The 144,179-nt window shown below is 48.2% G+C and overlaps 1 non-coding gene across 1 annotated transcript; it reads right to left on the bottom strand.

Moving 5' to 3' along the window:
* Positions 1 to 94,874: 94,874 nt before the first annotated feature.
* Positions 94,875 to 94,947, bottom strand: TRNAC-GCA (transfer RNA cysteine (anticodon GCA)). The gene has a single exon. It is a non-coding gene; the product is annotated as a tRNA-Cys (tRNA).
* Positions 94,948 to 144,179: the final 49,232 nt, after the last annotated feature.

Raw genomic sequence — 144,179 nt, 5'->3', positions numbered from 1 at the left:
TGCACTCTTACATTGGCATAAATCACCAAAAAAAGTATTTTGTGCAATATGCAATTCTTTCTTTCTGAATAATTTACAGTGTCATAGTTTTAATTTTGAAAGAAGACATAAATTCATTAAGTGTGAAGCGAAAAAAGGAGAAATATGCAGCACTCACCAATATAGCTGAAAAACTGTGCATCTTTATTTCACATGAATTCCATCAATAGATATGTGGACATGCAGGACGTTAGAGGAATGCTAGGGGAGGGAGGTGCCTGACAACGGCCGTTTCACGATTACTCGCTTCTACGGGTCCAGGGTACACCTGGATGGATGGAGCCAAATACAGGACCATTCTTGAAGAAAACCTGTTGGAGTCTGCAAAAGACCTGAGACTGGGATGGAGATTTGTCTTCCAACAAGACAGTGATCCCACACATAAGGCAAAATCTACAATGGAATGGTTCACAAATAAATGTGTCCAGGTGTTAGAATGGCCAAGTCAAAGTCCAGACCTGAATCCAATCGAGAATCTGTGGAAAACTGTTGTTCACAAACAATCTCCATCAAACCTCACTGAGCTCGAGCTGTTTGCCAAGGAAGAATGGGCAAGAATTTCAGTCTCTCGATGTACAAAACTGATAGAGACATACCCCAAGTGACTTGCAGCTGTAATCGCAGCAAAAGGTGGCGCAAAAAAGTATTAATTAAAGGGCCCTAATAATATTGCACGCCCCACTTTTCAGTTTTTGAATTTCCACAAAAATTTAATATAACCAATAAATTTCGTTCAACTTCACAATTGTGTCCAACTTGTTTTTGATTCTTCACCAAAAATTTACATTTGGTATCTTTATGTTTGAAGCATGATATGTGGGAAAAGGTTGAAAAGTTCCAGGGGGCCGAAAACTTCCTCAAGACACTGGGTTTAAACATCCATATTAGATTGCCACTAAACCGTCATATTTTCAAACTGAATAACCCCAACACTTATGTGTTCTTCTTTATGCTTTTTTACAAGTGTACCAATATATACCAACCCAATGTATACCGAAAGGGCACTGTTTAACATTCATGAATTCAATAGTGCCCGTTGGCCATATTTGATGTATGCCCCATAATTTTGATGTATTCACTGCATATAGGCCATAAACACATGTGAACATATTGTTATAAATTGCCGATGACCTTGGAAAAGCAAGATAGCAGTTTACACTTTATATGAATAATTTATAATTGCAAAGATTTAATGCGGAATAATAATAAGTATGTCAGTGCCATGATTTCCAAATTTCTTTCAGTCAAGCTCTGCCTCACTTCATCAACAAAAGGAATATGACTTCTTTTTCTTCAAGTTCAGCAATAAATATGTTGTACTATACAATAAAATACCTAGTGAATGCATATTTAGTAGTCAGTTCAACTCTCTTGTAATTACCTCCCAGGGGAGAACAACCCAGGCTTTCGTCTCTTTAATAGGTACTATTAATTTTTAATGGGCAAAAAAGATGCTCGCTGTATAGGAAGCACAGTTATGAGCATCTATTTCTGAAATATGTGTGCAAAGGTATTGGAGGTCAATAACATGCATGTGGCCTTGTCAGGACTGGTAACTAGGGACATCATCAATAATCAAATTCTTTATTCTTAGCAAAAGAAGTTAATTTCTGAACTACGTTATAAAACTATAATTATTATATTAGTAGTTTTGCTAGTACTGACATTTTTGGAAAAATATACTAATTTCTATGACAGTTTCACATAAGTGTATAAACCTATTAAAGAATGAAAACTTTCTTTTAAAAGCAAAAGAAATGTCAGACTCTTAGGGACAGTGGGTATGGAAAGTATTCTTTCTTTTTATGTTTGGTGTGGAATTATATCCAATTTGGCTTTAGGACAATTCTTTTTGTGTTTTTTCATTTAAGACAAATTAAATGAACATCCAAACAAGTTCAAGCTGCCCTGCAGTCCGAGGGTACAACAGTGTCAACCCGTACTATCCGTCGGCGTCTGAATGAAAAGGGACTGTATGGTAGGAGACCCAGGAAGACCCCACTTCTTACCCCGAGACATAAAAAAGCCAGGCTGGAGTTTGCCAAAACTTACCTGAAAAAGCCTAAAACGTTTTGGAAGAATGTTCTCTGGTCAGATGAGACAAAAGTAGAGCTTTTTGGGCAAAGGCATCAACATAGAGTTTACAGGAGAAAAAAAGAGGCATTCAAAGAAAAGAACACGGTCCCTACAGTCAAACATGGCGGAGGTTCCCTGATGTTTTGGGGTTGCTTTGCTGCCTCTGGCACTGGAGACTTCTAAGGTGGCCAGCAATGAGTCCAGACCTGAATCCCATAGAACACCTGTGGAGAGATCTAAAAATGGCAGTTTGGAGAAGGCACCCTTCAAATATCAGGGACCTGGAGCAATTTGCCAAAGAAGAATGGTCTAAAATTCCAGCAGAGCATTGTAACAAACTCATTGATGGTTACCAGAAGCGGTTGGTTGCAGTTATTTTGGCTAAAGGTTGCGCAACCAAGTATTAGGCTGAGGGTGCCAATACTTTTGTCTGGCTTTTGGAGTTTTGTGTGAAATGATCAAAGTTTTGCTTTTTGCTTCATTCTCTTTTGTGTTTTTTCATTTAAGACAAATTAAATGAAGATAATAATACCAAAGAATTTGTGTTTGCAATCATTTTTTAAGGAAGAAACTGAGTATTAGCTGACAGAATTGCAGGGGTGTCAATACTTTTGGCCACAACTATATATATATATATAATCAGTGCAAAGTGTGTGTAGTTTAGTGTAGATGCATTTAGCTAAAAATAAAAGAAAAAAATGGTGTGGGGTCCCCCTACCTTTTCTTAAGCTGCTGAGGGAAAGCTGACAGCTGGGGGCCAATGTTTATAGTCTGGGAAGGAGGTAATAAACATGGAGCTTCCCAGGCTATAAATATCAGCTCACAGCTATCTACTTATCCTTTACCGGTTATTAACATGGGGACCCCCCAAAAATGACGTGGGGTTCCCCTATAATTAATATCCAGTACAAACTCCTTTGTTTTAAATAAATACTCCCTCCTTTTTCCCATTTATTTATGTAAAATAAAAAAAACACTATATTCCTGACCTGTCTGACGATAATCCATTTGTCCCACAAAGAATTCCAGCTCTGCAACATTCGACTGATTTGTTGTGCAGTGAATTTTCTCACACAGCGAGCGGTGACGGGGGTCAGGTGACCAGGGTTCATCAGTTATGAACTCCGGTGATCTTTCTCACGTCAGCTCTACACACTGCAGGAGCGTTCTTATGCTCCTGTCTCAGCGTGTTCCTGCTGGCTTGCTGAGAGATCGCATCATGCCACAGCACAACAAACCAACCATTTTTGGGGGGGTCTCCCATTTTAATAACCAGTAAAGGCTGCGTAGACAGCTGTGAGCTGTTCTTATTTGCCTGGAAAGCTCCATGTTTATTACCCCCTTCCCAGGCTATAAATATCAGCTTCTAGCTGTTGGTTTTCCCTCAACTGGTTAAGAAAAGTAGGGAGACTCCACACCATTTTTTACTTTAATTTATTGAATTATTAGCTAACTACATGAATATTAAACTGCACAAGCACTGCACTAATTATATATGTCCCTGACATCTATCTATATATCTATCTAACTTGAGTGATGAAATGTTGGGTTTTCTAGGAGATGGATGCGTAAAAATTGGACAGCACAAGCATGGTCCGTCTGCTGTGCGATTTTTTTTTTTCTTGCACCCATTGACTTGCATTGACGACTCTCGTCCGATATACGCAACCATACCCAGAATGCTGTGATTTTTTTTCTCAGTTCGATTTGAGTTGACAAAAAAAAACTCAGATGAGCACTCAATCATTGACTAACATTAGTCAGAGTGCAATCTGATTTTTTGTCCATTTTTAAAGCAGATAATGGGCCATACAAAAGTATTGGCACCCTCAGCCTAATACTCGGTTGCACAACCTTTAGCCAAAATAACTGCGACCAACCGCTTCCTGTAGCCATCAATGAGTTTCTTACAATGCTCTGCTGGAATTTTAGACCATTCTTCTTTGGCAAACTGCTCCAGGTCCCTGATATTGGAAGGGTGCCTTCTCCAAACTGCCATTTTTAGATCTCTCCACAGGTGTTCTATGGGATTCAGGTCTGGACTCATTGCTGGCCACCTTAGAAGTCTCCAGTGCTTTCTCTCAAACCATTTTCTAGTGCTTTTTGAAGTGTGTTTTGGGTCATTGTCCTGCTGGAAGACCCATGACCTCTGAGGGAGACCCAGCTTTCTCACACTGGGCCCTACATTATTCTGCAAAATTTGTTGGTAGTCTTCAGACTTCATAAAGCCATGCACACGGTCAAGCAGTCCAGTGCCAGAGGCAGCAAAGCAACCCCAAAACATCAGGGAACCTCCACCATGTTTGACTGTAGGGACCGTGTTTTTTTCTTTGAATGCCTCTTTTTTTCTCCTGTAAACTCTATGTTGATGCATTTGCCCAAAAAGCTCTATTTTTGTCTCATCTGACCAGAGAACATTCTTCCAAAAACGTTTTAGGCTTTTTCAGGTAAGTTTCGGCAAACTCCATCCTGGCTTTTTTATGTCTCGGGGTAGGAAGTGGGGTCTTCCTGGGTCTCCTACCATACAGTCCTTTTCCATTCAGATGCCGACGGATAGTACGGGTTGACACTGTTGTACCCTCGGACTGCAGGGCAGCTTGAACTTGTTTGGATGAACTTGTTAGGTTGAGTCAACTTTAATCCATGTCAACTGGCTGCAAGTGTGATTTAGTTATTGCCAACACCTGTTAGGTGCCACAGGTAAGTTACAGGTGCTGTTAATTACACAAATTAGAGAAGCATCAAATGATTTTTCGAAAAGTGCCAATACTTTTGTCCACCCTCTTTTTTATGTTTGGTGTGGAATTATATCCAATTTGGCTTTAGGACAATTTTTTTGTGTTTTTTCTTTTAAGACAAATTAAATGAAGATAATAATACCAAAGAATTTGTTTTTGCAATAATTTTCAGAAAGAAACTGAGTATTATCTGACAAAATTGCAGGGGTGTCAATACTTTTGGCCACAACTGTATATATATATCTCAATGACATCTATCAATTTGGTGTTTTCCCCTCAAGCTTTAAACATGCCTCAATCACACCTATCCTCAAAAAGCCCTCTCTTGACCCATCTTCTGTATCTAGCTATCTCCCTATATCACTTCTCCCCTATGCCTCAAAACTACTGGAACAACACGTCCATCTTGAACTGTCCTCCCACCTCTCTTCTTGCTCCCTCCTTGACCGATTACAATCTGGCTTCCGGCCACACCACTCCACTGAAACTGCCCTAACTAAGGTCACCAATGACCTACTAGCTGCCAAGGCCAAGCGACACTACTCTGTCCTCCTCCTCCTGGACCTGTCCTCTGCCTTTGACACAGTGGACCATTCCCTATTACTACAGACCCTCTCATCTCTTGGTATCACAGACTTGGTCCTATCTTGGATTGCGTCATACTTATCAGACCGGACATTCAGCATCTCCCTCTCGCACACCACCTTCTCACCGCTCCCCCTATCCGTCAGCATCCCGCAAGGTTCAGTCCTAGGGCCCCTGCTCTTCTCCATTTACACTTTCGGCCTCGGACAGCTCAAAGAATCTCTATGCTGATGACACACAGACCTACATCTCTGGACCAGAGATCACCTCCCTACTAAACAGAATCCCTCAATGTCTGTCTGCTATTTCATCCTTCTTCTCCGCTAGATTTCTAAAACTTAATATGGACAAAACAAAATAAATCATCTTTCCCCCATCTCACGTGACCCCCCCCAACGGACCTATCCATTAAAGTAAACGGCTGCCCACTCTCTCCAGTCCCACAATCTCGCTGCCTCCGGGTTATCCTTGACACTGATCTCTCTTTCAAACCACATATCCAAGCTCTTTCCACTTCCTGCCGACTTCAACTCATCATCTCCCGCCTTGACTACTGCAACCTTCTGCTCTGTGGCCTCCCCTCTAACACTCTCGCACCCCTCCAATCTATTCTAAACTCTGCTGCCCGACTAAACCACCTTTTCCCCCGCTATTCCCCGGCCTCTCCCCTCTGTCAATCCCTGCACTGGCTCCCCATTACCCAAAGACTCCAGGTCAAAACCCTAACCATGACATACAAAGCCATCCACAACCTGACCCTCCATTCATCTGTGACCTCGTCTCCCGGTACTTACCAACACGAAACCTCCGATCCTCACAAGATCTCCTTCTGTACTCCCCTCTTATCTCCTCTTCCCACAATTGCATACAAGACTTCTCTTGCGCATCCCCCCTACTCTGAAACTCTCTACCACAACATATCAGACTCTCGCCTGCCATGGAAACCTTCCAAAAGAACCTAAAGATCTACCTCTTCTGACAAGCCTACAACCTGCAGTAACCACCGATCCACCAAACCGCTGCATGACCAGCTCTACCCTCACCTACTGTATCCTCACCCATTCCTTGTAGAATGTGAGCCCTCGTGGGCAGGGTCCTCTCTCGACCTGTACCAGTCGTGACTTGTTTTGTTTAAGATTACTGTACTTGTATGTACTATGTATACCCCTCCTCACATGTAAAGCACCATGGAATAAATGGCTCTATAATAAATAATAATAATAATAATCTGTCTATGTATCTATATCTGTATCTATCTGTTTTATTGGTCAGCAAACTAGCTTGAAATTACAGAGAATTCCTGTATGTAAAAGCTGTTGTTTAAAACACATTGCATACTGACTTCATATGCATATAATACAGAAACCATAACTATGCTAGGTGAGAGAAATCACATTGTTCTTGCATGGCACTTGGATGACACTCGTCCGATTTTTCAGGACCAATATCGCACCTATAAATGCAGATGAGTGTGAGCCCTTATCCTGGTTACCTCATATTTTCCTTATATCTGTTTTAATTAAACCTTGCTGAGTTATATAAAGTTATTACATACATGTTATATTAATACATTGTATATGTGTGCAATATCTTTATTTCCTTATTTCTGATGTGTGCTGGCATCTACAAAATTAAATTGTTGAGTTAACAAAATAAGGCCCCATAAGGAATATTTAAAATAATGCAGCATGAAATGTATAAATTGTGTATATACTTTTTATTTAGAACATTTTGCCAGGTACTAGAAAACTGTTTTGTCACATCTTATATTGACTTAATTCATCTAAAGAAAGGCTGATAGTGGCTTGAGGTTATCATTTAATTTGTTCAGCTCAGATGGATCTGTCATGATTCCCACATGTTGAAACGGGATTCAACTAAATGTGATTTGGTGGTATATTACAAAGTTACTTTGAATACTGGCTGGATTATTTTATTTAATAAGAGCACGAAGTAGGTCAGAGGAAATCATATTTCATAAACCGCTCGAGAGGTCGTCTTCCCGGCAACGCAGATTGTTGCAATCTGCTGTCTAGGTGCTGGTATGATATGAACACAAGCTAGCAGTGCTAAGGGGTTGCTCCACTTAGCTGTCAACTGTCAGATTATTTTTTTTTCCAGAAAAAAAAAACATTTAATTAAACCCTGAGCGTTCTTATCACTTCCCTTCAGGTACATCAAGCCTTATTCAATACAGACAGTGACAACTGTCACCAGAAAGAAGATTAATATGAAAGTACAGAATCCTGCCAGGAAAGTTAAGCTGGGATTGGTTACATTTTTGCATTTATGAAAGATATAATTTGGGCCACATCATTCCTACATTTGTATATGTACAGTACAATCTGCTATGAAAATAGCAGTGTTCATAGCCAGCATTCTATTTGATTATGGGAAGGTTAGAATTGGCTTCAGCATTATTATTTTTTAAATTTATTATAAAGCCAAACTGAAGGCTCTCTATAATTACAGCGCTAAACTAGAGTCTGCATTTTGAATTGGAAAAGTTTTACAGAGGTATACCGTACTTTTTACATCTTAAAAAATTTACTTTTAATTAGACTTTGGCCCCAGTCCATGCTACCCCACCACTCCTCTTCCCGTCCTGTTGTAGATATGCCGCATATTTAGCACATATTCTTTTCTGCCCGGATTTTGCCCCAATGGATGTATTGCCATACCTCACCTAACATACACCATTTTGGTGTAGATACGATCTTTTGATCGCCCATTATTGCATTTTATTGCAATGCAGCGGCGACCAAAAAAACGTAATTCTGGAGTTTTTACTTTTTTTCTCATTACGCCGCTAAGCGATCAGGTTAGTTGTTTTTTAGATTGATAGATCGGGCGATTCTGAATATGGTGATACCAAATATATGTATGTTTGATCAGCTGTCATGTGCATGGAAAGGTGCGGTCTCCGGCGCTGAGCCTGCACCAAAGAGGGGGAGTCTACACCCAATATCGGAAAGGGGTTAAAGTGAATATATTGGGCTGGGGGGATGGGTGAGAACACAGCATGTTAAAATAAATTGGAATGGAGAATGGGTGAGAGCACAGTATGTTATAATGAATTGGGATGGGTGAGAGAACACTATGTTATAATTTATCTGGGTGGGGGGGTTGACAAATCAGGAGACTGACTGATAATGAATTAGCGAAAAGAGCACAGGGGCTAATTAATTTCTATTTTTATTGGATGGGAAAAGTGACAAATTTTAGTTATTTTGGGGCACAGTGGTGGTGTATTAATTTTTATTTTGTATGGTGGGTTGTTTTCAGCGGTGCACTATAGAGGATTCTTTTTTCATGAAACAAATGTATTATATAGGAGGGACATATATATGTGACTTTTTTATTTTCGATGGTGCGTTGAACTGTGCGGCAAATTCTGCAATGACCACATCACAGGTTTAGGACGTCAACAAGAAGGTTAGACAAGATGGAGAAGAAACAAAAAAATTGGCTGCAATCAGACCAGTCATTAGAAGTAAGTTACTGGCTGTTGGCTGCAAATATGTATTCTGTATCTGCACCATTCAAAGGTTTACATGGATGATCAGTGGCACTAAACAACCACTGATCTGTAAACCATGATCATTGTTCTCGGCAGTGTGAATTCTGTTTACAGAGGATGATGATCTTTTGTGATGCAAAAAAAAATCATTTCACCTGATGAACAAGTGTTTTGCTCATTCATTGAATGATCAGCAGCCAGCTCACACTAAAAGGACATATCATAGAACACTTCAAATTTAATGAATATCTTTCAGTGTAAATGCAGATTTTTTTGCAGAGAGATGATTGAAGTAATACTTTTGTTTTCCAAATAAACTCCCTTATTATGTAAAGCGCCGTCCCTTACAGGGTCTTCTCTTGTTATGTTCAGTGCTGTATGTAAAGCTTTATTCACATAGCGTTAACACAGCCCGTTCAACGCATAGAGTTGACGGGCTGCGTTAACGCTATAGCATAATGCGATATGCGTTATGCTACACCGCTAGCGCTGATGATTCATCAGCGCTAGCAGTGACAGAGTCTCAGACGCAGCAGCCCGTGTCTGAGGCTCCGTCAGTGTTTGACGGCACATCGCGAACGCGTGCCGCTTTACTGCATACGTCGCGATGTGCCACATAATGGGGGCCTATGGCAGCATTAACAGACTGTGTTACACCGCGTCATACCGCGGTGTAACGCAATCCGTTAAATGGACTGCCTCAACGCAGTGTGACCCTAGCCTAAAAGAAAATATTTTCCATTCTTCCATAACTTCCCTTCTTGCTATGCACCCCGCTTCTTGTATGCATAGCCCCATCTCTTATTACATAGTATCCTCTGTTGTTATGTTTAGCGCTATCCATAAGGGGAAAAAATTGACATCTACAGATGTGCAACAGAGCACCCGTGTATTCATCATGTGACCTATCACATGACATTCCAAAAATATCATGTGACACATCACGTGATACATTGTGTGCTGGGCGGCCCATGCACCCTAAACTGCCTGAGGTCATGGCTTCCTTGATCCACCCCTACAGACGTGACAGTCACAGAACACTAATGGCATCTGTGAGCTGTCTGTGATTTTCATGAACCCATTGACTTGTATGAGTAAATTTCATCCATGTCACAGATCAAAAATGGACATTTCTCAGAATTTTTGTCAGGCACATGGTCTGCAGAATGAACAAAATCCAGCAATTCAAAAATTGCTTTTTGGGAAGGGAGGGTTGATAAAACTTTATTCTTTGATTCAATATGATTACATTGATGCTAATTTTATTTACATTTGACTTTTTGATTGCATTTTATTCCACTTTTGGTTCAATAATGTGATGGATGAAGAAGCATAGTTTTTTGCCATTTTTTTCGCTGCTCAATTAAGCATTTAACTAGTGTGACAGTTTAATCCATCTAGTTGTTCTGGATGCTACCGATACCAAGTATATGTGCTTTTTTGTTTTTTTTTACATAAATATATGTATTTATGGGTACAAAAATTTTCTTATTAATTTTGTGATTTTTAAAAAAATATTTCAGGACTTTGATTTGAATTCGACTCACAGTGGATCCATCTGCTCATCTGTAATATCTACCTAGCACTTTTTGTTCAGTCCTTTTTGGGGAGGGGGAAAAATTGGGGTTGAAAATAGCAACAAAAGTTAATTATAGTACAGTAAAGACAATGTATTGCTGATGAAAAGGAGCTCATTATATTTTTTCACCCACTGAGACAGCTGTTAGCTGAGTCAGTCAATAATAATGATGATGATTAAATGATAGATTTTGTCATGGACAGGACCTTAGAACCAGATCACTGTGACAAGGAGGTGATGTCATCAAAAAAGAAGTGTGTTATCCTCAGCAATAAAGAGCAGAGCTGACATCCAGACAGGCTTTCCGTCTAGGGCAGATATGCTTATGCTGTGGTCAGCTTGAAAGTAGGCTATGCTGCAACAGTAGTTGGTGGTGGAGGCTCAAAAGCACCTGAAACCTTTGTTCTTGGCAAGTCTTATAATGCAGTCAACTTTTGTGTTGGAATTCCTTACCATCTTGATAACCAATTAACCTTTTGCAATGTGCTAGCTTTTCAGTAGTAAAATAAGCCATGGATATCCTCACTCAAATAGAGTAGGGCACTATGGCTTTCAATCAGCACATGAAGTGACATTACCTACTCATGTGAGAAAATAAGCTGACAAGCAAAATGATCAAGGCTCAAGCTATCCTTTTATTCCTTCTCCTCGCATTCTTTTTTCATGTAACCAGGTCTTGTCCACACATAGAACCTGCTTTTTGAACTCTGACTTCACCATTGCACTGTCATATATCCATACCTGATTATTTGGCCAGGAAACAATCATCTGCTCCTAGTCAACTGATGGTGTGCCAACTGAACTCCCACCTCGTCACGTTGCTGGTGGTGCTTGTTGCTGCTATAACACTTTCTTTATTCCTTTGCCTTTTCAAAAATTAATGTGTGCGCTCAGACTCACTGGAAGATTCCCAGTTGCCATTATTTCTAGAGGAAAATTTGCCCACTCTGTTCTTTTATGTGTAGGAGAATGTGTTCCACACTCTACAGTAGACTGGGCACAGCATTTCATCCACTACCTGCTCTAAGAATTTTTAGATTTTTAGTTCTTGTAAGCTTAAGTGCTGCTAAGCGGTTTTACAGCTTGTGACATGGGTGACAAAAGCCATACATTAGGCAAGTTGCTCCTCTGCATCAAGCAGCAAAACACACTGGATGGCTCCCCATCAACTGCAACTGAGCATTGTCGTAAGTGACAACATTGTGGCTGCACTTCATTTGAGTAAAAGGTAAGGTTTCTCCTTGTGGAGAGTGACGTGCCAGCTCTGGCTTGTCAAGGTAAGGAGGCTTATTCGCCATGCAATGCTCAACTGGGAAAATAATATGCAAATTGCCTCTTCAGAGAAAAAAGGACTTGAATTCTATAGCGACACCTGTTGGTAGTTGCTAGTAGTTGGTTGATTGTGACTTGTAGGATCGCTACTACCAACAGGTGGCGCTGTAGAGTTCAAGTCCTCTTTTTCTCTGAAGAGGCAAATTGCATATTATTTTCCCAGAGGAGCATTGCACGGCGAATAAGCCTCCTTACCTTGACAAGCCAGAGCTGGCACGTCACTCTCCACAAGGAGAAACCTTACCCCTTAGACCTCAGTCCAGAGCCTCTCACTAGCCAAATCAGTTCTCATACTTTGCACTGACAAGAGTCAATAGCTCGAAACACCGTGTCTGCAAATTGAGATTCTGATTTGGCTTTTATCCGAAGTCATATTACAAGACTCGTTAAAGGGTTGACTGTGACTTGTAGGATTGCTACTACCAACAGGTGGCGCTACAGGTGGCAATTTGCACATTTGAGTAAATGAGTAAAGTAACTCATGCGCTCTCTATGGCATATGTGCTAAATTTAATCATGCAGACATACCCCCTTAAACATAGTGGTGGCCATGGTTTGGGGAATATCTGGGCATTTTAAGCATTTTTAAATGGTGAAGGATGCCCTCCAGGCTTTGCTTAAACAGCCCTGCCTACCTGAGCGCAGTTGAGATTTGCAACAGTGATACACAATGGAATTCAATGCAGCATATGTTGGAGAGTCTGCATGAGCAATATAAAGCAGTGATTGACTATATCATGCAACATGTAAAATGGAGCTTGGGCTATTTCCAAATCCACTATGGACCTCTCATGAGGTATGTTGCCACATACAGAGACCAATTGAAGAGAATATTAGATTTGTCAATAGGAACAATTATGGTATTAACATCCTCTCATATTAATATTTAAAAAAAACACTGGATGCACCAAAGCACAGCAACTTGTACATGTTTGTCACCACCCAGGTGCTGGCTATGTAAACCAACTGTCGCAGGAGGGTAAAAAAATGTTCATGCTGGCGAGAATGGCAAACTGCTTGCTCAATTTCTTTTGGGATGAAAGGCTTATTGCCAACATATAGCCAATGGGCAAACATACTTTTAAACCTTTGCTATAAAATTAAAATAGTAGATGTTTTTCCAGCTTTCAAAAGGGAGTCAGAATTGATGACGTGTACCAGGTGAAGCTTTTGCTGAGGAGACACCTGCTCACTGCACATTTAACCAAAAAGCTTTCTTCACTCCCCTCAGAGCCAATGATCTCCTGTGCCAGTGCTAGGGTTACAAGTAGTTCATGCAGGAAGCCGATGCATTTCAGCAGAAAGAGACTCACCACATGAACAGACAGGTTCAGTCAGACCTAGACTATGTCCTTTCTCCAGTAAATATCTTGAGTTCCAGCCCAATGGACTTCTGAGTCAGCAGGTTTGACAAGGGGCAAGAACTGGCCCAGTTTGGCATGGGTGCACTGACTGATATGTCGAGCCTCCATAGAGGGTATTCAGCAGGTGGTTTTGTCGCACCTAAGGCTGGGTTCACACATAGCGTTTTTTTTTGCATTTTCACGGCGATTTTAAACGCACGATTTTGCAGCGAAAACGCAAAAAAAAACAGCATCCCATGCAATCCTATGGGATTCCGCAATGCTGTGCTAATGCTGCGGATTTTCCGGAGGCGGAATCGCATCGCGGTAAAATACGCAGCATGCTCATTAATTTTGCGGAATCACGGCGATTCCGCCCACATAGGAATGCATTGTTCTGCTTACTTTCCGCATGTGGCTGTGCCCACCATGCGAAAAGTAAACAGAACATTTGCGGATGGTACCCACGGTCCGGAGGAGAGGAGACTGTCCTCCGGGCTGTGGGTACCATATCCCTGTAAAAAATAGAATTAAAATAAAAAATTTTGTTATTCTCACCTTCCGTCAGCCGGTGATCTTCTTCCTGCCTCTCTCCACGCTCCCAGCATCTTCCGGTCCCAGTAATCCCTTGCAAGAATGACCGCGATGACGTCGCGGTTACGCAGGAGCGCGACGTCTCGCGGTCATTCGTGATGACATCGCGGGAGCGCGATGACATCGCTGGAGCGCGACGTCTCGTGGTCATTCGTGCAAAGGATTACTGGGACCGGAAGATACCGGGAGCGTGGAGAGAGGCGGAAGGCTGCACGGGACGCCAGAAGGTGAGAATAACAATATTTTTTATTTTTTTTTATTATTTTTTACTTTGTATCTTTTATTACTGATGCTGCATAGGCAGCATCAGTAGCAAAAAGTTGGTCACACTTGTCAAACACTATGTTTGACGAGTGTGACCAACTTGTCAGTCAGTTCTCCAAGCAATGCTACAGATCGCTTGGAAAACGCTAGCATTCTGCAAGCTAATTACGCTTGCAAATTGCTAGTTTTTCAGCGGGAAAATCGCAGGAATTTAAAATGCGATTTTCTCATGGAATGGAATTCCGGAATTCTCACGGTAACTTCCGCGGGAATTCCGCTACGTGTGAACTTAGCCTAAGAGTGTGACAAAACCTGCAACTATGAAAAACTATGCATTTATCTTAACTAATCAGGCATGAATCAGTGCTAATTTTAATTCCCCTTTGGCTAACGTTAATAATTCTTTCTAGTGTGGTGTGATGCTAATGATATTATATGGCATTGCATCTGCCTGTCTATTGTGTTTTACACTATTCTGTGACCTCCAGTGCCAATGCCCCCACATAGCTGGATATTTCCTGTCTATCATATTATAGCTTTGCATACTGTTGAGGCTGCCAATGCTTGACAACTCTTTGCCTTACCCCATCATGTTCTATACTGTGTAATTGCTGCCAAAGTCACTGCCATTTCTGTGAGACAGCCACACACTTTTGTCCTGTCCATCATGTTTCATCTATGCTGACCCCAAAAAAGGATATTTTTGAATGGCTTTATAAGAAGCCAATATTTTTTCATTTTTCAAATAGCACGCAAGTTTCTGATGTACAAATGGATCAATTATTGGACAGTTTGTTAAAAATTTCTTGCTTCTTTATTTTTGGAAACAACAATCTTATTGCTGCTCACAAAAGGGGATAATTTTTGGATGGCTTTGTAAAAAGTTATTACCTCTTTATTTTCCAAACAACAAGCTTGTTGTTACTCCATAGAAAGGAATAATTTCTGGACAAATGCTTGCCAAAAACATGACTTCTTCCATGTGCACTGATGGTGCATAAACACATGGAGAACAGATTTCTGTCACCAAACAGAAATAATTTTTAGGTCATTTTTACATTTTACCCTTTCGAGCCAGAGCCTGTTTTCATATTCATGACCAAGCCAATTTTTTTAATTCTGACCACTGTCACTTTATGAGGTAATAATTCTGAAATGCTTTAATGTATCACACTAATTCTGAGACTTTTTTTTAGGAAATATTGTACTTCATGATAGTGGTAATATTTGTTCGATATAACTTGCGTTTATTTCTGAAAACTTCAGAAATTTGGGAGAAATTTTGAAAATTTTGCAATTTTCAGACTTTTAATTTTTATGCCCTTAAGCCAGAAAGTTATGTCACACAAAATAGTTAATAAATAACATTTCCTTGTTAGGAAGTTATAAGGGTTAAAAGTTCATCAGCAATTTCTCATTTTTACAACAAAATTTTTTACGGACGACATCATATTTGAAGTGACTTTGAAGGGCTTATATGACAGAAAATACCCAAAAGTGACACCATTTTAAAATATGTACCCCTCAATGTGCTCAAAACAACACCCTTCAGGTGCCTTACAGGAATTAATAGAATGTGGAAGGAAAAAAATGAAGGCTTTACTTTTTCCCACAAAAATGTTACTTTAGCCCCAAATTTTTAATTTTCACAAGGGAAGCAGAAGAAAATGCACCATAAAATTTATTTTGCAAATTCTCCCAAGTAAGCTGTTACCCCATATGTGGTGGAAACTACTGTTTCAGCTCACTACAGGGCTTGAAAGGGATGACTTTTAGAATGCAAAATTGGCTGGAATCAATAGTGGATGCCATGTCGCATTGGGAGAGCCCCTGAGGTGTCTAAATAGTGGAAACTCCCAACAAGTGATCCCATTTTGAAAACTAGACCCCTCAAGGAATTTATCTAGATCTCTTGGTAGCATCTCGAACCCTCAAGCGCTTCACAGAATTGTGAATGTTGAGCCATGAAAATTTAAAAACACATTTTTGCCACAGAAATGTTATTTTAGCCCCAATTTGTTATTTTTACAAGGGTTGCAAGAAAAATTGGACCCTAAAATTTTTGCAATTTCTCCTAAGTACGCTGATACCCCATATGTGGTGGAAAACTACTGTCTGGGAGCACGGATGCAAAATTGGCTGGAATCAATAGCAGACGTCATGGGGTGTTTGAAGAGCCTCTGATGTAACTAAACATGGGAAATCCCCAACAGGTGACCCCCATTTTGTAAACTAGACCCATCAAGGAATTTATCTAGATGTCTGGGGAGCACTTTGAAACCTCAGGGGCTACACAGAATTTCATAATGTTGAGTCGTGAAAATTAAAAAACACATTTTTACCACAAAAAATGCTATTTTAGCCCCAAACTTTTTATTTTCACAAGGGTAGCAAAAAAAATGGCCTCCAAAATTTGTTGTGCTGATACCCAATATTTGGTGGAAAACTACTGTCTGGGAGTACAACAGGGCTCGGAAGGGAATGAGCACCATTTGACGTTTGGAATTCAAAATTGGCAGGAATCGATAGCGGACGCCACACCGCATTTGGAGAGCCCCTGAAGTGCCTATACAGTGGAAATCCCCAACATGTGACCCTATTTTGGAAACTAGACCCCTTGAGGAATCCATCATGCCTCACAGAATTTAAAAATATTGGGCCGTGAAAATTAGGGGGTTGGACCAGACGGCCCAGGAGGTCCCTTCCAACTCTACGATTCTATGATTCTATACGAGAAGTGGTGAGTTCTCCTTCAATGGAAGTCTTCAAACAGAGGCTGGACAGACATCTGACTGGGATGATATAGCGAATCCTGCTTTGAGCAGGGGGTTGGACCAGATGGCCCAGGAGGTCCCTTCCAACTCTACGATTCTATGATTCTAAATATTACATTTTTTTCATGAAAAGTTGATTTAGCCTCAGATTTCTTATTTTCACAAAGGTAAAAGGAGAAAATGGACTCCACAGTAGATGTGCAATTTCTCCTGAGTACGCCAATTCCTCACATGTGGTTGGAAACTACATTTCAGCCACAGTGCAAAGCTCAGAAGGGAAGGAGCGCCATACTGGAGAGCAGATTTTGCAGGAATAGTTTGTGGGTGACATGACAGAGCCCCTGAGGTGCTAAAACAGCAGAAGCCCCCCAAAGTGACCTCAATTTACAACCTACTCCACTGAATTAATTCATATAGTTGTGCAGTGAGCATTCTGACACAACAGCTGTTCCATAGAAATGTATACCACTGGATGATGAAGAACATATATTTACATTTTTACCACTAAAATGTTGTTGGGAAATCGGTAGATAGGTAAATGGTTACCTACACCCATAGATGAATTCATAAAGGGGTGGCATTTCCAAAATGGTGTAACTTCAGGGGGATTCTTCTGTTCTGGCACTTTGAAGACCCGCTAAGTGCCAGAACAGTAGAATTCCCATGAAGTGATCTATTTTGGAAATAACACCCCTCTAGGAATTCAACTATGGGTGTAGTGCCCATTTTCACTACATGGATGATTTCCAGGAGGACATCATGGAAGTTTTAGAGTAAAAATTGCAAAATTACCATTGTAGTGCCCGATATAATGAGCCCAGCTTGTGTATCTCTAGAAACATCCCTCCTCTTACCCACAGAATTTGTTAAGTAAGATCTATATGAATGTGTCATTCACTAAATAAACCAAATGCTGGAATTACAAACTGGGATAAATCAATATATTTTAAAAAGGAGTGCCATTTGACTCTTTGAATGGAAAATATGCTGGAATCTGCGGGCGTCATGTTACATTTGCAGAGCCCCTGATGCTTTTAAACTGTCAAAAACCCCCACAAGTGACCCCATTTTGGAAACTAGACCCCCCCAAGGAACTTATCTAGATGTGTGGTGAGCACCTTGAACCCCCAAGTGCTTCACAGAAGATTATAACGCATAGCCTTGAAAATAAAAAATCATTTTTTTCCTCAAAAAAATGAATTTTTAGCCCACAGTTTTTTTTCACAAGGGTAACAGGATAAATTGAACCCCAAAAGTTGTTGTCCAGTTTGTCCTGAGTACGCTGGTACCCCATATGTGGGGAGGGACCACTGTTTGGGCACATGTTGGTGCTTGGAAGGGAAGTAGTGATGTTTTGAAATGCCGACTTGATGGAATGGTCTGCGGGTGTCATGTTACGTTTGCAGAGCCCCTGATGTGGCTAAACTGTGGAAATCCCCCCACAAGTGACCCCATTTTGGAACCTAGATCCCACAAGGAACTTATCTAGATGTCTGATGAGCACTTTGAACCCCCAAGTGCTTCACAGAAGTTTATAATGCAGAGACGTGAAAATAAAAAAATCATTTTTTTCTGCAAAAATAATTTTTAACCACAAATTTTTTATTTTCCCAAGGGTAACGGGAGAAATTAGACCCTAAAAGTTGTTGTGCAATTTTTCCTGAGTAGGCTGATACCCCATATGTTGGGGTAAACCACTGTTTGGGCACACATCGGGGCTTGGAAAGGAGGGAGCACTGTTTGACTTTTTGAACGCAAAATTGGCTGGAATCAATGGTGGCACCATGTCGCGTTTGGAGACCCCCTGATGTGCCTAAACAGTGGAAACCCCTCAATTCTAACTATAACCCTAACCCCAACACACCCCTAACCACAACCCTAACCCCAACACATCCCTAATCCCAACCCTAACCATAATTCTAACCCCAACGCACCCCTAACCCTAATCACAACCCTAACCATAACCCTAACCACCAGCCTAACCCTAATCCTAACCCTAACCCCAACACACCCCTAACCCTAATCTTAACCCTAATTCCAACCCTAACCCTAATTCCAACCCTAACCCTAATTCTAACCCTAACCCTAAATCCAACCCTAACCCTAATTGCAACCCTAACCCTAATTCCACCTTAACCCTAACCCTAATTCCAACCCTAACCCTAATTCTAACCGTAACCCTAACCCTAATGGAAAAATAAAAATAAAAATATTTTCTTTATTTTATTAGTTGTGCCTACCTATGGGGGTGATAAAGGGAGGGTATTTACTTTTATTTTATTTTGATCACTGTGAGAGTTTCACAGAGATCAAAATGAATGGAATCTGCAGCCATTTTCCAAGATGCGTCCATGATCACGCAGGGGGCTTTAAAGTCATGACACAACATATGCATCATGGGTTGGATTGGCACAGACTTTCATGACACATACGCTGTGTCACAGGTCGGGAAGGGGTTTGTCATGGCTAATTAGTATATATGTATTGTATGTCATTAGGAAAAATAGTTTCATTGTTCATGTGTGTGAAAATGAGTCATATACAAGCAAATGAAAAGCCTAATTTAAAGGGAATCCATCTTCCCCAAAATACATTTTAAATGGGTTATACAGTGTTGTATAACAACAACCATACTAGCATTATACTGTTACTGGTACAGTGCCTGAAATAATAAGGTTTCATTGATATGTAAATGAGGAAAGTTTGGTGCACCCTTGGCATAGTGAAGAGTTCAGTGCACCATTATCACTTTTAATTTGCATATCAGGGCTCTTTATTCACTTCTGATTGACAGTGCTCACTTCTCAGAGCAGGCACTGTCTGAATGCTCATGGTGCATATGTGGCTATCAATGCACTCAGTGCCCGTGGGTGCTCCCCTCCCTGCCTACTTTCTTTTGATGCTGCTCGCTATGCTACTACTCACAGAAGTGCAGCGAGTGGGCTCAGAAGTAAGGAGGCAAGGAGGAGAATACACGCAGATACACATGCCAGCAACATTCAGACTGTGCTCGCTATGGCAAGGAAGCACTGTCAATTATAAGTGAAGGCAGACCTGAATGCACAAATGAGGAGGCATAACAGTGTACCAGCAAATGTAGGATAGAGAAGGAACGGCTCTCTGGTGCTCCTCATTTGACTGTGTCCTGATCACGTACCTTCTTAATAGACCAAGTGATGGTGAAATTTCACAATCGGTAGTTGGTGCTCAGCATGAAATAAACAACGTTGAAATCCAGCAAGAAAAAATAAAAAATGCGGCACTCACCAGATTGCAGTGTAACCAAAGTCCTTTATTTTAACCATATTCGGCATGGACAGCAGTTTTTAGGGCAGGTGAACAGAGGCATGAGGGGAACAAAGATGGTCGACGGCTGTTTCGATTCGGAGACTCTTCCACGGGTCCAGTGTACCAGATCTTGGCCATGCTAAGGGTGTACTGAAGTTTCTTCATTTGCATATGAATTAAAAGTTATTCTCTCAAGCATTTTACCAGTAACAGATACAGTGCTAGTATTGTTATTGTATAGACTAAGCCCCTTACAACACTAGCTAATTTAAAATGAATTTTGGAGGGTGTCTGGCTCCCTTTAATCCCTTCACGACATTCGACAAACGTGTACAACGCATTTCAGAAGCGGATATATGGAGCGGGCTCACGCAGTGAGCCTGCCCATACCCAGGAGATATTAAAACCAGGACCTGCCCCTAATAATCTTTCATCACAATAATAGGGGGATACTTTGAAGATTTAGATGTAGAGTTGAGCGACTTTTGGTTTTTTAGGGTCGCGTTTCGTTTCGTGAAACCCGACTTTTCCAAAAGTCGGGTCGAGCAAGATCGTCCGATTATAGGGAAAAGTCGGGGTCGTCCCGAAACACGAAACCCAATGTAAGTCAATGGGGAATAAAAGTCGGCAGTGAGAGGAGGACAGGAAACACACCTACAGTGCCCATATGAATGCCAAAAGCATCAATTCTTCTTACTTAAGCTTGTCAACCTTAATTAACTTCATAATACAAGTTACGCACTGAAAAATGGGGGTTATTTGGCTAAAGTTGTGGGGGGGGGCTGGCTCCAGGTTTTCATGTGCCCTGGGCGAAAGAGCGCCCCTTTAACACATACCAAAACTCATCATGCTCCGATACGGCAGAGAAATAGCGGTATAGTACAATGAAAAATACTTCACTTTTTACATCTCATGACGAGGCCCATCTATTTCTCCATACAGAATCATTGGTCCCATATAATGTTTGAAACAGTATATGATGAGCTCCACATAATGCTACAGTATATGTTGGTCCCCATGGATGAAGCTCCACTGTCTTATGGGCCCAAATAATGCTCCAAACATAATGGGCCCCATTTCTAATGCTCTAGTGTATAATGGGCCCTGTAAATGCTGCTCCAGTGTCTGATGTCCACCTTTGGAATGTTCCAGTGTATGGTGGGCCCCATCTATCATTCTCCAGAGTAACGTGCTCCCCAAAAATTGCTGTCCCAACATTGAAAACAATCAAATAAGTCTCCTCGCTAGGGAATCCCTGTACTAGTCTGGACTCCTCGTCGTCCCCATCTTCCATCTCACTGCACAGTATTTCAACCTTGCAAGTGCTGTGATCCTGAGCAAGCATGGGGGGCCCACTCGTTGGCGATGGCACTGGCACAGGGCCCCTGATAGTACGGTGGTGTGTCTGATGGCGGGTGGGCCGAACCTGCACTTTCATCTGCAGCTTCCTCTTTGTCACCGTGTAAGATGGAACTGTATATGGGAAGGGTAACCTGAGTTTCATCAGGGTCAGATTCAGGCCGTGTAGCGTGCGAGGGGAATGTAGTGGTCTGGGTCAATGTACCAGCAGATTCATCGAGCAGTGGCTGGGCATCAGTGCACTTGTGTCGCCCCCAGGAGTACGGTCGCCACAGTGGCATTACCTTCCTCCTAGGGAGTGTGATGTCATGCTTGGGAGCAACGAAGGATCTCTCTAGCAGGTTAACTGATTGGGCGGCGTTATTCCCACGAGTCATGACCCTCCAAACAGCGTTCATGAAGGCAAATTGTTTGTTTTACGTGGGCAGTATGGTTGCAAAGCTGAACCTTAAAGGAATGTCCAGAAGGGCACCACCAGGAGTGGAGCCTACGGTTAAATTCGACTCCACCTGGGAAACCTCAACCATGCCAGCTACAGAACAGATGCACACATTGCAAGCTTAATTCCGTTAACGAACGAGACTCCGTCATGCCCCGCGGTCCGAGTCCGGCTTACTAGAGGGACACGTGAGGCTCTGGAACATGAGATTGGCCAATAACTGGTGTGTCATGCCCTTACATGTCCGTGGCTGCATGTGAGCTACACTGAAAAGGCCAGCGTTTGTCGCTTACAGGTGCAGATAACCCGCTGAACAACGTTAGTGATGGGGATCACTGATTACAATTATTACCCGCGAACAATGATTTCCCAGTAAGTGCAGGTCAACTGCAGTTCCGGAATTAGGCCTAACCGTCATTCCTGAAAAAATGAAAAACTTACGTGTGCAAACCACAGGTGCTGTAGCTTGCTTAACAGCTCGCCAGCCGTTCTCACGCCCAGTATGGATTACACGTGATTGCACAAAGGTTAGAAAGGGTACCGTATCCCCGGATAACATGTATGGATAGCGTACACATTCAAAATATATGTCTCAGGAGGCAGGCTCAGACGGTGTTAGGCCCAGTATGGATTGCACGTGATTGCACAAAGGTTAGAAAGGGTACCGTATCCCCAGATAACATGTATGGATAGCGTACACATTCAAAATATATGTCTCAGGAGGCAGGCTCAGACGGTGTTAGGCCCAGTATGGATTGCACGTGATTGCACAAAGGTTAGAAAGGGTACCGTATCCCCGGATAACATGTATGGATAGCGTACACATTCAAAATATATGTCTCAGGAGGCAGGCTCAGACGGTGTTAGGCCCAGTATGGATTGCACGTGATTGCACAAAGGTTAGAAAGGGTACCGTATCCCCGGATAACATGTATGGATAGCGTACACATTCAAAATATATGTCTCAGGAGGCAGGCTCAGACGGTGTCAGGCACAGTATGGATTTGACGGCCCAGATTACACAGCGGAGGAGCAGGGAGAGGTAAAGATTGCAAATGCTGGGGCCCTGCCCAAGCAAGGGGGGCCCACTAGTGGGCGTCGGGACTGGCACTGGGCCCCTCATAGTACAGCGGTGTGTCTGACGGTGGGTGTGCACCACCACCGTCAGAGACACTTGATTGCACTATGAGGGACCCTGTGCCAGTGCCCGCACCCAAGAGTCGGCCTACCCACCTGTCCAGGGCAACGGCACTCGCACGGTGTCGTGCGCTAGGTGGTGACCCCGGCCATGGGGGGGGAGGCAGCACAGTTAGGGAGTTTTAGAAAGTGGCATATGTTGATGTTGGACATTCAGCTGATGCAAAAGGCGAAATAGGTCAAGTCCCAGGAAGAGGTGGACCAAAGCAAGCCATTTTTCTGTCACCCTATGTGTCATCAGGGGAAGGTGGGACAAAATCCTTGGAAACCCATGCATGGTTCATTTTAATGAAGGTTAGATCATCCACATTTTGGGTTGACAGACGGGTCCTTTTTTCTGTCAGGATTGATCCAGCTGCACTGAAGACTCTTTCCGATAGCACACTTGCAGCTGGGCAAGCGAGCTCCTGTAAGGCATATTGGGCCAATTCAGGCCAGGTGTCCAGTTTAGCGGCCCAATAGTCAAAGGGGAATGACCTGTGTGGGAGAACATCGATATGGGAGGAAAAGTAGTTTGCAACCATGGTTGACAACTGCTGTCTCCTGTCACTTTCCATCGATGCAGTATTACCAGTTGTGTGAGCGGTATTTGAAAAATCAGTCCACAACATTGTCATGAAACCCCTGTCTCCAACGCCACTTCTGCTGTGTGCACCACGAACACCTCTGCCAAGCTGCCCCCGGCCCGTACGGCTCGTGTGAGAACCATCACCGCTGCTGTGTGCGGGGAATGCCTCAAGCAACCGATTTACCAGAGTTGCTTGTTTATTAGCCAATATTAGGTCAAGGTTCTCCTGTGGCATGATGTTTTGTAATTTGCCTTTATAGCGTGGATCCAGGATGCTGGCCAACCAGTAGTCGTCATCGTTCATCATTTTGACAATGCGGGGGTCCCTTTTTAGGATCCGCAAGGCATAATCTGACATGTGGGCCAATGTTCCCGGTGTCAATGATGCACTGCGAGTGCTGGTTGGAGGAGCACTTTCTGGCAAATCCACATCCCTCCAGTCACGCACAAACCCTGTACCAGACCTTGCCATGCCAACATTTTCACTTGCCCCACGAGATGCATCCTCCTCCCCTAAGTAATCATCCCCATCATCATCCTCCTCCTCCTCCTCTTCTTCCTCCACCTCGTCCAGGAGAGGTCCCTGAGCAGACAATGGCTGAATGTCATCAAGGATTCCCTCCTCCTCTTCCTCCTCATCAACATTGGCTGCAGACGCCTGCTCCTTAAGGTGCGTCAAAGTTTGCATGAGCAGACGCATAAGTGGGATGCTCATGCTTAGGATGGCGTCGTCTGCGCTTACCAGCCGTGTGCATTCCTCAAAACACTGAAGGACTTTACAGAGGTCTTTCAGCTTCGACCACTGCACGCCTGTCAACTCCATGTCTGCTCTCAAAGTGCCTGGCCGTGTATCCTCCCACAAATGCATTATGGCCTGCCTCTGCTCGCACAGCCGCTCCACCATGTGCAGGGTGGAGTTCCACCTTGTTGCAATGTTGATAATGAGGCGGTGGTTGGGAAGGTGGAGCAATCGCTGCAGCTTCTGCATACGAACGGAGTGTACAGGCGACCGGCGGATGTGCGCGCACAGTCTTCGCACCTTCTGGAGCAGGGCTGTTAACTCCGGATAATTTTTGAGGAAGCACTGCACCATCAGGTTCAAGGTGTGAGCCAAGCAAGGTATGTGGCTGAGTTTTGAAAGGGCTATGGCTGCCACAAAATTACGGCCGTTATCACTAACTACCTTGCCTGCCTCAAGATGTACACTCCCCAGTCATGACTCAGTTTGTCGCTTCAAGTACTCGGCCAGCACCTCGGCGGTATGTCTGTCGCCCAAACACATCATCTGCAACACAGCCTGCTGACGCTTTCCACTAGCTGCTCGATAGGGGGACACATCGTGTGCAACAGTGGCAGCTGCAGATGGAGTGCTCGTACGACTGCGCTCTGTGGACGAGCTTTCGCTTCTGGAGGAGAAGGAGGAGGAGAGTGGAACGCCTACAGCCAACTGTTTCCTATACCGTGGGCTAGGCAGCACTGTCCCACCACCGCTGTCCCCTGTGGACCCTGCATCCACCACATTAACCCAGTGCGCAGTGATGGACACGTAACGGCCCTGGCCATGCCGACTGGACCATGCATCAGTAGTGAGGTGCACCTTTCCGCTCACTGACTGCTTGAGTGCATGGACAATGCGGTCTTTCACATGATGGTGGAGGGCTGGGATGGCTTTGCGAGAGAAGAAGTGGTGACTGGGTAGGTCATAGCGTGGTACTGCATAGGCCATGAGTTCGCGGAAAGCTGTGCTTTCCACCAACCGAAAGGGCATCATCTCAAACGAGATTAGTTTGGCAATGTGGGCGTTCAAACCCAGTGTACGCGGATGAGAGACTGAGTACTTTCTTGACCTACTCATAGTGTCTGGGAGGGTGAGCTGGACTTGAGAGCTGCATATGGTGGAAGTAGCGGTGGACAGGGCGGACTGAGAGAGGGTTGATGATGGTGATGGAGTTGGTGTTCTTTCTGATGGCCTAGAATCAGTCTTTCGTTGATATAACAGTGGGATTCCCTGACTGCTGTGGCCTTGCAACGACACCTCAACATTTGCTGCTGTGCTAACCGGTGGACTTACAGTGGGGGAAACAATGTAGCGTTGCTGACTACCTTCGTTGTGATCAGTTGCACATGTGGCACTTGAGGTTTGGTGTTGTGTCCACGCTTGCAAGTGCATGCTGGTTAAATGTCTAAGCATGCAACTGGTATTCAAAATTTTCAGATTTTTCCCTCGGCTAAAGGTCTTTGCGCACTTCTTACAGATAACCTTGGCCTGATCATGAGGATTTTGTTCAAAAAAGTGCCACACTGCACTCTTCCTACTTTGGCAGACATTTTGCGGCCTAGCACGCTGTGATCTTTTGACCCTCTGGACAAGCTGTCCAGCAACTCTTTTGATGTTTGGAATCTGTCTTTGGAGTGCTCCGGGCCTGCCAGATAACAGCTGTTGCGATGTCGATGTCTGCTGTGGATGCTCCTCATCTGAGCTATTGGAAGCAGCACCCTCTTCCCCCAATGGATGCCAATCTGGGTCAACAACTGGGTCATCCATCACCTCCTCTTCTATGTCATGTGCACCTTCCTCTGTGTCACCGTGTATGGTGGTATAGTGTGCGGGAAGGGGCACCTGAGTCTCATCAGGGTCAGAATCTGGCTCTGTACACTGCGAGGACAATGTAGTGCTCTGAGTGAATGTACCAGCAGAATCATCCATCAGCGGCTGTGCATCAGTGCACTCCATGTCAGATTCATCTTGGCCTGGGTAATTCACCATTTCACTTGATAATCCAGGCATGGTATGTGAAAACAGCTCCATGGAGTAATCAGTAGTATGGCCTGCGTCATCCTTCAATCTTGGTTGGGGTGAAGGACACAAGGAAAGGTGTGGTTCATGAACATGAGCCTCCAATGACGACTCAGTGCTTTTACTTTTTACAACTGAAGAAGAGGAGGCGATAGAGCTGGAGGCTGAGTCAGCAATGTAAGACAAAACTTTTTGCTGATGCTCTGGCTTTAAAAGCGGTTTGCCAACTCCTAGAAAACTAAGCGTTCGAGGCCTTATGTAGCCAGACGATGACGCAGGCTCAACACCTCCTGCATTCGGTCCTATTTTGCTCTTGCCACTACCATCAGATCCACCACCAACACCATCATTACCAGCTGCCAACCCCCGCCCAATTCCACGGCCTCTTCCACCAGCCTTCCTCATTTTTGGTAGAAATGTAGACAAAATCCAAAAAACTATATAGTATGTAAATCAAGGTACAAGGTGTCTATAGGACAGGGGAGATTTTGAATTTCTGCACACACTTTTGGACACTGGACACTTTTGGATTGTGTGAGGCCCAATGAATATCTGAGCACTATGTGACAGGCTCGATGGCACAGCTGTGACCTAAGTGACTAGAGGATAAGGGAGATTTTGAATCTCTGCACACACTTTTGGACACTGGACACTTTTGGATTGTGTGAGGCCCAATGAATATCTGAGCACTATGAGACAGGCTCGATGGCACAGCTGTGACCTAAGTGACTAGAGGATAAGTGAGATTTTGAATCTCTGCACACACTTTTGGACACTGGACACTTTTGGATTGTGTGAGGCCCAATGAATATCTGAGCGCTATGTGACAGGCTCGATGGCACAGCTGTGACCTAAGTGACTAGAGGATAAGTGAGATTTTGAATCTCTGCACACACTTTTGGACACTGGACACTTTTGGATTGTGTGAGGCCCACTGATATCTGAGCGCTATGTGACAGGCTCGATGGCACAGCTGTGACCTAAGTGACTAGAGGATAAGTGAGATTGTGAATCTCTGCACACACTTTTGGACACTGGACACTTTTGGATTGTGTGAGGCCCACTGATATCTGAGCGCTATGTGACAGGCTCGATGGCACAGCTGTGACCTAAGTGACTAGAGGATAAGTGAGATTTTGAATCTCTGCACACACTTTTGGACACTGGACACTTTTGGATTGTGTGAGGCCCACTGATATCTGAGCGCTATGTGACAGGCTCGATGGCACAGCTGTGACCTAAGTGACTAGAGGATAAGTGAGATTTTGAATCTCTGCACACACTTTTGGACACTGGACACTTTTGGATTGTGTGAGGCCCAATGAATATCTGATCGCTATGTGACAGGCTCGATGGCACAGCTGTGACCTAAGTGACTAGAGGATAAGGGAGATTTTGAATCTCTGAACACACTTTTGGACACTGGACACTTTTGGATTGTGTGAGGCCCAATGAATATCTGAGCACTATGAGACAGGCTCGATGGCACAGCTGTGACCTAAGTGACTAGAGGATAAGTGAGATTTTGAATCTCTGCACACACTTTTGGACACTGGACACTTTTGGATTGTGTGAGGCCCAATGAATATCTGAGCGCTATGTGACAGGCTCGATGGCACAGCTGTGACCTAAGTTACTAGAGGATAAGTGAGATTTTGAATCTCTGCACACACTTTTGGACACTGGACACTTTTGGATTGTGTGAGGCCCACTGATATCTGAGCGCTATGTGACAGGCTCGATGGCACAGCTGTGACCTAAGTGACTAGAGGATAAGTGAGATTTTGAACCTCTGCACACACTTTTGGACACTGTACACTTTTGGATTGTGTGAGGCCCACTGATATCTGAGCGCTATGTGACAGGCTCGATGGCACAGCTGTGACCTAAGTGACTAGAGGATTAGTGAGATTTTGAATCTCTGCACACACTTTTGGACACTGGACACTTTTGGATTGTGTGAGGCCCACTGATATCTGAGCGCTATGTGACAGGCTCGATGGCACAGCTGTGACCTAAGTGACTAGAGGATAAGTGAGATTTTGAATCTCTGCACACACTTTTGGACACTGGACACTTTTGGATTGTGTGAGGCCCACTGATATCTGAGCGCTATGTGACAGGCTCGATGGCACAGCTGTGACCTAAGTGACTAGAGGATAAGTGAGATTTTGAATCTCTGCACACACTTTTGGACACTGGACACTTTTGGATTGTGTGAGGCCCAATGAATATCTGAGCGCTATGTGACAGGCTCGATGGCACAGCTGTGACCTAAGTGACTAGAGGATAAGTGAGATTTTGAATCTCTGCACACACTTTTGGACACTGGACACTTTTGGATTGTGTGAGGCCCACTGATATCTGAGCGCTATGTGACAGGCTCGATGGCACAGCTGTGACCTAAGTGACTAGAGGATAAGTGAGATTTTGAATCTCTGCACACACTTTTGGACACTGGACACTTTTGGATTGTGTGAGGCCCACTGATATCTGAGCGCTATGTGACAGGCTCGATGGCACAGCTGTGACCTAAGTGACTAGAGGAAAAGGGAGATTTTGAATCTCTGCACACACTTTTGGACACTGGACACTTTTGGATTGTGTGAGGCCCAATGAATATCTGAGCGCTATGTGACAGGCTCGATGGCACAGCTGTGACCTAAGTGACTAGAGGATAAGGGAGATTTTGAATCTCTGCACACACTTTTGGACACTGGACACTTTTGGATTGTGTGAGGCCCAATGAATATCTGAGCACTATGAGACAGGCTCGATGGCACAGCTGTGACCTAAGTGACTAGAGGATAAGTGAGATTTTGAATCTCTGCACACACTTTTGGACACTGGACACTTTTGGATTTTGTGAGGCCCAATGAATATCTGAGCGCTATGTGACAGGCTCGATGGCACAGCTGTGACCTAAGTGACTAGAGGATAAGGGAGATTTTGAATCTCTGCACACACTTTTGGACACTGGACACTTTTGGATTGTGTGAGGCCCAATGAATATCTGAGCGCTATGTGACAGGCTCGATGGCACAGCTGTGACCAAAGTGACTAGAGGATAAGGGAGATTGGATTGCTTTTAAAAAAGCAGTTTGCGGAGCAGTGGGTAAACAGCAATGCCAGCCTGTCAGGATGCCTTAAAAGGCAGCCCAACAACCAACACTACTGATACACCACAATATAGCCTCCCCTTGCACTACACACACAGTGACTGGTGTGTTGTGCAGGCCAAATTGCTATCAGCAGCAGAAGCAGTTTTTTTTTCTTCTCAGCAGGACAAAAAAAAAAAATTGGGCTTGCTTTTAAAAAAGCAGTTTGAGGCCCAATGAATATCTGAGCGCTATGTGACAGGCTCGATGGCGCAGCTGTGACCAAAGTGACTAGAGGATAAGGGAGATTGGATTGCTTTTAAAAAAGCAGTTTGCGGAGCAGTGGGTAAACAGCAATGCCAGCCTGTCAGGAAGCCTTAGAAGGCAGCCCAACAACCAACACCAGTGATGCACCACTATATAGCCTCCCCTTGCACTGCACACACAGTGACTGGTGTGTTGTGCAGGCCAAATCGCTAGGAGCAGAAGCAGTTTTTCTGTCTTCTTCCCTGCCTAACGCTCTCCCTACAGAATCAGCAGCAACCTCTCCCTATACTAAGATCGGCAGAAGTAAGATGGCGGTCGGCGTGCACGCCCTTTTATACCCCCTGTGACGCCCACCAAAGCAAGCCAATCACTTGCATGCCCTTCTGAAAGATGGTGGTGACCCGTGCCTATGTCATCACGTTGCCCACAGTGTCCGTGGATCCTGATTGGCTGAAAAAGAGCGCAAAACAAACTTTTGAAACGCGACTTTGGCGCGTAAGTCGCCGACCTCGTGGCCGACCTCATCCTAGGGTCGGGTTTCGTTTCATGAAACCCGACTTTGCCAAAAGTCGGCGACTTTTGAATTTTTTCGACCCGTTTCGCTCAACTCTATTTAGATGTATTCTTATTAATTTTAAACATTTTTTTGCTCCCTTTTTTCCTTATGTGTTCCTTCATGGTTTTGCTGCTATCATTCTGAATACACAATATGCACATTTCAATAAGAACAAGGAAAACCGTTGCAGGAACAGGCGTATTGAAAGTTTTGACTGGCACAGTACACTTTCATCTTATTTTACAAATGAGAAAGAAATTAATTAGGATGTTACAAAACTATTATCATGCTTTTATGTTTGCATGCTGCAATGATATTATGGGCACAGGTCATAGACTTTCAAAAGTCTTTGGGATAGGTCTCATTGTTATGTTTGAAGTTTCTTGTTATAGAAAAAAAATGTATTTCATTGTTTGAAATGAAGAGTGACTATTTTTAAACAAACATTTTATATACTGTACTTCCTTCACACATCCAGTATGCGAACACAGCTTCTATTTGACACACAGTTGCTATCAAAATTATTCAACCCAATGAATATGTTTACAGGCAGCATTTTTGAAGAATATTGTTACGAAGTTACCGCGACAGAGAGGAGCCAGAAGACCACAGTGTCTGATTGCTCCTACTCCTGAGCTGGAAAGAAGCACTTCGCCTTCTTTTTAAACAGTGTACATTTATTTTGGCTGTGCAGGGGTTAATAGACCATGTTGAGAGCTTTGGGAACTAGGGCTCTCAGCTGAGCATGGTTAGCCACTCTGATCCCTTATATAATCTGGGTCCTGACTGACACACCATCAGAGCTAGCTTTTTCTGCATGGCTGGGAGGATAGAAGTTGGTGGTTATATAAGGAAGCATTTAATGGATTTATCTGTAACTGTTGCTTGGTTTAGTAAGTGTGATAATTCCATTCCTTCTCCTCCACTTCCAGGGGCATTCCTCTGTTATATGTGAAAGAATATTTGTGTGCCTGGTATTTTCCGTTTCCTCTGTTCATTTTACCTTGTTCGCCTGGCTGTTGTACTACTGTGCACAACTAGTCCCCTTTTCCCTGGGTAGGAGAAGGGTACAGACAGAGGGCCGATTCAGCAGATAAGGCAAGGCACGTGGCCCTGGCATCTTTACCTTCAAAAGTAACAAGTAAGAAGTCCTTGGTCCCCCAACAACAGAGTCGTGGCACATATTTTATGCAGTGCATTTTGTGTGTAAAATTGCAGCAATTTATAGCAACAGTAACATTTTTCATTATTTCTGAATTCTCATCAAAAAGCTGCTTTTTTCATGTGCATTTGGAGTTCTGCTTCATTTTTTCCAAAACGCAGCATGTAGATTCTTTTAGTGTTTTTGCAACTTTTATCACCCATTTAAATGAATGAAAGAAAACAACTAAAGATGATGAGAAAAGGAACTAAAAATGCATCAAAAAAGCATGAAAAACTCCAGTAATAACGGCTGCAAAAACATCATGTGTGAACATATTGTAAAGATGATTTTTTTTTTATTCAAATTCATTCAATACAGCTAAATGATTAACATGAATTACTAGTGCTACAAAGCACTCAAGCAATTCATTCCGTCTAAGAGGGAAAGTTTCAGAATAAAGCTGTATAAAATGTGCGATAGTTCAACCAGATACACATCAGCTTTTTGCATTTATGAGGGGAAGGATAGCCAACTAAGCCACCTGGATGCCCTACTTATTTGGGGACATCTGGAAAAATCATTTGGGAGCTGATGGGAGAAGATGTTGTGTATGTTACAAGAGAGGAATGAGGCATGATACCCTCTACTATTGCCGACAATGCCCATCATTACCATTCTTATGTCTCACTGACTGTTTTAAAACCTTCCACAGAACAAACCGTACAACAACTTTTGGGGTCCAATTTCTCCTGTTACCCTTGTGAAAATAAAAAATTGCGGACTAAAAAATAATTTTTTGAGGAAAAAAAACTCTTTTATTTTCATGGCTCTTCGTTATAAACTTCTGTGAAGCTCCTGGGGGTTCAAAGTGCTCACTATGCATCTAGTTAAGTTCCTTAGGGCGTCTAGTTTCCAAAATGGGGTCATTTGTGGGGGAGCTCCAAAGTTTAGGCACACAGGGGCTCTCCAAACATGACATGGTGTCTGCTAACGATTGGAGCTAATTTTCATTTCAAAAAGTCAAATGGAGCTCCTTCCCTTCGGAGCCCTGCCGTGCCCCCAAACAGTGGTTCCCCCCCCACATATGGGGTACCAGCGTACTCAGGACAAACTGGACAACAACACTTGTGGTCCAATTTCTCCTGTTAGCCATGTGAAAATAAAAACTAGCAAGCTAAAAAATCATTTTTGAGGAAAAAAATGATTTTTTATTTTCACTGCTCTTGCGTTATAAACTTTTGTGAAGCACTTTGGGGTTCAAAGTGCTCATTACACATCTAGATAAGTTCCTTAAGGGGTCTAGTTTCCAAAATGGAGTCACTTGTAGGGGGTTTTCACTGTTTAGGCACACAGGGGCTCTCCAAACGCGACATGCTGTCCGATAACGATTGGAGCTAATTTTCCATTCAAAAAGTCAAATGGTGCTCTTTCCCTTCTGGGCCCTGCCGTGCGCCCAAACAGTGGTCTATGACCACATATGAGGTATCGGTGTACTCAGGAGAATTTGTCCAACAAATTTTAGGATCCATTTTATCCTGTTGCCCATGTGAAAATGAAAAAATTGAGGCTAAAAGAAAATTTTTGTGAAAAAAAGTACTTTTTTATGGATCAATTTGTGAAGCACCTGGGCGTTCAAAGTGATCACTATGCATCTAGATAAGTTCCTTTGGGGGTCTAGTTTCCAAAATGGGGTCACTTGTGGGGGAGCTCCAATGTTTAGGCACACAGGGGCACTCCAAACGCGACATGGCAACTGCTAAATATTCCAGCATATTTTCCATTCAAAAAGTCAAATGGCACTCCTTCCCTTCTGAGCCCTGCCGTGCACCCAAACAGTGGTTTATGACCAAATATGAGGTATCGGTGAACTCAGGAGAAATTGCCCAACAAATTTTAGGATCCATTTTATCCTGTTACCCATGTGAAAATGAAAAAATTGATGCTAAAAGAAAATTTTTGTTGGAAACATTAAAATGTTAATAATCTTCTGGAATGTAGTTTTGAGTAGCTTGAGGGGTGCAGTTTTTATAATGGTGTCACTTTTGGGTATTTTCTGCCATATAGACCCCTCAAGTTGACTTCAAATGTGAGGTGGAAACAAAATAGGAGAGAGGAGGGGGCGCTCCTGGTGTGATACCCGGTGGTCAAATAGAGTAGGTTAGGAATTGAGTACACTAACCTGCCATGGTTATGCTGCCAGCATAACCACATTTGCAGAGCCTGCAGTGCTTATCGTGCACCATTCGTCATCCTGGCTTCCAGGTTTCAAGGTTAGCTGGTCACAAGGGGCGTCACATGATGCTGATGTCACCACAGATCCTCCATCTTTCAGGTCTTGCAGGATGGTTGGAAGCCTGCTGGGTCCGTGTGCACCAAGCCACTCACCCAAGAGGGGTGTAAAATACAAGGAAAGAGAAGTACGGCTGATTAGGGCGCTCAGACCAAGACAGACACTTGTTTTGGATGGAAAAGAAATGTCATGATCCCAGTGCAGGTTTTTGAGCTGCACGTCAGGGGTTAATGTCTGGAGCTCAGTGCAGGTTTTGACCTGCACACCTGGGGTTAATGATTGTGGCCTCTTTTTGGTTCTGGGAGAGCTTCTTAAACCCCTGGGAAGCTCCAATCCCTGTCAATTATACTTTTGCCTTTGGCCGAGTGTGGTGACCTCTGTGTGCCTGTGCCTGTTCGTTGTTATAGCTTGTTTATATGGTTCTGACCCGGTTCTCTTCCCCGTTGTGAGTTTGCCTGTTGATTCTGTACTTCGCTACCCTCCCTGTGTATGACTCATTGCCTGTGATCTGGCTACTCTCTGCTCGTCTCTCTTGTACCTTGCAGCTATCTCTGTGTATGACTCATTGGCTACGTCCTGACTATCCTCCCTGTCTATGCCCCTTGGTAACTTTATCTCGCAGTTACCCTGCTAAGAGTTCACTTGCAGCTCCTAGCTCTCTGGAGTTTATGCCATGCCCCCAGCAGTCACGTGCTTCAGGTCCTGCTGTTCTGAAGTACACACCTACTCGGCTGCAGCCCGCTCCACAGGTATCTTTGAGCACAGTTCACTTTACTCAGGACACGTGCACTGGCTCAGTGAGCAAGTGCAGTGCGGTGTTCCTGACAAGAAACTTCTTTACTTGGTCATTATGTCCTCACAATGCTTTTCGGCGATGAATGGGCCTTTATCACGTGAGCTTTTCCATCCAAAACAAGTGTCTGTCTTGGTCTGAGCGCCCTAATCAGCCATGCTTCTCTTTCCTTTCAAATGTGAGGTGGTCCCTAAAAAAAATGGTTTTGTAAATTTTGTTGTAAAAATAAGAGATCGCTGGTCAACTTTTAACCCTTATAACTTGCTAACAAAAAAAATTTGTTTCCAAAATTGTGCTGATGTAAAGTAGACATGTGGGAAGTGTTATTTAGTAACTATTTTGTGTCACATAATTTTCTGGTTTAACAGAATAAAATTTCAAAATTTGAAAATTGAGAAATTTTCAACATTTTTGCCAAATTTCTGTTTTTTTCACAAATAAACACAAAAATTATCGACCTAAATTTACCACTAACATGAAACCCAATATGTCACGAAAAAACAATCTCAGAATCATTAGGATGCGTTGAAGTGTTCCAGAGTTATTACCTCATAAAGGGACACTGGTCAGAATTGCAAAAAATGGCCAGGTCATTAAGGTCAAAATAGGCTTGGTCATGAAGGGGTTAAAACTGCTGACAAGTGATTGAAATACTGATACGCTAAACCCTAATTTTTTTGGAATTGTGTAGAAGGGTTATTCCCAAGATTGAAAGTCCTATCATCTACAGCAGGGGTCCCCAACCACCGGTCTGCGGCCCAGAACCGGGCCGTTGGGGTTCTTGCGCCAGTCCCCAGCGGTGGCGCTGACCAGCACTATACACACAGACATTATCCTCTATATATAAATCACAAAGTCCACCCTAAGAAAATGAAGATAACCGGGCTCCAGACCAATTGGTATTGTTAAAAAAATATATTTTTATTTATCAAAACGTTAAAAATATATATGACAAGAGAGATGTACATATCAATAAAAAGGGATGCCGTTAACCCATAAGGTTTCTCACAACTATCCACCACCAAAAGGATTTTTACATTAACAACAAAATTGTGAGTAAATGCCGCTTCAAAAATTGTGTCTTATAAAAAACACCTACATGACAGTAATACAACAATAGTTAGTATGGTGCGGTATAAGAATTACCATAAACAGGATTATAAAATAATCACTCCCAAATGTTTCATTACTATAACATGCTAGAATCGCCCTATATTTGATAACCTAAACTGTAACAAGGCACATATACTTCACTATCTAAAGACATATGTGATCGCTGTCTGAATGGCAGTGACATCTTGTATTTGCGGTATAAAATACCGCTTACAAAAAAGGCCCAAAAAGTCGGCCTTATGTGCATAATGACAGACTCAGGGTATCATGATAGGAACCAGCCACGTAGCAGTAATCACGGAGCGATGATCAAATAAACATGTGAGAAGAAGCAGCCCTACCATGTGATAGATGCAGAGTCCCCCGGGCGTCCCTCTGCCCCGACGCGCGTTTCACTTTTGCTTCAACGGGAGGCACAATGAGAAGAGGGGAATTACCCGTTTATGTAATCCTCTCACAAGCTGCAATCAATTCCAATGCTAATCTGTAATGACGCATGCCCAGTAGCTACCACCAAGGTTAATAGTAAATTTAGCACAAAACAATAACAGGCTGAATCGCTGAACCATAATGATACATACTTGTTTTCAACATTATAGCGCTATAACAAAAGAGCAAAAAACTATATCACTCAGGCAACGGCAATACATAAGTGAATTTTAAATCCCTTCTTTTTCTTTTCCACATTATAGCGCTACTGTCAAAAATGGTATCACGCGGGTAATGAATAACTCATACCTGCATATGAAAAAAATGAAAGTTGAAAACTCATATTTGGCCAGCACACTATAACCCATAAAAGTAATGGGCTGCTTAACAGGGCATGCTCCAAAATTAAATTACATTACATTATCCTCTGTAGCGGCTCAGAGAACACTGCAGGTGCCTATCACCAGGGTGGAGCATGCGTACGCACACAGCATTCATCATCTGAACGCTACGACGCATGTGAGGCTGCTGCCGGGAACGCGCTGACCCGTTATCATAATGGCGTTATGTGTCAGCTCTGTCTGTGGGCAGAGAGCGTTCACTCTGTTCTCCCGCCCGTGGCCCTAGTAACACTGCAGCCGCAGCCCAACTGGAGCAGCAGTGGAGGAAGAGAGGTATTTTTGTGGGGTACATTGTGGAGCCATCATATATATATGGGGGTTATATGTGTGGGGCCATCATATTATATAATGAGGATTACATGTGTGGGGCCATCATGCTATATATGGGGGTTAAATGTGTGGGGCCACCATATTATAAATGGGGGATTACATGTGTGGGGCCATCATATATATGGGGGTTATATTTTATATATACTAAACTACAACCCCGTCCATAGCTCTGCCCCTTATGACCCAAGCCCCACCCCTGCCACACCTCTATCCCCGCCCTACCGGACCATGGAAGAATGGTCTTGCTTGAAGCTGGTCCCTGGTGCAAAAAGGTTGGGGACCACTGGTCTACAGGATATGTAATAACTTTCTGGTCAGAGGGAATCTGACTGCTGGGGCCTCCACGGATTCCAAGACCTGGGCTTTTGTATGCCTCATTGGATTACAGAGGTGCCTATTCTGCCTTCATACACGTTGACACGGTGTGCAATCCAGCATACAGCACAAACCACCCTCTATCTTCCAAAATAAGCAGACCGTTCTCTGTAGTCTAACTTTCTAACTTGTTTATTGGTGAAGAGTATAGAACATGCAATAAAACTATAAAGAAAACAAATGACATGGGTAAGTATAGGGCAGATGATCACACAGCTAACACAATTACAGGAAGTATACAGTGTGATGCAAACTTTACATGGAATACACAGGTGTCTAATTACATCTACTGAGCGCTGGCTGCTATACAGGTGATAACATCTCTGTACAACACTGCATTGCAAGAAAAGATATTAATCTTACCAGATATGCTTTACCAGGATAGCGACTCAAGTAGGGGAGTTACAGGAGGACAAATAAACAACGTGTGTCCTATGAAATACACAGAAGAAAATGGCATCTTCCTCATCCCAGAATTCATTGCTTCAAACCCACATGCAACACTCTGTCTGCTATTAAAGGCACAGGCTATAAATGCTATTAAAGACACAGCTATAAATTCAGCCACCACTAGATGGTGCTATAACTAAACCATAACATAATGCAAACATATTTACCCTATATTCAGAGGGCAGAACAGTGCCGCTATATCAGAAAAACATTGCTCCATTAATTAAATGAATCACCTAAAAAGGAAACAGTGTATAAGTGTAGACATTTACTGTACATCATAAATATTTGTCTATTTTTGAATTGTCTGGTGCCAAAATAATAGCATAACAGCATAACTGTATGAAGAGTATACAGTAAAGGAAATAATTTGATCCCTTGCTGATTTTGTAAGTTTGCCCACAGACAAAAACATGAACAGTCTGTAATTTTAAGGGTAGGTTAATTTGAACATTGAGAGATACAATATCAAAAATAAAATCCAGAAAATCACATTGTACATATTATATAAATTTATTTGAATTTTGTAGTGAGAAATAAGTATTTGATCCCCTACCAACCATTAAGCCATTAAACGTTCTGGCTCCTACTGACCAGTTAGATGCTCCTAATCAACTCTCTACCTGCATTAAAGACCACTGTCTTACATAGTCACCTTTACAAAAGACTCCTGTCCATACACTCAACTAATCAGTCAGACTCTAACCTCTGCAACATGGGTAAGACCAAAGAGCTTTATAAGGATGTCAGGGATTAGATCATAGACCTGCACAAAGCTGGATTGCGTCACAAACCAATAAGTAAGATGCTGGGTGAGAAGGTGACAACTGTTGGTGCAATAGTAAGAAAATGGAAGAAGCACAAAATGACTGTCAATCAACATCGATCTGGGGCAAAATATAAAATCTCACCTCATGGGGTATCCTTGATCATGAGGAAGGTGAGAGATCAGCCTAAAACTACATGTGGAGAACTTGTTAATAATCACAAGGCAGCAGGGACCACAGTCACCAAGAAAACCATTGGTAACACATTACGCCGTAAAGGTGTAAAATCCTGCAGTGCCCATGCTCAAGAAGGCACATGTGCAGGCCCATCTGAAGTTTGCCAATGAACACCTGGATGATTCAGTTAGTGATTGGGAGAAGGTGCTGTGGTCAGATGAGACAAAAATTGAGCTCTTCGGCATTAACTCAACTTGCCATGTTTGGAGAAAGAGAAAAGATCAATATGAACCCAAAGAACACCGTTCCCACTGTCAAGCATGGAGGTGGAAGCATTATGTTTTTGGGGTGTTTCTCTGCTAAGGGCACAGGACTATTTCACTTTATCAGTGGTAGAATGGATGGAGCCAAGTACCGTAAAATCCTGAGTGACATCCTCCTTCCCTCTGCCAGGACATACAAATGAGTCGTGGCTGGGTCTTCCAGCAAGACAATGACCCAAAACATACAGCCAAGGCAACAAAGGAGTGGCTCAAAAAGAAGCACATTAAGGTCATGGAGTGGCCTAGCCAGTCTCCAGACATTATTCCCACAGAAAACTTATGGGGGGAGTTGAAGCTCCGAGTTGCCAAGCGACAGCCTCAAAATCTTAATGATTTAGAGATGATCTGCAAAGAGGAGTGGACCAAAATTCCTCATGACATGTGCACAAAACTCATCGTCAACTAAAAAAAAACCATTTGAATGCTGTACTTGCCAACAAGGATTTTGCCACCAAGTATTAAGTCTTGTTTTCCAAAGGGATCAAATACTTATTTCTCACTTCAAATTGCAAAAATAATATATAATTTATACAATGTGATTTTCTGGATTTTATTTTTGATATTCTATCTCTCAATGTTAAAATTAACCTACCCTTAAAATCATATACTGTTCATGTCTTTGTCAGTGGGCAAACGTACAAAATCAGCAAGGGATCAAATGCATATGTAATAACAGATGTATTAACAGAAGCATACAATCTAGATCACGTTAATTAATTATTGCCCTCTACTCCTCTTTGGTCAGGCCTCATCTGGAATACTGTGTCCAGTTTTGGGCGCCACATTTTAAAAAGACATCAACAAACTGGAGCAAGTTCAGAGAAGAGTGACCAGAATGGTGACCGATCGGCAAACCATGTCCTATGAGGAACGGTTACAGGATTTGGGAAGGTTTAACTTGCAAAAAAAGAAAACTGAGAGGAGACTTAATAGCTGTCTACAAATATCTCAAGGGCTGTCACATTGTAGAAGGATCATCTTTATTCTCATTTGCACAAGGAAAGATTGGAAGCAATGAGATGAAACTGAATGGGAGGAGACACAGAAAAGATATTAAAAAAAACTTTTTGACAGTAAGGGTGATCAATGAGTGGAACAGGCTGCCATGAGAGGTGGTGAGTTCTCTTTCAATGAAAGTCTTCAGAGGCAAGACAGACATCTGTCTGGGATGATTTAGTGAATCCTGCTTTGAGCAGGGGGTTGGTCCAGATGACCCAGGAGGTCCCTTCAAACTCTACCATTCTATGAATCTATGATTCTAAATATTTCCTTCACTGTATGTATCATTTCCTGATTATAGGCAAAGTGTCTTCTCATGAAATGTAAGCGTGAAATCAACCCTTCACTGAACCATGTTTATTTCTGACTGCCAAATGAAAAATGTATGTTTCATGTTCTCCACTCTGTTCCTGTCTGATATGTTACTTTGTGTAAGATCTGTCAGTATTTTTGGCTGTGCTGGCTCTGTGCTGCAATCGTCTGTGTTCACTTTCCTTAGGTAGTCTTCTACTTAAGCATGCTAGCTCCTCCACCCAGTGTCAATCATAAACTTGCTGCTGCCTGTGTAAGACTGATCCCTCTGTGCTCTGTGCTTGACCCAGCTTGACTTGATTCCCTTCCCGGACTTAGACCCTTTGCTTGTGAGCTGACTTCTCTTGTGCATGCTCCCTGTAAACTGTCTTGTCTTTCTGGTTTTCCGGACCTTGGCTCATGAATTAGATTTCGTCTCTGTCTTCTCCTTGTTGTTGTCACGTCGCCGTCAGACTCGGGGCCTGCTGTTCCGCCCTCAGCCACTAGGAGGCGACGGACTGTCACGCCGCCCTCGGGCTCAGGGCCTGCTGTCCAGGCCTCAGCCACCAGGAGGCGCCAGACTGACATGTCGTCGTCGAACTCGGGGCCTGCTGTTCCGCCCTCAGCCACTAGGAGGCACCGTGGCTCACGCCCGAGTGATGGTGGCAACAGTGAAAGGGCTTCTGCGCAGGCATCTAGTGGACGCAGTTTCCGCTCCTCTGTCTGTCATGAAGGGATTGGTGCATCGTCATCAGGTCTGGTCCTGGGGGCGGTCCTGATGACATCATCAGCCCGGGAGCCTGTGAGGGATGACCTGATCCCTCAAATACCTTGGGACTGGGCTTGCAAGCCGCTGGATATATTCTTGGTTCCCCTGTGTGTTACTGTGTGAATTGCTATAGTTGACTGACTCTGACCTTGGCCTGGACTTCTGACTCTGCTTCTGCCTAACGATTCTGTACCTCTGCTGCCCTCCTGGTTTATGACTCTGACCTTGGCCTGGACTTCTGACTCTGCTTCTGCCTAACGATTCTGTACCTCAGCTGCCCTCCTGGTTTATGACTCTGACCCTGGCCTGAATCTGACTCTGCTACTGTCTACTGTTTTTGTACCTTGCTGCCCGACTGGTTTAGACCCGGATACCACTACGTTTTTGTCCTGTATTGGAACACCTTTCTGACGACCGTCCTGCTCTGGCCACTGCTCCTATTCAGACAGCGCCTCCTGGGCTCTGCTATAAATCCAGATCCCTGTATAGGGGTAAAGGGTATCAGTGTTTCTCGGGGTGTTGACTGGCTGCAGCCCAGACCGCAGACGGATGTCACATTATATCCGGCCATAAAAAAAAAACTGCTTTTTGTGTATATGTCCATCTTACATAAAAGCAGTCTCCTGAATTTTTTTTTCTTTCTTCTTCTGACTGAGCTGATTTCCTGGCCTAACACCTGCTCCAGAGCACAGCCTGAAGGAACACTCCCATCTTCCTACACCAGCATGCTGCAGCCTGGAAGCTTCAAGGGAAATGCTGAGCGTCAGTAATCCACATTTCTGGGACGTCGGCCTCTGGGCAGCTCTGGTCGTGCTGGCCCAGAGGCTCAGGTATTGCCCGCAAATGCGGCTAAACTTTTGTTACCCGTCTCTCTCTCGTTTTCTAATAAAACTCTGTGTGTTAAGGCTTATGTGGATTGTGGTTCCGCAGGCAACTTCATGGATTTTTGCTTGCAAAAAATCTTGGTGTACCTCTGCTAAAACTTAATGCCCCTATTCAGACCACTGCGATTAATGGTACATCCATTATCCAGGGTGGAGTGGAATTTGTTGCTACAGACATTGTTATGTCAGTGGGGGCATTACACAACGAACAGATGTCATTTTTTGTTATACATAATTTATCTAATCCAGTTGTGTTAGGCATGCCATGGTTGCACCAGCATAATCCGGTTATTGACAGGCACATAGGTGATATCGTGCGCTGGAGTCCATGGTGTCAGAATCACTGTATGTCACTGTCAGTGAACCAAATTAAAATTAAAAACCCCACCATTCCATATGCGTTCAGAGATTATGAAGATGTCTTCTCCATAGTGGAGTCTGAGAAACTACCTCCTCATAGAGAGTACGACTGTCCTATAGACTTGGTCCCAGGTGCCCGTCTCCCTAAGTGGAGAATATTCAACCTCTCTGGTCCAGAGCGTGTAGCCATGAGTGACTACATAGCAGACAGTCTACGTAAAGGCTTTATTAGACCTTCCACCTCACCTGTAGGAGCTGGGTTTTTCTTTGTAGAAAAAAAAGATGGTGGACTCAGACCATGCATTGATTATCGTGAGCTGAACGCAATTACTGTAAAAAATCAGTACCCGCTCCCACTCATTCCTGATCTGTTTAATCAGCTAATGGGAGCCCGCTGGTTTACTAAACTTGACCTCCGGGGGGCATATAATCTGGTCCGCATAAGAAGCGGTGACGAATGGAAAATGGCCTTTAATACACCTCTTGGTCACTTTGAGTACCTTGTAATGCCGTTCGGACTCAGTAACGCACCTGCCGTATTTCAAACACTTTGTCAATGATATTTTCAGAGACATTTGTGGGGTGTATGTCGTCGTGTATCTTGATGACATTTTGATTTATTCTGCTGACCCTGTGACACATGCTCAACACGTCCGTTCGGTACTGCAGAGACTGCAAAAAAACTCTTTGTTTGCGAAGCTAGAAAAATGTGTTTTTTTTGCTGAAGAGGTACAGTTCTTAGGATACATGGTCTCAGGCAAGGGGTTTCGCATGGACCCTGCCAAGATTCAACCTATTAAGGCTTCTGTGCAACCCAAATCGCTGAAAGCGCTGCAGCGATTTTTGGGATTTGCAAATTATTACCGCAAGTTTATCAGGGGTTTCTCTGAGATTGCCAAGCCACTCACGGACCTTACCCGAAAAGGGGCGGACGTGACTAATTGGAATCCTGAGGCTATTCGGGCATTTTCCACACTAAAAGAGTGCTTCGTGGCCAACCCGGTTCTGATTCAACCGGACTTAGACTGCCCGTTTATTGTAGAAGTTGATGCCTCCGAAGTCGGAGTGGGAGCAGTGCTATCACAAGGCACTGCATCCCTCACTCAGCTTCGCCCATGTGCGTTTTTCTCCCGCAAATTTTCTGCCACGGAGAGAAACTATGACATCGGTAATCGGGAATTATTGGCGATCAAATGGGCCTTCGAGGAATGGCGCCACTTCCTCGAAGGTGCCAAACACAAGGTCACTGTTATTACAGACCAAAAAAACCTAACCTACCTAGAGTCAGCTAAAAGACTGAATCCCAGGCAGGTTTTTCTCCAGGTTTGATTTTTTAATCACCTTTCGCCCCGGTACTAAAAATGTGAGGGCAGATGCCCTCTCTCGCAGTTTTTGCCCCACACAGACCGAGGACTGTGAACCAGTCCCGATATTGGCTAATGGAATCATCGTGTCGGCAGTGTCTTTGGACCTTCTGGAGGAGATCCATAGGTCTTCAGAGCAAGTTCCTGACACTACACCCCCCAAAAAATTGTTCGTTCCGGCTAACCTTCGTCTGCAGGTTATAAAAGAATCACACGACTCTGTCCTGGCAGGCCATCCGGATCTCAATAATACCACCAGGCTGGTAACTAGGAACTTTTGGTGGCCGACGGTGGTCAAAGACTGTAAGGACTATGTTTCAGCGTATGAAGTCTTTGCCCGCGCCAAGTCCCTCCATAGTCTCCCTGCCGGCTGGCTTCAGTCCTTGCCCACCCCTGAGAGTCCATGGACCCATATCTCCATGGATTTCATTACAGACCTGCCGCCATCAGATGGGAAAACTTGTATCTGGGTGGTGGTAGACAGGTTCAGCAAGCAGTGCCATTTTATTCCCCTGTCTGGGTTGCCTAACTCTGAAACTTTAAGTAAGTTGTTCGTTCTGCACATTGTACGTCTGCACGGCGGTCCGGCAAATATTGTGTCCGACAGGGGTACCCAGTTTGTCTCGAAGTTCTGGAGGGCATTCTGTAGACGCATTGGTGTGGAGTTGTCCTTCTCGGCATACCATCCCGAAACTAATGGTCAAACTGAGCGTACTAACCAAGCTCTGGAACAATACCTCCGCTGTTATGTGTCACGACATCAGACTGATTGGGTGGAACATCTGCCATTGGCTGAGTTCGCCCTCAATAATCGATATCAAGACTCCATTAAAACTACCCCTTTTTTTTGTAACCTTGGACTACATCCGCGCTTTGGGTCATTTTCAGCCAGGATGTCGGAGCTCCCTGGGGTTGAGCAAAATATACATCGGCTAAAAACGATTTGGTCTGAGGTTAATTCAAATTTGAAAGGGGCTCAGGTTAGACAGGCTTCGGCTGCAAATAGACGACGATCTAAGGGGCCGCACCTGGGAATCGGCGACAAGGTTTGGCTCTCTACAAAAAACATCAAGCTTAAGGTACCGTCCGCCAAACTAGGTCCCAGGTTCATCGGCCCATACAAAATTATCGAGGTGGTTAACCCAGTAGCCTTCCGCTTAAAACTTCCACAGTCATTCAAATTGCCTAACGTATTCCACAGGTCTCTCCTCAAACCTTTTCTGTCGGGGGAGCTCTGGAGTATGAAGTCCAGGGTATCCTTGACTCCCGCCTTGTGAGGGGCTCAGTACAGTGTCTGGTACACTGGAAGGGCTATGGCCCAGAGGAAAGGTCCTGGGTTCCTGCGGGGAACGTCCATGCCAAGGCATTAATTAGGAGATTTCATCTCCTTTACCCTGACAAACCGGGTTTTCAGGGTCCGGAGGCCCCTCCTGGAGAGGGGGTACTGTCACGTCGCCGTCAGACTCGGGGCCTGCTGTTCCGCCCTCAGCCACTAGGAGGCGACGGACTGTCATGCCGCCCTCGGGCTCAGGGCCTGCTGTCCAGGCCTCGGCCACCAGGAGGTGCCGGACTGATATGTCGTCGTCGAACTCGGGGCCTGCTGTTCCGCCCTCAGCCACTAGGAGGCGCCGTGGCTCGCGCCCGAGGGATGGCGGCAACAGTGAAAGGGCTTCTGCGCAGGCATCTAGTGGATGCAGACTCCGCTCCTCTGTCAGTCATGAAGGGGTTGGTGCATCGTCATCAGGTCTGGTCCTGGGGGCGGTCCTGATGACATCATCAGCCCGGGAGCCTGTGAGGGATGACCTGATCCCTCAAATACCTTGGGACTGGGCTTGCTAGCCACCAGATATATTCTTCGTTCCCCTGTGTGTTACTGTGTGAATTGCTATAGTTGACTGACTCTGACCTTGGCCTGGACTTCTGACTCTGCTTCTGCCTAACGATTCTGTACCTCTGCTGCCCTCCTGGTTTATGACTCTGACCTTGGCCTGGACTTCTGACTCTGCTTCTGCCTAATGATTCTGTACCTCAGCTGCCCTCCTGGTTTATGACTCTGACCTTGGCCTGAATCTGACTCTGCTACTGTCTACTGTTTTTGTACCTTGATGCCCGACTGGTTTAGACCCGGATACCACTACGTTTTTGTCCTATTTTGGAACACCTTTCTGGCGACCGTTCTGCTCTGGCCACTGCTCCTATTCAGACAGCGCCTCCTGGGCTCTGCTATAAATCCAGATCCCTGTATAGGGGTAAAGGGTATCAGTGTTTCTCGGGGTGTTGGCTGGCTGCAGCCCAGACCGCAGACGGACGTCGCAGTTGTACTGCGTCATTTCCTGGACCTGACCTCGGATTGTCTGACCTTCCGTTACTTATTCTGCTTATTCTGTTAGTAGTATATATTTTTACTACCTGTTATTGTAGTCTTTCTCTCCACTTCTGAGACTAATATTTACTAGAGTGACTCGCGTCACAGTATATTAGTAAATTACCACTGAAAAAGACTGATTTATAAACAGACTAAAAAATGTAAAGGGGTTGTCCCCTTTCAGCTATTTTCACTCCACAGCCTGAACTATGTGCAAAATAACAAACTAAGCTTTAATTATGCTCTCTAAATGCAGCACTATCTCTCTGCTGTGGCCCAATGTTGGAAGATGACATGGACAACGATATATATCATACGAATCACTGAACTTTATATTGAATTTATGAGAGCTGAATAATTCCAGGACTCTATTCATGAGATAAACCAGATGCAAGACTATGTACATGAGAAGGCCTACGTTCGTGTGTGATGTCTTTTGTTTTAGACATAAGATAAAAGTGCATCTGCATACGAAATGAATACTGGCCTTCCAACATAATAGAAAATACAGGTGTAAATTGTGGAGGTCGTGAATGAATAGCCTCTATCCTGTTTGTGACCTATGGTTATCTACATACGTACACAGCTCCTGTGGGTTTCCATTACGAACCAGTGTTCCTGAGATAGACATCCTGTCTCCAGCCTATGGATATGTATATTGATACACAATGTCTGTGGTGCTTGGATGATTAACTATTATTCATCAGATGGACATCTAGTCTTGGCCTAAACTGAATACCCTCAGGCCTTTTGACACCAGGACTTTATGCTAAATACAAGGACGCCATCTACAGGAAAATGTTGAATACTGCAGCCAATGACAGTGTTCCTATTACAGGAAGATGATTGGATATTTGCCACAGAAGATACCAGAAGAAGGGTGGAGTCATGGGTTGTATGTGGGTGTGAATGTGAAATTAGGGGATAAATGAAGGCAGAATCAAGGCAATCTCTCTCACTCTCTCTCTTTCATTATTGCCATGAAGAACCATTGCTAAGTATACTTGTATTACATAGATATTTGTATTAGTATTTATCTAATTCTAGGACATTGAAGAAAGGTTTTATTGTTATATTATTGTTTGAATTGTCTTATTACTATTTTATTTTACTTGTCATTAAATATATTTGTCATTCTCCCAAACTTGAGTTATTGATTATATAGGAAATATTCAGGAAGGAAAATCACCTCCAACACCCAATCTCTGTTGAATGCCTGCAGTGGTGATGTAAGGGGGTACCACGCCTCTACCCCCTTACAGTTGTGTATTTAGTTATGCTGCTATGTATATTATGTTTGTTAGGTGTTGCTGAGTAATGTATATGTATATACTCTTCTGTGTAGATATGAATAATAGGGAAAGCATAGTACTCTTGTATGGCCACTAGATGGGGCATTACTGTATAATGTACTTAATATAATATAGGAGTTCAGTACACTTAACGGTTAAGTGCAGGAGGGGTTCACTGTGGGTAAGTTAGGGACATTTCCTGAAGTGCAGTCAGTAAGGCGAGGGTGCCCAGACAGTTCAGGTTGGCTTAGAGCCCGGCCTATACAAGGACAATGCAGTGACCCCATAATGTTGAAGTATTGGAGCCCAGCCATCCAGGGCCAGTGAGTCAGAACAGCAGCAAAGACAGCAGTGACAGCAGTACAGGGAATTGTAACTACAGGAGAAGTCACTGCAGTTTAGATGGGCAGGTCGCTCATCATGTGTCAGATCATTGCATGGACTGACACACCCTCAGAACTGGGGCAAAACAGCTGAGGGAACCCCCAAGCGCATAGATTCTGAACAGAGAGGATGCTGAGGAGCCATATGATACAGTCCAATCTGGAAGAGTAGAGAAGTACAGGGAAAGAGGAAGAGATGCACTATGCTAAATCTGATGTACATGCTGTGATGAGTATGGATGTGCTGTGTATGAAGACCAGTAAAGTTGTGCATTTAAAAGTTGAAGTGGACAGTCTCAACTTGTGTAAAACTGGACAAAGGGAGCCTCCAGCAAAGTAGAGGAGACCCCAACGGTGCAGACAGTGAAGCCACAGGTATGCTGAGAAATGGACACTGTTTGCATGCGACGGGAGGCCAGGGCGCACCAGATCCGTTAATCTCTGCCACAACTACGGCACTGGCCCTCCCTCACACTTGGTGTAATCGGCAGAATGCAGATACCTTGCAATGCGGAGAAACCGTGAAGATAGGAGATGCTGTTAACCTAAAGGAGACTGACATATTGGATGTGAGTGACACCGTTTTTGTGACCAAGATGACGACCATGAAGATGGCCGAGGTTGGCGCCAAAAAGGAGAACAACGACTTGGACTTCATCCTTCGTGGGCATTCTGATGCAGAGTTGATGCCAAAACATGCTGGGTTACAACCTCCGGTCCACCCCTGGTGGGTGCGGATGAAGAGGGAAAGGCCTCGCCCTTTCCTACCCAATACAACAAAATGGGTGAAGTGGTCAGAGGTGGCCCCACCTTGGAATGGGTGGGGTCAAGAAGGAAATGCTGAGTGCAGCTGCGTGGCTTCATTGTGTGATCCGGGACCAGCAGCAATGGAGCATTCATGCACCTGACACTGCATGGGCATAGGTTGCGTAGAGAGGAGGTGACAGCAAGAAGATGAGAAAACCCGAGCCGGATGGCTAAGAGGAGTCACCGATGAATTCTGGACTCACCAGTTTCCAGTGTTGGCGGAGCGGTACCGGCAGCTGCCGGAGGGATCCACGGAGAAGATTGAGCGGGAACACCATCCACAGGAACAGCAACGTCAACAGGAGTCAGGACATCTGCAGCAGTGGGGGCCAGAACTACTTCAGTGGAAGCCGGAACCATCTCGTCCAGAATTGGAGGCTGGAGAGCCATAAGTAGCGACCGCCCGAGAGGAACCCAAGAAGAAGTTGAAAGCAGAGTCAGACCTTTACCAGCAAGCACCGGAGTGTGCCGCCACAGCCGTGGAAGGATACAGAGGTCCCGTGATGGGAGCAGTCAGCGTTCTGGAGCGGGACAGGGTGAGTGAACCTCGGCCCCTGACCCTAGAGGGATGGTCCATGCCTCGGCCCCTCACTCCAGAAGCTTACGTCCAGCCCCTCACCCCAGAAGATCGGTCCACCCCATGTTCCCAGACCCTGGAGTCTAGGTCCACTTCCAGTAATGTGTCAGGCCTCGGTGCATCCAGGTTCCATCATGAAGCGGAGGGTCCCTTTCCTTCTCCCAGGCAGGCTGCCTGGATTGAGGGAATTATAAAAAAGAACAAACAGCAGGAGAAAGAAGTGTGGTCTGAGCTTTGCCGACCCGGAGAGGGCACTATGGACAGGAGCCACACCCGTGGCCAGCTCATCTTAACTGAAATTGACTGCGGCTTTTGCTTCATTTGGGAGGTTGGCACAAATTATTATTATTATGCATTTATATAGCGCCATTTATTCCATGGCGCTTTACATGTGAAAAGGGGAAATATAGACAAGTATAATAAACATGTGTAAGACAAGGAATACACAAGTACATAAGGAGAGGGGACCCTGACTGCGAGGGCTCACAGTCTACAGGGATGGGTGAGGATACAGTAGGAGAGGGTAGAGCAGGTCTTGCTGTGGTTCAGTAGACCGAGGATCATTGCAGGCTGTAGGCTTGTTGGAACAGGTGGGTCTTCAGGTTCTTCTTGAGGGTTTCCGTTGATGGTGAGAGTCTGATGTGTTGCGGCAGGGAGTTCCAGAGTATGGGGGAAGCACGGGAGAAGTCTTGTTGTTGCGGTTGATAAAAGAAGAGATAAGGGGGAGTAGAGAAGGAGATCTTGAGATGATCGAAGGTTGCGTGCGGGTAGGTACCTAGAGACCATGTCACAGATGTATGGAGGAGACAGGTTGTGGATGGCAAAGTGGCACAAATGATAAAGTCTATGTCAATGCCACCTCCGTAAAGTGTGGGAGACCATTACATGAAGTGGATTGGGTTTCTTTTTACAAGGAGGACTGCCTCCCGATCCGGGAATATGCTGTAAAACCAGGAGAGAAGTACAGGGAAAGAGGAAGAGATGCATTATGCTAAATCTGATATAGATGGTGTGATGAATATGGATGTGCTGTGTATGAAGACCAGTAAAGTTGTGCGTTTAAAAGTTGAAATGGACTGTGTCTCAATTTGTGCAAAACCGGACAGAGGGAGGTTCCAGCAATGTAGAGAAGACCCCGACAGTGCAAAAAGTGAAGCCACAGGTATGCTGAGTAATGGACACTGTGGGCATGTGACGGGAGGCTAAAGCGCGCCAGATATGTTAATCTCTTCCACGACTATGGCGCTGACCCTCCTTCACAGTGACATGGCGTCAACAGTGCTTCAGCAGCTTGTGATGTATACAGAGACACTGAGCTGACTATTTGACTGCAGCGTTTTTGACATGCCTTCACTGCTACAGCTGTTCAAAGAGACTGGGACAGCAACGGAGAGGTAGTGCTGGACCTCAAGACATTAAGTAAAGCTCAATTTGTTATTTTACATGTACTGTAACTGAGCCTGTGGGTTAGAAATAGCTGCAAGGGGACAGCACCTTTAAGGTCAGACTTTTTAAATGATATTTTATCACACTCATTGCAGTGAAACAACATAGCCAATTCCTAACTTCTTAGAATGTCACATCATTTTCATTATTATGATTTTCTTTGTGCATTTTATATTTGTCAAGAGATCATTTGACATCAGCATAATCATTGTAACAAATCATAGCTAGATGCTAAACAATTTCTTTTTCTCCTCATCTTTTTCAACCTCTTTCACAGCGATTCTGCTTTATGGAGAGAGTAAAGTGTAAAGTTTTAGACAGAATATTTTAGTAAAAACTGACGACTGACTTAAAAGTTATTATGAATATTTCTCACAATAAATTATTCCACCACAAATTTAAAATGCATGAGCGACAAAACCCAAAGTCAATATACCGTAGATGGCCCCAAATCATGCTGTATTATTTATCTATCTATCAGGGATGTGTTGATTCTTCCCTGCGGCTTACATATTGACTCATGCAGTAGGACATAGTTGCTCATTAAGTAAGTGTCGTCTTTATAACAGGAAACCATATGTCTTGGGCATTTGCAGTGGATAAGAGCTTACAGAAGGATAGCAGAAAGTCAATATAGTGCATTCACCTTTCCATTACAAAAGACTTTTTGCAATGCAATAAATCAAGGATTTCTGTTTGTGTATTTTTACATCTACAGTATACAGCTTCAACCTCTGCTTTAACCCTAAATGGTGAAGTACAAAAGTTAAATTTTAACTTGGTTAAAATGATATTCTTTAGCTACCTCTTAATATACAATGACATATTTCATTGGGTTATACAGAAAAATTCCTAAATCAGGTGTACTATTAGTACATAACTTGGTAGTCAGTAGCTTTCACACCGGCAATGTGTTCTGGTCCAAAATGAAACAGCCTTCTCAGGACACAAAGGTATGACAGGAAAATAAATACGGTACGTTATGTATCAGCAGTAGAGTTGAGCGATACCGTCCGATACTTCAAAGTATCGGATCGGAATGGATCGGCCGATCTTAAAAAAAAGTATCGGTATCGCCGATTCCGATACCGGAAGTCCCATTCAAGTCTATGGGACTTCCGGTATCGGAATAAGAAAAATCCTGTTTTTCCCTTGTACAGTCTCTCTGGGGTCTGTACGGGCCTTTCGGGGGGCTGTGCCGGCCTGCCAGGGGGTCTGTGCAGGCTCCGATGGTCTGTGCCGGCCTGCCGGGGGGCTGTGCCGGCCTGCCAGGGGGGCTGTGCAGGCTCCGGTGGGCTATGCCGGCCTGCCGGGGGGCTGTGCCGGCCTGCCGGGGGGCTGTGCAGGCTCCGGGGGGCTGTGCCGGCCTGCCGGGGGGCTGTGCAGGCTTCGGGGGTCTGTGCAGGCATCGTCCGATGGGACTACAAGTCCCATCGGGCGATGCCTGCTACCATGACAGTGATTGACACATTAGCCAATGATGGGACAGTAGTAGTCCCATCATCCGGCTAATGTGTTGAATGTAAAAAAAAAATAAAATAAAAAAATTACATGCTACATACATACAACATGCATACTACATACATGCTACATTCATACTACATACTACATACATGCTACATTCATACTACATATATACTACATGCAACATACATACTACATACATACTACATGCAACATACATACTACATATATACTACATGCATGCAACATGCATACTACATATATACTACATGCTACATACATACTACATATATGCTACATACATACTACATATATACTACATGCATGCTACATACATACTACATACATACTACATATATGCTACATACATACTACATACATACTACATGCATGCTACATACATACTACATACATACTACATATATACTACATACATACTACATACATACTACATGCATGCTACATACATACTACATGCTACATACATACTACATATATACTACATGCATGCTACATACATACTACATGCTACATATATACTACATATATACTACATGCATGCTACATACATACTACATGCTACATATATACTACATGCATGCTACATACATACTACATGCTACATACATACTACATATATACTACATGCATGCTACATACTGCATGCTACATGCATGCTACATACATACTACATACATACTACATGCTACATACATACCACATATATACTACATACATACTACATACAATACATTCATACAATACATACATAGACATACAGTACATATAACATAGAGTAACATACTTACCAATACTTGTAAAATTGTTCCCCGAAGCCATTGTCTTTTACGGAATAAATATTAACATAACAAACCACAAAAATACTCACCCACGATCCGAAGCAGTCCACGAGTGTGTCCCATGACGATCTTGGGTAGAGAACTGCAGCATCAGCTGTTGCTGCCGTTCTCTACGGGCTGCAGGAATCCAATGACGGTAGGTAGGTATCCTTCCGCACTGTGGTATGTATGTAGCATGTAGTATGTATGTAGTATGTATGTAGTGTATATGTAGTATGTATGTAGCATGTAGTATGTATGTAGCATGCATGTAGTATATATGTAGTATGTATGTAGCATGTAGTATGTATGTAGCATGCATGTAGTATGTATGTAGTATGTATGTAGTATGTATGTAGCATGTAGTATGTATGTAGCATGCATGTAGTATATATGTAGTATGTATGTAGCATGTAGTATGTATGTAGCATGCATGTAGTATGTATGTAGTATGTATGTAGTATGTATGTAGTATGTATGTAGTATATATGTAGTATGTATGTAGCATGTAGTATGTATGTAGCATGCATGTAGTATATATGTAGTATGTATGTAGCATGTAGTATGTATGTAGCATGCATGTAGTATGTATGTAGTATGTATGTAGCATGTAGTATGTATGTAGCATGCATGTAGTATATATGTAGTATGTATGTAGTATGTATGTAGTATGTATGTAGTATATACACTCACTGGCCACTTTATTAGGTACACCATGCTAGTAAGGGGTTGGACCCCCTTTTGCCTTCAGAACTGCCTCAATTCTTCGTGGCAGAGATTCAACAAGGTGCTGGAAGCATTCCTCAGAGATTTTGGACCATATTGACATGATGGCACCACACAGTTGGCGCAGATTTGTCGGCTGCACATCCCTGATGTGAATCTCCCGTTCCACCACATCCCAAAGATGCTCTATTGGATTGAGATCTGGTGACTGAGGAGGCCATTTGAGTACAGTAAACTCATTGTCATGTTCAAGAAACCAATCTGAGATGATTCAAGCTTTATGACATGGCGCATTATCCTGCTGAAAGTAGCCATCAGATGTTGGGTACATTGTGGTCATAAAGGGATGGACATGGTCAGCAACAATACTCAGGTAGGCTGTGGCGTTGCAACGATGCTCAATTGGTACCAAGGGGCCCAAAGAGTGCCCAGAAAAAATTCCCCACACCATGACACCACCACCACCAGCCTGAACCGTTGATACAAGGCAGGATGGATCCATGCTTTCATGTTGTTTACGCCAAATTCTGACCCTACCATCCGAATGTCGCAGCAGAAATCGAGACTCATCAGACCAGGCAACGTTTTTCCAATCTTCTACTGTCCAATTTCGATGAGCTTGTGCAAATTTTAGCCTCAGTTTCCTGTTCTTAGCTGAGAGGAGTGGTACCCAGTGTGGTCTTCTGCTGCTGTAGCCCATCTGCCTCAAAGTTCGACGCACTGTGCGTTCAGAGATGCTCTTCTGCCTACCTTGGTTGTAACGGGTGGCAATTTGAGTCACTGTTGCCTTTCTATCAGCTCGAACCAGTCTGCCCATTCTCCTCTGACCTCTGGCATCAACATGGCATTTCCGGCCACAGAACTGCCGCTCACTGGATTTTTTTTCTTTTTCGGACCATTCTCTGTAAACCCTAGAGATGGTTGTGCGTGAAAATCCCAGTAGATCAGCAGTTTCTGAAATTCTCAGACCAGCCCTTCTGGCACCAACAATCATGCCACGTTCAAAGGCACTCAAATCACCTTTCTTCCCCATACTGATGCTCGGTTTGAACTGCAGGAGATTGTCTTGACCATGTCTACATGCCTAAATGCACTGAGTTGCCGCCATGTGATTGGCTGATTAGAAATTAAGTCTTAACACACAGTTGGACAGGTGTACCTAATAAAGTGGCCAGTGAGTGTATGTGTTATGTATGTAGTATGTATGTAGTATATATGTGGTATGTATGTAGTATGTATGTAGCATGTAGTATGTATGTAGCATGCATGTAGTATGTATGTAGTATTTTTTTTTTTTTTTTTTTTTTAACATTTAACACATTAGCCGGATGATGGGACTACTACTGTCCCATCATTGGCTAATGTGTCAATCACTGTCATGGTAGCAGGCATCGCCAGATGGGACTTGTAGTCCCATCGGACGATGCTTGCACAGACCCCCGGACATCAGCACAGCCCCCCGGCAGGCTGGTACAAACCCCCACAGGGTGCACAGACCGCCGGCAGGCCGGCACAGCCCCCCGGCAGGCCGGTACAGACCCCCACAGGGTGAACAGACCATCGGCAGGCCGGCACAGCCCCCCGGCAGGCCGGTACAGACCCCGGGCAGTCCACACAGCCCCCAGGCAGGCCGGCACAGCCCCCCGGCAGGCCGGCAGAGACCCCCGGAAGGCCCAAAATGACGGCGCATCATGATGCGCACACACCGCGCATCATGATGACGTCAGGTTGTCAATCAACTTTGAACTTCTGATTCCGATGCCGATTTCCGATATTGAAAAAATATCGGAAGTCGGTATCGGAATTCCGATACAGCAAGTATCGGCCGATACCCGATACTTGCGGTATCGGAATGCTCAACACTAATCAGCAGACAAGTAATAAGCTCTCCCGTGAAGATCACAGTCCTTTCCATCTCAGCTTCAGTAGCAGTGATTTGCCCGTGCCTGTGCAGAAGAAAAATTAAGCCAATGGCCATAGAAGGGTAAAAAGGTATGCAGAATCGAGCTATTGCAGGGCACGCATGGGATTCCAGGGCCACCAGTACACGTCACAGGGCACTGCGATGCTGATGGGAGGTGGTGGTACGCAAATGAAAACCCGAGGCAGGAGTTTTTTCCCAGGCACCACACGCCCCAGAGCTTAGAAGAACTCATCAACAGAAAGTATTAAAAGATTGATTTTTCAGCAACAAGACAGCGGCTATGAGGCACCCAGGTATGACTATTTGAACTATTTTGTCTGTATGCCCATATTAATAGCTTAAAAACATCCCAAGAGGTGACAGATGATTCCCTTTATGCCATGTGGCAATCCAGGCACTTCTCCTGACTCAGTTTGGTCAGCCACAAATGGAATTCAGCTTCCAGTAGAATCCACACACTGCATGGTTACCCAGCACATTGACAAGTGAGTACCCAGCCAGGCTCTCCAGACGTAGCTAGCAAGGGGCATCAAATTAAAACCTGCAGACTAGGAATTAATTCAGTCCAACCTGGCTATGCTACATTATATATATACATACACAGGGTTGACCATTTACATGGATACACCTAAATAAGATGGGATTGGTTGGTGATATCAACTTCCAGTTTGTGGCACATTAGTATATGGGAGGGGGAAAACTGTTCAAGATGGGTGGTGACCATGGTGGCCATTTTAAAGTTGGCCATTTTGGATCCAACTTTATTTTTTGCAATGGGAAGAGGGTCATGTGACATATTAAACTTATTGAGAATTTCACAGGAAAATCAATGGTGTGCTTGGTTTTAATGTAACTTTATTCTTTCTTGAGTTATTTACAAGTTTTTCTTTGTTTACAGCCATTGACATCTCGCAGAGGTTAACACGTGAGGAGCAGATAGAAATTGTGTTGATGTCTGGTGAACGCAGTACCCGAGTCTTTGAGCAGATTTCAATGCAAGATACCATACGCAAGAAAACTGTTACCATTCCCATTTTATTTAGGTGTACCCATATAAATGGCCCACCCAAAAATGTTAAGATAGCCTGGAGTGAGAACCAAAGCGCTGGATGGATTTGCCCTGACTTCCATACCGGAGATCCCTTTAAGAAAGGCCTGGGGTCAGTACCAAAGTGCAATGTGGATTTGCCCTAACTTCCATACAGTGATCCCATTAAGAGACCCTGGGGTCAGAATCACAGAGCTGAGTGGAACGGTCCTAACTTCCATACCAGGGATCCCTTTAAGAGAGGCCTGGGGTCAAAACCAAAGCGCTGGATGGATTTGCTCTGACTTCCATAACAATGATCCCTTTAAGAGGGAAGATGTGCCTACGGGATGGAGGATGTGTGATGGGGATATGGGCAGGGAGGGGGGATTCATTTCTGTCATGTGTGAATGAGCTGAGTGTGACTGGAGCGTAAGTACAAGCTGTGATAAGTGTGTGACTTTGGATTCAGTGACTTTGGATTCAGAGAGTTTTAAAGGGAGGTATTACTGAATTACTGTTATATTTTATTAATACTTTTTATTTATTTATTTTTTTTACTTAACTTTTCTGTCTGGTGCAATCCCCATTAGGATGTGCTCCACTATTGCCAATGCCATCCAGTGTACGTCTTGCCACATGTATGAAATCCTTGACCAGCTGGTCGAGGGTGCATACTGCTGTGTGAGACGTTAGCACGTTGTGCATTTGGAAGCCTAGATACTGGATCTAAGGCCGGGGTCACACTAGAGAGGAATACGGACGAGTGAGAGGCGTTAAAAGCACGCATTACACACGGATAAATGATTCTCTATGGGGTAGCTCCCAACAGCCGTATATTTCTCGTCTGTATTCTACGGTCCGTGCAAATCGCAGCATGCGATTCTTTGAAGGTGTTTCATTTTTACTTTTATTTTCATTTATTTTTTCCTTTTATTTTTCCTCTTTCCCTTTTGCGAATTTGTTTCTTTTTCGTTGTATTTATTTTTTCACTTTTTCACCCCCAAAATTTTTTCCTTTTTTTTCCTGTTTTTTTTCCCCCATTTTTCCCCCCGTTTTTCAATTTATTTCATTATATTTTATTGTATTGTTGACATCTCTTCCCATCCCCAGTATCCGCTCACCCCTGGATCACAGATTAAATCTCTTTCATTTCACTTCTTTTATTTTCCATTTAAGTTTGGACTCCTACGCAATATGAATGCCATAATCGCATGTATATTATTTCTGTTTGTAAAAATACTTTTTCTATTTATCTGTATGATATTCATTAATATTGTATATTGCAACTATTTCTAACACATTGCACCATCTCCCCTACATGCGTATGTTCTATTTAAAGTCTCAGTAGTCTTTGTGTGACCTTAGTACATTTTCCCTGACTGCGCTTTACTGCGCATGCGTTGGCAGCCCGTGCCATATTTTGGGTGGTTATCTGTATCAGATGACACGACCGTGCCCTACTGCACACGCGCCGGCGTCTGACTTCACTTCCGGTCATGTGGCTAGACCGGACAATGTAAATAGCGCGACTGGGTAGTCAGCGCTCACTCACTGCTGTGGCATGGCTGTGCCTACTTCCCCCACTGCGCCACCAATAACTGTAAGTACTGTCCCATACAGGGACCACCGCTGTACCGCCAACTTGAGTATGGTCCCATTCTAGGACCACCACTATACCACCAACCCTGCTTTATACTTATTGGCCCCTTTTTTTCCATCTAGCTCTGGCATACTTACCAGTCCACCACCTCATCAGGAATCAGGATTACTGGCTACTTGGGTATATATCCCCCTTTTTTCTTTTCCCACTGTATACTATGTTCTTGGACATACCCCAACTATATACATAGGCAGACCTCTTTATTTTTATTCTTACTTTTTGTGCATAATTAGCTCTAAGGCTACATTATTTACGCTGGCAAGTCTGGTCTCTTCATTGTGCCTCCAAACACCCAGTCTTGTACTGTGTTCGTCTAATATTATATGCCACCATAACGACATGTCCATTTATCCTTACTTACAGAGTACGCTATCAATCTATTATTGCCTAGCAGTGACACTATCTATTCGGTGAACACAGATTCTTCATTCAATCTAAGGGGTATGACCGCATTTCTCATGTCTTATCTACCGCCATGTTTCTTTTTCTCTTTCTCCTGGCTTGGAGTGTCTCTATATTCCTCTAGTGATTCTAATGCATTTGTTTCACTTTCTCTTGATACTGAATGTATATATTCTGTATAATTTGTACATATTTTTGATTTTTTATTATATGTATTTTATTATTACAGCGACTTTTGTGATAAAGGCCGATGTGGCCGAAACGTCAGATGTCGCTTCTTCACCGTCAAGCAATAAACTTATTTCACAATAAGCATAACCAGCATGTGCAGTGACTCTACATTGTCTATACAATTTGGGGACTATCCGTTCCTTTTCACTAGCACCGCAAACTCAAACCATCAGGCCGAGTGCTAACCATTTATATTATCCAGTATAAGCAATTCTTTGGTTATCAGCACCGACCCAGTATCCATGACGTCAGAAACATTTATGTACGACGATGCACTAGGATCAACGATTTTATCTAAAATCAGATCTGGTTCTGATATTCTTCACGTTCCCAGTAGGGACATCAAGACGAGAGATTGGGAAAAGGAAAGGAAAAGACTCATAGCCTATGATCTACACTGCGCCACGTTGTGTGAATACCATCGACAAGGGAAGATACCCCTTGGGCTTCGCAGCGACTTGAGACCCAACCTTTTTTCTGACAAAGCTAAATATTGCACCACTTTTCAGAAAATTCTTAACAAATGCTCATTTTATATAATTTTACTCACAATCGAATACCTTCAAGAAGCCATAAAAGATACCGAAGAAAAAATCTCTACCATAGAGACCCAATTAACCTCAACCCTGAGTAATACCGAGTTTAGTACTCTCAAAAATAAAGTAGACACTGGTTTACTAACACATCAAAAAACTCTAGAAGAAAGGAAGAGGTCCAAATTTCAACGTGACACAGAAGACTACCTGAACTACAGAGTTTACAAATGGGAAGATCCAGCACCAAGACACTACCGTTCCAGATCTCGTCTCCAACAAGGGGGACACACAGCCTCCGGGGGATCCTCTCCAGTTGGAGGTTCTTCACCAGGATCCGGGAGCGACACTGGCAGTACCTCTCTTTCCAGAGTTCCTTTTTTAGGTCAAAACGCACGCCAACAAGGCGGTCGAGGAGGAGAACAAAATCGCCAGATGATCCTTCGGTCGCAACAGGTAGGAGTCCAAACTTAGTTGTAAATATCTCTGACTACTCCCTTTCTCCTCTAGAACTCAAAGTGCTAAACTTAGGTCTCTCATTCTGTCAAACACCGAGATGGGGTGCTTTCCAATTAGAGAAAGACCTACAACAGTTTTACCGCAATATCAGATTGAAGGTACATTTTGATGATTCCCCACCAAGGTTAGCCAACAATGCAGCTCCAGATCCTAATCGGGACGTAAGCCCTTCTATTACTATTGACACCCTAGGACTACGCAATCCAAGTAGCTTTATACCTCCCAAAACAAACCATGCTGTTGAGACCTTTGTAGACCTCCTTGATAGGGATTTTAAACAGACCATTCATGAACAACGATTGGGCCTACTTCCTGTCCGCCATAACCTATCACCTGCTGAAAAACAAACCATCTCATCCCTGAGGGACAATCCAAACATCATTATAAAGCCGGCGGACAAAGGAGGTGCAATCGTTGTCATGAATAAGAATCAATACGTGACCAAGATTAAGAGACAACTCAGACATCAACACATACAGGAAAGTTCATAGTGACCCTACGTTCCAGATACGCAGGAAAATAGACCATATTCTTGACAAACATATGCAGCTCACGACCATAGATACTAAGACTAGAACATTTCTGACAAATCAACATCCAGTAACCCCGGTGCTCTATACCCTCCCCAAAATACACAAAGATCTACACAACCCTCCCGGACGTCCCTTTGTGGCCTCTACGGACTCTATCCTCAACCCTTTATCCATCTTTTTAGAAAAAATACTAACACCATACACTCACACCACCAAATCTTTTATCCTGGACACAGGAGATTTCCTGAATAAGATCCGTTCCATGAACTCCGTTTCGCCTAGTAGCATCCTCTGCACCTTTGATGTCAACAGTTTATACACATCAATAACACACGACAAAGGGATAGAGGCTGTCAAACTAACTCTTATTGAAGCTAATATCGAACCGGGCACACAGGCGTTGTGTTGGACCTTCTAAATGTAGTCTTACGAGTAAACTTTTTCCGATTCCAGGATGACTTGTTCATCCAGACCTGTGGCACAGCGATGGGCTCTCAAGTGTAGCCCCCGCGTACGCAAATCTCTATATGGATAAGTTTGAACGAGACTACATTTACTCCAATCCACTTTTCCAGGAATTCGCCACAGTTTCATAGAATCATAGAATCATAGAATCATAGTTTGGTATCGTTACATTGATGATGTTTTCTGTATATGGCGTGGTGACTCAACCAGCCTTTCTAAATTCTACGACACCATCAATAATGCCAGACAGGAGTTAAAATTCACAATGTCCCATAACCTGGACTCAATCACTTTTCTGGACACTAGGGTCAATAAAGACGCACAAGGAAGAATTTCATCCAATATCTACACTAAACCCACCGACTGTAATAACCTCCTTCTGTATGACAGCTGCCATCCAAGATCTACTCGTAACAGCCTCCCTCGGTCACAGTTTAAAAGGTTCACCAGGATTGTGTCAGACCCGTCCACTAGAGATCTCAGATTACGAGAAATGTCCAATAGATTCGAATCCAGACACTATCCATCTACACTTCTGGTCTCTGAGATGACTAAAGCACTGATTGACCCTGACTCCACCAGAACCACAACAACCAAACCACTCAGACTCCCCTTTGTTCATGGTCACCACCCATCAATGCAAAGAATACATAATCTCATCCACAAACATTGGTCTTTATTGACCAGAGCCTACCCTAGAATTGATGTTTTCAAATCTCCACCGTTGATGTGCCTGAGGAGACCTCAAAATATCAAGGACAAGCTAGTCAGGGTGGACTTAGGTACCTCCAGTCACATCAATACACGAACTTTGACAGGACAGAAAAGAACAGGTACTTTTCCCTGCCTCAACTGTATGAGCTGTTCCAATATCATTAAAGGCAATTAAGTTGTTCACCCACGTTCTGGTAAATCCTACCCAATTAAAGACTATTTCACTTGTGAAACCATCTTCGCTATTTACATCATTAAATGTCCTTGTGCTTTACTGTACGTGGGTGAAACCACCCAGGCCATTAGGGACAGAATATCCAGCCATAAGTCCACTATTAGGTGCGGAACAACATGGCTCCCACTCCCTGCCCATTTCAAGGAAGCCCGACACAACGTCAGGGCCGCCATCAGGGCATGACAGGCATTACAGCTGTATAGGGCCCCGTCATTAGGGGGGCCTGCCCGGGCCCGGCGGCGCCTGAGCACGCTGGGCGCGCCGCTGGCAGCCCGGTCTGCGCCCGCCGCTCGGGTCCCAGCCGGCCGGGCCCCCCCTACAATTTGTTAAGCGTCCCGCGCCCGCCCAGACCCCCCTCAGCCTGCCCTGGCTTCTTCTTCACTGTCAGGGAAGGACATCAGCATAGCACCTGGCTCCTCCTCCTCTCTCCCTCCCCCCCAGTGCACCATGGTCCAGCACCGCCCCCGGGCTCACGTGACATCACACGCTGCTCTTCTCTTCCTCATTCCTGAGCAAGAAGGAGAGCGGTGTGCACGTGGAGTCGGTCTGACGGTGCGGTGGACAGCGAGGCTGCGCCCTGTGAACGAGCAGGTAAGGTGAGTATTCTTTTTATGTCTCTGTCTGTCGGGGGGGCCTGGCAGCTGATCATGGGGAATCTGGGGGCCCGGTTGTCATCTGGTCTGATCATGGGGGTTGGGGAGCCAGGGGCCTGGCTGTGGGAATGGGGGGGTCCTGTGGGGAGCCAGGGGCCCAGCTGGAATGTTCATGGGGGTCCTGTGAGGGACCCAGGGCCTGGCTGTTCATGGGGTTCCTGTGGGGACACAGGGGCCCAGCTGTTGGTGGGGGACCCAGGGGCCCGGCTGTTCATGGGGGACCCAGGGGCCCGGCTGTTCATGGGGGACCCAGTGGCCCGGCTGTTTGTGGGGGTCCTGTGGGGAGCCAGGGGCCTGGCTGTTTGTTGGGGACCCAGGGGCCCGGCTGTTCGTGGAGGTCCTGTGGGGACCCAGGAGCCCGGCTGTTCATGGGGGTCCTATGGGGACCCAGGGGCCCGGCTGTTGGTGGGGGACCCAGGGGCCTGGCTGTTGGTGGGGAATCCAGGGGTCCAGCTGTTGGTGGGGGACCCAGGGGCCTGGCTGTTGGTGGGGGTCCTGTGGGGACCCAGGGGCCCAGCTGTTCATTGGAGACCCAGGGGCCCAGCTGTTCATGGGGGACCCAGGGGCCTGGCTGTTCGTGGGGGACCCAGGGGTCCAGCTGTTCGTGGAGGACCCAGGGGCCCGGCTATTCATGGAGGTTCTGTGGGGACCCAGGGGCCCGGCTGTTCGTGGGGGACCCAGGGGCCCAGCTGTTCGTGGGGGTCTTGTGGGGGAGCCAGGGGCCCGGCTGTTTGTGGGGGAGCCAGGGGCCCGGCTGTTCGTGGGGGACATAATGGTCTGGTTGATGATGGGGGGAGCTAGGAGGCCCAGCTGATAATGGAGTGAGCCAGGGGGCTGATGGGGTGAGCCAGCATGTTGACTGTCTCCACCTTTAGCTCAGCCTGTAGTCCTATCCTTTTAGTCAGCATAGACTGTGCTGACCAGTATCAGCATGTTGACTGTCTCCGCCTACAGCTCAGCCAGTAGTCCTATCCTTTTAGTCAGCATATACTGTGCTGACCAGTACCAGCATGTTGACTGTCTCCACCTGCAGCTCTGCCCGTAGTCCTATCCTTTTAGTCAGCATAGACTGTGCTGACCAGAACCAGCATGTTGACTGTCTCCACCTGTAGTCCAGCCGTAGTCCTCTCCTTTTAGGCAGCACAGATTATGCTGAACAGTACAAGCATGTTGACTGTCTCCACCTGCAGCTTAGCTGTTTTCCTATTCTTTTAGTCAGATACAATGGAGACAGATGAGGCAGGATGGGGAGATCATATGGGGAAGAATGGATACTCATGAGGGTGGGATGGGAGAACATACGGCTGAAGCCAGGAATGAGACGCACGGGGGCTAGGATGGGGGATATTACCATAGGGGCTAATTAAGGGATATTTTTACTGCAGTGATGTATTTATTTTAGTTTTTGCGTATACTGTTTTAAATGGGGAGACGTCCCTCTGCACAGTAACAGGACCACTATGTCACCTTTTTTTCTTTATGTGGTGTAATGTAGAAGTTGGGAAAAAATAAGTAATTTGTTCTGCAAGCGGTGCTCTAGATAACTGTGTTATTTCCTGCAGAGATGAGCCCTGGCTGGAAGACGTGATGGTGGTCTGTTCTGGATGAAAGATGAAAAGCAACAATGAAGGACTTCACCTAGAGACGTCAATGATGAGTAAGTGTGTTACCTATACACTGACACTATACACTGTATACTATATACAGAGGTCCTGTGCATAATGTCACCAGTGATCACTGTATTACCTGTACACTGGCACTACAGTATATACAGAGCTCCTGTGTATAATGAAACCAGTGATCACTGTATTACCTGTACATTATATACAGAGCTCCTGTGTATAATGTCATTGATCACTGTATTACCTGTGCGCACACACTGCATACTGAGTAGAGATATCCTCTGTATAATGACACTTATGGTGATAGTATTGTGTTTTTTTTATTACTGATCAGTATTGTAGTATTCATTCATTATGTGGTGGTAATATGTGGTTTGGACATGGTGTTGCGGTATTTGTCCCTTGTATGCGCTATTATTTGGTCACTTTGTGGTGGTAATATGTGGTCTGGACATGGTGTAGTGGTATTTCTTCCTTGCATGTGGTATTATTCGGTCACTGTGGTGGTAATATGTGATCTGGACATGGTGTTGCGGTATTTGTCCCTTGTATGTGCTATTTGGTCAATTTGTGGTGGTAATATGTGGTCTGGTCATGGTGCGGTGGTATTTGTTCCTTGTATGTGATATTATTCGATCACCGTGGTGGTAATATGTGGTCTGGTCATGGTGCGATGGTATTTGTGCCTTGTATGTGATATTATTGGTCATTTTAAAAATGTAAAAATAAATAAAAATATACCTAAATTGTATTGTATGTTTTAACAAATATTTAATAGGTTACAGTAGAATAGAGCTCGTCCAAAAGTGTCTACCGTGTTATGGGGTGGGTTAAAAAAATCTTTTGGCCAAAACAAAAGCTGCTGGCTATATGTGGGATCTGGTGATTGGAACTGTTAATGTGTGATTGGTGAGAAGAAGAGTTTTTCCAAGAGAGGGCAGTGGGACTGTGGAGAGTTCGAGGGGTGGAGGCGGGGCTGGGGTGGAGCCTGGGCGGAGTCTCAAGGGGGCCCCGAAAAATTGCCAGTATGGGGCCCCGAAATTCCTAGTGGCAGCCCTGCACAACGTATCACAGTTACGGTTCCAAATCATAGAAAAAGTCCCTAGACCCAAAAGAGGTGGTAATCATACTTGCCTTTAAGCAACGGGAGACGTTCTGGATCTACACTCTGGACACCCTACATCCGAGAGGTCTCAATCGAGAAATTGATTGGTTAATCTGATTTTTTTTTTTCTCTTTTCCTTTAGACCCATTGAGTGTTTGCCTTCATGAGTCTCTTTTTACATCTTCCCTGGCGGTAAGATAATGAACTACATTGTGTTTCTTTTTAATTTTTTTTCAGTTTCCTTTTTTTTCCGTTTTTTTTCCCCCTTGTTTTCCCCTTTTTTCTCCTTCTTTGAAGGTGTTTCATTTTTTCTTTTATTTTCATCTATTTTTTCCTTTTATTTTTTCCTCTTTTTCTTTTGTGAATTTGTTTCATTTTCGTTGTATTTATTTTTTCACTTTTTCACCCCCCAAATTTTTTCCTTTTTTTTTCCTTTTTTCCCCCATTCCGCCCCCCCTTTTTCAATTTATTTCATTATTAGTGTTGAGCATTCCGATACCGCAAGTATCGGGTATCGGCCAATATTCGCTGTATCGGAATTCCGATACTTAGTTCCGATACTTTTTTCATATCGAATACCGGAATCGGAAGTTCCCATAATGCTAGGAGCCCGCTCGATTTGATTCAGCCAATGGGGATCCTCAGAAGTGTGGGCACATCCTGTTAGGCATGTAGGCATGTTAACTACTGGCATGGCTGTGATTGGCTGCTGAAATGATGTCATGATGCACTATAAAAACCGCTGCAGCTGCCATTTCTGGTCACTCTGCTGTGAATTCAGTTAGGGACAGGCTGCTGTTGAAGACTGTGAGGGACAGTTAGAAATAGCGATCATCAAACATATCTATTGCTCTACCCAGGCTACATAATCCACCACTGTAGCATTTTTGTAGCCCAGCAGCGCTGTTTTAATAGCTGTCTGCAAGGGCTGTGTGAGTGCAGACCCACACTGTGTAGTGTGTCCTGCAGGCACGTCTGCTTGTAGGCCGCCCAGCGTGTGTCTCTGCCTCATACACATTTTTCTTTTATTGCTGCTTTTTTTTTCTCCTCTATAGTGTGCTTCCATACGTATCCATATACGTTGGTTGCAAACACTAAAGGAGTGGACAGCAGAGCCTTTCAGCAGCCTTTCAGTGCTATAGCCCATTTCTCTGCACTGTTTTTGGCTGTCTGATAGGTCTCTCTGTGTGTGAGTGCAGCTCACATTGCAGTGTGTTCTACAGCCACCGCTAGCTGTAGTCCGCTCAGCGTGCGTCACTGCCTCATACATAGTCCTTTTTTTGCAGCTAATTTAGCCAGATTTTTTGCTCCTATATTAGTGTGCTTCCATCCGCATCCATTGTCATTGGTTGGTTGCAAACACTATATAGGATTAGATAGAGGAGCCTTTTTGCTGGCTTGTGCCCTTCAGGGCCAGCCAGACTAGTATCACCCTATTTTTTGGAGCCTCATCAATTGCATTGTAGGTTAGCTTCCTGCATTGTAATCGCTCCAAAAAGTTTGTGATACTATAGCTTTCAAACTTTGGTCACATCCTTTTCTTCCCCCCCCCCAAAAAAAAAAAGGAAATAAAGTTCACCAAACACTCCACTTTACAGTTGTGTAGGCCACATTAGATCATATTAAAGTGTAATACACACACTCTTAGCCAAATTAGTGTTTCTTATACTGGTTATCAGGTGTTCTGGAATAAGAACACTAAGCCACCCCTTTTTTACTTTTCTGCCTATCTTTATCAGTCTACCAAGATGAAGAAGGCAGGGAGTAAGGCACGTGGTCGTGGCCGTGGAGTTTCAGCAGGGAGAGGACGGGGGGATTCAAGCAGGGAGAGGACGTGGGGATTCGGTGTCTGCTGCGGCCACCAGTGACCCGGCATCCCCCACTTTTACCAGGCAACAGTCCTTCATGCGCAGCTTTGTAGGACCTCGCCGTACCCCACTGCTGCGTGACGAACAAATTGAAGCCGTTGTCGGATGGATGGCAGCTAACTCATCCACTTCAATGACTTCCGCATCCTCCCAAGACCAGAGCACTGAAGAGCAACCATCTGTCTCTTCACCACCTGCCAAATTGCCCAGGCAGTCTGAGAGCCCTGGACAGGAGCCATCTCAATCTTTACTTCTGTTCTCAGAATCTGTTGGCTTGGAAAGAAGTGGCCAGCCAAGCAGCATTCTAGAGCGTGAAGAAGAGGGAGTATGCAGTGATGCGCAACTGCTTTGTCCCTCTGAATCTGAAGAGGCGGGTGGGCCAGTGCCTATTGTCAGCACACCTCAGTGCTCATCTGATGATGATGAGACTCAGTTGCCAATTTCTGGTGCGTACGGTGCAGGCGAGACAACCCAGGACCAGCCGGTGCTTGAAGAGGGGAGTGGAGATGATGAGGTCCTTGACCCATCATGGCGTCAGCCACAGGAAGGTGGTGGGAGCAGCTCTGAGGAAGAGATTCCCCGAACAGCCAAAAGAGGAGGGAGAGGGCGGGGGCAGACTTGGTTGCCTGTAGCCTCCACTTTGGCACCCGTGAGGAACAATCCTTTTCCAAAACACAAAACGGGCGCTCCCAGGACTTGCAGTGCGTGGTCTTTTTTTGACACAGTTGCAGATGACATTTGCTTTGTCAAATGCAAGCTGTGTCATCAGAAAGTGAAACGAGGGAAAAATGTGAGCAACCTCAATACCACAAATATGTGGAAACATGTGCGTACCAAGCACGAGGTGGAGTTACACAGACACACTGAAGATGTAGGCCAACCTTCAGCAGCACCTACCACCTCTTCAGCTCATGTTGGGGCCTCTTCCTCCAGCTCACACACAGCTGGTTCGGCTTCCTCACTGGAACGCCATGGAAGAACCACTGCCACTGTTGTCCAGAGACCCAGTGAAATTCCACCCACTGAACCACGTTCGCAGTCATCAGCACACTCTCAGGCCACTCACCAGCAATCGGTAGCACAGGCATGGGAGAAAAAGCGGCCATACTCGGCAAACCATCCCCAAGAACTGGCTCTGAATGCCGGCATTGCCAAACTACTGGCCCTTGAGATGCTGTCATTCAGGCTGGTGGAGACTGACACCTTCCGGAACTTTATGTCATTGGCAGTTCCACAATACAATGTGCCCAGCCGCTTTTATTTCAGCAGGCAAGCCGTCCCTGCCCTGCAAAAGTATATGGAGGGAAAAATTAAAAATGCGCTACTAAACGCCGTCAGTAGCAAGGTCCACCTGACCACTGATGCGTGGACCAGTAGCCATGGACAGGGACGATACCTTTCCCTCACTGCCCATTGGGTCAATGTTGTGGAGCCGGGTACAGATCTGGAGAGTGGCTCTGTACGTATTCTGCCAACTCCAAGGATTGCAGGAATGCAGTCTGTACATATTGAGTCCTCCTCCTACTCTAGTTCCTCGGAATCAGCACTGCGTGAGCCTGTTAGGCCAGATATGAGCACAGGTGTGGCCAAACGTCAACAGGCCGTCCTTAAATTAATTTCTTTGGGGAATCGGAGCCACACAGCACAGGAGCTCTGGAATACCATCAAGCAGGAGAGCGATGTGTGGTTTGTGCCAGCGAATCTCCAGCCAGGTTTGGTAGTGAGTGACAATGGCCGAAATCTAGTGGCAGCTCTGGGCCTAGGCAACCTCACTCACATACCATGTCTGGCACACGTGCTCAATTTGGTCGTGCAGAGCTTTCTGAGGGACTATCCGGATCTTGATGCACTGCTGCACAAGGTTCGCCTACAGTGTGCTCACTTGCGGCGTTCCAGCATGGCAAGATCGCGCATTGCATCTCTGCAACGCCGATTCCGCCTGCCAGAACATCGCATCATATGTGACCTCCCCACCAGGTGGAATTCAACATTACATATGTTGGAGCGGTTGTGTGAGCAGCAGGCAGCAGTAATGGAGTACCAGCTGCATCAGGCGCAAACAAGTCGCACTGTGCACCGGACACACTTCACCACCACTGAGTGGGCCACTACAAGCACTAAGTGAGGAGGTTTTTGAAGAGGTCGAGGATGAGGAGTCAGAAATGCCATCTGCTTCTGGCAAGTCTGCGCAACGTGCTTCCACACAAAGGCCCAGGCAGGGGACACTTAGTGAGGAGGATGATGAGGAGTCAATGGAGGAGGAGGAATACATCTCTTCAGAGGAGGGAGGTACACAAGGCTCTAGTAGTCAGTGTGTACATCGAGGGTGGGGTGATGCTGAGCAGGCAGAGATGCTGCCTCAAGCTGGGGACAGCGTTTCCGGTCCAGTTGGCAGTCTGCAGCACATGGTTGATTTCATGCTGCAGTGCTTGTTAAATGACCGCCGCATCGCCAACATTCTCCACACGGCTGATTATTGGGTGTACACCCACCTAGATCCTCGCTACCGGGACAACTTACAAAGCCTCATACCACAGTTGAACCGGGAGCGAAAAATGCGGGAGTACCAAGAAACACTTGTGCAGGCCATAATGTTCTCCATTCCCCCCGCAAGTGTTGCTGGTAGTGCTTTTCAAAGCAGCCATGTGGGTAGAGGCAGTGGAGGAAGCTCTGCACAAAGAGGTAGCAGAGGCAGTGCCACAGGACAAGGCAAGGCCAGTATGGCCCAAATGTGGAAAAGTTTTGTGGGACCGCCACAAACGGCTACACCATCACAGACGGCTCCAGTCAGCAGGAGGCAACGTTTCCGTCAGATGGTGACAGACTACTTGTCTTGCCCTGTTAGTGTACTCCCAGACTGCTCTTCCCCGTTCAAGTATTGGGTCTCTAAGCTGGATACATGGCCAGAGCTTAGCCAGTATGCATTGGAGGTGCTGGCTTGCCCTGCTGCCAGTGTATTATCGTAACGTGTCTTTAGTGCTGCAGGTGGTGTTGTAACAGACCGTCGCACGCGACTATCTGTCGATAATGTTGACCGGCTTACTTTTCTGAAAATGAACAAGGCCTGGATCTCACCTGAATTTGCCAGTCCTCTTCCAGAATAAATAATTGGCTGGCAACAGGATCCAGGTCTCCTGTTGTGTTCATGTTTCTATGACCTGAACTTTATTTCCTGGGCTAGAGCAACGCCCGTTGTTGCTCAGAAGTGCTGTCCGCACAGACAAAACACTCGCTCATGTGTAAGTGGGGTTCGGTAACGTCAGCTGATCCCCTGCTGTGTGTACGGCAAACTCTCCTGCTGCCTACAACTTCTGACTACCTCTGATTTAATATGTTCTCTGATTTTCCCTCTGTCTCCACTCTGTTTTGAGTATTTCCTATGGCCTACAACACCGCCTGTTTCTGCTCTCAAGTACCGTCTGCACAATCCACACTTGTTCCTATGTTACCTGGGTCCTGTAATATCTGCTCATCTCCAGAGGTAAGCACGGCAATGTCTCCTGCTTTGTCTACATTCCCACTACTTGTAATGGAAATGTGGACAGAGCAGGAGACATTGCCGTGCTCACCTCTAGGGAGAAGCTGCTGTTACAGAACCCCAGTAACACAGGAACAAGTGTGGGTTGTGCAGACGGCATTTCAGAGCAGCAACTGGCGTGGTTGGAAGCCAGAGGAAATACTCGAAACAGAGTGAAGACAGAGGCCTAATTGGAGTACGTTGACAGTTAGTAGTAGTCTAGAAACAATTGCAAACTGCCACCAAGTAGGCCTCGGCCTACTACCTGATTTTCCCTGGGCTCCGACACCGCCAGTTGTTGCTCAGAAGTGCTGTCCGCACAGACAAAACACTCGCTCATGTGTAAGTGGGGTTCGGTAACGTCAGCTGATCCCCTGCTGTGTGTATGGCAAAGTGTCCTGCTCCCTCCACAGTGAAACAACCTCAGATTTACACCTGGCTTCAAGTAGGCCTCGGCCTACTACCTGATTCTCCCTGGGCTGCGACACCGCCAGTTGTTGCTCAGAAGTGCTGTCCGCACAGACAAAACACTCGCTCATGTTAAGTGGGGTTCGGTAACGTCAGCTGATCCCCTGCTGTGTGTATGGCAAAGTGTCCTGCTCCCTCCACAGTGAAACAACCTCAGATTTACACCTGGCTTCAAGTAGGCCTCGGCCTACTACCTGATTCTCCCTGGGCTGCGACACCGCCAGTTGTTGCTCAGAAGTGCTGTCCGCACAGACAAAACACTCGCTCATGTTAAGTGGGGTTCGGTAACGTCAGCTGATCCCCTGCTGTGTGTATGGCAAAGTGTCCTGCTCCCTCCACAGTCAAACAACTTCAGATTTACACCTGGCTCCAAGTAGGCCTCGGCCTACTACCTGATTTTCCCTGGGCTCCGACACCACCAGTTGGTGCTCAGAAGTGCTGTCCGCACAGACAAAACACTCGCTCATGTGTAAGTGGGGTTCGGTAACGTCAGCTGATCCCCTGCTGTGTGTACGGCAAACTCTCCTGCTGCCTACAACTTCTGACTACCTCTGATTTAATATGTTCTCTGATTTTCCCTCTGTCTCCACTCTGTTTTGAGTATTTCCTCCGGCCTACAACACCGCCTGTTTCTGCTCTCAAGTGCCGTCTGCACAATCCACACTTGTTCCTGTGTTACCTGGGTCCTGTAATATCTGCTCATCTCCAGAGGTGAGCACGGCAATGTCTCCTGCTTTGTCTACATTCCCACTACTTGTAGTGGAAATGTGGACAGAGCAGGAGACATTGCCGTGCTCACCTCTAGGGAGAAGCTGCTGTTACAGAACCCCAGTAACACAGGAACAAGTGTGGCTTGTGCAGACGGCATTTCAGAGCAGCAACTGGCGTGGTTGGAAGCCAGAGGAAATACTCGAAACAGAGTGAAGACAGAGGCCTAATTGGAGTACGTTGACAGTTAGTAGTAGTCTAGAAACAATTGCAAACTGCCACCAAGTAGGCCTTGGCCTACTACCTGATTTTCCCTGGGCTCCGACACTGCCAGTTGTTGCTCAGAAGTGCTGTCCACACAGACAAAACACTCGCTCATGTGTAAGTGGGGTTCGGTAACGTCAGCTGATCCCCTGCTGTGTGTATGGCAAAGTGTCCTGCTCCCTCCACAGTCAAACAACTTCAGATTTACACCTGGCTCCAAGTAGGCCTCGGCCTACTCCCTGATTTTCCCTGGGCTCCGAAACCACCAGTTGGTGCTCAGAAGTGCTGTCCGCACAGACAAAACACTCGCTCATGTGTAAGTGGGGTTTGGTAACGTCAGCTGATCCTCTGCTGTGTGGAGGGCAAAGTGCTGCTGCCTCCAAATTGTAACTACTTCAGATTTAAACATTCTCTGATTTGGCCTCTGTCTCCACTCTGTCTCTAGTATTTCCCCTGACCTCCAGCACCGCCAGTTCCTGCTCACAATTGCCGTCCGCGCATTCCACACGTGTTCCTGTGTTACTGGGGTTCTGTGATGTCAGCAGATCCCCCAATGTGTGTCCGCCACTGTCTCCTGCGCTGTCCACCATCCCACTGCAAGCGGTGGGAATGTGGACAGAGCAGGAGACAGTGGCAGACACACATCAGGGGATCTGCTGACATTACAGAACCCCAGTAACCCAGGAACACGTGTGGATTGGGCAGACGGCTGCTGTACGCATAAACTGGCGGTGTTGGTGGTCACGTGAAATCCTGGAAACAGAGTGGAGACAGATGCCTAATAGGAGCACGTTGACAGTCTGTTGTAGCCTACAAACAATCTAAAACTGCCACCAAGTAGGCCTCGGCCTGCACCCTGATTGTCCCTGGGCTCCAACAATGCTAGTTGGTGCTCAGAAGTGCTGTCCACACAGAAAAACACACTCGTTTATGTGAAAGTGGGGTTCGGTAACGTCAGCTGATCCCCTGCTGTGTGGAGGGCAAACTGCTGCTGCCTCCAAATTCAAAATACCTCAGCTTTACACCTGGCTCCTAGTAGGCCTCGGCCTGCACCCTGATTGTCCCTGGGCTCCAACAACGCTAGTTGGTGCTCGGAAGTGCTGTCCACACAGAAAAACACACTCGTTCATGTGAAAGTGGGGTTCGGTAACGTCAGCTGATCCCCTGCTGTGTGGAGGGCAAACTGCTGCTGCCTCCAAATTCAAAATACCTCAGCTTTACACCTGGCTCCTAGTAGGCCTCGGCCTGCACCCTGATTGTCCCTGGGCTCCAACAACGCTAGTTGGTGCTCGGAAGTGCTGTCCACACAGAAAAACACACTCGTTCATGTGAAAGTGGGGTTCGGTAACGTCAGCTGATCCCCTGCTGTGTGGAGGGCAAACTGCTGCTGCCTCCAAATTCAAAATACCTCAGCTTTACACCTGGCTCCTAGTAGGCCTTGGCCTGCACCGATTGTCCCTGGGCTCCAACAACGCTAGTTGGTGCTCGGAAGTGCTGTCCACACAGAAAAACACACTTGTTCATGTGAAAGTGGGGTTCGGCAACGTCAGCTGATCCCCTGCTGTGTGGAGGGCAAACTGCTGCTTCCTCCAAATTCAAACAACGTCTTATCTTAAACTGCCTCCAAGTAGGCCTCAGCCTACAAAATGACTATCCCTGGGCTCCAACATCGTCACTTGTTGCTCGGAAGTGCTGTCCACACAGAAAAACACACTTGTTCATGCGAAAGTGGGGGTCAGTAACGTCAGCTGATCCCCTGCTGTGTGGAGGGCAAACTGCTGCTTCCTCCAAATTCAAACAACATCTTATCTTAAACTGCCTCCAAGTAGGCCTCAGCCTACAAAATGACTATCCCTGGGCTCCAACATCGTCAGTTGTTGCTCGGAAGTGCTGTCCACACAGAAAAACACACTTGTTCATGTGAAAGTGGGGGTCAGTAACGTCAGCTGATCCCCTGCTGTGTGGAGGGCAAACTGCTGCTGCCTCCAAATTGTAACTATTTCAGATTTAAACATTCTCTGATTTGGCCTCTGTCTCCACTCTGTCTCTAGTATTTCCCCTGACCTCCAGCACCGCCAGTTCCTGCTCACAATTGCCGTCCGCGCATTCCACACGTGTTCCTGTGTTACTGGGGTTCTGTAATGTCAGCAGATCCCCCAATGTGTGTCCGCCACTGTCTCCTGCGCTGTCCACCTTCCCACTGCAAGCGGTGGGAATGTGGACAGAGCAGGAGACAGTGGCAGACACACATCAGGGGATCTGCTGACATTACAGAACCCCAGTAACCCAGGAACACGTGTGGATTGGGCAGACGGCTGCTGTACGCATAAACTGGTGGTGTTGGTGGTCACGTGAAATCCTGGAAACAGAGTGGAGACAGATGCCTAATAGGAGCACGTTGACAGTCTGTTGTAGCCTACAAACAATCTAAAACTGCCACCAAGTAGGCCTTGGCCTGCACCCTGATTGTCCCTGGGCTCCAACAATGCCAGTTGGTGCTCGGCAGTGTCTTTGGCACGGGTACTCCCTGTTGCCCAGCCTGGTTCCAGCACGCCAGCTGTTTCCGGGTAGTGTCAAGGTCACTATGCCACCAATCCGTTGTCCTGTCGTCTTGCAGCCGGGTTAGCCGACTCTACGGTGCCTGCAGTTTAGGTGACTCCTATGTGGGCTGCGGGAACTGGCACTGAAGGCTGGATCCGTAGTGCCAATGGGACATGGACCCCCTGTAGGACTGTGGGTTTCGGTAACTGCGGCCGGCTTGCGGCCTGGCTACTTTGCTTTGAATGGGTACCTTCTGCTACCCACCCGGGTTCCAGCACTGTCTGCTGGTTCTCGCCAGAGCCTTTGGCCTAGGTGCCTCCATCTCGGTATCTGAAGTCCAGCACCGTCAGCTGGTCCTTGGTAGTGCTTTCTAGCACAGGTACCTCCTGCCTAGTAACCATGGTCCAGCACCGTCAGCTGTTCCTCGGTAGTGCCATTGGCTCTTGTAGCTTTTGCTACCCATCTGGGTTCCAGCACCGTCAGCTGGTTCTCGGCAGTGTCTTTAGCACAGGTACTCCCTGTTGCCCAGCCTGGTTCCAGCACGCCAGCTGTTTCCGGGTAGTGTCAAGGTCACTATGCCACCAATCCGTTGTCCTGTCGTCTTGCGGCCGGGTTAGCCGACTCTACGGTGCCTGCAGTTTAGGTGACTCCTATGTGGGCTGCGGGAACTGGCACTGAAGGCAGGATCCATAGTGCCAATGGGACCTGGACCCCCTGTAGGACTGTGGGTTTCGGTAACTGCGGCCGGCTTGCGGCCTGGCTACTTTGCTTTGAATGGGTACCTTCTGCTACCCACCCGGGTTCCAGCACTTTCTGCTGGTTCTCGCCACAGCCTTTGGCCTAGGTGCCTCCATCTCGGTATCCGAGGTCCAGCACCGTCAGCTGGTCCTTGGTAGTTCTTTTTAGCACAGGTACCTTCTGCTTAGTAACCGTGGTCTAGCACTGTCAGTTGGTCCTCGGTAGTGCCATTGGCTCTTGTTCCTTCTGCTACCCATCCGGGTGCCAGCACCGTCTGCTGGTTCTCGCCACAGCCTTTGGCCTAGGTGCCTCCATCTCGGTATCTGAGGTCCAGCAACGTCAGCTGGTCCTTGGTAGTGCTTTTTAGCACAGGTACCTTCTGCTTAGTAACCGTGGTCCAGCACCGTCAGTTGGTCCTCGGTAGTGCCATTGGCTCTTGTTCCTTCTGCTACCCATCCGGGTGCCAGCACTGTCTGCTGGTTCTCGCCACAGCCTTTGGCCTAGGTGCCTCCATCTCGGTATCCGAGGTCCTGCACCGTCAGCTGGTCCTTGGTAGTTCTTTTTAGCACAGGTACCTTCTGCTTAGTAACCGTGGTCTAGCACCGTCAGTTGGTCCTCGGTAGTGCCATTGGCTCTTGTTCCTTCTGCTACCCATCCGGGTGCCAGCACCGTCTGCTGGTTCTCGCCACAGCCTTTGGCCTAGGTGCCTCCATCTCGGTATCTGAGGTCCAGCAACGTCAGCTGGTCCTTGGTAGTGCTTTTTAGCACAGGTACCTTCTGCTTAGTAACCGTGGTCCAGCACCGTCAGTTGGTCCTCGGTAGTGCCATTGGCTCTTGTTCCTTCTGCTACCCATCCGGGTGCCAGCACTGTCTGCTGGTTCTCGCCACAGCCTTTGGCCTAGGTGCCTCCATCTCGGTATCCGAGGTCCAGCACCGTCAGCTGGTCCTTGGTAGTGCTTTTTAGCACAGGTACCTTCTGCTTAGTAACCGTGGTCTAGCACCGTCAGTTGGTCCTCGGTAGTGCCATTGGCTCTTGTTCCTTCTGCTACCCATCCGGGTGCCAGCACTGTCTGCTGGTTCTCGCCACAGCCTTTGGCCTAGGTGCCTCCATCTCGGTATCCGAGGTCCAGCACCGTCAGCTGGTCCTTGGTAGTGCTTTTTAGCACAGGTACCTTCTGCTTAGTAACCGTGGTCCAGCACCGTCAGTTGGTCCTCGGTAGTGCCATTGGCTTTTGTTCCTTCTGCTACCCATCCGGGTGCCAGCACTGTCTGCTGGTTCTCGCCAGTTTCTCAGCCTTCTTGTACCTTCTGCTACATTTCCAAGATCAAGCTTTTTGAAATTGTCTTTGGTAATCCTTATTGATCTCCATGATGACGACCCTGATGACGACGACCCTGAAGACCACACCAAAGAAGACCAGAAATATGACCCTAAATAATAAGACCAAGGGGACAAAGAACATGAAGACAACCACCAAGATACAGAACAAAAGACAGAAGAACAAGAAGCAGAAGAAGCAAAAGCAGAAGAACAGAAAGCAGAAGAACATTAAGCATAAGACTAAAAATCAGCATAGAAGAAATCAAAATTATAAGCAGAAGAAGACTAAGCAGTAAATGGGGGTGAGTCCGTTCCTCCTCGTGGTGCCCCTGGAAAATGCCTGCTGCTGCAGGCCAAACTGAACGTGGACAAATCCTGTTGTAAATCTTTAGTGACAGGCAGGACGTAAGGTGTAATCTTATAACTTTTATAGATAAGTACTACTTGAATGCCTGTCACCATAAGAAAATGAAGACAAAGAAGAATAGGAAGAAGATGAAGAAATAGCATATTAAAATTAATAATAGCTGAATAAGAAGAATATGAAGAATGGAAAAAAAAATTAATGGGAAGAAGATGAAGAAGAAGAAGAAGAAGATGAATAAGGTGAAGAAAAAGTTGATGAAAAAAATGCTACTGTTGCGGATCATGAAGGAGAAAGTGTGGGAGAAGTACAAAAGAAGGTGAAGAGCATGGAATTTGTGAAACATACATATCTGACAAAATATAAAAAAGGTTAACATAGTCAATATCTTTTTAACTCCGAACGTCTTGAAAAAAAAATTGGAATTAATGCTATGCCATGCGATTTGAATAAACCACTATGCCTTTAATGTCTCCTCCACCTCCCACAATACATTCTACATGATTCTTATTTGTTTTCAATTATGTAGAATTAGCCAACAAGGAAATAAAGGGCTTTTTTAAATTCCGATACCAGAAGTCCCATTGACTTGAATGGGACTTCCGGTATCGGAATCGGCGATACCCGATATTTTTTTCGTATCGGGCGATACCATCCGATACGATATTTTTGGGTATCGAACGGTATCGCTCAGCACTATTCATTATATTTTATTGTATTGTTGACATCTCTTCCCATCCCCAGTACCCGCTCACCCCTGGATCAAAGATTAAATCTCTTTCATTTCATTTCTTTTATTTTCCATTTAAGTTTGGACTCCTACGCAATATGAATGCCATAATCGCATGTATATTATTTCTGTTTGTAAAATACTTTTTCTATATATCTGTATGATATTCATTAATATTGTATATTGCAACTATTTCTAACACATTGCACCATCTCCCCTACATGTGTATGTTCTATTTAAAGTCTCAGTAGTCTTTGTGTGACCTAAGTGCATTTTCCCTGACTGCGCTTTACTGCGCATGCGTTGGCAGCCCGCGCCATCTTTTTGGCGGTTATCTGTATCAGACGACACGACCGTGCCCTACTGCACACGCGCCGGCGTCTGACTTCACTTCCGGTCATGTGACTAGACCGGACAGTGTAAATAGCGCAACTGGGTACTCAGCACTCACTCACTGCTGTGGCACGGCTGTGCCTACTTCCCCCACTGCACCATCAATAACTGTAAGTACTGTCCCATACAGGGACCACCGCTGTACCACCAACTTGAGTATGGTCCCATTCTAGGACCACCACTATATCACAAACCCTGCTTTATACTTATTGGCCTCTTTTTTTCCATCTAGCGCTGGCATACTTACCAGTCCACCACCTCATCAGGAATCAGGATTACTGGCTACTTGGGTATATATCCCCCTTTTTTGTTTTTCCACTGTATACTATGTTCTTGGACATACCCCAACTATATACATAGGCAGACCTCTTTATTTTTATTTTTATTCTTACTTTTTGTGCAGAATTAGCTCTAAGGCTACATTATTTACGCTTGCAAGTCTGGTCTCTTCATTGTGCCTCCAAACACCCAGTCTTGTACTGTGTTCGTCTAATATTATATGCCACCCTAACGACATGTCCATTTATCCTTACTTACAGAATACGCTATCAATCTATTATTGCTATTGCCTAGCAGTGACACTATCTATTAGGTGAACACAGATTCTTCATTCAATCTAAGGGATATGACCGCATTTCTCATGTCTTATCTACCGCCATGTTTCTTTTTCTCTTTCTCCTGGCTTGGAGTGTCTCTATATTCCTCTAGTAATTCTAATGCATTTGTTTCACTTTCTCTTGATACTGAATGTATATATTCTGTATAATTTGTACATATTTTTGATTTTTTATTATATGTATTTTATTATTACAGCGACTTTTGTGATAAAGGCTGATGTGGCCGAAACGTCAGATGTCGCTTCTTCACCGTCAAGCAATAAACTTATTTCACAATAAGCATAACCAGCATGTGCAGTGACTCTACATTTTCTATACAATTTGGGGACTATCCGTTCCTTTTCATTAGCACCGCAAACTCAAACAATCAGGCCGAGTGCTAACCATTTATATTATCCAATGATCCCATTAAGAGACCCTGGGGTCAGAATCACAGAGCTGAGTGGAACGGTCCTAACTTCCATACCAGGGATCCCTTTAAGAGAGGCCTGGGGTCAAAACCAAAGCACTGGATGGATTTGCTCTGACTTGCATACCAATGATCCCTTTAAGAGGGAAGATGTGCCTATGGGATGGAGGATGGATTCATTTCTGTCATGTGAATGAGCTGAGTGTGACTGGAGCGTAAGTACAAACTGTGGTAAGTGTGTGACTTGTGATTCAGTGACTTTGGATTCAGGGAGTTTGCAAGGGAGGTATTACTGAATTACTGTTATATTTTATTAATACTTTTTATTTCTTTATTTTTTTTACTTAACTTTTCTGTCTGGTGCAATTCCCATTAGGATGTGCTCCACTATTGCAAATGCCATCCAGTGTACGTCTTGCTACATGTATGAAATCCTTGACCAGCTGGTCGAGGGTGCATACTGCTGTGCGAGATGTGAGCACGTTGTGCATTTGGAAGCCTAGATACTGGATATAAGGCCGGGATCACAATAGAGAGGAATACGGACGAGTGAGAGGCGTTAAAAGCACGCATTACACACGGACAAATGATTCTCTATGGGGTAGCTCCCAACAGCCGTATATTTCTCGTCCGTATTCTACGGTCCGTGCCAATTGCAGCATGCTGCGATTGTCAGTGTACTACGTCCGTAGTACACCAATGAAAGTCTATGGGTGCGCTAAAAATATGTATTAGACACGGACCACACGTGTGACTTGCGAGAAATACGAACCCGGTGTCTTTTAGAGAAGCCGGCAATTCAGTGCGCTATACAGTAAACTCACACTGACAGGTTTAATAAAGAAACGAAAGAATAGATATATACACATAGAATATATATATATACAGTATATATATATATATATATATATATACATGTCATTGAGACACACATATATATATATATATATATTTATTTATTTATATTTCACAGAGTTCTTCATAGCAGAATAGCCGCTAATTAAATTGCCGGCTTCTGTCAAATCATTACCCAACCCGACATGAAATGACACATGGTTTACACACAGTAAACCATTTCATTTCATGTTTTTTTAAATGTCCCTGACTAATAATTAGATGAGTGTTTGTGTGCAAAATTTGGGAGGTGTAGGTGTTATTTCAAGGGGTTAATTTGTTGTAAAAAAATGCGTCGGCTTCCACTGTAATTTGTCAACCAGAGAGGTTAAGCAGGTGAGTGAGGGCAGCTTTTAATAGCCATGAGAGGGACCATTGTTTTTGGCCCCCTCTGGCTACAAAAATCTGCCCCCAGACACCCCAGAAATGGCGCATCTATAAGATGCGCCAATTCTGGCACTTATCCTCTCTCTTCCCATTGCCCTGTAGCGGTGGCGAATGGGTTAATATAACAAAGGGTTAATGTCACCATTCGATTGTAAGGTGACATTAAGCCAATTAATAATGGAGAGGTGTTAATAAGACACCGATCCATTATTAACCCTATACTAAGAAAGGGTTAAAAACCACACACAGACATTAATTAAAAAGTAATTTAATGAAATAAATACACTAAGTCTTTGACAAATTTTTATTACTCTGGTAATCCCAAAAAAACCATGACCTGCAAAAAAAATAACATAAAAAATCACCAATATCCTTACCTCTCCGCCGTTCAGTCATGTCCCACGCTGCAATCCATCATAAGGGGTTAAATAGTTTATAATGAGGACCGGTGCTATTGCGACCATCCTCACTGTAAACTACTACTAAATGAATTGATTCAGCTCTGCGCAGCCTCAATGGCTGCCTGTAGATGATCTAATTACCGTGGGAAAGTTTCTGACTTTTTTCCCACGGTCATTAGTTCCTGACAGTACTCCCCTCCTTCCAGGATGGCCTCTGGACATCTCAGGGGCTGGTTTATCTGTATACCTCTGATGGAAGATTCTTGTTAGCCTAGAAGCATGAACATTTTCCTCCGGTTCCCATGAGTTTTCTTCTGGTCCGTAACCCTTCCATTGCACAAGATACTGTAGGTTACCTCGGATTCTCCTAGAGTCCAGAATCTTCTCCACAATAAATTCTTCCTCGCCATGGACCCTTTCAGGTGGAGGAGGAGGCTGAGTTCTTCCTGGAAATGGATTTTCACAGAATGGTTTGAGCAGAGATACATGAAACACTGGGTGAATCTTAAGACTGCTGGGAAGTTCCAACCGGAAAGCAACTTTGTTAATTTGTGCAGCAATTTGGAAGGGTCCTATGAATTTTTGTCCCAATTTATAAGATGGCACGTGTGTTTTTAGGTTTTTAGTGGACAACCAAACCTTGTCACCCACGTGCAGATTAGGAGGTTCTCTACGGTGTTTATTTGCTGCTTTTTTATAGTCTTCTTGGGCCTTTTGCAATATCTCAATTAATTTCTCCTGGGATTCCTTTAATCTGTTGAGTCGGTCAGCAACAGCAGGGGTAGAAATTTCAAAAGGATGATTAGGAATACATACTGGATGCAAGCCATAGTTAGCATAAAAAGGACTTTGGGCTGTAGAGCTGTGTTTAGCGTTGTTATAGGCAAATTCCACTGTTGGTAAATAGTCCACCCAATCATCTTGAAGGTATGAAATGAAGCAGCGGAGGTATTGCTCGAGAGTCTGGTTCGTCCTCTCCATCTGGCCATTTGATTGCGGATGGAAAGACGTAGAAAGATTCACAGTGACTCCCAGGGCTGTACAGAAGCTTTTCCAGAATTTTGATGTGAACTGCACCCCTCTGTCGGAGACTACATTATCAGGAGTCCCATGCAGCTTAAAAACCTCTTTGATCATTAACTCAGCAGTTTGTTCCGCAGTAGGAATTCTTTTAGTTGGGATGAAATGGGCCATCTTTGTGAGTCGGTCTACCACAACGAGAATCACAGTCATCTTTTTAGATGGAGGTAGATCCACGATGAAATCCATTGAGATTGATCCCCAAGGTCTGGATGGAACTGGAAGAGGTTGTAGAAGTCCTAAAGGAGAGGAACGTGGTGTCTTGTTACGTGCACATGTTACACAGGAGGACACATATTTTTTCACATCCCTTCTACAATTAGGCCACCAAAAGGAACAAAGTAGTAGTTCTTGGGTTTTCATGACTCCGGGGTGTCCTGCAAGTTTAGAATCATGGACTAATTTGAGGACTTCGAGTCTCACCGATTCTGGGATATAAACCCTGTGGTTCAGCATCCAAAATCCCTTCTTGAAAAAAAGATTGACATCTTTAGGAGGATGGTTAAGAAAAGGGTCGTTGTGGTAGCCATTTTTAATCTGAGCAAAAAAAACTTTAGAGTCCAATATTCCCAAAAAATTTTTGGGGCCCAGAATAGTACTGTCAGTATTAGAACTCTCCTGAGGTTCAGAACAAATCCTGGACAGGGCGTCAGCTTTGCCATTTCTCGAACCAGGCCGATAGGAAATTACAAAATTAAATCTTGAGAAAAACAAGGCCCACCGTGCCTGTCTTGCAGACAGTCTTCTTGCTGTGCGTAAAAACTCTAGATTTTTGTGGTCAGTGAGGACGGTCACCGGATGATTGGCACCTTCTAGGAGATGTCTCCACTCGGAGAAGGCGACTTTTATGGCTAAAAGTTCTTTATTCCCAATGTCGTAGTTTTTTTTCGCCGGTGACATGGTATGAGAAAGATCCCCAGATCTTAATCCCATTGAGAACGTGGTCAATCATCAAGAGACAGGTGGACAAACAAAAACCTTCAAATTCAGACAAAATAAAAGCATTGATTTTGCAAGAATGGACTGCTATCAGTCAGGATTTGATCAAGAAGTTGATTGAGAGCATGCCAGGGAGAATTGCTGAGGTCCTGAAGAAGAAGGGTCAACACTGCAAATATTGACTTGCTGCATTAACTCATTCTAACTGTCAATATAACCTTTTGTTACTCATAATATGATTGCAATTATATTCCTGTATGTGATAAAAACATCTGACAAACACACACAAAAACCAGAGGGCAGCAGATCATGTGAAAATATAATATTTGTGTCATTCTCAAAACTTTTGGCCATGACTGTATATATATATATGCATTCTATGTGTCTATATCTATTCTTTAGTTTCTGTTAGAAACCCTGTCATAGGGCTCCATTATATGTCCATTTTGCAAGCCGGCAAGAAAATCTCGGCATACGGATGCCATACGGATTACATACGGATGTTGACATGCGCAAAATACGCGACCACACCTTGCTTACGGATGACATACGGAGCACTATTTAGGGGTCATTCATCCGTATTACGCATGTAAACTACGGACCGTATTTTGCATCGGTTAGTGTGACCCCGGCCTAAATGTGCATCTGGCAACACTGAGATATATAGACAATATGGAAAGGAGTCTTCTGCTCACTGAGAAGATGCTCAATGGGATAGATGAGGGGGGGATGCTAGGTTGGAGCTGCAGGACAGTGAAGCAGCCAGCTGGGTGACAGTTAGAAAGCGGGGTAGAGGGAAGAGTGCCAGGGAGGCTAGTCCTGATCTGGAACACCCCAATAAATTTGCTAAGTTGGCAGATGAGGGGAGTGTCTGTGCAGGAATAGCACTGCTGCAGCAAGGCATGTCCTCTGAAAGCTGGAGGAGTGTCTGCTCCAGTAAGGGGGAAATAGGAGAGCAGGGCAGGCCAGACAGGTGCTGGTAGTGGGGGACTCAATTATTAGGGGAACAGATAGGGCAATCTGTCACAAAGACAGGGATCGTCGAACGGTGTGCTGCCTACCTGGCGCTCGAGTCCGACACATCGCTGAACGGGTTGACAGATTTCTGGGAGGGGCTGGTGAGGATCCAGCGATCATGGTGCACATTGGCACAAATGACAAAGTTAGGGGTAGGTGGAAGGTCCTTAAAGATGATTTCAGGGAATTAGGCTGCAAGCTTAAAGCAAGGACCTCCAAGGTGGTATTTTCGGAAATACTTTCTGTACCACGTTGTCACGATCTGGTTCAGGTTGGAGCCAGTGTTATTGCAACCACTAGAGGGAGCAAGGCAGGAAGCGTAGTCAGGTGAAGCCGAAAGTCAGTACACTGGATAAGCAATACTTTAGCAATGGAGCAGGCAGATAACGAAGTCAGAGGAAAAGCCAGAAGTCGGTACACGGGATCAGCGATACTTAGCAGATGGAGCAGCTGCAGCAGCAGGAGAAGGAGCTTGACTACAGGCTGGAAGCACAATAATCACGCAATGAGGAAGTGTACTGGCTGAGGTTATATAGGGTGGGCAATTAGCAATCAATGGGCCAATTAGGAGAGCACAGGGTGGAGCTGATCAAGAACAAGAATCACTGGTATCTGGTTTCGCATGGGATCTTCCAAGCAGCCGCATAGCTCAGATGGCTGAGCTGCTGGCCAGCAGACAAGAGGTTCCAGTTTCGATTCCTGACACACGTGCCACACCAGAGAGACAACGGGAGATTAGGGAGGTTAATAAGTGGCTCAGGAATTGGTGTAGGAAGGAGGGGTTTGGGTTCCTGGAGAACTCGTCTGACTTCTGAGTTGCTTCCAGGTTCTACACTAGGGATGGGCTGCACCTCAATGGGGAGGGTGCAGCTGTGCGGGGGTGAAAATGGCTAGAAGGTTGGAGGAGTGTTTAAACTAGGGACTGGGGGAAGGTATTCCTTTTATAGGAGGGGAAGACAGTGCAGATAGAGACCTGGGCACAAATAATGAAATTGGGGGTGGGGTTAGAGCAGTTAATAATTTAAGAAAGAATAGAGGTACAGAGAGATACATAAAGTGCATGTATACTAATGCCAGAAGCCTCGCCAACAAAATGGAGGAATTAGAATTAATTTTGTTGGAACAAAATTATGACATGGTGGGGATATGAGACATGACAGGACGAGAGCCCTGACTGGGCGGTTAATTTACAGGGCAATAGTCTGTTCAGAAATGACCGTACAAATAAGTGAGGGGCTGTGTGCTTATATGAAAAATCATCCTTAAAACCCATCCTGCGTGATAATATATATGAATCTAATGAAAATGTAGAGTCCCTGTGGGTGGAGATAAGGGGAGGGGGAAAAAATAATAAATTACTGATAGGGGTTTGTTATAAGTCTCCAAAAATAATGGAAGCAACAGAGAATATCTTCCTAAAGCAAATAGATGAAGCTGCGACTCAAGGAGAAGTCATTATTATGGGGGACTTCAACTACCCTGAAATACATTGGGTAACCGAAACCTGCAGTTCCGGCAAAGGTAATAGGTTTTTCACAACTATGAGAGACAATTACCTTTCACAACTGGTTCAGGACCCAGCAAGAGGGGGGGCACTGCTAGACCTAATATTAACCAACAGGCCAGACCGCATATCAAATATAAGAGTTGAGGGTCACTTGGGTAATAGTGATCACAAAATAATAAGTTTTCATGTATCCTTTAATAAGATGTGTAGTTGAGGGGTTACAAGGACACTAAACTTCAGGAAGGCAAATTTCCAACGGATGAGAGATGATCTTGGTGCAATTAACTGGGAAGATATCCTGAGACATAAAAATACACAAAGAAAATGGGAGACGTTTATTAGCATCCTGAATAGGACCTGTGCACAATATATACCGTATGGGAATAAACATGCTAGAAATAGGAGGAGACCACTATGCCTAAATAGAGCTGTAAGGGGCCCAATAAGTGACAAATATAAAGCATTTAGAGAATTAAAGCAAGTAGGTAGTGATGAGGCATTAAATAGAGAAGATTAAATAAATTCTGTAAAAAGCAAACTAAGACAGCAAAGATTGAGACAGAGAGACTCATTCATTGCCAAAAATAATCCCAAAATATTCTTTAACTACATAAATAGTAAGAAACTAAAAAATGATAGTGTTGGTCCCCTTAAAAATAGTCTGGGTGAAATGGTGGATGAGGATGAGGAAAAAGCCAATATGCTAAATGACTTTTTTCAACAGTATTTACATAAGAAAATCCAATGACGGATAACATGATCAGTGATAAAAATTCTCCATTAAATGTCACCTGCCTAACCCAGCAGGAAGTATGGCAGAGTCTAAAAATCACTAAAATTGCCAAATACCCGGGCCCAGATGGGATACACCCCCGAGTACTGCAGGAATTAAGTACAGTCATAGATAGACCATTATTTTTAATCTTTAAAGATTCCATAATAGCAGGGTCTGTACCGCAGGACTGGCGTATAGCAAATGTGGTGCCAATATTCAAAAAGGGGACAAAAACTGAACTTGGAAATTATAGGCCAGTTAGTTTAACCCCAACTGTGGGTAAAATCTTGGAGGGTTTTCTAAGAGATACTATACTGGAATATCTGAAGACGAATAACCTCATGACCCAATATCAACATGGGTTTACAAGGGACCGTTCCTGTCAGACTAATCTAATTAGCTTTTATGAAGAGGTAAGTTCAGGATTGGACCAAGGGAATGCAGTGGACATGGTGTACATGGACTTTTCAAAAGCTTTTGATATGGTGCCACACAAAAGGTTGATACATAAAATGAGAACAATGGGGATGGGGAAAATATGTGTAAGTGGGTTAAAGGGAACCTGTCACCCCCCCCAGGAATTTTTAAGTAAAAGAGCCACCTTGTGCAGCACTAATGCTGCATTCTGTCAATGTGGCTCTTTTACTTAGCATCCATTCCACCACAGAAATAATTGTTTTTAAAATTGGTCAAAAATACCTGAATTTTGACAGGGGGCAGGTCTTTCCCCCTTCTGACAGACGACTCGCATTCATCAGTCATTTCTTTCTTCAGTATTTGGCGCCGCCTCCTCAGCTTCTTTTGAAATCCTGGCACCTGCGCTGTACTATATCTTCTTGGGCATGCCCAGTTAGCGCTGCCCGTGCTCTCACATCACATCCTGGCCTTCCTATCGCGCGGCCAGAGATCCCGCCCAGCAGTCGCTTTTGATTTATTCACACTGCGGGGCTGGGAATCTTGAGCATGCGCAGTAGTTCTCTGCGTCTCTCATGCCCAAGATTCCCAGCCCTGCAGTGTGAATAAATCATAAGCGACTGCGGGGTGGGATCTCTGGCAGCGCATCCACGCAGGCGTGATAGCAAGGCCAGGATGTGATGAGACAGAACTGGCAGCGCTAAGTGCGCATGCTCAAGATTATATACTACAGCGCAGGCACCAGGATTTAAAAAAAGCTGAGGAGGCGGCGACAAATACTGAAGAAAGAAATGACTGATGGATGCAAGGTGTCTGTCAGAGGGGGAAAGACCTGCCCCCCTGTCAAAATTCAGGTATTTTTGACCAATTTTAAAAACAATTATTTCTGCGGTGGAAGGGACGATAAGTAAAAGAGCCACATTGACAGAATGCAGCATTAGTGCTGCACAAGGTGGCTCTTTTACTTAAAAACGCCTGGGGGGGTGACAGGTTCCCTTTAAGAGCTGGCTCAGGGATAGGAAACAAAGGGTGGTTATTAATGGCGCACACTCGGATTGGATCACGGTTAGCAGTGGGGTACCACAGGGGTCAGTATTGGGCCCGCTTCTTTTTAACATATTTATTAATGTCCATGTAGGGGGCATAGAGAGTAGAATTTCAATATTTGCAGATGACACTAAACTCTGCAGGGTAATCAATACAGAGGAGGACAATTTTATATTACAGGAGGATTTATGTAAACTAGAAGCTTGGGCTGATAAATGGCAAATGAGCTTTAATGGGGATAAATGTAAGGTCATGCACCTGGGTAGAACAAACAAGATGTATAATTATGTGCTTAATTATAAAACACTGTGCAAAACTGTCACTGAAAAAGACCTAGGTGTATGGGTGGATGACAAACTCACATTTAGTGGCCAGTGTCAGGCAGCTGCTGCAAAGGCAAATAAAATAATGGGATGCATTAAAAGAGGCATAGATGCTCATGAGGAGAGCATAATTTTACCTCTATATAAGTCACTAGTGCGACCACACTTAGAATACTGTATACAGTTCTGGTCTCCGGTGTATAAGAAAGACATAGCTGAACTGGAGCGGGTGCAGAGAAGAGCGACCAAGGTTATTAGGGAACTGGGGGGTTTGCAATGCCAAAATAGGTTATTTCACTTGGGGTTATTTAGTTTGGAAAATCGAAGGCTTAGGGGTGATCTTATTACAATGTATAAATATATGAGGGGACAGTACAAAGACCTTTCTAATGATCCTTTTACTCTTAAGGTACTGTCACACTTAGCTATGCACCAGCGATCCTGACCAGCGATATGACGCGGTCAGGATCGCTGGTGCATCGCTAAGTGGTCGCTAGTGAGCTGCCACACAGGCAGATCTCACTAGCGACATAGCAGGGGTTGGCGGTCGCTACTTACCTGTCAGGCAAGGCGATCCTGACGTCCTCCCGCCCGCGTCCACGCGTCGCTCGTCGGCGCCACAGGAAGCCCAGCAGGAAGCTGATGATGAGAAACGGCCCAAGACGTTCTCGTGCGATCAGCGATAACCAGCGGGGAGCCGGTTGGAGGTAAGTATCAGACATAGCGATATCGCTAGCAATATCGCTGCTACGTCACAAAAACCAGTGACGTTACAGTGATATTGCTAGTGATATTGGGTCGCCCTCCCAGGGCTGTGGGGTACTCGGTACCGGGTCGGTGTCAGGGGAATGTGTCACAGCAGCGGTGCCCGGTCCGTGGCCCTGGGCGCCCAAGTAATGGGGGGAATGTAAATGGTGGAATGTAGTTAATGGAATAGTTTGTGACGCCACCTGTGGTGTTCGGCAAGTAGGATGTTAGGCCGACGCTGCATGCAGATCCTCTGGGGCTGGTGAATCATAGAATCATAGAATCGTAGAGTTGGAAGGGACCTCCTGGGCCATCTGGTCCAACCCCCTGCTCAAAGCAGGATTCGCTAAATCATCCCAGTCAGATGTCTGTCCAGCCTCTGTTTGAAGACTTCCATTGAAGGAGAACTCACCACTTCTCGTGGCAGCCTGTTCCACTCATTGATCACTCTAACTGTCAAAAAGTTTTTTCTAATATCTAATCTGTGTCTCCTCCCATTCAGTTTCATCCCATTGCTTCTAGTCTTTCCTTGTGCAAATGAGAATAAAGTTGATCCTTCTACAATGTGACAGCCCTTTAGATATTTGTAGACAGCAATTAAGTCTCCTCTCAGTCTTCTCTTTTGCAAACTAAACATTCCCAAATCCTGCAACCTTTCCTCATAAGACAGGGTTTGCAGACCGGTCACCATTCTGGCTCTTTTCTGAACTTGCTCCAGTTTGTTGATGTCTTTTTTAAAATGTGGTGCCCAAAACTGGACACAATATTCCAGATGAGGTCTGACCAAAGAGGAGTAGAGGGAAATAATGACTTCACGTGATCTAGACTGTATGCTTCTGTTAATACATCCTAGAACTGCATTTGCCTTTTTTGCTGCTGCATCACACTGTTGACTCATATTCAGTCTGTGATCTATTAGTATACCCAAGTCTTTTTCACATGTGCTGTCACTTAGCCCTATTCCTCCCATTCTATATATGCTTTTTTGGTGGTGTGTTGCAGCCTAGATGGTGTAGCTCCCCACAGGTGAAGCTGTAGCCCCAGGGCAGCGTGGATGCAATGGAAGAGGAGAGGTGCAGACGGTGGGGAGAATGGTACCCAGCTATAGCGGTGCTGAATGTGTTAGCGCACAAATGAATGGAGGACACCGGGGCTTGTAGTTCCAAAGCTTTACTCACAGTCCGTTGTACACACACAGGTGCCTGCCTCTGGGCCCTGTCCTCCGGGTCAGAGACTCAATCAACCTCCGGGCAAGTTAGGATTCTCCCCTCCAACACTCCGCCAAAAGTGCTCTGCTACCCTCTGAGCAAGGAGCTGCAATGTGGTTGTGCAGAACTACCCTGTTGTGTGGGGTGCGAGTGTTGGAGTGTGGAAAGGAGTTCGCACCTTACCCTGATGGTGGGGCACTACACCTTAGGAGAAGGTGCAGTACCTCTGTGGCGACTGAGCCTTAGGGGCGCCACATACCCCCCGTTAAACACAGCACGTCCGCGGGCTGCAAGGCAAGCAAAGTTGACAGTACAGGAACTTACAAATTTTACAATGCTGAATAAACATTTCTTATACTATACTTCCCAATATGAGAAGCACTCATTCTTGAACGTTGCAAACAGTTATTAATTAACTACCAAAAATTCTAAGTCAAAAAGTGCAATTTTTCATACTTTACGTAATTCTAAGTGCTATTATCTGTGACTCAATATCACTTCAGTATTCTTCATCTTTCTTTCTCTAGTACACATTTCTTCTTCTCTTTCTAGTGCACATTACTACTTTCTTTCAAGTGACACCCATGATACCTGGTTCACCATTTACATTTTCAACTCTTTATTCAAATCTCTCATCCCTGTATCAAAACATTTCTCATTCTATATAAAAGCTATCATAAAACACATTATCAAATACTTCACATTAAAACTTTCAACAATTATTCTTGTAAGTGCTGGACACCGCTCCCAGCCGGGATCTCTTGCAGTGTCCTTTGAGGTAGACATCATCTTCGCAAAGTGTCCATATGTAAAACCAAGAGAGGGCACCTAAAGAGATGCAACTATTTACAAGTAAAAGTTTTTGGATCACTCCAAGTTCATGATCACTAGTTCAATATGAAGGCTGCCAACAACACAGGTCAACTCTGGAAAAACAAAAACTAACCATGATGGTCAAAAATAAAACAAGAGGCACAACGGTGCAAATAAACCCTCCTGGGTCACGAGAGTTACTGATGCTGATCCCCTCCTGGGGTTCTGGAAGCTGATTGGGAACTGCTAGCAGATGTGGTATCTTCATCTTGATTCTGGTTTCTTGCTATTGGGCACTAAAGCTGTGGTAAAGGAAACCCATGATGCATCTCAATGCCCATCAACTGCTCCTCCTCAATAGGTGATTCCGCTGCTCTGGTACGAGGCCTAGCACAGAAGAATTCCACAGCTTTTCGGCGCTGATAGGCAACTACATGGGGACTTGGCAGCGAAGGGATCCCGAGGTCACTGTCCCAAAGCGACCTAGACTCCTCTATTCCCCGAAGATGTCGAATCGTGCATGCCTGTTCCAGCTGTACCCTTCTCAATAGGGACCTCCTCCACCGCCCCATTTCTGACTGACTAGCGCCCCCAGCGGACTCTTCCAACTGCCCCTTTTCGCATTGCCGCAAACCCGCCTCGGACAACGTGAATTCGGAGATCAACCCATTAGGAGGGCCGGGGTATATACCTGGTGCCTCCTGGCGGTGTGGCCTCCGCTCCGGAGCAGGCATGGTGGCAACGGGCGCTGCCCGGTGAGACACCGGGGACGGCGGTGGAGGTATTGGCAGCTCCGGCTCCGCGGGGGTCGCTGGCGGGACCTGCGCAGCCGTGTCAGGTCCAGGCAGGGGCTTCTCTTCCTCTGCTTCAGCTCCCTGGCCTGTGTACAACTCCTCCGATAGTAGCGGCAGAGAGGGAACAGGGCACGCTGCTGGTGACATGGCAGCAGTCGCAGGCTCCACAGGGTCTGCCGGGAAGAGGTCCAATGCAGCAGCGGCTGGTACCGGTGTTGCGGGTACCGCAGGTGTAGGCTCCTCCTGGGCGCAATGCAGATTCAATGTCCATAGCGCTTCCTGCCTCAGTTGCAGGCGGTGCGTCAGCTGGGCGATGTCATCCTCCAGCTGCTGGCGGCTCATCTCAGAGACGGGCTCAGAGCCTTCAGCCATGGTGCCAGGGAGATCCGATTCAACCTCCGCACGCTCCGTAGGCCTCCTTCCCTCTCTCTCCAAAATGGCATTCTGGCGTTCCTCTCCCCGCCTAGGCCCCTTTCCCACCACTGGCTTCTTCTGCCCCTCCTTCTGGGGGAGGCGTCTTCTTCCAGCGCCTCCATACCAAGCCAGTATATGAACCCCTCGGGGGGTGGGCCATGTTGCTGTCACATAGTAATTCAGGCAGGGAAGACCCAAGACTCTTTGTGGTCTTTTCCTAGGACCTCCCATATCTTCACGCCCTTCTTCTCCGCGCCAGCGGCCATTTTTAATATTCATGTCACAGTCTATTAAATCGGGTATTCTGCACATTTTCAAAAGTTCAAAGTCCAACAAATCTCAGGCACACAGAACCCGATGGCATCGGGTCTCATCATCCTGTTCGTGAAGCCAATTTGGGTCACCCTCCCAGGGCTGTGGGGTACTTGGTAGCAGGCTGGTGACAGGGGAATCTGTCACAGCAGCGGTGACCCGGTCCGTGGCCCTGGGCACCCAAGTAATGGGGGGAATGTAAATGGTGGAATGTAGTTAATGGAATAGTTTGTGACGCCACCTGTGGTGTTCGGCAAGTAGGATGTTAGGCCGACGCTGCATGCAGATCCTCTGGGGCTGGTGGTGTGTTGAAGCCTAGATGGTGTAGCTCCCCACAGGTGAAGCTGTAGCCCCAGGGCAGTGTGGATGCGATGGAAGAGGAGAGGAGCAGGCGGTGTGGAGAATGGTACCCAGCTATAGCGGTGCTGAATGTGTTAGCGCACAAATGAATGGAGGACACCGGGGCTTGTAGTTCCAAAGCTTTACTCACAGTCCATTGTACACACAGGTGCCTGCCTCTGGGCCGTGTCCTCCGGGTCGGAGACTCAATCAACCTCCGGGCAAGTTAGGATTCTCCCCTCCAACACTCCGCCAACATGTACCTTTCTGAACGACTCCTCTACAGCGCCTTAAAGTGTGAAGATCTCCTAGTACTAAGTTACACTGGAGTTCCTCCTGTCAGATGTTTCCAAGAACTCTACTTGTACGGCAGACAGCTGTAGCCTGCTTCGGGGACTCCCTTCTCCTGAGTCCCAGCTCTCTATCCAATTGCTGTTGTGCCCCAAGTCTTAGATGGGAGTAGTGCATTTACAGCCAACTACTCCACCGGTGTCTGCTGCAGAACCATAAGTGTCCATACAACCTCGGGGACCGGGCCCCGGCCTTGCGCTGAGAACCTATAGGCAGGGTTCCTCTTCTAACCCATGTCCTCTTTGTTCTCTCTACTCCTTCGTTCCGTACTTGTCTTTCTTTCTTATGGAAGCTTAGATTTCAGTTCTACGTCTTTCTCCTTCTTTTCCTTTCCTGTGCCAGCTGGCTCAGATCACTGAGGCAGCTGCAGCACTCCTTCCTCCATCCCTTCTTCCAGGGATCCTCACTCCTGTCTGAGTGACTTCCTACCCAACTGACCTTCCGTCAGACTGACCTGTCCTCCTACACTTTCCCACTCTTTTATGTATCTCAACTCCACCCACCTCCCAGCACATCAAGTGTTCCAAGCAGGGAACCACCAAAGGTGCTCTGCTACCCTCTGAGCAAGGAGCTGCAATGTGGTTGTGCAAAACTACCCTGTTGTGTGGGGTGCGAGTGTTGGAGAGTGGAAAGGAGTTCCCACCTTACCCTGATGGTGGGGCACTACACCTTAGGAGAAGGTGCAGTACCTCTGTGGCGACTGAGCCTCAGGGGCGCCACAATATCGCTTAGCGTGACAGGCCCTTTAGTCCTGTGACAGGGACAAGGGGGCATCCTCTACGTCTGGAGGAAAGAAGGTTTAAGCATAATCACAGATGCAGATTCTTTACTGTAAGAGCAGTGAGACTTTGGAACTCTGCCATATGATGTTGCAATGAGTGATTCCCTACTAAAATTTAAGAAAGGCCTGGATGCCTTTCTTGGAAAGTATAATATTACAGGGTATATACACTAGTTTCCTTACTAGCGATTAGTGTTGAGCATTCCGATACTGCAAATATCTGGTATCGGCCGATATTCGCTGTATCGGAGTTCTGATACCGAGTACCGATATTTTTACAATATCGAATACCGGAATCGGAAGTTCCCATAATGCAATGAGCCAGTTGTGTTAGCCATGTTAACTAATGGCATGGCTGTGATTGGCTGCTGAAATGATGTCATCATGATGCGCGGTCTGTGCGGGCCTGCCGGCGGTCTGTGCGGGCCTGCCGGGGGTCTGTGCGGGCCTGCCGGGGGTCTGTACGGGCCTGCCGGGGGTCTGTATGGGCCTGCCGGGGGTCGGTACGGGCCTGCCGGGGGTCTTTGCGGGCCTGCTAGGGGTCTGTGCAGGCCTGCTTGGGGTCTGTACGGGCTGCCGGGGGTCTGTGCAGGCCTGCCGGGGGGTCTGTGTGGGCCTGCCGGGGGGTCTGTGTGGGCCTGCCGGGGGTCTGTGCGGGCTGCCGGGGATCTGTACAGGCCTGCAGGGGGTCTGTGCGGGCTGCCGGGGGTCTGTACGGGCCTGCCGGGGGTCTGTGCGGGCCTGCCGGGGGTTGTGTGTGTGTGCAGGCATCGTCCGATGGGACTACAAGTCCCGTCGGGCTGTGCCTGCTATAATGACAGTGATTGACACATTAGCCAATGATGGGACAGTAGTAGTCCCATCATCCGGCTAATGTGTTGAAAGTAAAAAAACAAAAACAAAAAAAAAACATACATACTACATACATAGAATCATAGAATCATAGAATCGTAGAGTTGGAAGGGACCTCCTGGGCCATCTGGTCCAACCCCCTGCTCAAAGCAGGATTCGCTAAATCATCCCAGTCAGATGTCTGTCCAGCCTCTGTTTGAAGACTTCCATTGAAGGAGAACTCACCACTTCTCGTGGCAGCCTGTTCCACTCATTGATCACTCTAACTGTCAAAAAGTTTTTTCTAATATCTAATCTGTGTCTCCTCCCAGCATGTATTTTTAATCTGTTGAAAATGTACCTTCAGGTGGCACTACGGAGTTGAACCAAGGACCTCTTGATCTGCAGTCAAATGCTCTACCACTGAGCTATACCCCCTATATAATACATACTACATATATACTACATTCATACAACATACATGCATACTACATACATACTTCATATATACTACATTCATACAACATACATACTACATATATACTACATTCATACAGCATACATACTACATATATACTACATATATACTACATTCATACAACATACATACATACTACATAGTGCATACATACTACATATATACTACATTCATACAACATACATACTACATACATACTGCATGTATACTACATTCATACAACATACAGTTGTGGCCAAAAGTATTGACACCCCTGCAATTCTGTCAGATAATACTCAGTTTCTTCCTGAAAATGATTGCAAACACAAATTCTTTGTTATTATTATCTTCATTTAATTTGTCTTAAATGAAAAAACACAAAAAGAATTGTCCTAAAGCCAAATTGGATATAATTCCACACCAAACATAAAAAAGAGGGTGGACAAAAGTATTGGCACTGTTCGAAAAATCATCTGATGCTTCTCTAATTTGTGTAATTAACAGCAACTGTAACTTACCTGTGGCACCTAACAGGTGTTGGCAATAACTAAATCACACTTGCAGCCAGTTGACATGGATTAAATTTGACTCAACCTCTGTCCTGTGTCCTTGTGTGTACCACATTGAGCATGGAGAAAAGAAAGAAGACCAAAGAACTGTCTGAGGACTTGAGAAACCAAATTGTGAGGAAGCATTGTGACGAACGGCCCACCGCCGTTCGTCCAAATACGGAGGACTAACGGGGGTCCCGCTGCCACCAAAATGCGATGGACAGCGGACCCTGTGTCACCACTATGTCACAATCCCACCACTGACACCGGTGTATCAGCGGACGGAGGGACGTGACACAATGCCGGCACATGGCTATCACAGGCGCAGTGGGGCTTATCTTAGTTATCCCACCACTGGCACCATGTGACCAAAAATAGCCAGCAAGCTAATCTCGCTCTACAATTTGCCGCAGGGGGAGTTTAATTTGGATGCCCCACCACTGCTATCAATCTTCCAAGTACTGCGGGGATTTATGTATATCCCACTTTCTCAGTTCCACTTTGGAACTCGCAGCTCTCCGGCACCCCCCTTACCCTCAGGTCAGTCAGGGAACTGCACCTAGGATAATTAGTCGCCGGACGGACTGCCTGTTGTGAACCGGCAATTAGGCTTCTGCAGTAAGGGAATTATCAATGCTGTGGCCGCAGCCCCTTATTCAGCAATATAAGACCCTTCTGAACTGCCAGCAAGCCGCAATAGCCGTACACAAAGCGCTGCCACCAGTCACGGTTACTTAATTCACAGTGTTAAATTAAGAGGGTCCGTGGCAAACCCCTTGAATTAGTAGCGATTATCTATCAAAGGCGTATAGTTCGATTCTTAGAGCATAGAGACAGAACTAAATAATTTTATCATTTATTCCCCGAAAAAGTAGGGCAGTGGTTACAGATAAAAGTTGCTATAAAATTGAGACATTAATTATGTACAGTACAGATATAAAATAAAGGGATTAAAAACAGAGGTACACTCACGGTTGTTCATGACTCGTTAGGCAAACCCATGCGGCTGAGAAAGAAGGCGGAGCCACACATCTCCACTCATCTGGAGTTCTTGTCAGCACGACGATTGGAGCTCTTCTGAGCTGGTTTTGCCAGGGCTTTGCTTTGTGACATCACGGAGAGATGCATTCTGGGTTGGTCCCACCTCTCTCATCCAAGTTATGTTTTGGCTACAAAACTTAGATTAGCTATAACTTTATGGGAGAAGCTGGTATGGACTCATCAGTGGTATCATGTTTCCCAGCGTAATGAGCCCATCAAGAAAACATCAAACATCTATGCGATATGACCGTCCATTTGGGCGCAAATCATATCTCAGGTTCTCGACATGTTAGGACTTCGGAAGTGACACTGTAGCGGAGCTGGGACCGCTCGGATCACAGAGATATGGTTATTATATCTCTATGTTATAGGGCTTTCGCAGGGCAGGCTCTTAAAGGTTTACTTCTAACTCCTGATTTCAAACAAAGAGTTTTTTTTCCCGCACTTTTTTTCTCTTTCAGCTGAGAAAAGAGGAGCCAAATGGTGTGACAGGAAGTGTCCTGCTAATTAACATTCCAGCTCTGCCAGAGGAAGTGGCAGGATTGATAAAACCTGGGGGGAAGGAATTCCTACTACTGACAGTTTACAATGTCCTAGGATGGAGGATTTCTAGCACAGTCCAACAGAAAACATATTTTTCAGACATTGTATATCACACCTCCCCCCTTAAGAGGGCGCTAAGGAGGCATTATCTCTCAGTAATCGGCCATGCGCACCTCAGCGGGTTCGCCCCGGCGGGACAACCCATCGGCATTGCCGTTTTCACTGCCCTTCCTGTGTTTTACAGTAAAGTCATACTGCTGAAGGGCAAGGCTCCAGCGGAGCAATCTTCCATTGGTTCCCCACACTGTGTGCAACCAGCTCAGAGGGTTGTGGTCGGTTACCACCGTGAAGGCGCGCCCGTACAGGTAGGGCTGTAAACGTTGCAGTGCCCACACCATGGCCAGACACTCCTTCTCGATGGTCGAGTATGCCACTTCCCTCGGCAAAAGTTTCTGGCTCAGGTACAACACGGGGTGCTCTTAGTCCCCCGAGTCGACCTGGCTAAGCACAACACCGAGGCCAAACTCGCTAGCATCGGTCTGTACCAGAAACGGGCGACTGCTGTCGACTGCTCTCAGCACTGGAGAGTTGCACAGGGCTGCTTTCAAAGCTTGGAAAGCCGCCTCACAGTCATCTGTCCAGTTGACTGTTTGGGGAAGCCTCTGCTTGGTGAGGTCAGTCAAGAGTTTGGCAAGGGCGCTATAGTCCTGTACAAACCGCCTATAGTACCCTGCAGTGCCCAAGAAGGACTTCACCTGTTTCTTGGTCCTGGGGGTGGGCCAGGACACGATTGCGTCCACTTTTTCTGGCTCCGGACTCATGGAACCCCCGCCTACCCGGTGCCCCAGGTAGTGGACCTTGTGCATGCCTATCTGGCACTTCCCCGGCTTGATGGTCAGGCCTGCCTGGTGAAGACGCTTGAGCACCTCCTGGAGGTGCTGAAGGTGTTCCTCCCAGGTGGAACTGAAGACGGCAATATCGTCTAAGTACGCCACCGCGTACTCCTCCAGTCCCCGAAGCAGGTGGTTGACCATCCGCTGGAAAGAGGCAGGGGCATTCTTCATGCCGAAGGGCATGACCGTGGACTCGTACAGTCCAAAGGGGGTGATAAAGGTGGATTTCTCCTGCGCCTCAGGGCTCAGGGGAATCTGCCAGTATCCCCGACTCAAATCCATGATGGATATGTAGTTGGCGTCTGCCAACCGCTCGAGCAGATCCTCGATGCGCGGCATCGGGTGAGCATCAGAGGTTGTGATGGCGTTGAGCCCCCTGTAGTCCACGCAGAACCGGGTGGTCCAATCCTTTTTAGGCACGAGGACTACAGGTGAAGCCCACGCGCTTTTTGACCGTCGAATCACCCCCAGCCTTAACATCTCATCAATCTCTTGGCGCATGACTTGTTGCACTGTTTCAGAGATCCGATAAGGTGTTCGCCGTAATGGGGCGTGATTCCCGGTGTCCACCTCATGAACCGCTAACTCCTTCCTCCCCGGTTTGTTGGTGAACACGTCCCGGAAGGGTTCCAGGGTGGCCATCAACTGCAACCGCTGGGATACGGTTAGCAAACCACTTATCTCCATGTCCTCAATGGACCCATCGGCCTTGGCCTGGGCCAGCATGTCCAGGAGGGGATCTTCCTCCCCATCCTCGGGCAGGTTGCAGACCGGTAGGATGCAAGCCTCACGTTTGTGGTGCGCCTTCAGCATGTTGACGTGAAAGGCCTTGCGCCTACCCCGAGCATGGTCAAGCATGACCACGTAGGTGACCGGGTTGAGCTGTTGGTGGACGACATACGGGCCTTCCCAGGCTGCCTGAAGTTTATCCGTTGGCATGGGGACCAGCACCCACACCTTTTGACCCACCTGGTAGGTCCGCTCCCGGGCGTTCTGGTCGTACCAGCGCTTCTGGTCAGCCTGAGCCTGCGTCATGTTGTCATGCACCAACTGCGTCAAGGTCTGCATCTTGTCACGGAAGCGCATGACATAATCCACGATGGACACTTCTGTGGGGTTTGGCTCATCTTCCCAGGATTCTCTTATCAACCCAAGGGGTCCCCGGACTCGCCTGCCATACAGGAGCTCGGCTCGAAGGGGGAGAACCCGGTCGAGGCCTGCGGAACTTCTCTGTAAGCGAACAGCAGGTGTGGGAGGTACCGCTCCCAGTCGCGCCCTTGGGTCTCAACCAGTATGCGGAGCATCTGTTTGAGGGTACCGTTGAAGCGTTCACACAAACCATTAGTCTGTGGGTGATACGGACTCGATACCAGGTGCGTCACCTGCATTTTCTCACAGAGAGCCTCCATTAGGCGAGACATGAATTGGGGCCCTTGATCGGTAAGCATCTCCCTGGGAAATCCTACTCTTGAAAAGATGGTCACCAGTGCGTCAGCCACCTTATCTGCCCTGGTTGAAGACAGAGCTACTGCCTCTGGGTACCGAGTAGCGTAGTCTACCACGGTGAGAATGTATCGCTTTCCGGAGCTGCTGGGGACGGACAGCGGTCCTACAATGTCCACCGCGATTCTCTGGAAAGGCTCCTCTATCACCGGCAAAGGAATAAGGGGAGCCTTAAGAGCAGGCCCCGCCTTACCCACTTTTTGACAGGTGGCGCAGGAGCGGCAGTAGTGTGTTACATCTGTCCCCATCTTGGGCCAATAGAAGTGTTGAGACAGCCGTGCCTTTGTTTTGCTGATCCCCAAGTGTCCAGCGAGTGGAATCTCATGGGCAATCCGCAACAACTCAGTTCTGAACTGATAGGGGACGACCAGCTGTCTTTCCCTCAACCACTCCTTTTTAGGATCTCCGGGTACTGTCTCCCGGTACAACCTTCCTCGTTCCCAGAACACCTTCTCCTTATCAGACTCGGAGGTGGGCGTCTTGGCGAGACCTCTCAATTTCTCCAGGCTGGCATCTGAGTGCAGAGCAGCCTGGAACTCCATGCTGGAGGCTGCCAGAAGTGACGTCAGGGTCCCCTCTTTACTGGGACCCTCTGGACCCGGCTCTGGGTTCACCTCTGGTTCAGTCTCTCCGGTAGCAGCAGAGGGTCCAGAAGACAGTGCGTTACCTGCGATCTGGGCACTCTTACTGCGTGTGACAGCTGCTATGTATGCTGCCTCCCTTGAGATTTCTACAGACCCACCAGCCGGTGCTGCCCTGGGCTCTACCTCCCCATCCACCCCCAACACTGCAGGAGCAGTGCTACTTATGGGCCAGTTACCTTCCTCGGTGGCACTGGTCAGCTGCATGGCATTACCTTCCTCATGGTCCCCATGCACCTCCCCATTTCCTTGAGCACCGTTGCTTGCTCCTGCCAGGGGTTCCTCAGCCGTCTCACTCCGCAGAGTGACGGGGCTGAGCACCTTGGTACCTGTGGACACATCTACCGTTTCAAAGAAAGGGTTAACGGGTTCAGTCGGCACAGATACATCAACATCATCATCATCATCATCATCCTTCCTAGGAAAAGAATGGTTATCAGTTTGCTTTGGTACATTCACATCAGCATCAGCATCATACCTGGGGAAATGGTTGTTAGTTGCATCATTACTCATCAAGGCATTAGCAGGTAACACATTCAGTTTCCCCTCATCATCATCATCAACATCAGGGTTAACGTTACCCTTATTATCAGACTGGGGAGGGGTGTCAGGGACATAGTATGCAACCATCCGCCCCAAGTCAGTCCCCAATAAAACATCAGTGGGCAAATTTTCAGACACTCCCACCTCCCTCAACCCGCTCCCAGCACCCCAATCAAGAAAAACCCGGGCCACTGGCAAGGGACAACGGGTGCCTCCAATCCCGGTGACAGTCAGGGTTTTCCCCTCAACAAACTCTTCAGGGGCCGCCAGTCCAGGATGGATGAGGGTTCGTTGAGCCCCGGTGTCCTTGAGGCCTGTAGCAAGACGGGCCCCCACCTGAACAGGTTGAACGTTGTTGTCAGCCCTCCCAACCACACCTCCCACCAACAGAACAGAGGCGTTGGGCCCGGGTGCCTTGGCTGGGGGGTTTTTCGGCCTATTCGGACAAGCGTAAAAGAAGTGACCAGGCCGCTGGCAGTGGTGACACCGGCGACTGTCAGTAGCCGGCCTGTTGTTGGCAACAGGGACAGGGCCTCCGGAGGGACGGCTAGCTGGGGCACTTGGGTTGGTTGCAGGCTTACCCCCTTTCCAGCTGGTGGCGACTGGCCTCCGCGTCTCGGGCTTCCGGTTGGCCCCGTAGTTGTCGGCGATCTGCGCCGCTTTGTCCGCGTTCGTTGGTTCGCGGTCCAGGATGAACTGTCGGACCTCAGCTGGGCAGAGATGCAGGAACTGGTCTTTGATCATCAGGTCCCGTAGCTGCTCAAAGGATTCAACGGACAGTCCATGGATCCACTGGTCAAAGTGGGTCCTGAGTACTTGCACCACATCACTGTAGCTATCATGTGGGCCACGTTGGAGGTGTCGGAACTTCTTTCGGTATACCTCAGGTGTCAGCCGATATTTGGCGATCAGCGCCTCCTTTATGGCGCGATAGTCATCATCATGCACTTGCGGAAGAGAAGCAAACGCCTCCAGAGCTTTGCCTTTTAGCCCTGGGGTCAAGTACCTGGCCCATTGGTCTTCGGGCAGTCGGTACTGTCTGCAGGCTTTCTCAAAGGCTCGCAAAAACGTGTCCAAGTCCCCGTCCTTCTCCATCACGGGAAAATGCTCTGTCCAGGGTTTAGGAGTCTGGACGCTGCTGGGCTCCCTGCTTCGGGCTGTGGGGGCATTCCCACCCCGCTGGAGTACCTCCAGTTCATGGGCCCTCTGCGCCTGGCGCTCGGCTCTCTCCGCCTCTGCTTGGCGCTCACGTTCGGCTCAGGCCTCCTGCCTATATTGCTGGATCAGCCTTACCCGTCCATCACTGTCTTCCGCGGGGAGTTCGTCCAAGGCCATTTGCAGATAAGGGTCCACCCCGTTCTGGTTGAATGTGGGGCCAGCGCTCATGAGTGGAGCCTCTGCTGCAGCCCCATTGTTACTCGAGCCCGCTTCTGCGTTTGCTGGGCTCTGGTCGTTTTCCCGTTGCACCAGAGCCGCGATCATTTGGGCTTTGTTTTTGTTCGTGGTGTCGATCCGCCACACCCCGCAGAGGGCAATAAGAGATGCCTTGTTATGCTGCTTATACCACTCTGCTCCCATCGTAGCCATGGTTGCCAAATAAAAGACAGAAAAGAAAAACGGAGAAAAAGGGAGGGAATACTTGCATGTACACACTAATGTCTCAGGACTAGTAACCACTGAGTCTGTTCTCCAAATCCTATGATGCAGGATTCCCGCAGGAACCGTGCAGGTCTTTAGTGAGAGGAATGATTGCTCAAACCAAATCACTAATGCTCTAGGATTATCCCACCGCTGCCACCAATATGTGACGATCGGCCCACCGCCGTTCGTCCAAATACGGAGGACTAACGGGGGTCCCGCTGCCACCAAAATGCGACGGACAGCGGACCCTGTGTCACCACTATGTCACAATCCCACCACTGACACCGGTGTATCAGCGGACGGAGGGACGTGACACAATGCCGGCACACGGCTATCACAGGCGCAGTGGGGCTTATCTTAGTTATCCCACCACTGGCACCATGTGACCAAAAATATCCAGCAAGCTAATCTCGCTCTACAATTTGCCGCAGGGGGAGTTTAATTTGGATGCCCCACCACTGCTATCAATCTTCCAAGTACTGTGGGGATTTATGTATATCCCACTTTCTCAGTTCCACTTTGGAACTCGCAGCTCTCCGGCACCCCCCTTACCCTCAGGTCAGTCAGGGAACTGCACCTAGGATAATTAGTCGCCGGACGGACTGCCTGTTGTGAACCGGCAATTAGGCTTCTGCAGTAAGGGAATTATCAATGCTGTGGCCGCAGCCCCTTATTCAGCAATATAAGACCCTTCTGTACTGCCAGCAAGCCGCAATAGCCGTACACAACACGCTGCCACCAGTCACGGTTACTTAATTCACAGTGTTAAATTAAGAGGGTCCGTAGCAAACCCCTTGAATTAGTAGCGATTATCTATCAAAGGCGTATAGTTCGATTCTTAGAGCATAGAGACAGAACTAAATAATTTTATCATTTATTCCCCAAAAAAGTAGGGCAGTGGTTACAGATAAAAGTTGCTATAAAATTGAGACATTAATTATGTACAGTACAGATATAAAATAAAGGGATTAAAAACAGAGGTACACTCACGGTTGTTCATGACTCGTTAGGCAAACCCATGCGGCTGAGAAAGAAGGCGGAGCCACACATCTCCACTCATCTGGAGTTCTTGTCAGCACGACGATTGGAGCTCTTCTGAGCTGGTTTTGCCAAGGGAAGGCCTTATAGGCTTTGCTTTGTGACATCACGGAGAGATGCATTCTGGGTTGGTCCCACCTCTCTCATCCAAGTTATGTTTTGGCTACAAAACTTAGATTAGCTATAACTTTATGGGAGAAGCTGGTATGGACTCATCAGTGGTATCATGTTTCCCAGCGTAATGAGCCCATCAAGAAAACATCAAACATCTATGCGATATGACCGTCCATTTGGGCGCAAATCATATCTCAGGTTCTCGACATGTTAGGACTTCGGAAGTGACACTGTAGCGGAGCTGGGACCGCTCGGATCACAGAGATATGGTTATTATATCTCTATGTTATAGGGCTTTCGCAGGGCAGGCTCTTAAAGGTTTACTTCTAACTCCTGATTTCAAACAAAGAGTTTTTTTCCCGCACTTTTTTTCTCTTTCAGCTGAGAAAAGAGGAGCCAAATGGTGTGACAGGAAGTGTCCTGCTAATTAACATTCCAGCTCTGCCAGAGGAAGTGGCAGGGTTGATAAAACCTGGGGGGAAGGAATTCCTACTACTGACAGTTTACAATGTCCTAGGATGGAGGATTTCTAGCACAGTCCAACAGAAAACATATTTTTCAGACATTGTATATCACACCTCCCCCCTTAAGAGGGCGCTAAGGAGGCATTATCTCTCGGTAATCGGCCATGCGCACCTCAGCGGGTTCGCCCCGGCGGGACAACCCATCGGCATTGCCGTTTTCACTGCCCTTCCTGTGTTTTACAGTAAAGTCATACTGCTGAAGGGCAAGGCTCCAGCGGAGCAATCTTCCATTGGTTCCCCACACTGTGTGCAACCAGCTCAGAGGGTTGTGGTCGGTTACCACCGTGAAGGCGCGCCCGTACAGGTAGGGCTGCAAACGTTGCAGTGCCCACACCATGGCCAGACACTCCTTCTCGATGGTCGAGTATGCCACTTCCCTCGGCAAAAGTTTCCGGCTCAGGTACAACACGGTACAACAGAGGAAGTGGCAGGGTTGATAAAACCTGGGGGGAAGGAATTCCTACTACTGACGGTTTACAATGTCCTAGGATGGAGGATTTCTAGCACAGTCCAACAGAAAACATATTTTTCAGACATTGTATATCACAAGCATGAGCAATCTCAATGCTACAAGTCCATCTCCAAAGACCTGAATGTTCCTGTGTCTACCGTGCACAGTGTCATCAAGAAGTTTAAAGCCCATGGCACTGTGACTAACCTCCCTAGATGCGGACGGAAAAGACAAATTGACAAGAAATTTCAACGCAAGATTGTGCGGATGTTGGATAAAGAACCTCCACTAACATCCAAACAAGTTCAAGCTGCCTTGCAGTTCGAGGGTACAACAGTGCCAACCCGTACTATCCGTCGGCGTCTGAATGAAAAGGGACTGTATGGTAGGAGACCCAGGAAGACCCCAATTCTTACCCCGAGACATAAAAAAGCCAGGCTGGAGTTTGCCAAAACTTTCCTGAAAAAGTCTAAAACGTTTTGGAAGAATGTTCTCTGGTCAGATGAGACAAAAGTAGAGCTCTTTGGGCAAAGGCATCAACATAGAGTTTACAGGAGAAAAAAAGAGGCATTCAAAGAAAAAAACACGGTCCCTACAGTGAAACATGGCAGAGGTTCCCTGATGTTTTGGGGTTACTTTGCTGCCTCTGGCACTGGACTGCTTGACCGTGTGCATGGCATTATGAAGTCTGAAGACTACCAAAATATTCAGGATTGAGAGTCCTCAGTAGTTGATACCTTTTAATGGCTAACTGAAAAGATGGTAATACATTGCACGGTACAAAGATATACATCTTTCCTGAAGACTACCAACAAATTTTGCAGCATAATGTAGGGCCCAGTGTGAGAAAGCTGGGTCTCCCTCAGAGGTCATGGGTCTTCCAGCAGGACAATGACCCAAAACACACTTCAAAAAGCACTAGAAAATGGTTTGAGAGAAAGCACTGGAGACGTCTAAGGAGGCCAGCAATGAGTCCAGACCTGTATCCCATAGAACACCTGTGGAGAGATCTAAAAATGGCAGTTTGGAGAAGGCACCCCTCAAATATCAGGGACTTGGAGCAGTTTGCCAAAGAAGAATGGTCTAAAATTCCAGCAGAGCATTGTAAGAAACTCATTGATGTTTACCGGAAGCGGTTGGTCGCAGTTATTTTGGCTAAAGGTTGTGCAACCAGTATTAGGCTGAGGGTGCCAATACTTTTGTCTGGCCCATTTTTGGAGTTTTGTGTGAAATGATCAATGTTTTGCTTTTTGCTTCATTCTCTTTTGTGTTTTTTCAATTAAGACAAATTAAATGAAGATAATAATACCAAAGAATTTGTGTTTGCAATCATTTTCAGGAAGAAACTGAGTACTATCTGACAGAATTGCAGGGGTGTCAATACTTTTGGCCACAACTGTACATACATACATACTACATACATACTACATATATACTACATTCATGCAACATACATACATACATAGTACATACTACATACATGCAACATACATACAACATGCTACATACATACAACATACATACTACATACATACTACATACATACTACATGCAATACATTCATACATTCATACAATACATACATATAGACATACAGTACATATAGCATAGAGTACATACTCACCATCACTTGTCACTTTGATTCTTGAAGCCAGTGTCCTGTCACTGTAAAAAATATTAAAATAACAAACCATCAATATACTCCCTGATCCGCAGAAATCCACGAGTGTCCCACGACGATCTCCTGCAGTGCATCACTGAGAGGTTACTATAGTTCACTGGTCTCACTTTATGGCAAAAGCTGCATGGGAACTTTCTCACACAGCAATGCCAAAAGTGAGACTAGGGACTATTTTTTACAGTGGCGGAGGAATACAGTGCGGAAGTATACCTACCTCCCATCATTGTATTCCTGGTGCCCCTAGAGAGTGGTCGCATCAGCTGATGCTGCTGTTCTCCACGGGAGATCGTCGTGGGACACTCGTGGATTTCTGCGGATCAGGGAGTATATTGCTTGTTTGTTATTTTAATATATATTACAGATGACGCTGGCTTCGGGGATCAAAGTGACAAGTGATGGTGAGTATGTACTCTATGTTGTATGTACTGTATGTCTATATGTATGTATTGTATGAATAATATATGAATGTATTGTATGTAGTATGTATGTAGTATGTATGTTGTATGTCTGTAGCATGTTTTATGCATGTTGTATGTCTGTAGTATGTATGTAGTATGTACTATGTATGTATGTATGTTGTATGAATGTAGTATATATGTAGTATGTATGTATGTTGTATAAATGTAGTATATATGTAGTATGTATGTAGTATGTATGTATGTTGCATGAATGTAGTATATATGAAGCATGTATGTAGTATGTAGTATGTATGTATGTTGCATATGTAGTATGTACATAGTATGTATGTATGTTGTATGAATGTAGTATATATGTAGTATGTATGTAGTATGTATGTATGTTGTATGAATGTAGTATATATGTAGTATGTATGTAGTATGTATGTATGTTGTATAAATGTAGTATATATGAAGTATGTATGTAGTATGTATGTATGTTGTATGAATGTAGTATATATGTAGTATGTACTATGTATGTATGTTGTATGAATGTAGTATATATGTAGTATGTATGTTGTATGAATGTAGTATATATGTAGTATGTATGTACGTTGTATGAATGTAGTATACATGTAGTATGAATGTATGTTGTACGAATGTAGTATATATGAAGTATGTATTTAGTATGTATGTATGTTGTATGAATGTAGTATATATGTAGTATGTATGTATTATGTAGGATGTATGTTGTATGAATGTAGTATATATGTAGTATGTATGTAGTATGTATGTATGTTGTATGAATGTAGTATATATGTACAGACCCCTGACAGGCCCGCACAGACCCCCGGCAGGCCCGCACAGACCCCCGGCAGCCCGCACAGACCCCCGGCAGCCCGCACAGACCCCCGGCAGGCCCGCACAGACCCCTGACAGGCGGGGGTGTCACATAGCGCTCAGATATCAGTGGGCCGCACACAATCCACAAGTGTCCAGTGTCCAAAAGTGTACGCAGAGAGTCAAAATCTCCATTATCCTCTCGTCACTTTGGTCACAGGCAGCTGTGCCATCGAGCGTGTCACATAGCGCTCAGATATCAGTGGGCCGCACACAATCCACAAGTGTCCAGTGTCCAAAAGTGTACGCAGAGATTCAAAATCTCCATTATCCTCTCGTCACTTTGGTCACAGGCAGCTGTGCCATCGAGCGTGTCACATAGCGCTCAGATATCAGTGGGCCGCACACAATCCACAAGTGTCCAGTGTCCAAAAGTGTACGTAGAGATTCAAAATCTCCATTATCCTCTCGTCACTTTGGTCACAGGCAGCTGTGCCATCGAGCGTGTCACATAGCGCTCAGATATCAGTGGGCCGCACACAATCCACAAGTGTCCACTGTCCAATAGTGTACGCAGAGATTCAAAATCTCCATTATCCTCTCGTCACTTTGGTCACAGGCAGCTGTGCCATCGAGCGTGTCACATAGCGCTCAGATATCAGTGGGCCGCACACAATCCACAAGTGTCCAGTGTCCAAAAGTGTACGCAGAGATTCAAAATCTCCATTATCCTCTCGTCACTTTGGTCACAGGCAGCTGTGCCATCGAGCGTGTCACATAGCGCTCAGATATCAGTGGGCCGCACACAATCCACAAGTGTCCAGTGTCCAAAAGTGTACGTAGAGATTCAAAATCTCCATTATCCTCTCGTCACTTTGGTCACAGGCAGCTGTGCCATCGAGCGTGTCACATAGCGCTCAGATATCAGTGGGCCACACACAATCCACAAGTGTCCACTGTCCAATAGTGTACGCAGAGATTCAAAATCTCCATTATCCTCTCGTCACTTTGGTCACAGGCAGCTGTGCCATCGAGCGTGTCACATAGCGCTCAGATATCAGTGGGCCGCACACAATCCACAAGTGTCCAGTGTCCAAAAGTGTACGCAGAGATTCAAAATCTCCATTATCCTCTCGTCACTTTGGTCACAGGCAGCTGTGCCATCGAGCGTGTCACATAGCGCTCAGATATCAGTGGGCCGCACACAATCCACAAGTGTCCAGTGTCCAAAAGTGTACGCAGAGATTCAAAATCTCCATTATCCTCTCGTCACTTTGGTCACAGGCAGCTGTGCCATCGAGCGTGTCACATAGCGCTCAGATATCAGTGGGCCGCACACAATCCACAAGTGTCCACTGTCCACAAGTGTACGCAGAGATTCAAAATCTCCATTATCCTCTCGTCACTTTGGTCACAGGCAGCTGTGCCATCGAGCGTGTCACATAGCGCTCAGATATCAGTGGGCCGCACACAATCCACAAGTGTCCACTGTCCACAAGTGTACGCAGAGATTCAAAATCTCCATTATCCTCTCGTCACTTTGGTCACAGGCAGCTGTGCCATCGAGCGTGTCACATAGCGCTCAGATATCAGTGGGCCGCACACAATCCACAAGTGTCCAGTGTCCAAAAGTGTACGCAGAGATTCAAAATCTCCATTATCCTCTCGTCACTTTGGTCACAGGCAGCTGTGCCATCGAGCGTGTCACATAGCGCTCAGATATCAGTGGGCCGCACACAATCCACAAGTGTCCAGTGTCCAAAAGTGTACGCAGAGATTCAAAATCTCCATTATCCTCTCGTCACTTTGGTCACAGGCAGCTGTGCCATCGAGCGTGTCACATAGCGCTCAGATATCAGTGGGCCGCACACAATCCACAAGTGTCCAGTGTCCAAAAGTGTACGCAGAGATTCAAAATCTCCATTATCCTCTCGTCACTTTGGTCACAGGCAGCTGTGCCATCGAGCGTGTCACATAGCGCTCAGATATCAGTGGGCCGCACACAATCCACAAGTGTCCAGTGTCCAAAAGTGTACGCAGAGATTCAAAATCTCCATTATCCTCTCGTCACTTTGGTCACAGGCAGCTGTGCCATCGAGCGTGTCACATAGCGCTCAGATATCAGTGGGCCGCACACAATCCACAAGTGTCCACTGTCCACAAGTGTACGCAGAGATTCAAAATCTCCATTATCCTCTCGTCACTTTGGTCACAGGCAGCTGTGCCATCGAACGTGTCACATAGCGCTCAGATATCAATGGGCCGCACACAATCCACAAGTGTCCACTGTCCACAAGTGTGTGCAGAAATTCTAAAACTCCCCTGTCCTATAGACACCTTGTACCTTGTTTTACATTACTACTATATAGTTTGTTGGATTTTGTCTACATTTCTACCAAAAATGAGGAAGGCTGGTGGAAGAGGCCGTGGAATTGGGCGGGGGTTGGCAGCTGGTAATGATGGTGTTGGTGGTGGATCTGATGGTAGTGGCAAGAGCAAAACAGGACCAAATGCAGGAGGTGCTGACCCTGTGTCATCGTCTGTCTACATAAGGCCTCGAATGCTTAGTTTTCTAGTAGTTGGCAAACCGCTTTTAAAGGCAGAGCATCAGGAAAAAGTTTTGTCTTACATTGCTGACTCAGCCTCCAGCTCTATCGCCTCCTCTTCTTCAGTTGTAAAAAGTAAAAGCACTGAGTCGTCATTGGAGGCTCATGTTCATGAACCACACCTTTCCTTGTGTCCTTCACCCCAACCAAGATTGAAGGATGACGCAGGCCATACTACTGATTACTCCATGGAGCTGTTTTCACATACCATGCCTGGATTATCAAGTCAAATGGTGAATTACCCAGGCCAAGATGAATCTGACATGGAGTGCACTGATGCACAGCCGCTGATGGATGATTCTGCTGGTACATCCACTCAGAGCACTACATTGTCCTCGCAGTGTACAGAGCCAGATTTTGACCCTGATGAGACTCAGGTGCCCCTTCCCGCACACTATACCACCATACACGGTGACACAGAGAAAGGTGCACATGACATAGAAGAGGAGGTGATGGATGACCCAGTTGTTGACCCAGATTGGCATCCATTGGGGGAAGAGGGTGCTGCTTCCAATAGCTCAGATGAGGAGCATCCACAGCAGACATCGACATCGCAACAGCTGTTATCTGGCAGGCCCGGAGCACTCCAAAGACAGGTTCCAAACATCAAAAGAGTTGCTGGACAGCTTGTCCAGAGGGTCAAAAAATCACAGCGTGCTAGGCCGCAAAATGTCTGCCAAAGTGGGAAGAGTGCAGTGTGGCAGTTTTTTTACCAAAATCCTCATGATCAGGCCAAGGTTATCTGTAAGAAGTGCGCAAAGACCTTTAGCCGAGGGAAAAATCTGAAAAATTTGAATACCAGTTGCATGCTTAGACATTTAACCAGCATGCACTTGCAAGCGTGGACACAACACCAAACCTCAAGTGCCACATGTGCAACTGATCACAACGAAGGTAGTCAGCAACGCTACATTGTTTCCCCCACTGTAAGCCCACCGGTTAGCACAGCAGCAAATGTTGAGTTGTCGTTGCAAGGCCACAGCAGTCACGGAATCCCACTGTTATATCAACGAAAGACTGATTCTAGGCCATCAGAAAGAACACCAACTCCATCACCATCATCAACCCTCTCTCAGTCCGCCCTGTCCACCGCTACTTCCACCATATGCAGCTCTCAAGTCCAGCTCACCCTCCCAGACACTATGAGTAGGTCAAGAAAGTACTCAGTCTCTCATCCGCGTACACTGGGTTTGAACGCCCACATTGCCAAACTAATCTCGTTTGAGATGATGCCCTTTCGGTTGGTGGAAAGCACAGCTTTCCGCGAACTCATGGCCTATGCAGTACCACGCTATGACCTACCCAGTCGCCACTTCTTCTCTCGCAAAGCCATCCCAGCCCTCCACCATCATGTGAAAGACCGCATTGTCCATGCACTCAAGCAGTCAGTGAGCGGAAAGGTGCACCTCACAACTGATGCATGGTCCAGTCGGCATGGCCAGGGCCGTTACGTGTCCATCACTGCGCACTGGGTTAATGTGGTGGATGCAGGGTCCACAGGGGACAGCGGTGGTGGGACAGTGCTGCCTAGCCCACGGTCTAGGAAACAGTTGGCTGTAGGCATTCGACCCTCCTCCTCCTCCTCCTCCTCCAGAAGCGACAGCTCGCCACAGAGCGCAGTCGTACGAGCACTCCATCTGCAGCTGCCACTGTTGCACACGATGTGTCCCCCTATCGAGCAGCTAGTGGAAAGCGTCAGCAGGCTGTGTTGCAGATGATGTGTTTGGGCGACAGACACACCGCCGAGGTGCTGGCCGAGTACTTGAAGCGACAAACTGAGTCATGGCTGGGCAGTGTACATCTTGAGGCAGGCAAGGTAGTTAGTGATAACGGCCGTAATTTTGTGGCAGCCATAGCCCTTTCAAAACTCAGCCACATACCTTGCTTGGCTCACACCTTGAACCTGGTGGTGCAGTGCTTCCTCAAAAATTATCCGGAGTTAACAGCCCTGCTCCAGAAGGTGCGAAGACTGTGCTCGCACATCCGCCGGTCACCTGTACACTCCGTTCGTATGCAGAAGCTGCAGCGATTGCTCCACCTTCCCAACCACCGCCTCATTATCGACATTGCAACAAGGTGGAACTCCACCCTGCACATGGTGGAGCGGCTGTGCGAGCAGAGGCAGGCCATAATGCATTTGTGGGAGGATACACGGCCAGGCACTTTGAGAGCAGACATGGAGTTGACAGGCGTGCAGTGGTCGAAGCTGAAAGACCTTTGTAAAGTCCTTCAGTGTTTTGAGGAATGCACATGGCTGGTAAGCGCAGACGACGCCATCCTAAGCATGAGCATCCCACTTATGCGTCTGCTCATGCAAACTTTGATGCACCTTAAGGAGCAGGCGTCTGCAGCCAATGTTGATGAGGAGGAAGAGGAGGAGGGAATCCTTGATGACATTCAGCCATTGTCTGCTCAGGGACCTCTCCTGGACGAGGTGGAGGAAGAAGAGGAGGAGGAGGATGATGGGGATGATTACTTAGGGGAGGAGGATGCATCTCGTGGGGCAAGTGAAAATGTTGGCGTGGCAAGGTCTTGTACAGGGTTTGTGCGTGACTGAAGGGATGTGGATTTGCCAGAAAGTGCTCCTCCACCCAGCACTCGCAGTGCATCATTGACACCGGGAACATTGGCCCACATGTCAGATTATGCCTTGCGGATCCTAAAAAGGGACCCCCGCATTGCCAAAATGATGAACGATGACAACTACTGGTTGGCCAGCATCCTGGATCCACGCTATAAAGGCAAATTACAAAACATCATGCCACAGGAGAACCTTGACCTAATATTGGCTAATAAACAAGCAACTCTGGTAAATCGGTTGCTTGAGGCATTCCCAGCACACAGCAGCGGTGATGGTTCTCACACGAGCCGTACGGGCCGGGGGCAGCTTGGCAGAGGTGTTCGTGGTGCACACAGCAGAAGTGGCGTTGGAGACAGGGGTTTCATGACAATGTTGTGGACTGATTTTTCAAATACCGCTCACACAACTGGTAATACTGCATCGATGGAAAGTGACAGGAGACAGCAGTTGTCAACTATGGTTACAAACTACTTTTCCTCCCATATCGATGTTCTCCCACACAGGTCATTCCCCTTTGACTATTGGGCCGCTAAACTGGACACCTGGCCTGAATTGGCCCAATATGCCTTACAGGAGCTCGCTTGCCCAGCTGCAAGTGTGCTATCGGAAAGAGTCTTCAGTGCAGCTGGATCAATCCTGACAGAAAAAAGGACCCGTCTGTCAACCCAAAATGTGGATGATCTAACCTTCATTAAAATGAACCACGCATGGGTTTCCAAGGATTTTGTCCCACCTTCCCCTGATGACACATAGGGTGACAGAAAAATGGCTTGCTTTGGTCCACCTCTTCCTGGTACTTCACCTATTTCGCCTTTTGCATCAGTTGAATGTCCAACATCAACATATGCCACTTTCTAAAACTCCCTAACTGTGCTGACTCCCCCCCCATGGCCGGGGTCACCACCTAGCGCACGACACCGTGCGAGTGCCGTTGCCCTGGACAGGTGGGTAGGCCGACTCTTGGGCGCGGGCACTGGCACAGGGTCCCTCATAGTGCAATCAAGTGTCTCTGACGGTGGTGGTGCACACCCGCCGTCAGACACACCGCTGTACTATGAGGGGCCCAGTGCCAGTACCGACGCCCACGAGTGGGCCCCCCTTGCTTGGCCAGGGCCCCAGCATTTGCAATCTTTACCTCTCCCTGCTCCTCCGCTGTGTAATCTGGGCCGTCAAATCCATACTGTGCCTGACACTGTCTGAGCCTGCCTCCTGATGTATAGACATATATTTTGAATGTGTACGCTATCCATACATGTTATCCGTGGATACGGTACCCCTTCTAACCTTTGTGCAATGACGTGCAATCCATACTGGGCCTAACACCGTCTGAGCCTGCCTCATGCTGTATAGACATATATTTTGAATGTGTACGCTATCCATACATGTTATCCGGGGATACGGTACCCCTTCTAACCTTTGTGCAATGACGTGCAATCCATACTGGGCCTAACACCGTCTGAGCCTGCCTCATGCTGTATAGACATATATTTTGAATGTGTACGCTATCCATACATGTTATCCGTGGATACGGTACCCCTTCTAACCTTTGTGCAATGACGTGCAATCCATACTGGGCCTAACACCGTCTGAGCCTGCCTCATGCTGTATAGACATATATTTTGAATGTGTACGCTATCCATACATGTTATCCGTGGATACGGTACCCCTTCTAACCTTTGTGCAATGACGTGCAATCCATACTGGGCCTAACACCGTCTGAGCCTGCCTCATGCTGTATAGACATATATTTTGAATGTGTACGCTATCCATACATGTTATCCAGGGATACGGTACCCTTTCTAACCTTTGTGCAATGACGTGCAATCCATACTGGGCCTAACACCGTCTGAGCCTGCCTCATGCTGTATAGACATATATTTTGAATGTGTACGCTATCCATACATGTTATCCAGGGATACGGTACCCTTTCTAACCTTTGTGCAATGATGTGCAATCCATACTGGGCCTAACACCATCTGAGCCTGCCTCATGCTGTATAGACATATATTTTGAATGTGTACGCTATCCATACATGTTATCCGGGGATACGGTACCCCTTCTAACCTTTGTGCAATGACGTGCAATCCATACTGGGCCTAACACCGTCTGAGCCTGCCTCATGCTGTATAGACATATATTTTGAATGTGTACGCTATCCATACATGTTATCCGTGGATACGGTACCCCTTCTAACCTTTGTGCAATGACGTGCAATCCATACTGGGCCTAACACCGTCTGAGCCTGCCTCATGCTGTATAGACATATATTTTGAATGTGTACGCTATCCATACATGTTATCCAGGGATACGGTACCCTTTCTAACCTTTGTGCAATGACGTGCAATCCATACTGGGCCTAACACCGTCTGAGCCTGCCTCAAGCTGTATAGACATATATTTTGAATGTGTACGCTATCCATACATGTTATCCAGGGATACGGTACCCTTTCTAACCTTTGTGCAATGACGTGCAATCCATACTGGGCCTAACACCATCTGAGCCTGCCTCATGCTGTATAGACATATATTTTGAATGTGTACGCTATCCATACATGTTATCCGGGGATACGGTACCCCTTCTAACCTTTGTGCAATGACGTGCAATCCATACTGGGCCTAACACCGTCTGAGCCTGCCTCATGCTGTATAGACATATATTTTGAATGTGTACGCTATCCATACATGTTATCCAGGGATACGGTACCCTTTCTAACCTTTGTGCAATGACGTGCAATCCATACTGGGCCTAACACCGTCTGAGCCTGCCTCATGCTGTATAGACATATATTTTGAATGTGTACGCTATCCATACATGTTATCCGTGGATACGGTACCCCTTCTAACCTTTGTGCAATGACGTGCAATCCATACTGGGCCTAACACCGTCTGAGCCTGCCTCATGCTGTATAGACATATATTTTGAATGTGTACGCTATCCATACATGTTATCCGGGGATACGGTACCCCTTCTAACCTTTGTGCAATGACATGCAATCCATACTGGGCCTAACACCGTCTGAGCCTGCCTCATGCTGTATAGACATATATTTTGAATGTGTACGCTATCCATACATGTTATCCAGGGATACGGTACCCTTTCTAACCTTTGTGCAATGACGTGCAATCCATACTGGGCCTAACACCGTCTGAGCCTGCCTCATGCTGTATAGACATATATTTTGAATGTGTACGCTATCCATACATGTTATCCGTGGATACGGTACCCCTTCTAACCTTTGTGCAATGACGTGCAATCCATACTGGGCCTAACACCGTCTGAGCCTGCCTCATGCTGTATAGACATATATTTTGAATGTGTACTCTATCCATACATGTTATCCGGGGATACGGTACCCCTTCTAACCTTTGTGCAATGACGTGCAATCCATACTGGGCCTAACACCGTCTGAGCCTGCCTCATGCTGTATAGACATATATTTTGAATGTGTACGCTATCCATACATGTTATCCAGGGATACGGTACCCTTTCTAACCTTTGTGCAATCACGTGCAATCCATACTGGGCGTGAGAACGGCTGGCGAGCTGTTAAGCAAGCTACAGCACCTGTCCAGACAAGTACAGGGATTCCCTAGCGAGGAGACTTATTTGATTGTTTTCTATGTTGGGACAGCAATTTTTGGGGAGCACTATACTCTGGAGAATGATAGATGGGGCCCACCATACACTGGAACATTCCAAAGGTGGACATCAGACACTGGAGCAGCATTTACAGGGCCCATTATACACTAGAGCATTAGAAATGGGGCCCATTATGTTTGGAGCATTATTTGGGCCCATAAGACAGTGGAGCTTCATCCATGGGGACCAACATATACTGTAGCATTATGTGGAGCTCATCATATACTGTTTCAAACATTATATGGGACCAATGATTTTGTATGGAGAAATAGATGGGCCTCGTCATGAGATGTAAAAAGTGAGGTATTTTTCATTGTACTATACCGCTATTTCTCTGCCGTATCGGAGCATGATGAGTTGTGGTATGTGTTAAAGGGGCGCTCTTTCGCCCAGGGCACATGAAAACCTGCAGCCAGCCCTCCCCCCCCACAACTTTAGCCAAATAACCCCCATTTTTCAGTGCGTAACTTGTATTATGAAGTTAATTAAGGTTGACAAGCTTAAGTAAGAAGAATTGATGCTTTTGGCATTCAAATGGGCACTGTAGGTGTGTTTCCTGTCCTCCTCTCACTGCCGACTTTTATTCCCCATTGACTTACATTGGGTTTCGTGTTTCGGGACGACCCCGACTTTTCCCTATAATCGGACGATCTTGCTCGACCCGACTTTTGGAAAAGTCGGGTTTCACGAAACGAAACGCGACCCTAAAAAAGCAAAAGTCGCTCAACTCTAATTATAGACCATTGTCACTATTCACGTCATCGGTGTACTGGTTGAGAGCATTATATACCCAGCTTCAGAAGAATTTTTGGGAGAATCAGGAAATCAGGAAGAAGACAGTACAAAATTATATACTATTATTACCAATTATGTCATTGGTGTATTGTTTGACACCGTTATATATCTAGTTTTTGGAGAATTTTTGGAAGAAACGGGAAGAAGAGTGTGTAGTGTTTAATATATTTTATTAGTATATATTCTCATGTATATTTATATATGGTGCCTATTATTTTACTATATTAGTTTAGTGTGATATGATTGATTGTATAGGTGTCTACATACATGTGCACTTTTTATCTCCTGATTTTCCATAATAGTGGTATTTTGTGCATTCTATGTACATCGTTTGGGACAGAATTATTATTTTCCAATTGTGTAGTATTTTTTCATCCTGCACTTGGTTGTCGCGCGCTTCCTGGTAACTCCTGAGGTGTTTCCTGCGTCGCCTTGGTGACGGTCTGGCAGAGGAGTGTCCATTCCTCTGTGTTTTCCTGCATTGCCCGGGTGGCGGCGAGGCGCCGGTCGCCCCTGGATGATGTCAGTGCACCTTGGCCTCAGGATTGTGGCTTCATCCACCCACAGGACGCATGTGCCCTATCTCTCTTGGCATTGGCCTACTACACCCATGTGACATGATGTAACCGGATATAAAGGGGCTTGTTTTATACTGTTAGCCACGCACCCGAAGGAAGCGATATCTACACCGCGAAATGCGCGTTGGGGTCTCCTGACCAGCGATCTGTCCTGTGACATGATGGGTACGTTTTGACACACTGCATTTGTATGGGTTTGTGCAATAAATTTCTGAATGTGATTATTATAATATATAACTCATATAACTCTCTTGGCACGTTGTGGCGTCTTCTGCATTGCTGCAATTTTTGACCTATTTTGGTGGTGACTGCGGTAACAGTGGATATTATTAAGGGCAACTATGGCTAATATTGTAGCAATCACAGTTATATTATAACTGCTGCGATTATACCATGTCTACTGTGACGGCACCCATCACCATTGTGTCAGCAGTTTACTATTAAGGGCGGAGTGCAATATACAACTAGATGTGTATTTCCTGAAGGAAGTACAGATGGTGCTTTGAAATGGTGCCCGGGCTGCCCCTTTAAGAGAGATTTACCTGCTGCCCCTGCAAGACTTTCAACTCAGGATTCATTTTGCCTGTGGGTGCCCCTCAGGGGCCACTTTGGCCTGTGGGTGCCCCTCAGGGGCCACTTTGGATTGTGGGGTCCCCTCAGGGGCCACTTTGACCTGTAGGGCCCCTCAGGGGCCACTTTGGCCTGTGGGGGCCCTCAGGGCGGTACCCCTCAGGGGCCACTTTGGCCTGCGGGGACCCTCAGGGGCCATTTTGGCCTGCGGGGCCTTTCAGGGTCCGATGTGGTGGGCGGGGCCCCTCAGGGTCCGATTTTGTGGGTGGGGCCACTCTGGGTCCGATTTGGTGGGTAGGGCTCCTCAGGGTCCAATTTGGTGGGCGGGGCCCCTCAGGGTCCAATTGGGTGGGCGGGGCCCCTCAGGGTTCAATTTGGTGGGCGGAGCCCCTCAGGCTCCGATTTGGTGGGTGGGGCCGCTTAGGGTCTGATTTTGTGGGCGGAGCCACTCTGGGTCCGATTTGGTGGGCGGGGTCCCTCTGGGTCTGATTTGGTGGGCGGGGGCCCCTCAGGGTCCGATTTGGTTTTTGGGGCCCCTCAGGGCCGATTTGGTGGATGGGGCCACTCTGCGTCTGATTTGGTGAGCGGGGCCCCTCAGGCTCCGATTTGGTGGGTGGGGTCACTTAGGGTCTGATTTTGTGGGCGGAGCCACTCTGGTTCCAATTTGGTGGGCGGGGCCACTCTGGGTCCGATTTGGAGGCCAGGGTGGCTCAGCCTCTGATTTGGAGGCCGGGGTCAATCAGCCTCCGATTTGGAGCCTGGGGTCACTCAGCTTTCGATTTGGCGCATCGGCCCTTTAAGACTCATTTTGGTGCGCCGGTCCTTTTGGGCATGTGTCATGTGATGAAGCTAGATTTGCATTAGTGCTGTGGGTTTCGCTTTAAGAGCTGATATTATGTGGCAGAAGCTCTGTCCTTGGGGCATCATGTGACGTTCGTAGGCGTTGGCATAGTAACTGGGTCTGCCTGCGCATATCAATGAGCTTAACTGCCATTTCAATAGCCTCAGGGCACGTTTTGCCACTTCCCATTGAAAAGCATTGGAGACAGTGCATTCCAATGACGGGAAAAAAAAATTTCAAACGCAAATTGCGCAAAAACTAAAAATCCGATCGACACGAAAAATACTTAGCACACCTCTCGTGGACGCTGGCTTCGAAACGACACCTCAACGGAGTCTGTGCGTGTAGCGGTTCGTGCTGTATTAATTGCGGAAATCAACTTAATAATAATAATAATAAGAAGAAGAACTAGATGTGTATTTCCTGAAGGAAGTACAGATAGTGGTTTGAAATGGTGCCCGGGCTGCCCCTTTAAGAGAGACTTGCCTGCTGCACCTGCAAGACTTTCAACTCAGGATCCATTTTAACTGTGGGTGCCTCTCAGGGGCCACTTTGGCCTCAGGGTCCAATTTTGTGGGTGGGGCCCTTAGGGCCCAATTTTGTGGGTGGGGCCCCTCAGGGTCCGATTTTGTGGCCGGGGCACCTCAGGGTCCGATTTGGTAGGTGGGGCCCCTCAGAGTCCCACTTGGTGGCCGCGTCCCCTCAGGGGCTGACTTGGTGGGTGGGGCCCCTCAGGGTCCGATTTTGTGGCCGGGGGCCCTCAGGGTCTGATTTGGTGGTTGGGGCCCCTCAGGGTCCAATCTTGTGGCTGGGGCCCCTCAGGGTCCGATTTTGTGGGTGGGGCCCCTCAGGGGCCGATTTTGTGGCTGGGGCCCCTCAGGGTCCGATTTGGTGGGTGGGGCCCCTCAGGGTCCGATTTTGTGGGTGGGGCCACTCTGGGTCCGATTTGGTGGGTAGGGCTCCTCAGGGTCCAATTTGGTGGGCAGGGCCACTCTGGGTCCGATTTGGTGGGCGGGGCCCCTCAGGGTCCAATTGGGTGGGCGGGGCCCCTCAGGGTTCAATTTGGTGGGCGGAGCCCCTCAGGCTCCGATTTGGTGGGTGGGGCCGCTTAGGGTCTGATTTTGTGGGCGGAGCCACTCTGGGTCCGATTTGGTGGGCGGGGTCCCTCTGGGTCTGATTTGGTGGGCGGGGGCCCCTCAGGGTCCGATTTGGTTTTTGGGGCCCCTCAGGGCCGATTTGGTGGATGGGGCCACTCAGGGTCTGATTTGGTGAGCGGGGCCCCTCAGGCTCCGATTTGGTGGGTGGGGTCACTTAGGGTCTGATTTTGTGGGCGGAGCCACTCTGGGTCCAGTTTGGTGGGCGGGGCCACTCTGGGTCCGATTTGGAGGCCAGGGTGGCTCAGCCTCCGATTTGGAGGCCGTGGTGGCTCAGCCTCCGATTTGGAGGCCGGGGTGGCTCAGCCTCCGATTTGGAGGCCGGGGTGGCTCAGCCTCCGATTTGGAGGCCGGGGTCGATCAGCCTCCGATTTGGAGGCCGGGGTGGCTCAGCCTCCGATTTGGAGGCCGGGGTGGCTCAGCCTCCGATTTGGAGGCCGGGGTGGCTCAGCCTCCGATTTGGAGGCCGGGGTCGATCAGCCTCCGATTTGGAGGCCGGGGTGGCTCAGCCTCTGATTTGGAAGCCAGGGTGGCTCATCGTCCGATTTGGAGGCCGGGGTGGCTCAGGCTCCAATTTGGAGGCCGGGGTCTCTCAGCCTCCGATTTGAAGGCCGGGGTGGCTCAGCATCCTATTTGGAGGCCGGGGTGGCGCAGCCTCCTATTTGGAGGCCGGGGTGGCGCAGACTCCTATTTGGAGGCCGGGGTGGCTCATCGTCCGATTTGGAGGCCGGGGTGGCTCATCGTCCGATTTGGAGGCCGGGGTGGCTCAGCGTCCGATTCGGAGGCCGGGGTGGCTCAGCCTCCGATTCGGAGGCCGGGGTGGCTCAGCCTCCGATTCGGAGGCTGGGGTGTCTCAGGCTCCGATTCGGAGGCCGGGGTGGCTCAGCCTCCGATTCGGAGGCCGGGGTGGCTCAGGCTCCGATTTGGAGGCCGGGGTCGCTCAGCCTCCAATTTGGAGGCCGGGGTGGCTCAGCCTCCGATTTGGAGGCCGGGGTGGCTCAGCCTCCAATTTGGAGGCCGGGGTGGCTCAGCCTCCGATATGGAGCCTGGGGTCACTCAGCTTTCGATTTGGCGTGTCGGCCCTTTAAGACTCATTTCGGTGCGCCAGCCCTTTAACAATCACTTTGGCGCGTCGGCCCTTTAAGAGCTAGTTTGGCTCACTGGGCTTCTTCTAAATCAACTTTGGCGGACATTTTCTCACAGGGGCATGTGTCATGTGATGAAGCTAGATTTGCATTTGTGCTGTGGGTTTCGCTTTAAGAGCTGATATTATGTGGCAGAAGCTCTGTCCTCGGGGCGTCATGTGACGTTCGTAGGCATTGGCATAGTAACTGGGTCTGCCTGCGCATATCAATGAGCTCAACTGCCATTTCAATCGCCTCAGGGCACGTTTTGCCATTTACCATTGAAAAGCATTGGAGACAGTGCATTCCAATGATGGGAAAAAAAATTTTCAAATGCAAATTGCGCAAAAACTAAAAATCCGATCGACACGAAAAATACTTAGCACACCTCTCATGGACGCTGGCTTCGAAACGACACCTCAATGGAGTCTGTGCATGTAGCGGTTCGGGCCGCATTAATTGCGGAAATCAACTTAATAATAAGAAGAACTAGATGTGTATTTCCTGAAGGAAGTACAGATAGTGGTTTGAAATGGTGCCCGGGCTGCCCCTTTAAGAGAGACTTGCCTGCTGTCCCTGCAAGACTTTCAACTCAGGATCCGTTTTAAGTGTGGGTGCCTGTCAGGGGCCACTTTGGCCTCAGGGTCTGATTTGGTGGGTGGGGCCCCTCAGGATCCGATTTTGTGGGTGGGGCCCCTTATGGTCCAATTTTGTGGGTGGGGCCCCTCAGGGTCCGATTTTGTGTCCGGGGCCCCTCAGGGTCCGATTTTGTGGCCGGGGCCCCTCAGGGTCCGATTTTGAGGGTGGGGCCCCTCAGGGTCCGATTTTGCGGGTGGGGCCCCTCAGGGTCCGATTTTGTGGCCGGGGCCCCTCAGGGTCCGATTTTGTGGCCGGGGCCCCTCAGGGTCCGATTTGGTGGACGGAGCTCCTCAGGGTCCGATTTGGTGGGCAGGGCCCCTCTGGGTCCGATTTTGTGGTTGGGGCCACTCTGAGTCTGATTTGGTGGGCGGGGCCCTCAGTGTCCGATTTGGTGGGCTGTGCCACTCTGGGTCCGTTTTTGGTGGGCGGGGCCACTCTGGGTCCGATTTGGAGGCCAGGGTGGCTCATCCTCCGATTTTAAGGCCGGGGTGGCTCAGCCTCCGATTTGGAGCCTGGGGTCACTCAGCTTTCGATTTGGCGCGTCGGCCCTTTAAGACTCATTTCGGTGCGGCGGCCCTTTAAGAATCACTTTGGCGCTTCGGCCCTTTAAGAGCCAATTTGGCTCACTGGGCTTCTAAATACACTTTGGCGCACATTCTCTCTCAGGGGCATGTGTCATGTGATGAAGCTAGATTTGCATTTGTGCTGTGGGTTTCGCTTTAAGAGCTGATATTATGTGGCAGAAGCTCTGTTCTGGAGATGTCATGTGACGTTCATAGGCGTTGGCATAGTAACTGGGTGTGCCTGCGCATATCAATGAGCTCAACTGCCATTTCAATCGCCTCAGGGCACGTTTTGCCATTTCCCCATTCAAATGCATTGGAGACAGTGGATTCCAATGACGGGAAAAAAATTTTTTAAACGCAAATTGCGCAAAAACTACAAATCCGATCGACACGAAAAATACTTAGCACACCTCTCATGGACGCTGGCTTCGAAACGACACCTCAACGGAATCTGTGCGTGTAGCGGTTCAGGCCGCATTAATTGCGGAAATCAACTGAATAGTTAGCAGCTTTCGGATTACAACATTATTACTAGATGTGTATTTCCTGAAGGAAGTACAGATAGTGGTTTGAAATGGTGCCCGGGCTGCCCCTTTAAGAGAGACTTGCCTGCTGCCCCTGCAAGACTTTCAACTCAGGATACGATTTAACTGTGGGTGCCTCTCAGGGGCCACTTTGGCCTCATGGTCTGATTTTGTGGGTGGGGCCCCTCAGGGCCTGATTTTGTGGGTGGGGCCCCTCAGGGTCCGATTTTGTGGTTGGGTCCCCTCAGGGTCCGATTTTGTGGTTGGGTCCCCTCAGGGTCCGATTTTGTGGCCGCGGCCCCTCAGGGTCCGATTTTGTGGCAGGGGCCCCTCTGGGTCCGATTTTGTGGCAGGGGCCCCTCTGGGTCCGATTTTGTGGGTGGGGCCCCTCTGGGTCCAATTTGGTGGGCGGGACTACTCTGGGTCCAATTTAGTGGGCGGGGCCTCTCAGGGTCCGATTTTGTGTCTGGGGCCCATCAGGGTCCAATTTTGTGGCCGCGGCCCCTCAGGGTCTGATTTTGTGGCAGGGGCCCCTCTGGGTCTGATTTTGTGGGCGGAGCCCCTCTGGGTCCAATTTGGTGGGCGGGACCACTCTGGGTCCAATTTGGAGGCCGGGGTCGATCAGCCTTCTATTTGGAGGCCGGGGTCGATCAGCCTCCGATTTGGAGGCCGGGGTCGATCAGCCTCCGATTTGGAGGCCGGGGTGGATCAGCCTCCGATTTGGAGGCCGGGGTGGCTCAGCCTCCGATTTGGAGGCCGGGGTCGATCAGCCTCCGATTTGGAGGCCGGGGTGGATCAGCCTCCGATTTGGAGGCCGGGGTGGCTCAGCCTCCGATTTGGAGGCCGGGGTCGCTCAGCCTCCGATTTGGAGGCCGGGGTCGCTCAGCCTCCGATTTGGAGGCCGGGGTGGCTCAGCCTCCGATTTGGAGGCCGGGGTGGCTCAGCCTCCGATTTGGAGGCCGGGGTGGCTCAGCCTCCGATTTGGAGGCCGGGGTGGCTCAGCCTCCGATTTGGAGGCCGGGGTGGCTCAGCCTCTGATTTGGAGGCCTGGGTCGATCAGCCTCCGATTTGGAGGCCGGGGTGGATCAGGCTCTGATTTGGAGGCCGGGGTGGATCAGCCTCCGATTTGGAGGCCGGGGTGGCTCAGCCTCCGATTTGGAGGCCGGGGTGGCTCAGTCTCCGATTTGGTGTGTCGGCCCTTTAAGACTCATTTGGGTGCGCTGGCCCTTTAACAATCACTTTGGCGCGTTGGCCCTTTAAGAGCTAGTTTGGCTCACTGGGCTTCTTTTAAATCCACTTTGGCGCACACATTCTCTCTCAGGGGCATGTGTCATGTGATGAAGCTAGATTTGCATTTGTGATGTGGGTTTCGCTTTAAGAGCTGATATTATGTGGCAGAGGCTCTGTGCTGGGGTTCAAGTGAAGTTCGTAGGCGTTGGCATAGTAACTGGGTCTGCCTGCGCATATCAATGAGCTCAACTGTCATTTCAATCGCCTCAGGGCACGTTTTGCCATTTCCTATTGAAAAGCATTGGAGACAGTGCATTCCAATGACGGGAAAAAAAATTTTCAAACGCAAATTGCGCAAAATCTACAAATCCGATCGACACGAAAAATACTTAGCACACCTCTCATGGACGCTGGCTTCGAAACGACACCTCAACGGAGTCTGTGCGTGTAGCTGTTCGGGCCGCATTAATTGCGGAAATCAACTTAATAATAATAAGAAGAAGAAGAAGAAGTTAGCAGCGTTCGGATTACAATATAGTGGTTTTTTCAAACCACTATAACTAGATGTGTATTTCCTGAAGGAAGTACAGATAGTGGTTTGAAATGGTGCCCGGGCTGCCCCTTTAAGAGAGACTTGCCTGCTGCCCCTGCAAGACTTTCAACTCAGGATTCGTTTTAACTGTGGGTGCCTCTCAGGGGCCACTTTGGCCTCAGGGTCTGATTTGGAGGGTGGGGCCCCTCAGGATCTGATTCAGTGGCCTGGGCTCCTCAGGGCTTGAATTGCTGGCCGGGATCCCTCTGGGTCCGATTTTGTGGATGGGTCCCCTCAGGGTCCGATTTTGTGGGTGGGGCCCCTCAGGGTCTGATTTTGTGGACGGGGTCCCTCAGGGTCCGATTTTGTGGCCGGGGCCCCTCAGGGTCCGATTTTGTTGGTGAGGCCCCTCAGGATCCGATTTTGTGGCCGGGGCCCCTCAGGGTCCGATTTTGTGAGTGGGGCCCCTCAGGGTCCGATTTTGTGGCCGGGGCCCCTCAGGGTCCGATTTTGTGGCCGGGGCCCCTCATGGTCCGATTTTGTGGCCGGGTCCCCTCAGGGTCCGGTTTTGTGGCTGGGGCCCCTCAGGGTTCGATTTTGTGGGTGGGGCCCCTCAGGGTCCGATTTTGTGGCCGGGGCCCCTCAGGGTCCGATTTGGGGGGCGGGGCTCCTCAGGGTCCGATTTGGTGGGCGGGGACCCTCAGGGTCCAATTTGGTGAGCGGGGCCCCTCAGGGTCCGATTTGGTGGGCGGGGCCCCTCAGGGTCCGATTTGGTGAACGGGGCCCCTCAGGGTCCGATTTGGTGGAAGTGGCCCCTCAGGGTCCGATTTTGTGGGTGTGGCCCCTCAGGGTCAGATTTTGTGGGTGTGGCCCCTCAGGGTCAGATTTTGTGGGTGTGGCCCCTCAGGGTCAGATTTTGTGGGTGTGGCCCCTCAGGGTCCGATTTTGTGGGTGAGGCCCCTCAGGGTCCGATTTTGTGAGTGGGGCCCCTCAGGGTCCGATTTTGTGGCCGGGGCCCCTCAGGGTCCGATTTTGTGGCCGGGGCCCCTCATGGTCCGATTTTGTGGCCGGGTCCCCTCAGGGTCCGGTTTTGTGGCCGGGGCCCCTCAGGGTTCGATTTTGTGGGTGGGGCCCCTCAGGGTCCGATTTTGTGGCCGGGGCCCCTCAGGGTCCGATTTGGGGGGCGGGGCTCCTCAGGGTCCGATTTGGTGGGCGGGGACCCTCAGGGTCCGATTTGGTGAGCGGGGCCCCTCAGGGTCCGATTTGGTGGGCGGGGCCCCTCAGGGTCCGATTTGGTGAACGGGGCCCCTCAGGGTCCGATTTGGTGGAAGTGGCCCCTCAGGGTCCGATTTGGTGGGCGGGGCCCCTCAGGGTCCGATTTGGTGGGCAGGGCCCCTCAGGGTCCAATTTGGTGGGCGGGGCCCCTCAGGGTCCAATTTGGTTGGCGGGGTCACTCTGAGTCCGATTTGGTGGGCGGGGCCACTCTGGGTCCGATTTGGAGGCCAGGGTGTCTCAGCCTCAGATTTGGACCCCAGGGTCGATCAGCCTCCGATTTGGAGGCCAGGGTGGCTCAGACTCCTATTTGGAGGCCGGGGTGGCTCAGCCTCCAATCTGGAGGTCGGGGTGGCTCAGCCTCCAATTTGGAGGTCGGGGTGGCTCAGCCTCCAATTTGGAGGCCGGGGTGGCTCAGCCTCCGATTTGGAGGCCGGTGTGGCTCAGCCTCCGATTTGGAGGCCGGGGTGGCTCAGCCTCCGATTTGGGTTCGATTTTATGGGTGGGGCCCCACTGGGTCCAATTTTGTGTTCGGGGCCCCTCAGGGTCCGATTTTGTGGTTGGGGCCTTTCAGAATCCGATTTGGTGGGCAGGGCCGCTCAGGGTCCGATTTGGTGAGCGGGGCCCATCAGAGTTCAATTTTGTGAGCAGGGCCCCTCAGGGTCCAATTTGGTGAGCGGGGCCCATCAGGGTCCGATTTGGTGAGCGGGGACCCTCAGGGTCTGATTTGGTGGGTGGGATCTCTCAGAGTCCGATTTGGTGGGCGGGGCCCCTCAGGGTCCGATTTGGCGGGCGGGGCCCCTCAGGGTCCGATTTGGTGGGCGGGGCCCCTCGGGGTCTGATTTGGTGGGCGGGGCCCCTCGAGGTCCGATTTTGTGGGCAGGGCCCCTCAGGGTTTGATTTGGTGGGCGGGGCCTCTCAGGGTTTGATTTGGTGGGCGGGGCCCCTCAGGGTCCGATTTGGTGGGTGGGGACCCTCAGGGTCCGATTTGGTGGGCGGGGCCCATCAGGGTCCGATTTGGTGGGCGGGGCCCCTCAGGTTCCGATTTGGTGGGTGGGGCCCATCAGGGTCCGATTTGGTGGGCGGGCCCCTCAGGGTCCGATTTGCTTGGGGGGTCCCTGAGGGTCCTATTTGGTGGGTCGGGCCCCTCAGGGTCTTATTTGGGTGGGGCCCCTCAGGGTCTTATTTGCTGGGCGGGGCCCCTCAGGGTCGATTTGGTGGGCAGGGCCAGTCAGGGTCCGATTTGGTGGTTGGGGCCTTTCAGAATCCGATTTGGTGGGCGGGGCCCCTCAGGGTCCGATTTGGTGAGCGGGCCCCTCAGAGTTCAATTTTGTGGCCGGGGCCCCTCAGGGTCCGATTTTGTGGCTGGGACCCCTCAGGGTCAGATTTGGTGGGCAGGGCCCCTCAAGGTCCGATTTGGTGGGCGGGGCCACTCTGGGTTCGATTTGGTGGGCGGGGCCCTGAGGCACACTGGGCTTCTATATCCACTTTGGCGCACATTCTCTCTTAGCGGCATGCGTCATGTGATGAAGCTAGATTTGCATTTGTGCTTTGGGTTTTGCTTTAAGAGGTGGTATCATCTGGCAGAAACTGTCCTGGAGGGGTCATGTAAAGTTTGTAGGCGTTGGCATAGTAACTGGGTGTGCCTGCGCATATCAATGAGCTTAACTGCCACCTCACGACTTCCCCATGTTTTCCCTATGGCAAAATTATCAAATTGAGATGCATTGAGATAATGCAATCCAATGACGGGAAAAAAAATTTTCAAGCACAAAAACTGCAAATCCAATCGAAATGAAAAATGCTAAGCACACCACTCGTGGACGCTGGCTTCGAAACGACACCTCAACGGAGTCTGTGCGCTTAGCGGTTCGGGCTGCATTAATTGCGGAAAATTAACTGAATAATAATAATAATACTAGATGTGTATTTCCTGAAGGAAGTACAGATAGTGGTTTGAAATGGTACCCGGCTGCCCCTTTAAGAGAGACTTGCCTGCTGCCCCTGCAAGACTTTCAACTCAGGATCCGTTTTAACTGCGAGTGCCTCTCAGGGGCCACTTTGGCCTCAGGGTCTGATTTGGTGGGTGGGGCTTCTCAGGATCTGATTCCTTGGCCTGGGCTCCTCAGGGCTTGAATTGTTGGCCGGGATCCCTCAGGCTCCTATTTTGTGGGTGTGGCCCCTCAGGGTCCGATTTTGTGGGTGTGGCCCCTCAGGGTCAGATTTTGTGGGTGTGGCCCCTCAGGGTCAGATTTTGTGGGTGTGGCCCCTCAGGGTCAGATTTTGTGGGTGGGGCCCCTCAGGGTCCGATTTTGTGGGTGGGGCCCCTCAGGGTCCGATTTTGTGAGTGGGGCCCCTCAGGGTCTGATTTTGTGAGTGGGGCCCCTCAGGGTCTGATATTGTGAGTGTGGCCCCTCAGGGTCTGATTTTGTGGGTGGGGCCCCTCAGGGTCCGTTTTTGTGGGTTGGGCCCCTCAGGGTCAGATTTTGTGGGTTGGGCCCCTCAGGGTCCGATTTTGTGGCTGGGGCCCCTCAGGGTCCGATTTTGTGGTTGGGACCTCTCAGGGTCCGATTTTGTGGTTGGGGCCCCTCAGGGTCCGATTTTGTGGCTGGGGCGCCTCAGGGTCCAATTTTGTGGTTGGGCCCCTCAAGGTCCGATTTTGTGGGTGGGGCCACTCAGGGTCCGATTTGGCGGGCGGGTCCCCTCAGGGTCTGATTTGGTGGGCGGGTCCCCTCAGGGTAAAATTTGGCGGGCGGAGCCCCTCAGGGTCCGATTTGGCGGGCGGAGCCCCCCAGGGTCCGATTTGGCGGGCGGGGACCCCCAGGGTCCAATTTGGCGGGCGGGGCCCCTCAGGGTCCAATTTGGTGGGCGGGGCCCCTCAGGGTCCAATTTGGTGGGCAAGGCCCCTCAGGGTCCAATTTGGTGGGCGGGGCCCCTCACGGTCCAATTTGGTGGGCGGGGCCCCTCAGGGTCCGATTTTCTGGCCGGGGCCCCTCAGGGTCCGATTTTGTGGGTTGAGCCCCTCAGGGTCCGATTTTCTGGCCGGGGCCCCTCAGGGCCTGATTTTGTGTCCGGGGCCCCTCAGTGTCCGATTTTGTGTCCGGGTCCCCTCAGGGTCCGATTTTGTGGTTGGGACCCCTCAGGGTCTTATTTTGTGGTTGGGGCCCCTCAGGGTCCGATTTTGTGGCCGGGGCCCCTCAGGGTCCGATTTTGTGGCCGGGGCCCCTCAGTGTCTGATTTTGTGGCCGAGGCCCCCTCAGGGTCCGATTTTGTTGGGGCCCCTCAGGGTCTGATTTTGTGGCAGGGGTCAATCAGCCTCTGATCTGGAGGCCGGGGTCGATCAGCCTCCGATTTGGAGGCCGGGGTCGATCAGCCTCCGATTTGGAGGCCGAGGTGGCTCAGCCTCCGATTTGGAGGCCGGGGTGGCTCAGCCTCCGATTTGGAGGCCGTGGTGGATCAGCCTCCGATTTGGAGGCCGGGGTGGATCAGCCTCCGATTTGAAGGCCGGGGTCGATCAGCCTCCGATTTGGAGGCCGGGGTGGCTCAGCCTCCGATTTGGAGGCCGGGGTGGCTCAGGCTCCGATTTGGAGGCCGGTGTCGATCAGCCTCCGATTTTGGAGGCCGGGGTGGCTCAGCCTCCGATATGGAGCCTGGGGTCACTCAGCTTTCGATTTGGCGTGTCGGCCCTTTAAGACTCATTTCGGTGCGCCGGCCCTTTAACAATCACTTTGGTGCGTCTGCCCTTTAAGAGCTAGTTTGGCTCACTGGGCTTCTTCTAAATCAACTTTGGCGGACATTCTCTCTCAGGGGCATGCGTCATGTGATGAAGCTAGATTTGCATTAGTGCTGTGGGTTTCGCTTTAAGAGCTGATATTATCTGGCAGAAGCTCTGTCCTTGGGGCGTCATGTGACGTTCGTAGGCGTTGGCATAGTAACTGGGTCTGCCTGCGCATATCAATGAGCTTAACTGCCATTTCAATCGCCTCAGGGCACGTTTTGCCATATCCCATTGAAAAGCATTGGAGACAGTGCATTCCAATGACGGGAAAAAAAAATTTCAAACGCAAATTGCACAAAAACTACAAATCCTAGTAACTGGGTGTGCCTGCGCATATCAATGAGCTTAACTGCCACCTCACGACTGCCCCATGTTTTCCCTATGGCAAAATTATCAAATTGAGATGCATTGAGATAATGCAATCCAATGACGGGAAAAAAAATTTTCAAGCACAAAAACTGCAAATCCAATCGAAATGAAAAATACTAAGCACACCACTCGTGGACGCTGGCTTCGAAACGACACCTCAACGGAGTCTGTGCGCTTAGCGGTTCGGGCTGCATTAATTGCGGAAAATTAACTGAATAATAATAATAATACTAGATGTGTATTTCCTGAAGGAAGTACAGATAGTGGTTTGAAATGGTGCCCGGGCTGCCCCTTTAAGAGAGACTTGCCTGCTGCCCCTGCAAGACTTTCAACTCAGGATACGATTTAACTGTGGGTGCCTCTCAGGGGCCACTTTGGCCTCAGGGTCTGATTTTGTGGGTGGGGCCCCTCAAGGCCTGATTTTGTGGGTGGGGCCCCTCAGGGTCCGATTTTGTGGGTGGGGCCCCTCAGGGTCCGATTTTGTGGCCGGGGCCACTCAGGGTCCGATTTGGTGGCCGGGGCCCCTCAGGGTCCGATTTGGTGGCCGGCGCCCCTCAGGGTCTGATTTGGTGGGTGGGGCCCCTCAAGGTCCGATTTTGTGGCTGGGGCCCCTCAGGGTCCGATTTTGCGGCCGGGGCCACTCAGGATCCGATTTTTGTGGCCGAAACCCCTCAGGGTCCAATTTTGTGGGTGGGGCCCCTCAGGGTCCGATTTTGTGGCCGGGGCCCGTCAGGGTCCGATTTTGTGGGTGGGGCCCCTCTGGGTCCAATTTGGTGGGCGGGACCACTCTGGGTCCAATTTGGTGGGCGGGGCCTCTCAGGGTCCGATTTTGTGGTTGGGTCCCCTCAGGGTCCGATTTTGTGGTTGGGGCCCCTCAGGGTCCGATTTTGTGGCCGGGGCCTATCAGGGTCCAATTTTGTGACTGGGGCCCATCAGGGTCCGATTTTGTGGCCGTGGCCCCTCAGGGTCTGATTTTGTGGGTGGGGCCCCTCAGGGCCTGATTTTGTGGGTGGGGCCCCTCAGGGTCCGATTTTGTGGTTGGGTCCCCTCAGGGTCCGATTTTGTGGTTGGGTCCCCTCAGGGTCCGATTTTGTGGCCGCGGCCCCTCAGGGTCCGATTTTGTGGCCGGGGCCCCTCTGGGTCCGATTTTGTGGCAGGGGCCCCTCTGGGTCCGATTTTGTGGGTGGGGCTCCTCTGGGTCCATTTTCATGGGCGGGACCACTCTGGGTCCAATTTGGTGGGCGGGGCCTCTCAGGGTCCGATTTTGTGGTTGGGTCCCCTCAGGGTCCGATTTTGTGGTTGGGGCCCCTCAGGATCCGATTTTGTGGCCGGGGCCCATCAGGGTCCAATTTTGTGACTGGGGCCCATCAGGGTTCGATTTTGTGGCCGCGGCCCCTCAGGGTCTGATTTTGTGGCAGGGGCCCCTCAGGGTCTGATTTTGTGGCTGGGGCCCCTCTGGGTCTGATTTTGTGGGCGGAGCCCCTCTGGGTCCAATTTGGTGGGCGGGACCACTCTGGGTCCAATTTGGTGGGCGGGACCACTCTGGGTCCGATTTGGTGGGTGGGGCCTCTCAGGGTCCGATTTGGTGGGCGGGGCAACTCTGGGTAAGATTTGGAGGCTGGGGTCGCTCAGCCTCCAATTTGGAGGCCGGGGTCGTTGAGCTTCCGATTTGGAGGCCGAGGTCAAAGAGCCTCTGATTTGGAAGCCGGGGTCGATGAACTTCCGATTTGGAGGCCGGGGTCGATCAGCCTCCGATTTGGAGGCCGGGGTGGCTCAGCCTCCGATTTGGAGGCCGGGGTGAATCAGCCTCCGATTTGGAGGCCGGGGTGGATCAGCCTCCGATTTGGATGCCGGGGTGGATCAGCCTCCGATTTGGAGGCCGGGGTGGCTCAGCCTCCCATTTGGAGGCCTGGGTCGATCAGCCTCCGATTTGGAGGCCGGGGTGGCTCAGCCTCCGATTTGGAGGCCGGGGTGGATCAGCCTCCGATTTGGAGGCCAGGGTGGCTCAGCCTCCTATTTGGAGGCCGGGGTGGCTCAGCCTCCTATTTGGAGGCCGGGGTCGATCAGCCTCCGATTTGGAGGCCGGGGTGGCTCAGCCTCCGATTTGGAGGCTGGGGTCGATCAGCCTCCGATTTGGAGGCCGGGGTGGCTCAGCCTCCGATTTGGAGGCTGGGGTGACTCATCCTCCGATTTGGAGGCCATGGTGGCTCAGCCTCCGATTTGGAGGCCTGGATCGATCAGCCTCCGATTTGGAGGCCGGGGTGGATCAGCCTCCGATTTGGAGGCCGGGGTGGATCAGCCTCCGATTTGGAGGCCGGGGTGGCTCAGCCTCTGATTTGGAGGCCGGGGTCGATCAGCCTCCGATTTGGAGGCCGGGCTCGATCAGCCTCCGATTTGGAGGCCGGGGTCGATCAGCCTCCGATTTGGAGGCCGGGGTGGCTCAGCCTCCGATTTGGAGGCCGGGGTCGATCAGCCTCCGATTTGGAGGCCGGGGTGGCTCAGCCTCCGATTTGGAGGCCGGGGTGGCTCAGCCTCCGATTTGGAGGCCGGGGTGGCTCAGCCTCCGATATGGAGGCCGGGGTGGCTCAGCCTCCGATTTGGTGTGTCGGCCCTTTAAGACTCATTTGGGTGCGCTGGCCCTTTAACAATCACTTTGGCGCGTTGGCCCTTTAAGAGCTAGTTTGGCTCACTGGGCTTCTTTTAAATCCACTTTGGCGCACACATTCTCTCTCAGGGGCATGTGTCATGTGATAAAGCTAGATTTGCATTTGTTCTGTGAGTTTCGCTTTAAGAGCTGATATTATGTGGCAGAGGCTCTGTGCTGGGGTTCAAGTGAAGTTCGTAGGCGTTGGCATAGTAACTGGTTCTGCCTGCGCATATCAATGAGCTCAACTGTCATTTCAATCGCCTCAGGGCACGTTTTGCCATTTCCTATTGAAATGCATTGGAGACAGTGCATTACAATGACGGGAAAAAAAATTTTCAAACGCAAATTGCGCAAAAACTACAAATCCGATCGACACGAAAAATACTTAGCACACCTCTCATGGACGCTGGCTTCGAAACGACACCTCAACGGATTCTGTGCGTGAAGCGGTTCGGGCCGCATTAATTGCGGAAATCAACTTAATAATAATAAGAAGAAGAAGAAGAATAAGTTAGCAGCGTTCGGATTACAATATAGTGGTTTTTTCAAACCACTATAACTAGATGTGTATTTCCTGAAGGAAGTACAGATAGTGGTTTGAAATGGTGCCCAGGCTGCCCCTTTAAGAGAGACTTGCCTGATGCCCCTGCAAGACTTTCAACTCAGGATCCGTTTTAACTGTGGGTGCCTCTCAGGGGCCACTTTGGCCCCAGGGTCCGATTTTGTGGGTGGGGCCCCTCAAGGCCCGATTTTGTGGGTGGGGCCCCACAGGGTCCGATTTTGTGGCCGGGTCCCCTCAGGGTCCGATTTGGTGGCTGGGGCCCCTCAGGGTCCGATTTGGTGGGTGGGGCCCCTCAGGGTCCGATTTTGTGGCCGGGGCCCCTCAGGGTCCGATTTGGTGGGTGGGGCCCCTCAGGGTCCGATTTTGTGGCCGGGGCCCCTCAGGGTCCGATTTTGTGGCCGGAACCCCTCAGAGTCTGATTTTGTGGGTGGGCCCCTCAGGGTCCAATTTTGTGGCCAGGGCCCCTCAGGGTCCGATTTGGTGGGTGGGGCCTCTCAGGGTCCGATTTGGTGGGCGGGGCCCCTCAGGGTCCAATTTGGTGGGCAGGGCCCCTCAGGGTTCGATTTTGTGGGCTGGGCCCCTCAGGGTCCGATTTTGTGGCCGGGGCCCCTCAGGGTCCGATTTTGTGTCAGGGGCCCCTCAGGGTCCGATTTTGTGGTTGGGTCCCCTCAGGGTCCGATTTTGTGGTTGGGGCCCCTCTGGGTCCAATTTTGTGGGTGGGGCCCCTCTGGGTCCAATTTGGTGGGCGGGACCTCTCTGGGTTCAATTTGGTGGGCGGGGCCTCTCAGGGTCCGATTTTGTGGTTGGGTGCCCTCAGGGTCCGATTTTGTGGTTGGGGCCCCTCAGGGTCCGATTTTGTGGCCGGGGCCTATCAGGGTCCAATTTTGTGACCGGGGCCCATCAGGGTCCGATTTTGTGGCCGCGGCCCCTCAGGGTCTGATTTTGTGGGCGGAGCCCCACTGGGTCCAATTTGGTGGGCGGGACCACTCTGGGTCCAATTTGGTGGACGGGACCACTCTGGGTCCAATTTGGTGGGCGGGGCCTCTCAGGGTCCGATTTGGTGGGCGGGGCCCCACAGGGTCCGATTTGGTGGGCGGGGCCCCTCAGGGACCGATTTGGTGGGCAGGGCCTCTCTGGGTCTGATTTGGTGGGTGGGGCCACTCTGGGTAAGATTTGGAGGCTGGGGTCGCTCAGACTCCAATTTGGAGGCCGGGGTCGTTGAGCTTCCGATTTGGAGGCCGAGGTCAAAGAGCCTCCGATTTGGAGGCAGGGGTCGATGAGCTTCCGATTTGGAGGCCGGGGTCGATGAGCCTCCGATTTGGAGGCCGGGGTGGCTCAGCCTCCAATTTGGAGGCCGGGGTGGCTCAGCCTCCGATTTGGAGGCCGGGGTGGCTCAGCCTCCAATTTGGAGGCCGGGGTGGCTCAGCCTCCGATTTGGAGGCCGGGGTCGCTCAGCCTCCGATTTGGAGGCCGGGGTGGATCAGCCTCCGATTTGGAGGCCGGGGTGGCTCAGGCTCCGATTTGGAGGCCGGGGTGGCTCAGCCTCTGATTTGGAGGCCGGGGTCGATCAGCCTCCGATTTGGAGGCCGGGCTCGATCAGCCTCCGATTTGGAGGCCGGGGTCGATCAGCCTCCGATTTGGAGGCCGGGGTGGCTCAGCCTCCGATTTGGAGGCCGGGGTCGATCAGCCTCCGATTTGGAGGCCGGGGTGGCTCAGCCTCCGATTTGGAGGCCGGGGTGGCTCAGCCTCCGATTTGGAGGCCGGGGTGGCTCAGCCTCCGATATGGAGTCCGGGGTGGCTCAGCCTCCGATTTGGTGTGTCGGCCCTTTAAGACTCATTTGGGTGCGCTGGCCCTTTAACAATCACTTTGGCGCGTTGGCCCTTTAAGAGCTAGTTTGGCTCACTGGGCTTCTTTTAAATCCACTTTGGCGCACACATTCTCTCTCAGGGGCATGTGTCATGTGATAAAGCTAGATTTGCATTTGTTCTGTGAGTTTCGCTTTAAGAGCTGATATTATGTGGCAGAGGCTCTGTGCTGGGGTTCAAGTGAAGTTCTTAGGCGTTGGCATAGTAACTGGTTCTGCCTGCGCATATCAATGAGCTCAACTGTCATTTCAATCGCCTCAGGGCACGTTTTGCCATTTCCTATTGAAATGCATTGGAGACAGTGCATTCCAATGACGGGAAAAAAAATTTTCAAACGCAAATTGCGCAAAAACTACAAATCCGATCGACACGAAAAATACTTAGCACACCTCTCATGGACGCTGGCTTCGAAACGACACCTCAACGGAGTCTGTGCGTGAAGCGGTTCGGGCCGCATTAATTGCGGAAATCAACTTAATAATAACAAGAAGAAGAAGAAGAATAAGTTAGCAGCGTTCGGATTACAATATAGTGGTTTTTTCAAACCACTATAACTAGATGTGTATTTCCTGAAGGAAGTACAGATAGTGGTTTGAAATGGTGCCCAGGCTGCCCCTTTAAGAGAGACTTGCCTGATGCCCCTGCAAGACTTTCAACTCAGGATCCGTTTTAACTGTGGGTGCCTCTCAGGGGCCACTTTGGCCCCAGGGTCCGATTTTGTGGGTGGGGCCCCTCAAGGCCCGATTTTGTGGGTGGGGCCCCACAGGGTCCGATTTTGTGGCCGGGTCCCCTCAGGGTCCGATTTGGTGGCTGGGGCCCCTCAGGGTCCGATTTGGTGGGTGGGGCCCCTCAGGGTCCGATTTTGTGGCCGGGGCCCCTCAGGGTCCGATTTGGTGGGTGGGGCCCCTCAGGGTCCGATTTTGTGGCCGGGGCCCCTCAGGGTCCGATTTTGTGGCCGGAACCCCTCAGAGTCTGATTTTGTGGGTGGGCCCCTCAGGGTCCAATTTTGTGGCCAGGGCCCCTCAGGGTCCGATTTGGTGGGTGGGGCCTCTCAGGGTCCGATTTGGTGGGCGGGGCCCCTCAGGGTCCAATTTGGTGGGCAGGGCCCCTCAGGGTCCGATTTTGTGGGCTGGGCCCCTCAGGGTCCGATTTTGTGGCCGGGGCCCCTCAGGGTCCGATTTTGTGTCAGGGGCCCCTCAGGGTCCGATTTTGTGGTTGGGTCCCCTCAGGGTCCGATTTTGTGGCCGGAACCCCTCAGAGTCTGATTTTGTGGGTGGGCCCCTCAGGGTCCAATTTTGTGGCCAGGGCCCCTCAGGGTCCGATTTGGTGGGTGGGGCCTCTCAGGGTCCGATTTGGTGGGCGGGGCCCCTCAGGGTCCAATTTGGTGGGCAGGGCCCCTCAGGGTCCGATTTTGTGGGCTGGGCCCCTCAGGGTCCGATTTTGTGGCCGGGGCCCCTCAGGGTCCGATTTTGTGTCAGGGGCCCCTCAGGGTCCGATTTTGTGGTTGGGTCCCCTCAGGGTCCGATTTTGTGGTTGGGGCCCCTCTGGGTCCAATTTTGTGGGTGGGGCCCCTCTGGGTCCAATTTGGTGGGCGGGACCTCTCTGGGTTCAATTTGGTGGGCGGGGCCTCTCAGGGTCCGATTTTGTGGTTGGGTGCCCTCAGGGTCCGATTTTGTGGTTGGGGCCCCTCAGGGTCCGATTTTGTGGCCGGAGCCTATCAGGGTCCAATTTTGTGACCGGGGCCCATCAGGGTCCGATTTTGTGGCCGCGGCCCCTCAGGGTCTGATTTTGTGGGCAGAGCCCCACTGGGTCCAATTTGGTGGGCGGGACCACTCTGGGTCCAATTTGGTGGACGGGACCACTCTGGGTCCAATTTGGTGGGCGGGGCCTCTCAGGGTCCGATTTGGTGGGCGGGGCCCCACAGGGTCCGATTTGGTGGGCGGGGCCCCTCAGGGACCGATTTGGTGGGCAGGGCCTCTCTGGGTCTGATTTGGTGGGTGGGGCCACTCTGGGTAAGATTTGGAGGCTGGGGTCGCTCAGACTCCAATTTGGAGGCCGGGGTCGTTGAGCTTCCGATTTGGAGGCCGAGGTCAAAGAGCCTCCGATTTGGAGGCAGGGGTCGATGAGCTTCCGATTTGGAGGCCGGGGTCGATGAGCCTCCGATTTGGAGGCCGGGGTGGCTCAGCCTCCAATTTGGAGGCCGGGGTGACTCAGCCTCCGATTTGGAGGCCGGGGTGGCTCAGCCTCCAATTTGGAGGCCGGGGTGGCTCAGCCTCCGATTTGGAGGCCGGGGTCGCTCAGCCTCCGATTTGGAGGCCGGGGTGGATCAGCCTCCGATTTGGAGGCCGGGGTGGCTCAGGCTCCGATTTGGAGGCCGGGGTGGCTCAGCCTCTGATTTGGAGGCCGGGGTCGATCAGCCTCCGATTTGGAGGCCGGGCTCGATCAGCCTCCGATTTGGAGGCCGGGGTCGATCAGCCTCCGATTTGGAGGCCGGGGTGGCTCAGCCTCCGATTTGGAGGCCGGGGTCGATCAGCCTCCGATTTGGAGGCCGGGGTGGCTCAGCCTCCGATTTGGAGGCCGGGGTGGCTCAGCCTCCGATTTGGAGGCCGGGGTGGCTCAGCCTCCGATATGGAGTCCGGGGTGGCTCAGCCTCCGATTTGGTGTGTCGGCCCTTTAAGACTCATTTGGGTGCGCTGGCCCTTTAACAATCACTTTGGCGCGTTGGCCCTTTAAGAGCTAGTTTGGCTCACTGGGCTTCTTTTAAATCCACTTTGGCGCACACATTCTCTCTCAGGGGCATGTGTCATGTGATAAAGCTAGATTTGCATTTGTTCTGTGAGTTTCGCTTTAAGAGCTGATATTATGTGGCAGAGGCTCTGTGCTGGGGTTCAAGTGAAGTTCTTAGGCGTTGGCATAGTAACTGGTTCTGCCTGCGCATATCAATGAGCTCAACTGTCATTTCAATCGCCTCAGGGCACGTTTTGCCATTTCCTATTGAAATGCATTGGAGACAGTGCATTCCAATGACGGGAAAAAAAATTTTCAAACGCAAATTGCGCAAAAACTACAAATCCGATCGACACGAAAAATACTTAGCACACCTCTCATGGACGCTGGCTTCGAAACGACACCTCAACGGAGTCTGTGCGTGAAGCGGTTCGGGCCGCATTAATTGCGGAAATCAACTTAATAATAACAAGAAGAAGAAGAAGAATAAGTTAGCAGCGTTCGGATTACAATATAGTGGTTTTTTCAAACCACTATAACTAGATGTGTATTTCCTGAAGGAAGTACAGATAGTGGTTTGAAATGGTGCCCAGGCTGCCCCTTTAAGAGAGACTTGCCTGATGCCCCTGCAAGACTTTCAACTCAGGATCCGTTTTAACTGTGGGTGCCTCTCAGGGGCCACTTTGGCCCCAGGGTCCGATTTTGTGGGTGGGGCCCCTCAAGGCCCGATTTTGTGGGTGGGGCCCCACAGGGTCCGATTTTGTGGCCGGGTCCCCTCAGGGTCCGATTTGGTGGCTGGGGCCCCTCAGGGTCCGATTTGGTGGGTGGGGCCCCTCAGGGTCCGATTTTGTGGCCGGGGCCCCTCAGGGTCCGATTTGGTGGGTGGGGCCCCTCAGGGTCCGATTTTGTGGCCGGGGCCCCTCAGGGTCCGATTTTGTGGCCGGAACCCCTCAGAGTCTGATTTTGTGGGTGGGCCCCTCAGGGTCCAATTTTGTGGCCAGGGCCCCTCAGGGTCCGATTTGGTGGGTGGGGCCTCTCAGGGTCCGATTTGGTGGGCGGGGCCCCTCAGGGTCCAATTTGGTGGGCAGGGCCCCTCAGGGTCCGATTTTGTGGGCTGGGCCCCTCAGGGTCCGATTTTGTGGCCGGGGCCCCTCAGGGTCCGATTTTGTGTCAGGGGCCCCTCAGGGTCCGATTTTGTGGTTGGGTCCCCTCAGGGTCCGATTTTGTGGCCGGAACCCCTCAGAGTCTGATTTTGTGGGTGGGCCCCTCAGGGTCCAATTTTGTGGCCAGGGCCCCTCAGGGTCCGATTTGGTGGGTGGGGCCTCTCAGGGTCCGATTTGGTGGGCGGGGCCCCTCAGGGTCCAATTTGGTGGGCAGGGCCCCTCAGGGTCCGATTTTGTGGGCTGGGCCCCTCAGGGTCCGATTTTGTGGCCGGGGCCCCTCAGGGTCCGATTTTGTGTCAGGGGCCCCTCAGGGTCCGATTTTGTGGTTGGGTCCCCTCAGGGTCCGATTTTGTGGTTGGGGCCCCTCTGGGTCCAATTTTGTGGGTGGGGCCCCTCTGGGTCCAATTTGGTGGGCGGGACCTCTCTGGGTTCAATTTGGTGGGCGGGGCCTCTCAGGGTCCGATTTTGTGGTTGGGTGCCCTCAGGGTCCGATTTTGTGGTTGGGGCCCCTCAGGGTCCGATTTTGTGGCCGGAGCCTATCAGGGTCCAATTTTGTGACCGGGGCCCATCAGGGTCCGATTTTGTGGCCGCGGCCCCTCAGGGTCTGATTTTGTGGGCAGAGCCCCACTGGGTCCAATTTGGTGGGCGGGACCACTCTGGGTCCAATTTGGTGGACGGGACCACTCTGGGTCCAATTTGGTGGGCGGGGCCTCTCAGGGTCCGATTTGGTGGGCGGGGCCCCACAGGGTCCGATTTGGTGGGCGGGGCCCCTCAGGGACCGATTTGGTGGGCAGGGCCTCTCTGGGTCTGATTTGGTGGGTGGGGCCACTCTGGGTAAGATTTGGAGGCTGGGGTCGCTCAGACTCCAATTTGGAGGCCGGGGTCGTTGAGCTTCCGATTTGGAGGCCGAGGTCAAAGAGCCTCCGATTTGGAGGCCGGGGTCGATGAGCCTCCGATTTGGAGGCCGGGGTGGCTCAGCCTCCAATTTGGAGGCCGGGGTGACTCAGCCTCCGATTTGGAGGCCGGGGTGGCTCAGCCTCCAATTTGGAGGCCGGGGTGGCTCAGCCTCCGATTTGGAGGCCGGGGTCGCTCAGCCTCCGATTTGGAGGCCGGGGTGGATCAGCCTCCGATTTGGAGGCCGGGGTGGCTCAGGCTCCGATTTGGAGGCCGGGGTGGCTCAGCCTCTGATTTGGAGGCCGGGGTCGATCAGCCTCCGATTTGGAGGCCGGGCTCGATCAGCCTCCGATTTGGAGGCCGGGGTCGATCAGCCTCCGATTTGGAGGCCGGGGTGGCTCAGCCTCCGATTTGGAGGCCGGGGTCGATCAGCCTCCGATTTGGAGGCCGGGGTGGCTCAGCCTCCGATTTGGAGGCCGGGGTGGCTCAGCCTCCGATTTGGAGGCCGGGGTGGCTCAGCCTCCGATATGGAGTCCGGGGTGGCTCAGCCTCCGATTTGGTGTGTCGGCCCTTTAAGACTCATTTGGGTGCGCTGGCCCTTTAACAATCACTTTGGCGCGTTGGCCCTTTAAGAGCTAGTTTGGCTCACTGGGCTTCTTTTAAATCCACTTTGGCGCACACATTCTCTCTCAGGGGCATGTGTCATGTGATAAAGCTAGATTTGCATTTGTTCTGTGAGTTTCGCTTTAAGAGCTGATATTATGTGGCAGAGGCTCTGTGCTGGGGTTCAAGTGAAGTTCTTAGGCGTTGGCATAGTAACTGGTTCTGCCTGCGCATATCAATGAGCTCAACTGTCATTTCAATCGCCTCAGGGCACGTTTTGCCATTTCCTATTGAAATGCATTGGAGACAGTGCATTCCAATGACGGGAAAAAAAATTTTCAAACGCAAATTGCGCAAAAACTACAAATCCGATCGACACGAAAAATACTTAGCACACCTCTCATGGACGCTGGCTTCGAAACGACACCTCAACGGAGTCTGTGCGTGAAGCGGTTCGGGCCGCATTAATTGCGGAAATCAACTTAATAATAACAAGAAGAAGAAGAAGAATAAGTTAGCAGCGTTCGGATTACAATATAGTGGTTTTTTCAAACCACTATAACTAGATGTGTATTTCCTGAAGGAAGTACAGATAGTGGTTTGAAATGGTGCCCAGGCTGCCCCTTTAAGAGAGACTTGCCTGATGCCCCTGCAAGACTTTCAACTCAGGATCCGTTTTAACTGTGGGTGCCTCTCAGGGGCCACTTTGGCCCCAGGGTCCGATTTTGTGGGTGGGGCCCCTCAAGGCCCGATTTTGTGGGTGGGGCCCCACAGGGTCCGATTTTGTGGCCGGGTCCCCTCAGGGTCCGATTTGGTGGCTGGGGCCCCTCAGGGTCCGATTTGGTGGGTGGGGCCCCTCAGGGTCCGATTTTGTGGCCGGGGCCCCTCAGGGTCCGATTTGGTGGGTGGGGCCCCTCAGGGTCCGATTTTGTGGCCGGGGCCCCTCAGGGTCCGATTTTGTGGCCAGAACCCCTCAGAGTCTGATTTTGTGGGTGGGCCCCTCAGGGTCCAATTTTGTGGCCAGGGCCCCTCAGGGTCCGATTTGGTGGGTGGGGTCTCTCAGGGTCCGATTTGGTGGGCGGGGCCCCTCAGGGTCCAATTTGGTGGGCAGGGCCCCTCAGGGTCCGATTTTGTGTGCTGGGCCCCTCAGGGTCCGATTTTGTGGCCGGGGCCCCTCAGGGTCCGATTTTGTGTCAGGGGCCCCTCAGGGTCCGATTTTGTGGTTGGGTCCCCTCAGGGTCCGATTTTGTGGTTGGGGCCCCTCTGGGTCCAATTTTGTGGGTGGGGCCCCTCTGGGTCCAATTTGGTGGGCGGGACCTCTCTGGGTCCAATTTGGTGGGCGGGGCCTCTCAGGGTCCGATTTTGTGGTTGGGTGCCCTCAGGGTCCGATTTTGTGGTTGGGGCCCCTCAGGGTCCGATTTTGTGGCCGGGGCCTATCAGGGTCCAATTTTGTGACCGGGGCCCATCAGGGTCCGATTTTGTGGCCGCGGCCCCTCAGGGTCTGATTTTGTGGGCGGAGCCCCACTGGGTCCAATTTGGTGGGCGGGACCACTCTGGGTCCAATTTGGTGGGCGGGACCACTCTGGGTCCAATTTGGTGGGCGGGGCCTCTCAGGGTCCGATTTGGTGGGCGGGGCCCCACAGGGTCCGATTTGGTGGGCGGGGCCCCTCAGGGACCGATTTGGTGGGCAGGGCCTCTCTGGGTCTGATTTGGTGGGTGGGGCCACTCTGGGTAAGATTTGGAGCTGGGGTCGCTCAGACTCCAATTTGGAGGCCGGGGTCGTTGAGCTTCCGATTTGGAGGCCGAGGTCAAAGAGCCTCCGATTTGGAGGCAGGGGTCAATGAGCTTCCGATTTGGAGGCCGGGGTCGATGAGCCTCCGATTTGGAGGCCGGGGTGGCTCAGCCTCCGATTTGGAGGCCGGGGTGGCTCAGCCTCCGATTTGGAGGCCGGGGTGGCTCAGCCTCCGATTTGGAGGCCGGGGTGGCTCAGCCTCCGATTTGGAGGCCGGGGTCGCTCAGCCTCCGATTTGGAGGCCGGGGTGGCTCAGCGTCCGATTTGGAGGCCGGGGTGGCTCAGCGTCCGATTTGGAGGCCGGGGTGGCTCAGCCTCCGATTTGGAGGCTGGGGTGGCTCAGCCTCCGATTTGGAGGCCGGGGTGGCTCAGTCTCCAATTTGGTGTGTCGGCCCTTTAAGACTCATTTGGGTGCGCTGGGCCTTTAACAATCACTTTGGCGCAGTGGCCCTTTAAGAGCTAGTTTGGCTCACTGGGCTTCTTTTAAATCCACTTTGGCGCACACATTCTCTCTCAGGGGCATGTGTCATGTGATGAAGCTAGATTTGCATTTGTGCTGTGAGTTTCGCTTTAAGAGCTGATATTATGTGGCAGAGGCTCTGTGCTGGGGTTCAAGTGAAGTTCGTAGGCGTTGGCATAGTAACTGGGTCTGCCTGCGCATATCAATGAGCTCAACTGTCATTTCAATCGCCTCAGGGCACTTTTTGCCATTTCCTATTGAAAAGCATTGGAGACAGTGCATTCCAATGACGGGGAAAAAAATTTTCAAACGCAAATTGCGCAAAAACTACAAATCCGATCGACACGAAAGATACTTAGCACACCTCTCATGGACGCTGGCTTCGAAACAACACCTCAACGGAGTCTGTGCGTGTAGCGGTTCGGGCCGCATTAATTGCGGAAATCAACTTAATAATAAGAAGAAGAACTAGATGTGTATTTCCTGAAGGAAGTACAGATAGTGGTTTGAAATGGGGCCTGGGCTGCACCTTTAAGAGAGACTTGGCTGCTGCCCCTGCAAGACTTTCAACTCAGGATCCGTTTTAAATGTGGGTGCCTCTCAGGGGCCACTTTGGCCTCAGGGTCTGATTTGGTGGGTGGGGCCCCTCAGGATCCGATTCGGTGGCCTGGGCTCCTCAGGATTTGAATTAGTGGCTGGGATTCCTCAGGGTCCAATTTTGTGGGTGGGGCCCCTCAGCATCTGATTTTGTGGGTGTGGCCTCTCAGGGTCCGATTTTGTGGGTGTGGCCCCTCAGGGTCCTATTTTGTGGGTGGGTACCCTCAGGGTCCGATTTTATGGGTGGGGCCCCTCAGGGTCCGATTTTGTGGGTGGGGCCCCTCATGGTCTGATTTTGTGGGTGGGGCCCCTCAGGGTACGATTTTGTGGCCGGGGCCCCTCAGGGTCCGATTTTATGGCCGGGGCCCCTCAAGGTCTGATTTTATGGCCGGGGCTCCTCAGGGTCTGATTTTGTGGGTGGGGCCCCTCAGGGTCCGATTTTGTGGCCGGGGCCCCTCAGGGTCCGATTTTGTGGCCAGGGCCCCTCAGGGCACGATTTTGTGGCCAGGGCCCCTCAGGGTCCGATTTTGTTGGTTGGGCCCCTCAGGGTTCGATTTTGAGGGTGGGGCCCCTCAGGGTCCGATTTTGTGGGTGGGGCCCCTCAGAGTCCGATTTGGCTAGCGGGGCCCCTCAGGGTCCGATTTGGTGGGCGGGGCCCCTCAGGGTCCGACTTTGAGGGCGGGGCCCCTCAGGGTCCGATTTTG

The sequence above is a fragment of the Dendrobates tinctorius genome, unplaced genomic scaffold, assembly GCF_039654945.1.
Source record: "Dendrobates tinctorius isolate UK_male_01 unplaced genomic scaffold, ASM3965494v1 ptg000008l, whole genome shotgun sequence".
Classification (NCBI taxonomy): domain Eukaryota; kingdom Metazoa; phylum Chordata; class Amphibia; order Anura; family Dendrobatidae; genus Dendrobates; species Dendrobates tinctorius.
Note: the sequence above shows the minus strand (reverse complement) of the source record. Positions and strands in the feature narration are given on the sequence as shown.